Here is a 144,179-nt window from a genome sequence, read left to right on the forward strand (position 1 = left end):
CTTCGGAAGTGTGTCGCTGATGAGGCCGTAGTCATTTCTTTGGATGATATTCAGGTTGATAAGAGCCTGAATTATGTGGAGAATCCCATAGCAATTTTAGATCGGAAAACGAAAGCCCTACGGAAAAAGGAAGTGAGACTAGTTAAGGTGCAATGGCAGCATTGAAGAGGCTCCGAATGGACCTGGGAGCCAGAGGATGAGATGAGAAAGCATTATCTGGAACTTTTTGCATCAGCAGACTTCGAGGACGAAGTCTAGTTCAAGTGGGGGAGATTTGTAACGCTTGGTCCAGGTATCATTTATATCTCAACATTTTATAGTTTTGGACTGGAACTCGAAGAGTTATGGACCTCCAACTCGTCGTGTAGGGATTTATTTGGACACGCAGATTAAGCACCCAACTCGACGAGTTAGGGAGCCTCAACTCGACGAGTTGACACTGGGGATGAAAACCCTAATTTTTATGGCATTGTACCCTATTTAAAGGACTTAACCTCTAGGGCTGGCCTCCTTACCATCCTCCTTGCCCAGAGAAAACCCTAGAATCGCCTTCCTCCTTGTTCATTGTGTTTTGTGTGTGTTTGATTGATTGTTGAAGATCTTTGAAGGAAGTTTTTGAAGAGAGAAGTATCAAGCTTGGAGGAGTGAGCTTGGATCCAGAAAATCTACATCAAAGGCTTGGACATCTCAGAGGTATAAAGTCCTAACCTTGACATGTAGTTTATTAGATCTCATCTTTCGTAGTTTTGGGACTTTGGCTTGGATGTCCAAAGGAAAGAGGTTTCCAGAGGTTGAGCTTGTAGATCTGGCCTCTATAAGACCTCTAGAGGATTAAAGTTGCAAACTTTAATAGCCTCCATGTCCCATTCATTCAATATGCCCATTATGAAGCCAAAAATGAACCTTAGAGGGTGTTTCAAGCATGCATGGACGTAAAGTTGGAAACTTTACGTGATTAAACCGCCTTAGGACCTCAGGTCTGTAATATGGAACGTTGAAGCAAGGGTTAGAGGCTTAATGGGTCAAGACCCTCCTCAAAGGAACTAGGGTTTGGGTCTAAATCTTATTAGATGATCTTTGGGGGTAAAGTTGGAAACTTTACCCTTCTAGACGTCTCTATGGTTAGGGATCTGAAGTTTGGAACCTTTGGATTCGAGAAAAAGGGCTTAATTCATTAAGTGAGTTGACAGACTAAAGAACTCGACGAGTTCACATGGGAACTCGGCGAGTTGGGTTGAGGTTACCCCGATTCTGGTGGAAAACTGAGGAACTCGACGAGTTGTAGGAAAACTCGATGAGTTAGATCGCAACATCACGATTCTGTCTTTGGGATGGACTCGACGAGTTACAGGGATGACACGACGAGTTAGGTCAACTCAGAGCGTTAACTTTGACCTGGATTTGACCTTGACCAGAGTTAACTTTTAAGGGTTTGAAGGGTTGAGTTGTATCTAAGGAGTTGTTTATGATTAGGGAGGTGGCAGAGCTGATACTCGGTGTTTGGACCTACTCAGCTACAATTTGCATTTGAGGTGAGTCTCCTCACCATACTAATGGGTCGAGGGCACCAAGGCCGGCCCATTATGTGATATGTGGATTGTTAGTTGATTACGTGTTATGTTGGTATGACATTTTCATGGAAGACCCCGGGAGGTTCCCGTGGCAGTAGATTAAGACCATGTAGGGGTTCCCAAGGCATTTGGTGTAAGACATTGGAGGGTTTCCATGGCATCCTAGTATGTTTGTATGTTTAGCTTGCATGATATTTCCTTGGTTAGCTAAGACCATGTGGGGGCTCCTATGGCAGTTAGTGAAGACCATGTGGGGGTTCTCATGGCAGTTAGTGAAGACCATGTGGGGGTTCCCATGGCAGGTAGTTAAGACCATGTGGTGGTTCCCATGGCAGTGGGTTAAGACCACGTGGGGGTTCCAGTGGCACCCCGTGTAAGACCTTGGAGGGTTTTCATGGCATCCTTATATGTTTGTATGCATGGCTTATGTGGTTTATGTAGCTATTATGGTTGATATGGTTTATGTGAGTATGTGGATTGTGTGGGGTATGCTCTGGGGAACTCACTAAGCATTAGCTTACAGTTTGTTGGTTGTTTCAGGTACTTCAGGATCTAGGGGCAAGAGCCCGGCGTGATGGCGCGACATGCACTCTCCGACATTTTATTTGGGGACACTCTAATAATTATGAATAAGATGTTTGATGTTATGGATTTTGAAAACAAATGTGATTGGATTTCTATATTTTATGGAAATGATTTCGTTACTTAAAAATGAAAATTTTTATTGGAAATTTGGGTTGTTACATAAAGAATGATCGATAACCCCTATACCATATTTATTTAGGATCACAAAGGAGAGAAAATTTATTTGACGAATAATCATGCCTAATTAAATGGATAAAATTCTATTCGTTAGAGTTTGAATTTCAAATTCCATATTTCAACTTAAATAAATCATACACTTTAAATACTTGAAATTAGGATCCTAATCATCACCATTATTATTTTTTCTAACAAAATTAATGGATATATTTCTTAATTATTCTTCACATGTGCAAAATCAATCAACAAAAGACTCGTCAACTTTGAAGAATCATTTCAAAGCATGTTTAAGACCCGAAATAACAAATCAAGGTAATGTGCAAATACTAGTTCAATAGGATCCCGGGAATATTGAACTTTTAGTTACATAACCTAGACTATGTATACACTTGTAACATTCACACAATAGACACAGTTTTTTGACACCTTAGACATCAAGAGCTATAGAAACACTCATACTTTCAATCTCATTCGTGTAATTTGCTTTTCAATCAATAAAACAAATCAATGCATGTGATCGTTATCACCTCCCAAGGTTTTCTATCGGGGATCCTAACAATGATCAAGGGCTTTCCTTGTAAATCACATGTGTTATTCTTATTCCAATCCCATATACAAATTCGACATAACACCACAACCTCTCATACAATTTGGTTAATATCTTTTTGATCGATTTTTGACCAAAACAAATATGTTTGAGCATTTGCATCTTGACCTATCAAAATATAATCAGGAGAAGTTTTGAATTTATAAACAAAATTAAATCATTAAACACTGATCTTTTACTCAGTGAGAAGTCTCTCTCCCTAATGAGCTCTAAATTCAAAGAAGTATCTCTTACTAATCACAAACTCATCAGTGAAAAAGACGTTGCTTAAAATATTTTTGAAAATTGTTAGAGAATAATTGATAAATGTGATCATTGTCACACCAAGGCCACCAAAATTATAAATGACCAAATTTATTATTATTGTGAAATGATAATTGGTGGAAAAATTCAAGACGTTGTCGAAATTTGTAGACAAATTGAAGTTGAACCCTATTTTCCAACCATAAATGAGCTTGCTCAAGAAAATAAAACAAAATTTCCCAACCATAAACCTAACCCTATTTTCCAACCACAAATTAAAATTGAACCCTATTTTCAAATGTTTCATATGTTAAGGGTCTAAAGCATAACCTTGTCACTATCAGTCAGTTGTGTGACGCTAATTATTACGTGAATTTCAATAAAAAAGAATGTAGACAGATCGATTCCAAAAATGTCAAAGTTCTCACTGCCAATCGTCGTAACGACATATATATTCTAGATATGTTTTCCATTTGTAAGATCACAAATGATTAGTTACTAAGAGGAATACCTAAGAGAAGGGAAAGCAAACCGACTCATCTTTCAAGAAAAAGTAGTGTTCATCTATCACCTATCCATTTAGTCCTCTTCACATGGACTTGTTTGGATCTGTTCCTATTGCATCTCATGCTGGAAAAAGATACTCACTGGTTATTGTTGACGAGTATTCAACCTTTAAATGGGTAGTGTTCCTAAGAAACAAGAATGATGCTGCTGATGAAATAATATCTTTAGTCAAACAGTTTGAGATCCAATATGATCTACAAGTTAAGCAACATATAAGTGACCATGGAAATGAGTTTAGAAATCATACACTGGAAGGCTTCTAGAATGAAAAATGAATTGCTCATTGAACACAGAAATAGGACACTGATTGAAGCTAGTCGAACAATGGTTTTTGATTTTCGCCTCCCTCTATCCTTCTAGGCTGAAGCTGTAAACACTTCATGTTACACTCAAAATCGATCTATAATAGTGAATCATCATGGAAAGACATGATACGAGATACTAAAATGTAGGAAGCCTGAAATTTCATATTTTCATGTGTTTGGTTGTGTGTGTTTCATTCTTAATCAGAGGGATCATTTGTCAGATTTCAAAACTAAAGTTGATGAACAATTCTCCTTGGGCGATTCTGAAATCTCAAAGGATTTTAGGGTGTTCAAGATAAAAAGAAAAATGGTAGAAGAATCTATAGATGTGAAGTTTGATAAAGAAAATTATCCAAAAGACTCAATTGACCATGTGTCTTCAATCCTTGATGAACTTAATTGCTTCGCATATTCAGAAACCGCTGAAGAAGTTACCCCATATGGTCCCTTAATCATTGATCAAAACTCATCAGCAACAAATGTTCATGACCCTGAAAATCATCCTATTCCTTGATCTGATCCTGAAACTCTTCGTGATTTAATTGGTTCATCCACTACTAAAAACTCATCTACGCTTGATTCTTCAAATTTCCAAAATGTCAAAGATCATTTTGTATCTCAAACTATTAGAGATATATCTACTGGAGGCCGCACTCATCGTCAAGCATCAAGCAACTTCTGTATGTTTGTTAACTTTTTCTGGTTGATTGAGCCTAAGAAGATTGATAATGCCCTGAAGGATGTTGACCGGATTAAATCCATGTAGGATGAACTCCATGAGTTTGAAATACGTAGCGTATGGAAATTAGTACCTCGTCCTCAAGGGAAAACTAACATTAGTACTCATTGGGTCTATCGCAACAAGATAGATGAAGATGACTTGGTAATTCAAAATAAAGCAACACTAGTGGCTCAGGGATTCACTCAGCTCAAATGGTTAGACTATGATGAATTGTTTTCCCATTTAGCCCGTCTGGAATCCTTAGGATTATTTCTTGCCTATGTCTCGTATATGAATTTTAAGGTTTTTCAGATGTATGTCAAGACTACATTTCTACATGGGTAACTTCATGAAGAAGTCTTTCTAAAATAACCCCACGGTTTTACATGTGAGTAATTCATTGATCATATATATCATCTGGATAAAGTTGTCAATGGACTGAAGCAAGCTCCTAGAGCTTGGTATGACACTCTGGATTCTTATCTACTAGAGAACAACTATGAGTGATGAGCAGTAGACAATAATTTATTCATCAAGAAATTAGGTCTTATATTATCCTTGATCAAGTATATGTTGATGACATAATTTTCAGGTCAACAAATGGGGCATTGAGCAAAGATTTTGCTAATATCATGTCAAAGATATTTGAACTGATAAATTTGAAATTTGAAATTAGTCATAGTTAGTACATCGTTAATATGAGCTTAAATATAATTATTTACAGCTTGTGTTCTATTGATTACCGTTTGATTCATGTTGATTGTTCTTAATTCTGCACTGTCATTTCCATGGGGTCCTATAGGCCGGAGATGAGTTATGGGCCAAGGGTTCTCTGGAAGTGAGAATGTTGGCAGAAGATGGAGATGGATGGGAGGAAGTAGTATTTTGTACCGCATGTGTATAAGAGAAACCAAAGGGGAAAGTAAGGGTCATCATTAGGGATAAAGGATTCAAAGGCAATGGATGATGCGGAAGAATGAAAATCACTATAAAGAAAGTGAGTTTCATCAAATTTCACATGACATGAGATGATGGCCTTCTGATTTATGAGGTATTGAGTTCTATACATCAGTAGCCACGATGATCAAAGGTAGGGACCAAGATAGACACTGGTAAAGGATCCCAATGTGAGTTTATGCTCATAGTGGCAATCGTGTTAGGGTAGCATAGACATCCAAACACACAAAGGTGAGTGTAAGAGGGATAAAACCAAAAAGAATTTCAAATGGGATTTGAAAATTGAAGGCTTTTAGTAGGAAGAAGATTGAATGTGTGGGTAGCAAAATAGAGAGCCTCTACCTAAAAGTTGGGTGGAAGAAAAGCTTGGACGAGTAAGGTATGAATTGTGTTGTTGATGATCCTGATGGTACGTTCAACTTTACCATTTTGTTGTGGGGTAACCAAAAGCAAATTTTAATGTTGGCGTTTTCTAAAAAGCCGAGAAGGGGGTGGTTGTTGAATTCTCATCCAATGTCACATTGAAAAAGTTGAATATCAGTTTTGAATTTATAAACAACATAGGAGCGAAAGTTTTTAAAGGCAAAGAAAACATCATATTTAACACGTAGAGGAAAAACCCATAAAAAATGAGAGAAATCATCTTAAAAAAAATATAATACTTCTATCCACTAATACTTGTACTTATATCCAGAGGTTCACAAGTTCAAAATATCACACAAGAAAGAGTAAGGTGTAGATGCTACATGTCGAAGGAGACAACAACAAGAGCAGAAGCAAAGTCAGGCCTGGTGTTTGAAGGAAGAACGGGAAAGAGATCGAAATGGTTGTTGTCAAAACGTTACAGCGGAGTACGTGTGTTAAGATCCTTCACATTGAAACCAAAGGGATCAAAGTCCATAGAGATAGAATTGTCAATACATAAATGACAAAAATAAATAAGATTTTTGACCAATTTGGTTGAGACAAGAAGATTTTTAGCAAGAAACGATTGTTAAAAAAAATAAACAAGGTTTGTCCAATGCTATTGGTAGGGAGAACATCACTGTTACCAATCGTTATGAATTTAGAATTACATGAAGTTAGAGAACTCATGTTATCTTGAATGTCATGTGAGAGCTTGCGCCCGGATCCATGTAGTAGTTGTTGTCTTGAGGTGGTTGAACTATAATTGCTTGAACAACGGAGGCGAGATATGTGTAATTATGTTCACCAAATTATGTAGCATGACCTCCAAAGGATGAAAATTTTTATCGTTGTCGAAAATACTAATTTGGAGCCATGATCAAAGCATAAAAAGGTTGACTTGTTTGATGTGGAGAGCCATAAAATGGCACTTGATGGTGTTGTTGCAGCGTCGTGTGTTGTTGCTGAATCACCGGAGAAAAACCGCTAGTCAGCGACTGTTGGACATAACTGACGGCAACATGTGCTACCGGATGTTGTTGTGGATCGAGGGCAGCTAAGGTTGTTGGAGATGATCGTAAGAGGCAAAAGGCGATGGAGGAGGCCTGAGGAGTCCTTTTAGTTGTGACAGAAGTGACCCATTGGAGTTTTGTGCTACACAAAAAGCTTGCAATGGAGCTGGAGCGCCTTGAGGACCTAACATATTATTAGAACTAGCAAAAATATCAGTATTACCCCCCCCCCAAGCAACTTGTCCATTATTATTGTCCATATATTGAACTTATTTTCTGATTTTCCATGTAACAAGGTAGATGTGTATAAAGCCATCGTGGATGTAACCGATGTATCACCGGAATGATCGTTATATTTTTCATGATTCACGAATAAGTAGCATATTATTCGCCTATAGGAAGGACGGAAAGGGATTTGTGTTGGTGATTACATCAACTATGGTGTGGTAGGAAGGAGGAAGATGACGAAGTACTTGGATGACCAATTCCACCTTATCAATATTGGAGTCACAATTGGCTAAGGCATTAAATAAATTCCTGAGTAAGGTGTTGTTTGTTTTTTGGAAAAAAAACTCTTCAGACCTCTTATTGCTGCGCAGCGCAGCACACGCGCAACACTTTTCATCTAGCAGTTGTTTGTTTTTCAGAAGTCTTCGGATTAAAACACATATGCGTGTGTTCTTCTTGGCGCAACACTTGTTTTGCCTCTTCCTATCTCTTCCAACCTCTTCTTCTTCTTCTTTTTCTTACTAAAATATTGATTATATATTGCTGAAATCTTATTTCACATTTTTTTCGTTTTTTTTATTTATTCTTGTTGGAATTCTTTTTTCTTTTTTTTTTATATTGAATAATAATAATTTGTTGATGAAATATCATTATTTTATGCTAAAATATCTTTATTTTTTGTTAAAATATCATTATTTTTTGCTGAAATATCATAAATTATTGCCGAAATGTCATACATTATTAAATTTTCAGTATTAAAAAACTATTTTCGTATTATAAAAACAATTTATTTTAATTTTTTAATATCTGCAGCAGCATGCAGATGTTAAAAATACAAACACGCTTCTTATTACACTCTACAGCCGTTTGGTCCACCTCTTCTACTGCAGAGGGTTGCAGAGGTGATCCGCAGACTTTATGGATTTTTGCTTCAAAAAAACAAACAGCACCTAAATAACATAATTCGGTGAGTAAGGAAGCACCTTTATTCGTGTTGCAGAATTGCTCTTGTAGCCGGAGCATTCGACAAATCTTGTTATTGATGAAGAACTCATCTAGCTTATCCCATAGGCCTTTCATAGTATAATTGTCACTCGATATAATCTGTAAAAAATTAGCATCACATTGTAAGGTCACACCTTATGATCTGATGAGTCAAACACTCTATACGTTGACTGCCAGTGCCAGCACCAACATCAGCAGATCCAATATCTTGGTGATAATGATCGATTCTTAATATAGATTAGATATAATCCCTTGATTAAAGGGGTATACTCGTATAGTTTAGTATCTATTCAACATTAGGGTGAAAAACCCTAATGTTAACGGCTTGGTGACCGTCTTTGTGACAACCTGTTTTCTTCTTAGTGAAAACAACTCCTTTCTTGGTGAAAGACAATTTTTGATCATTTCGTGTTCTTTACTTTTTCTGTTCTTTATTTTCTTAGTAAGGTTGTTCTTGTTCATTATACTTGAAGTGTATCTGATCGATACAAACCTTTAATTGGTATCAGATCGGGTTTTTGATACACTCAAGTAATCATGTCGACTTCCTATATGAAACGCATTATGACCTTGGGTGATGATGATGATATGGTTATTGATGACACTCCACCAAATTCTCCAGGTGATAATCCTCCGCCACCTCCACCTCCATCATCAAATCCACCTCCACCCCTTCCACCATCTCATTTCCCTCCTCGCACTCCACCTGGTTCTCCACCCAAAACTGATGATGCCAAAAAGGGGGAGAATAGTCAAGGAAGCACTGATCAATAAATGGTGGTAATTCCATCAACTCCATCCCAGCCTGGAATGTCTGAATCAGGAAGGGTTGAAGTTTATAGTCAAAAGGCAATCGTTGTTACTGAACAAGAGAGCAACATTCCAAACGTTGATGCAACAAAATATGATCAGGCTATCCCAGACGCTTGTGATCAACCGGAGACTGATGACTATGAAGGGTTTCTTGATTTGGGATGCATGGAACAAGCTGATGTTCCTATTGTTCCTTTGAGTGTAGTTTTCCCTAATTCATACTTTAAGGGGGAGATTCCTCAGGGAACTAACAGTGACATAGATTCTAATGATTATCAACTCAATCCTCGAAAGAGGAAAGCTTCCTTCTTTGGTGGAGCTCATGACGCTGAAGCTGGAAGCTCTTCTACTGTTGGTGATCCTTCAACACCTCATCCTTCCAAGAAATTTAAGCTTACTATTGATCTGAATGTTTTAGTTGAAGAATGGGGTATTTCTATTAAGGAAGTTAGAGAATTTATGATAGAGAATAATGTCACTATTTGAGCTAGAAAATAAGCTAGAAAAGGAGAACGATTGTCCATTAAATTTTCTCAGGCTCTTGCTTCCGCTGATGAAAGTGCTGATGTTCAAATCACCGATGTTCAAAACAAGAATATTCAGCTATTCAACAATAATGTGGACAAACAACAAAGGATTAAGAGTTGAATGACAGGATCAACAGAAAGAAGTTTGGAGATGTTCTGGCTCGTAGATCAAAACTGAATCAGGGTAAGGTGTACTAAACCAACGAACGAGTCACTAAAGCTTCACTTGGTCAGAAAGAAGACTGAGTATGAATACAGTGAAGTTATACTTGCTCGTGAACTTGTCAATTTTGGCTACAACGAGTGTATACAAATTCAGGAAATTATTGACAAACATAAAGGTATGCATGCACAAGAGGTGAAATTAGAAAATCAACAGCTATTCAACAAAGTCAAGAAGCTGAATCTTGTGCCATCAGTTGGTTCATCTAGACCATCCACTTCATGAAGCACAAGCGCCCCCAGAATGTCCAAGAATTCCAAGTTTCTTCTTCCATATGGCACTGGTTACATCAAAAACGAATTGTCAGTGGGTGTTGAACCAGTTCAACACATGTTCATTCAAGAACCATAACATGGTATTTTCTATCTTGACAGACAAAATCACAAGTGTTTTCAACGCACTAATGATCTTCCTGTTGCACCCACTGAGCATTTATTTCATCTTTGCATTAAAGGATTAATCATATAGAATTGGAAAGAGGATATCGTGTGCTGATTTCTCTGGAGCTTAGCAAAAGATTGGAAGAACTTAAAATTGATGAATTCAGGTGGGTAAAGCCTGAAATCTTGAAAGAAGCTGATAAATTCTACAATTGTTCTTTTGATGACTCCACTGAAGAAGATTAGTTTTGACATCATCAGATAGGGGGAAATTATAAGTTCACACCTTATGATCTGATGAGACAAACACTTTATACGCTGACTGTCAGCGCCAACACCAACATCAGTACCAGCGTCGGCACCTCAAGCCTTATTAGTGTAGCGTGTAGATAGTAATCTTATGTGATGTTTATATATATATATATATATATATATATATATATATATATATATATATATATATATATATATATATATATATAATTGATAACAGATCTGATATCTTGGTGATAATGATCGGTTCTTAGTATAGATTAGATACAATCCCTTCATTGAAGGGATATAGTAGTATAGTTTAGTATATATTCAACATTAGGGTGAAACCCTAATGTTGAAGTCTTGGTGACCGTCTTTGTGACAATCTGTTTTCTTGGTGAAAACAATCCCTTTCTTAGTGAAAGACAACTTTTGATTATTTCGTGTTCTTTACTTTTTATGTTCTTTATTTGCTTAGTTAGTTTGTTCTTCTTTATTATGTTTGAAGTGTATCTGATCGATACAAACCTTCACAGATGTAGAATAAAACCAAGATTCAATAATGGAGTTAATGGCCACCCAATCCTCATCATGATCACCTTTAGGTTAGGATTTGTGTATGATGTGTCCATGAACTTTAGCACCTTTGCACATGTTGAGAAAGACATGGCCCATAACGAACAATTTGAAACTAAACTGTGAATAAACATTGTTGAGAGCAAAGGCAAGTTGACTGGGAGTAGGAGAAGTTATAATAGGGGTGCTTGATGACAACTATTGATGGAGCAGCAACAACAAAGTGAGCAGCCAAAGAAAGGAAGCCGACCACCGTAAAGGCTGATTGGAGACGGTCCCAAAAAAAAGGGTTTTTCTGAACCAGACGGCGCAATACTATGTTGGATTATGTGGAATCCCCTTAATTAGGGTTTGTGTGTATGTGGATATAAGGATACAGTTTACAAATGAGTCCCTATATTATACAAAAGTGTATAAACAAAGAACAACTAAATACAATACATAACTGTCAAACAATTTGTAATCTGCTCATTATCTGTTCATAAATAAAAATATTCGACAATTAAACATCAATTATTAAGTGAGATTCAACTTTGTCATTCAAATATAGAATTTACATATAAACTATCATCATTTAACATGTGGTTGGGTTTGTGTGCTATATGAGAATCCATACATCCATGCTTGGTAAATGGTAACTTACATTGTCTCAATATGTCGTTACACGTGGTAACAAGCATCATGAGACATTTTTTTTTCTTTTTATTCCTTGTACACAAATTATCAGCTTCCACATATCTCTTTATAGAATCTGTTACAAAGTTGTGTTATTATTATTTTTTAAGGTTAATGTCACAAATGAATAGCAAACTATTTGATTTTTACAAAATAACATTCTATAAAAAAACATCATAAATAAATACCAAACAATTTGTTTGTATTCACGAAACACCATTACAATACATGTATTTTGTAAACTTTGTTGATTACATTCTAATAGTACTTTTATAAATCAATGGTCTTTTGTCAAGAAAAAATCAAATTAATACCAATTAATAAAATCAACCCAATTTTTTAATATAAAACATATCAATTTTTATAATTAAAAATCCTTTATGTCCTTTATTCCAAATAAACAGATTTAACCGATATTTACTCTAATAAATAATTTTTTTGTCACATGAGACACCCTCATTATTTTGTCACATGTCAGGTTTTTTTTTCTATTTTATTAAATTTCAAATAATATTTAAATATAATAATTGTAATAAATATAATAAGAAATAGATATCAATTTCATTAATACAAAATCTCTTTCTAATTTTAAAATTCCTAAACTGAAGCAAACTATTTCATTTATTTATTTATCTAAGTTACTATTTTGTTTAAATTTAAAAAAAACGTAACACTTTAATTTCAATAATTCAATATTTTTTTCACTTTCCTTATAAATTCAAACTTTTCAAATGTTTAAACCTTCATATTTAACTTTTTTTTAAATAAACTTTTATAGTACGCAACATATAGAAGTACCTTGCATCATAATTTTTCTTATAAATTCAACTTCTCAAATGTTTAAAACCTTTATATTTAACTTTTTTTAAATAAACCTGTGTAGTATACAGGTTTCACAACTACTTATAAACATATAGAAGTATTTTAACTTTTTTTAAATAAGCTCGTGTAGTACATAGGTCTCAAAACTACTTATAAACATATAGAAGTACCTTGCATAACAATTTTCCTTATAAATTCAAACTTCTCAAATGTTTAAACTTTTATATTTAACTTTTTTTTTTAAAATAAACTCATGTAATAACAGTCTCACAACTAGTTATAAACATATAGAAATACCTTGCATAGCAATAATCAGTTTCTTAGTTTAGTGAAAAGGCCACAAAAACGATAATGGATTCCTCCTCCCATCACTTGGGTCATTGTCCTGCGTGTTTCTACTGCTACTGCTGCTGTTACTGATAACATCAGTACCTTGAGCAGGAAGCTCAAGCCTGCAAACAGGGCAAGAATTGTGCTCAAGTAACCAAGGTACAATACAACCAGAATGGTAGATATGATGACATGGCATCATCCTAGCTTCACACCCCAAATCAAACTTATCTTGACAAATTGGGCAATGAGACTCCATTTGAAGGTGCCTATTTGTTATCCTAATAACAGGCAAAGAGTCAATTGCAGATTGGGTTGCTGGAGGTGGGCCCTGTCTACCATTATTAGATATAAGCTGTTCAATCAAATCTTCTAAACCAGTCCCCATTAAGATATTACTAGCATTAGAATCCATTGGAACTCCATTAAAGAACTCAAAGAAGTTAGGGTTTCTCTCGCTCATTCTTTGTCTAATTAACTCAGCAAAGGTATCCATGATTCTGTTTCTAGGGTTTGGGAATGGGTTCAAGAATCCGTAATCAGAAGCTTCGTCTCCATGAAAAGGCCCAGAATCCTCATTCAGTTCTTGCACGAATCCTCCAGAGCAATAAGGGCAAATTGGATTGCGACCTTGGAGACGAACAGGTTCAAGACATTGGTAGCACCAGTGTGTATTCCGGGCACCTGACATTTTTAGGTTTAAAATCTGAAGAGGAAGAACAAGATTATTCTGCAATCACAGAGCAATTTAAGATGTTATTAAGGGTTAGAAATTGAAATATGATGAGGAGAAACTGGAAACATTGTAAAAAGTAAATGATTCACACATCATGATTCATGAAGAAGCCCTTTTTCGTACGAGAATCAAATGAATTCACATAATATCAAACGATTCAAACTATGATTAACGAATCAGATTTGGAAATTGAAATCGACGAGAAGCGAACATGCAATTCCGTCTATACACACATGGACGCGATTTCGAGATAAACAACTTATTAAGTCAATTTGTTCACTAGCGAATCAACAGATAAGTATGATCCTCGAAGAAACTAGTAACTAATAAATGGAGTTAGCGAATCAATAAAAAAGAACAAATACCTGAGGCTCGATGAAAACTAATTATATCAAAATTCTGAAAAAGATAATCACATACCAATTGATGATGTTCATGCTTGTAGATATCAGAAGTAGGAACTCTGTGAAGCGCTGAGAAAGATATAGGGTGGAATGAAGGAAATGGAATGGAGTGATGACATTGACAAGGAATTCTGTCTTGAAACACTGAAAACTTATACACGCGGGTTCCAGAAGGTACTATAAGATTTGTTACGTTTTGGTCCATTAAGTTGAGCTACTTGTCGACATACTGCCTCTCTTTCTCACTGGTTGGGTCCGATGTGACTTGTGGTGCCCGCCAGGAACACTGTGCCGCCTCTGCAAAAGAGAGTCCCGCTATGGCTGCAAACCAATCAAGCCGACCCCGAGTGGTCAGGCTTGGTTTCGGCTCGTTTAAGTTATACAAGATTCGAACACTAGTTCGGTTCGATTTGAGTTTTCTTGTACCGAGCTCTGCTCGAGCTCGTAAAGAATCATACAAATTCGGCTCGGGCTTGAATTTGGCTCGTTTTTTGTATAACTTGCCTAAATAAGCTTAAGTTCAGTTCGAGTTAAATCCCTAATTCCTCCAATACTTTTTATTGTCATCTATAAAAATAATAATAAGTTATATTATATATAGGCTCGTTTAGGCTCGCAAGCCTAATCGAGCTTAGTGACATAGGCTCTAGTTCGAGCTCGTTTAATAAACGGGCTTAATATTAAGCTCGAGTTTAGTTCGGCATCGTTTAAAATCGATTTTGAGTCGAACTTTTAACGAGCTGATCCCGAGTAGCTCACGAGTAGTCTGACTCGTTTGCACCCCTAAGTCCCGTTATGATTGGGCATTGGTTTCTCTTTTCTCTTTCCTTCTGTCTTGTGATCGTTGAACGTTTAAATTTTTTTTCTATTACCTCTCAGGCTTGGAGGAGTGGGGGTGACATAAACATGGCAAAAGATGAGGTGGCACCTAGGTGGTGTGGCATACACCGCCCCCGAACATGGCATGGCAAAATGGAAAGCTCAAATGGATTGGAATGTCGAGTCATGTCTCTCTTTCTCTTTCTTCCATTTTATCTCTTCTCATCTCTTTCTTGTCATAATGCACCACTCCCTCATATATGGCAAGATGACATAGAATATGGTAAAAATGATATTTAGAGTCTTTGCCAAAGCTACCACTCCCCTAAACCTCATAAATACTAATTAAACACCTACTTTTTCATCTTATTTTCTCTTCTAATTTAATCTAAAATGGATTCTCAAAATCCATCAAATTACATAACCCTATTATTAGCCTGTAATAAATCTCGCCCAAGATCAAACACATCTACTTACAACAATCCTTTTCATCTCGAATCTTTGTCACAACCATACATCCTACAATTTAATTTCATGCTTTCTCCAACTAACTTGAAATTTGTTATGTAGCCATAAACTCCATGTTTTTCTCAAAAGTCTTCTTATTATGCGGGTGAAAGCTATATGTCCCAAGCGTCACCTGAATCCGTACCCAAAACCCAACCCGAATATGTGCCCGAAACCCAACCCAAAAATAAAATCCAAAAGAAAGATAAATTGTAACGGTCTTGCTATCCCTCAAACATGGACTTTAGTGGAGGAAATCACGTTGCCACATGCTTGGGTTGACATATTGGACTATAATGTCATCGGTAACAATCGATCCTTAATATGATGACCGATTTGCTCTAAAATCAATGAACGTAAGTTGTTATAAAAAATAACCATCAATAATGACAAATTAGATGAATCTTATTGACCAAAATCAAATAGTGAATACGACCTCTTGCAGTAAAGTTCGCTTTTTAGTCGCAAGCGTTCCTTTGGTGGTGCTGGTGGGAGCAACTCCATCATTTTCTAGGATCATGTGGCCAAAATTGTATCCCGTCCGTTCTGCAGAATATGAAGTTTTCAAAAAAAATTAACATCACATGACAATTGATTATAAAGCAATCAAGTATGGACAGTGGAACATAGTACAAGTAAAACAATTGGTTCAATACGATCACGAAAACATCATACAAGGCTTGAGAAAAAAAAAATTCCATCTATTGCTTGAGAAATCACTAACCAGTTGTGGTATTATTTCATATCCATTATGACTTACTTTTAGCTTTGGAAATTCTATAAGACCCTATTGGAACTTAATGCTTATAGCATCAAAACATTTTATGCCAACAAGATGCAAGGTTCTTAACATATGACCTTCCCAGGAAATGTATGTTAGATTAGGGTGTCTAAGGTCTTAACTAAATTGGTATATTGAGTGAATAACAGTAAAGCCCTTTTTGGGTTGCCCTCATAACCAGCAAAAGGCATGGATTGATATTGAGAGAAAGAGAGAGATAATTTATTTATATATTATAGGATTAAATATATTAATTAGAAATGGAAATAATTATTTAAGAATTAATCAGAGTTAATTTAATTAATTGTTCTAGATTAATTAGAATTAATTAATGGGTCTAAGGGTTAGAATGCAATTGTTCAAAAGTTGAAGGAAGCATTCTAGAACCTCCTTATGAGTGGATGGTTTTGGAGGTCTTCTCTAGGGCTACTTGTAACACCTAGTTTTAGGATGTTTCTAATACGAGGGACAACATGTTGTAAATGGATCGAGTAAAGGTCTTGGTCTTTAAGGGAATCGAGTCTAGACCCTTTCAGATGTTCATAATGTTGGATTAAGTGATTTAAGCCCTCGATTTGTGCTTTGAAGAAAAAGGGTAAAATGGGAAAAGTAATATTCGGGTTTCTTGCACGAATTATGGTTTTAGCTCAACATATATCAAGTCAAAAGTAATTGTATAGAGATATGGGGCTCGTCAATACCTTTCTGTGCATATAAATATCGCCGAAAACGGAGTTGAAACGAAGAAGTTATGACTGTTTGAAGCTGGAGTAGAATCGGGTGAAAACCTGTCCTCACGATATGACAAGTATGTTGCCAAAAACGGAGTTGAAACGAAGAAGTTGTGACTGTTTGCTCTTTAGTTATTTAGATCTTGTCATTTGTGGTTTTTTGGCACTTTTGGTCCATTTTATGGGTGATCTTGGAGTTGAGTGAACTCCAACATCTTTTGATCATTATGGAATGCTTCTTGGACCTCATGGACTAGGAAAGTTATGATCTTTTGCCTCCCTTTTTAGCCATGCAAGTTATCTTGGTCCTTTAGGTTATTTTTGGCACATTAAAGTTTAGATTTTGAAAGTTTGAGGCATTATTATGGATAAAGTTGGAAACTTTATCCATCTAAACATCATTTTGATTCAGATCTAAAGGATGGAGACTTGGACTTAATAGATTAAGTTGAGAAAGATGCATTCTTGGCCCTTTTGAGACTTACAGACTAGATCTTGGTTGTTTTTGTTGGATTAGTGTCTAAGCCAGTAACTATATTTGGTAAGTATTTGACCCGGTTGTGCATGGTCCTTTTGAGTTGCCTTCACCATAGCAACTTGACAGGGTGATTTATGAAGAGAGAGAAGATATTATGATTTATTAATATATTATGAGAATAATATATTAAAGGAATAATCATATTATTTAATTAATATTGGTCATAGATTAATTAAGAATTAATTTGGTGACTAAAAGAGATTAATTAAATAAAGGGGACTGGAACTGTCAATTGTGTGATAGTTGGTTTTGGGCTATGGATCCTTATGAGTATAGGGTGGACGAAAGTAGGGTGTATGGACTCCTTGAATTCGTCCAAGCCTTATTCTAGAGGGATCCTTGGATTGCTTAGGGCCTAAGTTATTCAATTAGGGTTTCAGGATGTAACCCTAGCAGCTCAAGTATTTAAAGACCCCAAGGGCTACAGAAATCGGCCACCAGAAACCCTAAGGAGTTCCTAGAGCCGATTTAGTGCCTACAACCTCTCTCTAAATCATCCTCTTGCTAGTTGGTGTTTGTAAGCCATTAGAGGAGTGACAATCGTGACTCTAAGCTCCAAGAACAAGAAGATTCAAGTAAGCAACAAGAGGTAATCATCTAGATCTGATTTGTCTCATCAAATTTGAATTATACTCACTAGATCTAGGGTTTGCAAGACTTGGATAAATTGCATGTTCAATTAGAGAAACCTAGATCCAAGCACTAGGGTTTGCATGTGCACATAGGAAAGTTCTTATGGCTCAAACCCATCAGTGGTATCAGAGCTTTGATTGATTTCTATTGAATTGATGCATTGTTTATTTGTTCTAGCTTTGGAAAAATCGTTTTTCTGCCTCCTGACTAACAGACTCGGCGAGTCCCATTGTGGACTCGACGAGTAGGATGAACTCGACGAGTCCATAAGGGGACTCGGCGAGTCGGAGCGTCTGTCAGAGTGATTTTCGGGATTTCTTGCTGTTTTGCTTGAGGATACTTACCTAAATCGTTTTGGTTCAATAAAATCCGAATTTTATCATCTTTTTGTCAATATTCTCAACAAAACAAAAGATATTTACCAATTGTTTAAATAATAATTTCCTTATTTGATAATAATTGATTATTTCAATTAATTGTTGAATTATCTTGCAAGTAATATTGACTAGGTCAAATTTAGATAATCATTAAATTAATTGTTTAATTTATATTATTTGCTGTTTGATCCTTTTGAAAAGTTCAAAACTTGTCCTCAAGTTTTGAAATTTAAGTTTTGTGATTAAAAGTTTTAATTTGAACTATTTAAATTTCAAACCTTAGAATTTTACAAGTTTTAAAATTCAACTTTATACTTATAATATTATAAGATTAATATATATATATATATATATATATATATATATATATATATATATATATATATATATATATATATATATATATATATATATATGTATAACTTAAATGCTAGTCTTACCGTTAGTAGGCCTCATTCACGAAGCCAATCTATAAGGGGGTATAAGGTTATGGCCTATAAAATGGCCATTTAATGGGTGTCCATTCTCACCCACCGCTTCCTTGATTGGTGGAGGGTCGTTAGCCGAACGGGTAGGATAGGGCAAACTTTCCTCATTTAAAAGTATAATGAATCTATATAAAGTAACTAAATGTTTTTACAAAATTCCCAATCTTAGTTACTTTAGGCAAAAGTGAATTTGATGCAATTCCATGAAATTACACTTTGTACCCTTGCTAAGACGTTAATGGAGCGTGTGTGGTTAACCGACACATTAATTGGGTTCTAAGCAAAGGTGGCAAAGGGTGACTCATTGTTTGTCATAGTTCGATGGAGCGTGTGTGGCTAACCGGCACATCGAATAGGTGACTGTAACAATGAGTGCACCATGTACATTTGCATGGTTATTCACATCCGCTTTGTGATCCTCGGCATCCCAGTCACAAACTAGAGGGGCATATCGAGATTTAAACATGCCATTGAAAAGTTCAATGAATCTCAAAAGATCTAGGAGTTTTTCAATACATTTAAAACTTAATCTCTTTTTCGTTTTTCATGGTGGAGAATTAGTGAATCGACATTCACTTGCCTTCAAATTATTTACTTATTAGATTACGGCATCCCTTTTCTAATTTGTGAATAATGTTGTTGGTTCCTAGCCCTAATTTTTCATTTGGGTGATTAATTGGGGAAATTAATTTCTAATCAACTTTGTTCTTTTTCCTTTTCAGATGTCGAACGCAAACAACAACGCTTCTGGTTGAAACTCCTCTGGTTCGTTCTCACTCATGAACTTGTGTGGGAAAGTGATCTTTGATGGGACCAATTTCAGTAATTGGATCCGCAACATTCGTATGTTCACTCGCTACGAGGACAAAGAATATGTCCTCGATGAGAAGCTAAAGGAGATTGACATCGACACTGCTACCGCTGAAGAGATCGCGGCCTATGAGGCCCACGAGCGTGATGCCACGAAAGTCCATTGCATCATGCTAGCTACTATGACTGCAGAACTCCAGAAGTCCTATGAGGACAAGTACCCCTATGAGATGCATCAGGATCTGCTGGAACGCTACCACCAGAGCGCTAGGCAAGAAAGGTATGAGATCATCACTTCGATGATCAATACCATAATGGGTAATGGAGAGTCCCTTACCGCTCATCTGCAAAAGATGCAGAGATATGTCGATTGTCTGCTGAAGTTGAATGTGAACTTAGATGAAGAGCTGGCAATTGACATCATCCTTCACTCATTGCCTTCCTGCTATAGCCAGTTCTGCATGACCTACCACATGAATAAGGAAGAGGTCTCCTTGAGCAAGCTTCAGGGCTTGTTGAGGACTGCTGAGAGCAACCTCAAGGATAAATCTGTTGCATCAACACCAACTCCTGATGCTGCCCCTGTCTTGGCAATAGGGCAAGGGAAGGGTAAGAAGAGGAAGGCTACCTCAAGGGGCCACCACAAGGGAAAGTCCCAAGATGGCACCTCTTCTAGTGGAACCAAAGTTGGTTCTGCTAAACCCAACTCTAACCCTAAGGAGGCAGAGTGCCACTACTGCCACAAGACAGGGCATTGGAAGAGAAGATACCCAGAATATCAGCAGGCCATCAAGGATGGGAAGATCAAGCCATCTTTTGCAGGTATTTACACAATCAAATCTAATGGTTTATCACATGCTACTTCTTGGGTTCTTGATACAGGATGTGGTTTTCACATATGTTTTGATTTGCAGGGACTAAGAAGAAATAGGGATGTGGAGCATGGAAGGATGAATCTGATCATGGGAAACAGAAGAACGTCGCCTGTCACCAAGATTGGAGTATACTCCTTAGTGCTTAGTAATGGATTAGATTTGGATTTGAATAATTGTTGCTATTTGTCACACCCCCAATACCAGACTGCGGAAACGTCCGAGGGCTCGCGTGACTCAAATTGAATATCATCACAATGATTATACATGAAACACAACATAAACTTCACCATGCATTAATACATAACGATTGACATTGTTCACATCCAGTACATTGTTTAAATATTACATATCCATAGCATCAATCGTTTGAGAGTTTTCAAAACATAACATCCTAACGTACTTGATATTACTCTCCAGCCTACCTGTTACCTGAGAATACAAGTTATTTTGAAAACGTCAACATATGGAATGTTGGTGAGTTCATAAGCAGGGTTGTGATAAAAATGATTTGTGTAGTTTATAAAACCCAGAAAATCCGATATTTTCTGAAAAGACAATTGTTTATACCGAAGTGTGAAGATCCATAAGTTGGTGCATGAATGATTTCAAAACGTGTATAAATGGGAAGTTTTGCATTATAGTTATTGAAAATACAAGCGAGTGGTGTTGATTTCCTTGAAAAACCCGATGTTTTCCGATAACATAATATAATTGGTTCAAATTGTTATACCGCCACACGAGTGATTTTGATTACTCTTCCTTGATTACTCGGATAGTATTGGATTTATTTAATTATGTGAGTCGTTATAACCATGCATAATAATGACTAGTTCGTCTGTCTTGGCATCCTAATGAACGCCAGAATTGATCTTAAGATTTTGTCACCCTAGACTGGCCGAGTCTAACTGTAGCGAACAACTGAGGTGTGGGGGAGTCACCCACGTATAGATCTATACACAAACTCTCGCTCTCCTTCCAGGAGACTTTGATTATAACTACAGACTACGAACGACCCTTAGAGGTGTCGCCCGTTATTACTCACTTAATCCAAACAACATTGATTACTATTGATTAACGACCTGAATTTTGTTTACTTTGATTGCAAATAAGCCTAACAAACGAGGAGAAGAGGAATACAAAGTCCTGCTAATTACGTGAGTTATTTTAGGCTGTTGGTTATACGAAGGACGCGTTGGCCCATTTCATATTTGATTTAGTTTGGACCTTACTAGCAATGCTAATGGGCCACCAAGGCCCAATAGCACATATATGCCATTGAGGGTCCCTTAAACATGTAATTGGGTCACAGCAGGCCCAATAGACATGTGTTATTATTGTTGGGCCCAAAAGTCATGTCAATGGGTCACGAAGGCCCAATAAGCATGATTAAGATCTTTCAAGACCAACTATTTGAATATTTACTTGTTTTAGGTATAGTATAATGGTCGGAAGTTTGATTGAACAATTGTTAAATTCTCAACGACACGAAACTTGTCAGTTGTTTATAACGATATTTGAAAATATATGTATATTCTTCATTCTATTTTCATAAGTTGTAATTTGGTATTCTTTTGACCCAAATATCTTAAAACCAAAATAATTGACTCAAAATATTGATTTGACCCATTCAGCCCCTTTTTAATAAAAATGACAATTTTAGTCCCTTACATAAAGAAAAAGACATTTTTGGCCCTTAACTCATTTTCTTGACATTTTTGACCTATAGACTTGTTTAAATAAATGTTTTTAGCTCAAAATTTACTCTTTGGCAGTTTCAGCCCTTCCAGCAAAGAGTCTTTCGGTTAAAGTCCAGTTTTTTCGCAACTTTTACAATTTTGGCCCAAATTCCAAAAACTTTACATTTTTTATCCTTTTTGGAAAAGAAAAGCATTTTAACCCTTGAAATAGTTTTATTTACCCCTTTTACTCCCTGTTTCGAGAATTGTACCATTTCAGCCGTTTAAAAATCGTATTTTTGCAATTTTTGGGCATATGGGCCGAAAAGCCCAAAAATTAGCCCATTAAGCTACAAATTACATTTCTAGTCCTTTAAAGAGTATAATATTCATAAAAACATTTATTTTTACTGTTTTGACTCGTTTAGTCCTAAAGAAATCCGTAAATGACAAATTTCAACCCAACTTTTGTTTATTTGACAATTATAGCCCAAAAATGAGTTTTATGTTGCATTATGTTTATTATGACTTTAGATAGAAACTTTTCTTGACTTGTTCAATGAAAAGTATATTAGATCATATTTGTTTCCCCTCTTGTGCCATAGATCTCGAGATTTCTTCCCTTTGTGTTACATATTTACCACATAAACACATAAAATCACACATACATACATGAAATCATACACAACATACACATACACATAGATCTACACATTTTACTTGTATTCTCCCCCATAAAACTTGTGAAAATCGAAAATAGAGGGGTATAAACTCACCTTTGCTTGTTGTTTTCGATTTGGAGAAGAAATGGAAGAAGTTTGATGCTATTCTCGGCTCTAGAAAGCTTCTTGAGAAGACTTTGGCTTAGATAGGTTCTAAGAAGCATGATCATGAACTTTCATGAGTTAGAAGGAGATTTATAACAATTTCAAGAAGCTAAACCATGGATCTAAGCATTAACTTACCTAGAATGATGATTTTTGCGGAAAAACCTCCTTGAAATGCCCTAGATCTCGAAAGTTTTGATGGAGAAACAAGGGTGTTCTTTGAGAGTGTTTGGAGAGAATTTGTGAGGTGTGTGTGTTTTTCCTTTGTGTTCTCGGCCGAAGAAGAAAAAGAGAGAGGAGAAGAGAGAGAGTGAGGTGATAGATGCTTGGAAGTATGAGATGGGTGCATGGATATCCCAAGTATAATTATGAGGTGTCACTCCCCCCTTAATCACCCATTATTCTTATTTTGTTTTATATCTTGGGCCGAATTTATTGGACTTAGGAGGAAGGAAATAGTTTATGTTGGGCCATTGTTTGATCTTGTTCGAAATTTATGAGGCCTAATAATTATTTTTCGGCCTATTGTGCTCCTTTGATTGCTTACGGCCCAATTTGTCAAAGAGAATGGGTTTTATGGCCCATTTAGGTTAATTAGATTTGTTATGGCCCAATGAGACCCATTAAAGATAAACTAGTCCATTTTAGGCTTATAAGGCCCAAAAGGTTAAGTTTCATGAAAGTGGGTCCAATTAGAGCTCATACAAGAGTTCTAAGCCCAAAATAGTTAAATTGGAAGCTTATTTGTCCATTAGGCCCAATAAGAAAATCCTAGTCCAAAATGGACTTGAATCGGGATTTTTAAGGTTTCCAACCATTGTTGACTACTTGAATGTTTGTGTAGAGTATTTAATGGAATTTTGTGATCATTGAACAAGCATTATACATGTTTTCCAAGCTTTAACTACAATGTTATCTTTGTTAAGGGTTTTACAAGGTATCAGAATTCCTGGTTGTGACACTATTCGCCAGATATGGCTAGAAACATCATTTCATTTCATGGTTTATATAGACAAGGTTTTAAATATTCATTTGATAATAAAAAGGGTTCTATTTATGCTTATCTTAATAATGCTTTATATTTTTTGAAGCATTTCCTTGTAATGGAATATATAAAACTGTGATGGTTGTAGATAACTTAGGAAATGATGTGTTGTGTGTGGATTCTTCTAATAGTATGGATAAAGCATGCTTGTGGCATTGTCGTCTTGGACATGTCAACAAGAAACGCATAGCCCAACTCCAAAAGGATGGAGTGTTGGAGTCATTCGACCTTAGGGACGATGACGTGTGCGAGTCTTGTTTACTTGAAAAGATGACCAAGTCACCCTTCACTGGCACTTGTGCGAGGGGTGAGGGTTTATTGGATCTCATACATACAGATGTATGTGGACCCTTTAGATCCACCACAAGGGATGCAAATCGCTTCTATGTGACTTTCAGAGACGATTATAGCAGATATGGGTATATCTACTTAATCAAGCACAAGTCAGAAACCTTTGAAAAGTTCAAAGAGTTTAAACAAGAAGTGAAGAATCAGTTGGGCAGGAAAATCAAGATGCTTCGATCTGATTGAGGTGGAGAGTACCTAAGTCTTAGAATTCCATGACTATATCAAGGAATGCTGAATAGTTTCGCAATTGACGCCACCTAGGACATCACAATTGAATGGTGTGGCTGAGAGGCGTAATTGAACCTTGCTGGACATGGTTCATTCCATGATGAGTCGTGCTTCACTACCAATCTCATTCTGGGGGTATGCCTTAGAGACTGCCGCCCATATCCTTAACTTAGCTCCTACGAAGAAGGTTGCCAAAACACCTCACGAAATGTGGACATGGAAGGCTCCCTCGTTGGCACATATCAAGGTTTGGGGTTGCGAGGTTTTCGTAAGATGAGAGACTCACGACAAACTTGAACCTCGTAGTGAGCGATGTATTTTCATCGGCTACCCGCAGAAATCCTTTGGATATCTCTTCTACAGACCGAGTGACAATGTTGTCTTCGTTGCGAGGAGAGGGGTTCTCCGAGAGCGAGAAATCATAAGCCAAGGAGACAGTGGGAGGCAAATCGATCTTGAAGAGCTTCAAGAGTCGAGCGATGAAGGAACCTCTAACACTGGCGCTCAACCTGAGGAGGAAACTCCGGTTGAACCGATTGACGAGTCCTTACCTCTTAGACGTTCCGAAAGGGTTAGTGTTCCACCCCAGTTTTATGGTTTTCATATTACTACAGAAGGGGATATGTTCATCAGTGATAGTACACTAGTGAATCTGGACGAACCTAACAACTATAAGGAAGCCATGGCAGGCCCGAAGTCTGCAAAATGGAAAGAGGCTATGGACAGCGAGATTCGGTCCATGTATGACAACCAAGTTTGGAATTTGGTTGACAATGTACCAGGTCGTAAGACGATCAGGAGCAAGTGGATCTTCAAGAAGAAGACTGACGTGGATGGGAATGTACACACTTATAAGGCACGATTGGTTGCGAAGGGTTTCACTCAAACTCCTGGAGTTTACTACAACGAAACCTTATCACCAGTTGCAAAGATAAAGTCTATGAGGGTGATGCTGGCCATTGCTGCATTTCATGACTGTGAAATATGGAAAATGGATGTCAAAACCGCTTTCCTTAATGGGAAGTTGGCTGAGGATGTTTACATGGCTCAGCCAGAGGGTTTTGTCAATGCGAAGCATCCCAGTAGAGTGTGTAAGCTTGAGAAGTCCATTTATGGACTTAAGCAAGCATCTCGCATGTGGAATCTTTGTTTTGATGAGAAGGTCAAAGAGTTTGGTTTTCTACGAAGCGAGGATGAATCATGTGTATATGTCAAAGCCAGTAGGAGTATAGTAAGCTTCCTCATATTGTATGTCGACGACATACTGCTCATAGGAAACGATGTCTCGACACTGCAGGATGTTAAGTCCTGGCTCGGGAAGTACTTCGCTATGAAGGACCTCGGAGAGGCTTCCTATATTTTGGGAATAAGGATAGTGAGAAACAGAAGTAAGAGACTAATAGGACTTAGTCAGAATACTTACTTGGACAAAGTACTAAAACGTTTTAGTATGGAGAATTCAAAGAAAGGGGAGTTACCAATCCAAAGTAATGCCAAGTTGAGTAAGACTCAAAGTCCGAGTACTGAAGTCGAGATAGCAGAGATGAGCCGAGTACCTTACGCTTCCGTAGTTGGCTCAATCATGTATGCTATGACTTGTACTCGCCCTGATGTGGCCTTCTCTTTGAGCATGGTCAGCAGATATCAAGGGAACCCTGGCAGAGCGCATTGGATCGCAGTCAAGAATATTCTTAAGTACCTTCAAAGGACCAAGGAATGGTTTCTAGTCTTCGGTGGGAGTGATGTCTTAAAGGTGCGAGGGTACAGTGACACCAGTTTTCAGACCGACAGGGATAACTACCGTTCACAGTCGGGCTGGGTCATTACCCTTAATGGAGGAGTAGTGACTTGGAAAAGTTCCAAACAAGAGACCGTAGCTGATTCAACGTGCGAACCAGAATATATAGCGGCAAGCGAAGCGTCAAAGGAGGCAATATGGTTGAAGAACTTCATTGGAGACCTTGGAGTTGTGCCGGCCATACAAGAGCCTATGGAAACTTTCTGTGATAATGAAGGAGCGGTTGCCTTGACCAAGGAACCAAGGGATCACGGTAGATCTCGACATATCGACAGAAAATATCACTTTAATCGACATCGGGTGGAAGAAGGGATCCTCGTAGTGAAGAGAGTATCGTCAGAAGATAATCCAGCAGATCTGCTTACGAAGGGACTGAGCAGGGTTAAGCACTTGCAGCATGCTAGGAGCATCGGGCTGAAGGACGATATTAGTTTAGATTAGATAGTTTAGAAACGTGTAATAGATAAATTGTAATTAACATTCGATGATTAAATAAAAGAGTATTATTTATTAGTAATGTTACTGTCTTATGTTAATCATTTACCTATTGTTTTATTTTGCATGTTTTGACTTCCAGAATAATTGAATTATTTGATAATGATCGAATTATTTGAACAGTCCACAGTCGTTCATATGTTGGAAGTAGATATGAATGAAGACTGTCATGAATTGGTATGTAGAATGTCTAAAATGTATTAGACATAGCAAAGGTTTGCTACAACGTTCATCAGTGCTTATGAACTTGATTTGAGCATTGGAATAAACCCACGCTTACTGGAATCGCTTCATGGAATTCATCACGAGCGATCGCAATACGGTAATATCATATGGTCTTAAAACCTAGATATATGGTTTGTTGTTTGCTAATTGGTTGTGCATTGATAATGCGTAAACGCATCAGTAACTTGATGTTATAAAACGCATTGTTGTGAATGATTTGATTAGTGGATAATAAATGCATATACGTCGAAGTTTATCTGTTCCTTTTATCCTAAGAGGGTAAAAGCGATATCAGGGCCCCTCGATGATTTGATTTGACTTATGTGTCGGGCCCGGTCAGGACTGAATTGATGTGTACAATTAAGTGTTGGGTTATGAGCATTCTAACACTCCTAAGTGTACATGCAACCCTAAATACCTTGGATCTATGTTTTCTCTATTATACATACAATTATGAACATCCAAGGTATTATCCTAATCTAGCATACAAAATAATAAATATAACAAGATAGAATACATACCTCTTTGATGTAGAATGTCTTCATGAAGCTTGAGTGCCTAGTGCCCCAAGTGTGACACCTCAAATGGTTCACACAACACCAAATACACTTGGAATAACTTGAGAGAAACTTGAACCCTCCTTGAAATCGTCTAGCCCTCACACACACACATTAGTGCCCGATTTCTTGAGCCATGGGATTCTTTTATATGGTGGCTATTAGGGTTACACCATGTAACTCATAACTTTACCCATTCCTTATGCTCCATGGATTTTAACCTCCATGGAGTATCCATGGGTCACCCCATGGACTTAGTCCAACATAAGGAATCTTGGATCACAAGCCCACATATATAAGAATGAATGATTTACACAATCAACCCATATATTTAATTAGTCTCCTTTTGATCACTTAATTAATTCCAAATTAATTCTTGATCAATACTAATTAAATAACCTTATTAATATATTAGAACTTATAATATATTAACCAACCTTAAGTGTTATTTCTCTCATTATAGTCTATCCAAATGCATGATGCCATGCAACCTAAATGGACCATGCCGGGTCGGGTCAAGTCTTACCAATTATAGTTATGGACTTAGACATTAATCCAACAGTCTCCCACTTGGATAAGTCTAAAACTATTATTGCGTATGACTTCAGGAACCGATCAGCAATCGTAGCTCTCAAAAGCTTCTGTCGAACTCTGACCTTGTCGATGAACTCTGACCTTTGTCAATGACTTGTCCATTAGATAAGGGATCATATATTCCTCCATTCTAGATATCATATGGACTGAGACATGGATTATCAATCATTCTCTCTGTCCATTTGTTGTTTCCCGATTTCCGATTCATGATGACTGACTGATTGAACAAATCAAATCAGTCCTGGCTTGGCCAAGCACTCACATGTATCATCTTTAAATCATCGAGGGGCCCACATATATCGCTTATATCCCGAAGGTAAAAGGAATGGATAAACTTCGACTCATTTGGCTTGTTCTACTACTTGTTGAATCATACACAAAGGCACGTTTTATAACATCGAGTTACCAATGCGTTTTCGTGCAATCAATGTATAACCAACTCATAGTAACAACTCATATCTCTAGGTTTGAAGAATATAAGATATTATCGTCTCATGATCACTCGTGATAAAATCCATGAAGTGATTCAAATGAGCGCGGGTTGAATCCAATACTCAGAACTTATGAGCACTCATGAGTGTTGTAGCACCACTTTGTCCACCAACTTGGACCTCTACAAACCAACCCATGACAGTCTTGATTCATATCTACTTCCAACATATGACCGACTGTGGATGGTTTGAATAACTTAATCATTCAGGAAGAGCGACTTAGTTATTCTGGAAGTCAAAACATGCAAAGTGAAACACAAGAATAAATGAATCAAATATGGTATCAAACCCTATGAATATAAATAAACACTTTTATTTATCACCATACTGATTACTCATTATTCATTGTTTCGGTTTTATCAACTTTATACTTGAATTTAAAACAATAGTTGTCCCATGCTCCAAGCATGTACACTATGTTTTCTAAACACTAGTCATGCCATACACCAAGTATGCATACTATGTTTGTCTATGATCTTTACTTTGTAAAATAGATCAATTGAACATCACTCCAATGATCCTCTTTTCACAGTCCCAAATCCTTACTGCAAATGCAAGAATTCCAAATTCATGCCATTTACTGAAATTTGTTAGATTCTAAACTTATATGCATTGATCCTCTTAATGATTATGCACGAAGTCAGAAAGACTTGACAACAATCATTACAGAGCATTCCAAAGGAGATCAGCTCCTTGGAAACATCCTTCTTTCATTAAGTTTCCTAATCTTACACAGATTGAATAATTTATAACTTTGAAACATTTCCATATTCCATTTTGACTATCACTTCTGAACAAGAGTTGCCTCCTTACAGATTATGTCAATATGGTCCTTCCAGAATTGACCTTATACTTCCAACTGTCCTTGAGCAACCAATCTTTGGTAAACCTTAGATTGTCCTCGACAATTGCTTAATCATTTTAGTCATATCCAATTCTAGACCTTTTCCCTTCATAATGCCCCAGGTATTTGGAAAATTTTAGAAAGGATGAATATAGCACATGTAATCGATCCTATATCCGAAGCATATGGGACACGATTCATGATGTCTCACATAAAGACTAAACCAGTCTTTTGCTATAATATTTTCATTTCAATTTGCCAAGTTCTCAAAATTCAGATTATGAAAAGGGATGCCGTAATCATAATCGAATTTTAGAACGCAAATAAAGACTAAACCAGTCTTTTGCTATAATATTTCCATTTCAATTTGCCAAGTTCTCAAAATTCAGATTATGAAAAGGGATGTCGTAATCATAATCGAATTTTAGAACGCAAATAATGGACCCATATATAGAATTTCCTTATGTTGAGCCATTCCAACATGAAATTCATATATATATCCTTGATTAAATACGATTAAAATCTCAATCTAAGCTTTTAGAATTGAAATGAAGTATAATTTCCTCTCCCTTAATTATAGCAAAACAACTTTTTCAACCCCTACAACCTCACGAATTGAAACTTTTGTTTTCTATAATTAACATTGCTAACTTGCAACCTTTGTCATAATTATCATGCTCCCACTAACATGATGATTATTAGCATAACACTTATGCTCCCACTAGCTTTGACATGTACTCAGAAATCAGCTGGCTTTCTTACCAAAGTTCAGATTTCTGATACTAGATTGTTTTGATAAAACTTTATCAAAATCATACACCTCTCTTAGATAGCTCACATGTGTGTCTAAACAATTTTAGAACTATGAAAAGGGATGCCGTAATCATAGTCTCAATTGTTTAGACCTTTGCCACTTCTCACAAGTCCATGTTAGTGTGCCGGTAAACCACACACGCTCCACTAACGACTTTGAGAATGCAAATATCACAATTGCTATCTAGCTAAAATCTACTTAGTGAAAGTGTTTCCTCACCATCATTTTCATGAATCGGAGAGAAACCTTATGACACTTAGATTTAATAGTGTATGTGTTCTTATCCATGTGAATTTGTCAAAACCATAATCACAAGACAAGGTTAGTGACAAATCCAAACTCATATTGATTAAACTTGTGCAATCTTAAATTCTTGCCATTTGGCAGCTCAGGTGCCTGCCATTGCTTCCAAGTAGTTGTGCAACCAATTGAGAACTCTCAGAACTCCTATGCAAAGCCAACTTGAATAGGCACAAAAGTTTCAACACGATAGGTTATAAACCTCAAGTCGTGTGCTAGTGAAGGACTTTAGGTTTTATTCTTGATTAAGTCTTGAAACTTTCAAGAGCTTTAAGACTCCCACTGTCCTCTTGACATATAAGACTCCCTTGTCAAATATTCAAGAGATAGTGCGGATTCTTTATCAAGACTAACACTTTACACAATTGGCCTAAGTTGGTCTCTGTTTTATCCAAAACATCACAACTTACCAATTTCAAATCTTACATTTGACTAGTGTTAACAAACCCTCTTTAAGATATGTCACTCAAGTTACAATCTTGGAGTATGACTCTAAGAATTGTTTTGGAACGAAGTATGACTCATCTTTTTGATTTAACCATTTCAACAATTCATGAATCCTCTTCTTAGTCATAAGAATGCACTAAGATGACTTTAGAGGACCAATTGTGATATGGTATCTTAATCATTAAGATGATCATAAACATGATACTAAAGTACTCTCCCATCTTTTCAGATTTGAGAAACTTTTATCTTTCTGCCATACTTTGATTCTTCTTATTCGTTCTGTCTCACATTGAAACTTCTCCAATACTACAGACTTATACTTAAACTTATAAGTATAACCATATTTACTGAACTTAAGTAAATCATGACGAATAGTCTTCTTGATCTTTTGTGGTGGACTTGACCAGTGCACAAGAATGTGTACTCGATCCCTTAGTCCTTTCCTTATTCACATAAGGAATTAGTCTTAATTTTCCAAGCTGAAAGTTCTCATTCATGATACTATACAACTTGCATGATTCCAAGTTTCGGTCCAATTGAACCTTGGGTGATGAGAATCTTTCCTTATTTGGTAATATTAGACACTACCACAACCGAAATAATCAAATCCATTTTTCCAATATTGCTATCAATGGAATCTTATAAGCAACAACTTTTCACAAATGCCATTGTAAGGATACTTAAAATAAATAAAATCAAAACCTTTTTCTTTTATTTTAAAACTTTGCGGAAAAACTTATCCTTACAATCCATATGAAAACCTTGTTGTTATCTATTCCTAAGCAATATAAATATCATAACTCTTAAGTAATAGCCCAAAATTCTGATCACCGAACCATGCGATTGAAATCCATCTTCGCGATCAGAATCAGCATGTACTTAATAGAGTTAGACAATGGACTTTACCTGAAGTAGAGCCAAACTTATTGACTTTAACATCCTTAGGTAAATTTGGCAGCTTCGTAACCAATGCCCCTTCCTTTGGCAATAGTTACCTATGGACCCTTGATAATGGGACTATCTTAGACTTCGCCTCTCTCTTTACCATTGGGTCAACCGAGTTGACTATGGCCGATCCCTTTCCATTGGGAAGAGAGAGCTTTACTGGATATCCAATGTCATCATTGTCAATGTCCATAGCGTTTTAGGAAGTTGATCTTAGCAAATAGATAAGATCATTAAGGGTCTTGTCTTAGTCTGTTTCATAGGATTCCCAAAAGAACTCACTATGTGACTTAGAAAGTAGTTGAGCCACCAACTTTCTCAAGACTTTGACACCCAACTCTCCCGGCTTGTCAATATGTGACTACATCTCCAAGATGTGATCACACCTAGACCTTGCCTTGCCAATAGGGCTTGAGTGACCTTAAACTTTTTAGGAACTTGTGGGTTAGGGAGAATAATTGGAGGAGGTGAAAGAAGTATGATATCCATGGGACATCATCTTCATTTAGGAAAGCTTGTTTCAAGAGATTTGGGAAGATCATAAATGTCTAGACCAGACATCTTTTTGGGAGATATTCAAGATAGTTGATTTAAAGTCCTTAATATGACACCCAATATGAAATATTAAAGCTAGGACCCAACAAACTATTTTATAACTTAGAAGAGGGATACCGTAATCCAAGCTATAAAATATTTGAAGGTAGGTGAATGACGATTCACCAATTTCCACCATGAAAAAAGAAATAATTTATTAGGTTTTAATTGGATTTGAAAGTCCTAGATCTTTGAGATTCATTGAACTGTTCAAAGGCATGTTTCAATCTCGAGTGTGCCCTTCAGTTTTTGTGACTGGGATGCCGAGGATCACAAAACAAGGTGTGAATAACCATGCAAATATACTTGGTACCCTTAATATTTACCCCTTAATCAGTGTGCCGGTTAACCACACACGCTCCACCGATACTATGATAAATATTAAGTTACCCTTTGCCTACCTTGTTAAGTCCAGGTTAGTGTGCCGGTTAACCACACACGCTCCACTATCGACTTAAGTAAAGTGCAAAGTGTAATTTCATGGGTTAGCACCAAATTCACATTTTCCTAAGTAACTAAGATTGGGTATTAATAAGAGTTTAGTTACTTAGTATTTATCATTAATACTTTTAATGAAAGGAGAATTATAGTCCTTGTCCTACCCGTTCGGCTAACGATCCTCCACCAGTCAAGGAAGCGGTGGGTGAGAGTGGACACCCATTAAACTGCCATTTTATAGGCAGTAACCTTATACCCCCCTTATAGACCGGCTTCGTGAATGAGGCCTACTAACGGTAAGACTGACTTTACTCTTATACATATATATAAATATTATTAACTTATAATATTATAAAGTATAAGGGTTGAATTTTAACTTTTAAAATTCTAAGGGCTAACTTGGAATTAAAGTATTCATAAGTGAAAACTTTTTCAAATTCCAAAACTTGAGGGCAAGTTTTGAAACTATTCAAAACTAATTAATTCCATAACTTATGAGTTTAAAGTAGTTTTAATTAAAAAAAAAAAAACTCTTCAAGTTCCATAACTTGAGGACAAGTTATGGAAGACTTTAAACTAATTAATAAAAAAATAACTTTATTGTAACTTATGGAACTAATTAAGGTTACACTTTTTTTTTAATTTAATGAAAAGACTCTTGAACCTCCATAACTTGAGGACAAGTTATGGAGTCATAAAACCATTTAATTAGAACTAGACTCTTCATTTTGTAACCTTTGCCAACTTTTATGAGTTTTATGATTCTTAAATGTGACTTTTCATATAACTTGAGGACAAGTTACAAAAACACACTTTGGAATCAACTCTTAGATTAAAATGGATTGAAAACAACTATTTCACACAACTTTTCTATTAATCTAAGAACCTCATAAGAACAAGATAATTCAAATCATCAATCTTCAAGAAATTAGCATGAACATACAAACTAATACAAATCTTGAAATTATGACAATTATCTTAGAAATTGGATTAGCATGAACATTACCACATCAAAAACAAGTTTACAAGTCCAAAAACATCTTAGGGTAATGTTCCTAGTCCAATTCCAGCCAAAACAATCGAATATATGCATCCAACTCGATTTTTCAGCTACTTTTGCAAATATAACAAGAAAACAAGCCTAGGCTCTGATACCACTGTTGGGTTATGAGCATTCTAACACTCCTAAGTGTACATGCAACCCTAAATACCTTGGATCTATGTTTTCTCTGTTATACATACAATTATGAACATCCAAGGTATTATCCTAATCTAGCATACAAAACAATAAATATAACAAGATAGAATACATACCTCTTTGATGTAGAATGTCTTCATGAAGCTTGAGTGCCTAGTGCCCCAAGTGTGACACCACAAATGGTTCACACAACACCAAATACACTTGGAATAACTTGAGAGAAACTTGAACACTCCTTGAAATCGTCTAGCCCTCACACACACACATTAGTGCCCGATTTCTTGAGCCATGGGATTCTTTTATATGGTGGCTATTAGGGTTACACCATGTAACTCATAACTTTACCCATTCCTTATGCTCCATGGATTTTAACCTCCATGGAGTATCCATGGGTCACCCCATGGACTTAGTCCAACATAAGGAATCTTGGATCACAAGCCCACATATATAAGAATGAATGATTTACACAATCAACCCATATATTTAATTAGTCTCCTTTTGATCACTTAATTAATTCCAAATTAATTCTTGATCAATACTAATTAAATAACCTTATTAATATATTAGAACTTATAATATATTAACCAACCTTAAGTGTTATTTCTCTCATTATAGTCTATCCAAATGCATGATGTCATGCAACCCAAATGGACCATGCCGGGTCGGGTCAAGTCTTACCAATTATAGTTATGGACTTAGACATTAATCCAACATTAAGTTCTATGTCAAATGAATCTGAGATCGAGAAACTAACTGATGGACAATAAGCATGACTATGTTCCATGTAATTGTCCACATGATATCTAGAACAGAGGATTATACGATCCCTTATCTAAAGGACAGGTTACTGATAAGATCAGAGTTCGACAGCATCTTTGAGAGCTACGATTGCTAATCGGATTGTGCTTGCATTTGTAGTTACTAGACTTATCCAAGTGGGAGACTGTTGGATTAGTGTCTAAGCAAGTAACTATATTTGGTAAGTATTTGACCCGGTTGTGCATGGTCCTTTTGGGTTGCCTTCACCATAGCAACTTGACAGGGTCATTTATGAAGAAAGAGAAGATATTATGATTTATTAATATATTATGAGAATAATATATTAAAGGAATAATCATATTATTTAATTAATATTGGTCATAGATTAATTAAGAATTAATTTGGTGACTAAAAGAGATTAATTAAATAAAGGGGACTGGAACTGTCAATTGTGTGATAGTTGGTTTTGGGCTATGGATCCTTGTGAGTATAGGGTGGACGAAATTAGGGTGTATGGACTCCTTGAATTCGTTCAAGCCTTATTCTAGAGGGATCCTTGGATTGCTTAGGGCCTAAGTTAGTCAATTAGGGTTTCAGGATGTAACCCTAGCAGCTCAAGTATTTAAAGACCCCAAGGGCTACAGAAATCGGCCACCAGAAACCCTAAGGAGTTCCTAGAGCCGATTTAGTGCCTACAACCTCTCTCCAAATCATCCTCTTGCTAGTTGGTGTTTCTAAGCCATTAGAGGAGTGACAATTGTGACTCTAAGCTCCAAGAACAAGAAGACTCAAGCAAGCAACAAGAGGTAATCATCTAGACCTGATTTGTCTCATCAAATTTGAATTATACTCATTAGATCTAGGGTTTGCAAGACTTGGATAAATTGCATGTTCAATTAGAGAAACCTAGATCCAAGCATTAGGGTTTGCATGTGCACATAGGAAAGTTCTTATGGCTCAAACCCATCAGTTTGGACCATTCTAACAAATAAAGTTGGAAACTTTATTCATTAAGAAGCTATTTAGGAACTAGATCTGAGGTTATGGGTCTTGGTCTGAAGGGATTAAGAACTTAATGAAGATTTGGCTTTCTGACCAGTAGGCACGACGTGACAAAGGATGTGTCACGACGTGGCAGTGCCCAGAATCGCGATTATTTTGTCTTTGCATCCCCACGACGTGACCGTTGACTTTGACTAAGTTGACCATTTACCTTATGGACCTTTGACCGTTGACTTTTGACCAGTTTGACATGGGGTCAAACTTGGAGGAAAGTGGGTGTTAATCATGGATTTATCTGTTCTGGGTGTTAGTCGGTTCGAGGGATTGAGCAGTGCAAGGAGCTAGAGCACTGCTATACTTCTCCGGTTCTGCGAGCTGAGTTTTCCTCATTATACTCGTGGGTCGAAGGCACCAATTCCAGCCCACTAGGTTGTTTTATGAATCCTGGTATATAGGATGATGATATGTTGTAGTGCTCTGTTAGATTGGTTGATATGTATGATTACCTATATTGTTGGTTATATATTTATCTGTTGCATATGTCTCATAGTGCGGTTGGGTTGAGGCGATACTGTTTTGTGTGGAAACCAAAAAACTCGGAAGCAATCCAGACATAAGCTGAGGGTCGGGAGGGCAATCCAGACCTATGTTATGGGCTCGGGAGCAATCCAGACATATGCTGAGGGTCGAGAGGGAAATCCAAACTTATGATGTGGGCTTAGGGGTAATCCAGTCCGATGACTGTGGACCCCAGGGTAATCCAGTCTGATGTTTGTGGACCCAATATACATGCTTTTATATGTTTCGTTGTGTGGGGTATTTTGGGGGAACTCACTAAGCTTTGGCTTACATTTATTGATTTCAATGTTTTCAGGTACATCATATGATTGGGGTAAGGCGAAGGCGTGATCATACACATCCTCCTGTTGATTTATGTTTTGAGAGATTAATTGAGAGTCTGATTTGTTGGATTTGATTTTGAAACAATGGTTGATCATCTTATGGTTTTGTGAAAATGTTTTATAAAAACGAAAATTTTTATCATGGTTTTTAGGACGTTACATTAGTTGATAAGGAAAGTGAATTTTAATTGCAATATAATATTATTATCTTGAATTCAAATTAGGGTTTCCTACAAATATAAATAGGGACCTCTAGAAGGCTTAATGTAACGCCAAGATCAAGGTATATATAATTTTTTTATTGATGTGAATTTCAAGTTCAAAGAAGGATAGATTTTAGATGGCCGCGACGTGGAGATATAGCCTCCGCGACGTTGCGATGCTTGAGGGAAACACACATCTTAAGTGGGCGCCACGACATGGCAATATATTGGCCACGACGTATGTGACAACCCGTTATTTTCGATATTGTAAAAGTCAACCAAAGTCAAACTTGGGCCAACTAAAGTCAAACATGTCAAATAAAGTCAAACTTATTGTTTTGATTTACTTATTAAGGTCAGATTGATAACCACAAACCCTCGGTTTGCAGCCGAGAACCCGCTTCGGACCGCAAACCTCGGTTCGCAGCCGGGAACTCCCTTCTGACCGCAAACTTCGGTCTTATCCACTCGGTGCAAAAATCAATGCATGTGTCCCATCAACGATTTAGGCCCTATACATATGGGGAGACCGAAAACACTTCCTCACTTCTACTCTTCTATCCGAAAACACACATTTTTCTCTCAAGAACTCCAACTGAAAACCCTTATTCTCTCTCAACTATCATCCAAAAAGGGCTTGTATCTCCTTCGGATCTTGCTTAGAACATCGAGTGTTCTTCATTTCATCAAGATCCTCAACCGAAAACCCTTAAATCTCCTTGGTTTCACCAAGAACACCAAGATCTTCATTGGGCCGAAAACCCAAGAGGCTGGCTGAAAACTCATAGCAACCTTCCAAATTAGCTTCTAACACTTTTATTTGTAAGTGGAACTTACAAATTGGTCCATTTCCTTATCATACTTGTAATTATATTCACTAATAGTATACATATATATTACGTGAAATGCTTTTAGGACTCGTTTTTGCCTCGGGATTTAACTTGTGGAAAAACTTCCTATATCGAACCTTCAATTGAATCACTCACATAAGGTGAGTTCATACCCCTACAATTTAGCTTTTTCAATGTTTTTAGGGGGGAATACAAGTAGAACACAATAGAATTGTGTTAACTCTTACATGTGAAAACAAACAAACAAAGAAATTCTCATGCTTATAAATATTGTTAAAAATCATTTTCAAACTCTTTTTAAACTATTTTAGATTTCTGTTTATTATTAAAATCATATTCGTTTGTATATTTATGTATAATCATGCTTTAACGGACTTAGGACTATTGCTAATACCTTAACTTCTGTTCCGTGTTTGGTTGTGGGCTTAGGGTAGGATCACCGGTCCGACTGTCGGTTAAATCATAATTATACATACTAAATATATACATGAATAATAAATCTCATTTTCAAAGAACATACTTAACTCAATTGCATATCCTGGGCAAATGAGTCTTTTCTCCAAATCATTTACATTTCACACATACATACTAGTAAACTATAATAGGTATAGTTTAGAGAATCAAGTCATACTACTTTCTAGATCAGAGAAACAATACATGAATCAATACATACATACTATTACTTTTCATTACAAAGTACATTATTCATTTACAAGAACAAGAAACATATACATACTATACGAAAACAAGTTAACTAGAATGTGATATATTTCTTTATGGTACTTAGCAACATTATTTCTAAGTCATGTTTTATAACCAGAGTCTGCTAGAGGGAGAGCGTGAGTTTGTGTATAGATATATACGGGACTGACAATCCCACACCTTGTTGTTAGCTACAGTTGGGACCAACAGGTCTACGGGTGACAAATGATATACCTTTTTCGACGCCTGAAGAACGTCGTGTTTTATACTAGTCAATTAAGTATGGTTATAACCTCTTTCACATTAAGCATTAACTAAACCAATTAGGTTTTACAACATAAACATTTCTTCAATGGTTTTATTTTAAACAAAACTACTAAAAGATATTATCTTCCATTCCATACATACAGTGATGTTCACACATAAAGAAGGTATACTATTTTTCTAGTAAAGATAGTTTACAAATATGGAAAACATACAGTTATACTATTTCAAGTACAAACATACATTTATACTATTTCAAGAGAACAAAACATACAAACAGTTGGGTCTTGGGTAAAAGACTACTTTTCATTTTTAGCAGAAAATATAGGATTTTATGGTAAGTATACTAACATTTTCATGAAACAAATACAAACATTTGAGACTAAATACTTATGAACTCACCAACTTAAATGTTGATACTCTCTTTCAAAATAACTTGTATTCTCAGGGAACCAGTAGACAGGTACACTAGCACAGATTTTGAGAAGACGGAGCATGTTCAAGACTCGTCTTTTATTTTTGCTATACAATTTGGTGTCATACAACTATACAAAGAACACACATGTATTAACTATATTATTAATGCAATGGATGTTGTTGCTTGTTTTACTATTGTGCATTGTTATGATATTGTACATGACGTCCTTCGCCCCTGAATGTTTCCGCCATCTCGGTTTGGGGGTGTGACAGCGTGGCAACCATTTTATGCTAAACCCTAAATTTTAGGGTTTGTGCCCCTATTTAAGGGAAGTGAGGGCTGCGGTTTGCTCACCCTCAGCCTTCATCACCTCCTTTTCATTCTCAAGAAACCCTAGCTGTAACGTTCCGTTTAAATTAAATAAATAAATAAATAATTAATTAACCCTAAACCCCGAGATGTATAATATATTTTATTGTAGCTCTAAATCCATAATATCTTAGCGGGGTGTTGGTCTTCGGGAGTTAAAAATCATAATCGAAAGTTTGGGGGTTAAAATGTAATTTCCGGATTAATTTGTAAATAATTTTGAAGGTTAAGGGCTGATTAGTAAATTATGGATTTAATTTGAAAAGGATTTCAGAAGTCAGGGTGTGTTTCGTAAATTATGGACTTATTATGAAATGATTTTGGAATGTGTAGGGCCGAATTGTAAATTATGTACCTAGGTTGAAAAGAATTTTTCATGGAGGGGCTATATGGTAACTTATGGAGCTGAATCGAAAAGAATTGAGAGGGAGGGGTAGGAAGTGTAACTGTGAGTCAAGTTTTAAAATTTGCGGGCTTAAACCCGTCCCCCTCATATGAAGCCTTCATATATAAGCTGTAGGGTTTCAAAGTACTCCATGGATTATGGCAATGGGCCCCCTTGATGATGTGTAGGTTAAAAGCCCAAGACTTGTCTTTTCCCTATAAATAGTCATGTATTATTCACAATTAGGGTTAAGAGTGAGGCAAAATGTAGCCGCCACGTTGTGAGGTTTCTTGTAGAGTTAGATTCTTATTCTTAAAGTGTAATCTGTTCCTCATAATTGAATAAATCGAGTGATCATTCGACATATATTCATATTTGTGTTTATTCTTATTTTCCGTTTATCAAATCACAATTAGGGTTTTTATCCCAACAATTGGTATCAGAGCGGGTCTTTGAAGATCTATTGATTTTTGAAGTATTGGTTCTTGATTTGATGATTTTCTGCACGAGTTATTGAAGATTATTGGTGTTTTGGCGGTATGGAATCCAAGTTCTTGTTCGTTCTATTGTTCATGAAGTTTTATGGTATTTCTCTGTTCATCTTGGATATTTATTTTTCTTGGTGTGTCTATTCATTCTCTTAGCTGCATCTGATCATTGCTTGTCTAAAATAAATTGTTTGCTTCGTGAATTAAATTCATTAGTTTTTGGGCGTTAGATCTGATTCTTTTCTGTTCATTCTTTTCTCTCTATTAGCCCAATCTTTCGTCCACTGTTCATCATCTAGAAATTATATCAGTGTCTATATCGCAAGTTTGGATTCAAAAATCAAACTCTTTATTCAAATGATGTGTTCATCTACATGTCGATTAAATGTTCCTGTATTTTAATCGATTCAGAATTAAGTTTGCGTTTTCCATGGGTTCGATTACAAACTCTTGCAATCGATTTAATTATCGAGTTCGTGTTATAGAGTGTTTCTCGTTTTCGATTCATTTTGTCATCAATACTTGATAAATCGAGTTAATTGTTGTACAATCTTGTGGTTGAATGTCCTACTTGTTACAATCGATTGATTTGAAAACCTAATTTCGTGGGTCATTGATCATGAGTGCTTTGACGAACATCAAGAACAGACATCGATGATTGTATCAAGTTTGTCTAACTAACTGAATCTACAAATTGATTTTGAAAGAGCGATTGGATGGATGTTATATTGCTATTTCGTCCACTAGTGATGAAAAGATGAAGATTGGATGAACAAAACTGAGGTTTGATTTTAATGGTCAAAGCTGATTGTCAAAATTGAAACGATTGTTTCTCCTGCGAATGCAATCAGAAACAAGCATGTATCTGGAATGATTGGGGTTAATCGGAATATTATGATCATAAGTTTGCAATTGCCAGTCAAGAAAAAGGTCAAAATCAAATTTGTGTATCTCATGGTACGAACGATCTCACTGCGAACCAAGGAAATCAGTTTGAATGCGAACGAATCGAATTTCTATTGGGTTGAACATTGGTCAAACTGTCAATTCAAAGTCGTTGTGAAAGTCCTAACCTACGAATGAATGAAATCGCATTTGGAATTTAACTGGAATTGTTTGAGGGTGTTCGCCTTTTGCAGGTCAAACCTCAAAGTCAAAATTAGTTTGAAGAACCTTACCTGCGAACGATCGAACGGACATCTGTGAAATTGATTCGAAACGAATGGGTTGACAAACGAAAAGTCAAAATTGGTTCACCTACGAACGTTCGCTTTGGGTGTGATACTTGGCGTTTAGAACACTGGGCTCGGTATGAAGCCTTGTGCTCGAAACGAACCTGGATTTGTGTTTGTATCCGTGTGCTCAGAATGAACTTGGGTTCGTGTGATTGTGCTTGGAACGAAAGAGAGGAGGACAAAAAGAGAACCTGTGATTGGATTCAGTTTGGCTAAGGTTTCGCTTTTTTTATGTGATCTATTGATTTGAAGCGAAAGGTCATGAAATCGGATTCGCATCGTGATGCTCGGAACGAACCTGGTTTCGTTTTTGTATCAGTGAGCTTGGAACGAAAGTAGATGCAATTGATTGGAATCGTATCTGTGGTTTCGTTTGTGAACACTCTTATGAGTCACCGATACAGTCACATTCGTTTATTGGGGTACTTGGGGAAGAACACTACAAAGTTTCATTTTTGATCCCTGCCACTTCAACAGCTTGACACTTTTGGTCCCTGGTGTTTTCATAGTTCGGCATTTTTGGACCATTTCCAGATTTTGTTAAAAATAAAGGAAAATAATGATGTAGAATTACAATTTTAGTCCTAGAATTTCTGCAAAGTGACAATTTCAGCCCATTTTTCAAATAGTTTACAAATTTGAGGGCTGGTGAACAGTTTTGAAATCTTTAATGCACATATTTTTCCGTGAACAGAAAAATAAAGATTCCATCAAGTCTTGGCGGTTCGGAAAGTCGTTTTTCGTGATAACGTCAATTTTTCAGGACTTTTTCGGATTTTATACTTCATTGTGTATATCATTTTGTCGCGGGGGAGCATAGTAATTTTTTATCCATTCAAGATCATTCTCATGACCATTTGAAGGCTTTATAATCACGTTTTTTATTATAAATCGGGGGAGAATTTGGTATGGCCATTCGAAATTGGATTTGTGACTTTTCAAATTTGAAGATTTTTTATAAAGCTTGTGGTAGAATTATGAAGGTAGCTTTTACAGTAGCAGTTCTTCATCGAGTTCTTCTAAAGCTTTTACAGAGAAGTATCCTTTACAGTAGCAGTTCTTCATCGAGCTCTTCTAAGGACTTGTTATATCTCCGACTTCTAGTATTTTCTCGATTAAGTGGCGTTACAAATCTTAAAATTTGGGTTGTTACATGATAATTTTTGGTAGCTTATATCATTAGCTTATTTGAAGATCATTGTGACTTGGAGGGGGAGTTCTTCAAAGACAAGAAGTGATTTGGTTTCTTAATTCTAAAATGGGTTTTTATGGTGGGTTTGGCTTGATTGAAGATCTATGGGATTACATTAGAAAATGAAGTTTAAAGACATTACTTCAGTGCTTGGTTTATATATCCTAGAACCCATTTTTGAAGACTATTGAAGAATCAAGATTCGTGGATTGCTTCAAATATTCCTCGTCGCGAGATCATTTCTTATTTGTTAGATGCTTGTTTTGGAAGTTGAAGCATTGTCATCCATTCCATACTTTGAGGGGGGAGATTGTAGGGTTTCAAAGTACTCCATGGATTATGGCAATGGGCCTCCTTGATGATGTGTAGGTTAAAAGCCCAAGACTTGTCTTTTCCATATAAATAGTCATGTATTATTCACAATTAGGGTTAAGAGTGAGGCAAAATGTAGCCGCCACGTTATGAGGTTTCTTGTAGAGTTAGATTCTTATTCTTAAAGTGTAATCTGTTCCTCATAATTGAATAAATTGAGTGATCATTCGACATATCTTCATATTTATGTTTATTCTTATTTTCCGTTTATCAAATCACAATTAGGGTTTTTATCCCAACATAAGCATTGTGAAAACCTAACCCTAGCGGCCTTCTTCAGCCGCCACCATCTTTCCGGAGTCCTCTCAGCCGCCACCTCCTCACCGTTGCTTACACCACCCTCACTACTGTCGTCGGCGAAGTCAAGGACAAACTACAACCACCGCTGCATTCATTTCGTTGTAGACGAAGGTTGCCCTTGGTTTTCGGGGCAGTGGGTGATTAGAAGAACGTGATTTGTCACTGCTACCATTCGCCTGTCGGGGTCGCGACCTCCTTTTCTTCCCCGTTCTTTTGTTGTTACGTTGTCACCGGACCACCACCGCCGCTTCTCGCTGTTTCACATTTGTGGGTTCGCCGACCGCCACCTTCCTCCGATGGTTAGGCTGCTGCTCCGTTGGGGTGTGACTTCCAACATATGGGTGTTAGTTTCAATCCATGTCGCGGGTGTGAGTGTGTCTAGGTGGCCAGAAAACGTGTATAACCACCATGGCAGCCAACCATGGTGGCTGCCGCCCATGCTACTCCCTCTCCCGCCACCAGCCACCATGAGGGGGGGTGGTGTGTGTGTGTGTGAGTGTATTGTATGTTTTTTGTGAGTATGATGTTGTATGTACGATTTTTGGCCGGAAAACCCATCACCACCACTGTGAGGTGTGGCTTCCGCCTCACTCCACCACTCTACCGCCACCAGCCGCCATGTTGAGCGGCGGTGTACATTCGTGTGTGATTGAATTGTTTTTTAGATGATTGGACAGTTTTTGGGTTTAGAATCATAACCACCACCACCACGAGGTGGTGGCTGCCGCCGTGAGCCATCGCCGACCACCACCGCCCGAGGTGGAAATGGGTGGTGTCCGACCTAATGAATCCCTAATCAACTTAAAAACCTAATTTGGAACTTTGTTGGCACGTAATTGGGTTGGAAGCCTAATTAGGGTTTAGAAAACCCTAATTGTGAATATGTTAGTTTGGAATTATCGGGACCCGCGTTTTGGGCCATTGGAATTAAGTAATGACTTACGCCTGACCACACCGTATGAGTTACCTAGTAGAATGATGGACTTAATGGATTAAGTCCTTAATGTGTTAAGTGTTTCTAATTAACCCTAATCGTCATTTAATGTGAAAACCGTAATTTTGTTGGGCCTTGAGTTGGGCCTTTTGTTGGGCTTTGGTGATTGGGGTATTGATGGGCCATCCAAAAACAAGTACATGGACTAGAATATTTGAATGGGCTTTAAGGTAAGGCCCATGTGAGGGGTTTGGGCCCCATTTGGAAAATTGGGCCATAGATGGGCCATATGTTGGGCCTTCATTTATTATTTGGCTTTTGGGCCTCCAGAGTTTGAGTTTGGGCTTTGGCTTTGGACCAAGCTAGGTTAGGGGTAAAATGGTATTTTTACCGTAAGTATGGACTTATGGTTATGCATTGAAACCCAAATGGTTAACTGGGTTTTGTTTAATGTTGACAGTTCGGGGGTCTGTCAGTCAGCAACCAGAGATTTATTCGCGGGACTTCAGCAGTGCGAGGTGAGTCTCCTCACTGTTTATATGGGTCTAAGGCACCAATGCCGACCCATTTAGTTTATGTATGGTAGGAAGACCCGGGGGTTAGCCGTAGGCACTATGTATGAAAGACCAGGAGGCGGCTCCTGGCACATTATATGCTATTATGTATGTATGGAAGACCCGGGGGTTATACCTAGGCATTATGTATGAAAGACCAGCAGGTGGCTCCTGGCACACTATATGCTGATCTGCTAAGTAGAGTAGTATGTATGCTAGTTGTCTTTGTGATGCTTTCATGGAAGACCAGGAGGTGTCTCTTGGCATTTGTCTGTAAGACCGAAGGTGGTGGCCCCCAGCTTGGCAAGAAAGACCACGTGGCGGCCCGTGGCATAATGGCAAGACTATGATTTTGCACATAGCATTTTATTTGATTATGATATATGAATGATATGTATGGATCACATTTATGTATCGTAGTATCCGGTTGAATGAGACTGAAGGGGTAAGCCAGCACCCATATATGCTAGGCAGTATGTTGATATGTATGGTATGTGGTTGTAACATCCCAAAAATCAAGACCAAAAATTTCATTTTAATTCATTAATAAAACCATAAGTTATCAAAACATTTCATCAAGACATTGTTATCAGAGTTCCATATAAAAAATCAGAGTAAGACATCCCAGGCTAAACATCCTGGTGTGTGCGATGCAGTCATCCCGAGCTCTTCCCTCCGCTACCAGAAGTACCTGAAACCAAAACTGAAAACCGTAAGCACGAAGCTTACTGATTTCCCCAACCTACCACATACCATACACATAACCACATACTGGGCCCCCGCCCGTTGCATCGGGACTTGCCCGACATCGGACTCGCTCTGGCATCGGGCCCCGCCCGGCATCAGGCCCCGCTTAGCATCGAGTCTCGCTCGGTATACATATATGTTTCTCGTAGGCCCCGTCTATCTCTGGGCCCCACGCGCTATACACATATAATCACATAAACATACTAGCATATAAAGCAAACATACTCTACTGAATTCCTGTTCTAAGGGCTCGCCTATCTTGGGCCCCACCCCTGCCTTGCTACTGATGAGTCATGGAACCCCGTCCACGCTCCTGCTAATGGTGAGATACGGGCCGCCGACCATACTCACCTCCCTCCTATCCCGGGCCCCGCCCCTGCTCTGCTAATAATGAGATAGGAAACCTCGTCCATACTCAGCTAGTGGTGAGATACGGGACCTCGCCCACACTCACCTCCCTACCAGGCACATAAAAGTATCACACAGACAACAACTATAATCTAACATGGAATCATTCTTCGGGCTTTCCCCGGCATCGGACCATGGTCCGGAATAACATAACATACATATAAACCTTCCTCGGGCACCGCCCGACATCGGACTCTAGTCCGGAAACATACTACCAACACATGCAAGAATCACAAGGACCTCTAGCATACTAACATACCTCGGGCCTCGCCCGACATCGGATCGTTGTCCAGAGCATATATCATAAAAATGCCTAGGGCTAACCCCCAGGTCTCCCTACTATACACAAACATAATGGGTCAGCATTGTGGTCGTAGACCCATGCACACAGTGAGGAGACTCACCTCGCACTGCTGAAATCCCGCAGATAAACCTCTGGCTGCCAACTTGCAATTCCCCGAACTGCTGCTCCTTCGGCTCCTCGAGCTATCAGTACCAAAATAACACTTAGCCCAAGAACCAATAATCCTCCTTAGGGTAAAATGACCATTTACCCCTAGTCTAACTTGGTCCATATCTAAGGCCCAAAACCATAATATAAAAGGCCCAACACTAGGTAGGCTTCCCAAGCCCACTAGTGGCCAACTAATGGCCCAATTTGTTAAATTGGGCCCAATCCCTCTAATCGGCCTTACCCTAAGCCCAAACACATCTTGGCCCAAATTATCTGACTTCTGATGGCCCACTACGACCCAAAGGCCTAAAGTCCAAAGCATGGCCCAACTCGAGGCCCAAAACACGCCAAGCCCATAACTGATGAGTATGCGGGGCGTGCTCCTCTGTACGCTAAGCGTACTGGCTGAATGGGGTGTAGGATGTGCGTACCTGCATGTACGCCCAACGTACTCCTCTGTTAAGCCACTTTTACCATTAAGTGCTTAATACTCTAATCTAGAAGCTACAATTACAGATTCAACTCCTCTTCAACGTCTTAATCCATAAAGTTGATTACTTGGTGGCTTGAAACCCACCAAATGAGCCCAAACTTGAAATGTGACAACAAACTTCCATGGAAATGACTAGATCTCAGGCATGGTCACAAATGGACCTTCAAGATTGAAACTTTATTGCTTATAGGACTCATATGACACTAAGGGTGGCAACCCTAGACCTAGAAAACGAGTTGAGTCGTAAAGGTCCATTCTTGGGACCTAAAAGGTCCAAAAACCCCATTAACATAGATCTAAGCATACTTGAGGAAAGTTTCAGGCTTTATACCTTAAGGTGATCTGAAATGGAACCACAATCTTGGATCTACTTCTTCTCCTTTGATCCCCCAACTTTCTATGCTCTTCACTTGCCTGAACCTGTGGCTACCTGAATCTCATGTGGCTTCCTCTTCCTCAGGTGCTCTAGGTCGATCTCCCTCTCCCTGGCTCGAGCAATCATATCCTCCAACATCTTGCAGCTAGACCTGCTCACAAACTGCCTGATGTCACTCCTCAACATATCGTGATATCGGGCCTTCTTCATCTCCTCGTCCGCGACATACTACGGAACAAGAAGAGCCCTTTCCCTGAACTCGGCGGTAATCTCCGCCACAGTCTCAGTCGTCTGCCGTAAATCCGGAAACTCCCGCGCTAACTGCTGTATCTCAATCACCGGCGCAAACTCGACCTTGAACCTGGCCGAGAAATCACTCCATGCCATCGCGTCCAATGTGGCATCATACCCAATGGCATGTCAAACCTCCTCCCACCAATCCCGTGCTATATCCTTCAGAAGACAGGAGGCAAGTCAGACCTTGTCCCCCTCAGTACATCGGCTTGTACGGAAAGCGTTGGCAAGATCGGCCAACCACCTGCTGCTAGCGATGGGGTTCCGAGCCCCATGGTAATCTGGATCTCAACAAGCTCTGAACTATCGGAATGTCAGGGTACGCGCTCCCATCATGGCTATCATCTCAGTACGGAAAGCTCCCAGCTTCTCATCCAAAATCTCTAGTATGCCCTCCTTGACCGTACCGAAGATCAAAGGAGTCTGGTCTAAAATACTGCGCATAATCTCTGCTAAAATAAACTCTCTCATCTGCTCCTCAAGCTGCCCAACTCCTGAACACGAGCCTGATCCCTCACTAGCGCCTGAACAGCCAACTGGTCTACCCCGTAGCGTCACCATTCTGCCATGCAACATAATAAACATCAGAATACTCATTACTACTGAGGGATCACATACACACACTAGAAGTTTCCTGGTTTTATCTCAGCCCTCCTTGACCGAGTACAGATCCTCTGCTTTCAGTAGTATGGGCCCCTACTACCTTCCACATCTATCTGTACTTTCCTCAAAGATTGCCTTGACTCCACCAAGTCCCTTGCACTACTACTATTGCTCCTAACACTAATCTCATCCTAGGCTTACCCTAGGGAAATCTATAACCCAACCCAGTCCTCAGCTGCTGAAGGACTCTTCATAATGCCAATTAACCACTACGTGAGTACCATCACATATAACGAGGCTCGGATAATCCTTCGAGTAAAGAACTCATCCCTACAACGGTTGGACTCAGACAAGAGCTGCTTAGTAGGGTCAAATCCAGCACTCTGAGATTATTCAACCTGATCACATGTGACTTAACGTATTCACCCAGTAACTAACTCCCATCACTCAAAGTCCCATAAAGCACAAAGCAAGCAGCATTCAGACAAACGGAAAAAATCTAACCAGAAACATAATCAAGCAATTTTGTCCATGTATCAGGAATCTATACTAGCATGCGATTCTAAGCTCATACACATATAACAGGCATATAAGGCATCCTCCTAGATCCTTAGCCCTAATCTACCATGCAGTTCTCATAAGCATATCATATCTAAACAAACATGTATGGGTAATTTGGGAGAACGTACTTGAGCTCGGCTGATTGCATGCACCACACCCTTTTCTATTTTCAATATTCTTTTCTCTTTCGAAAATTCTATTCTCTTTTCAAAATTCTTTTCTCTTTTCAAAATTCTTTTCCCTTTTCAAAATTCTTTTTGCTTTTCAAAGTTCTTTTATAGAAATAATTTTCTTTAGAAAACTTTTATACCATTTCCTTAGTTTGAGTTCAGACACACCCGAGAGTGTTCCCGAATCCCTCAAACCAAGGCTCTGATACCAGCTTGTAACATCCCAAAAATCAAGACCCAAAATTTCATCTTATTTCATTAATAAAACCGTATGCACGAAGCTTAGTGAGTTCCCCAACCTACCACAGACCATACACATAACCACATACTGGGCCCCCGCCCGCTACATCGGGACTTGCCCGACATCGGACTCGCTCCGGCATCGGGCCCCTCCCGGCATCAGGCCCCGCCTGACATTGAGTCTCGCTCGGTATACAGATCTGTTTCCCTTAGGCCCCGCCTATCTCTGGGCCCCGCCCACTATACACATATAATCACATAAACATACTAGCACATAAAGCAAACATACTCTACTGAATTCCTGTTCTAAGGCCTCGCCTATCTTGGTCCCCGCCCCTGTCCTACTATTGATGAGTCATGGAACCCCGTCCACGCTCCTGCTAATGGTGAGATACGGGCCCCCGCCCACATTCACCTCTCTTCTATCCCGGGCCCCGCCCCGTCCCTGCTCTGCTAATAATGAGATACGGAACCCCGTCCCTACTCAGCTAGTGGTGAGATACGGGACCTCGCCCACAGTCACCTCCCTACCAGGCACATACAAGTATCACACAGACCACTAGTATAATCTAACATGCAATCATTCCTTGGGCTTTCCCCGGCGTCGGACCTTGGTCCGGAATAACATAACATACATATAAACCTTCCTCGGGCACCGCCCGACATCGTACCCTAGTCCGAAAACATACTACCGACACATGCAAGAATCACAAGGACCTCTAGTATACTAACATACCTCGACCGACATCGGATTGTAATCTGGAACATCTATCATAAAAATGCCTAGGGCTAACCCCCGGTCTTCCTACTATACACAAACATAATGGGCCAGCATTGTGGCCATAGACCCATGCACACAATGAAGAGACTCACCTCGCACTGCCGAAATCCCGCAGATAAACCTCTGGATGCTAACTGGCAATTCCCCGAACTGCTGCTCCTTCGGCTCCTCGAGCTATCAGTACCAAAATAACACTTAGACCAAGAACCAATAATCCTCCTTAGGGTAAAATGACCATTTTACCCCTAGTCCAACTTGGTCCATATCTAAGGCCCAAAACCATAATATAAAAGGCCCAACATTAGGTAGGCTTCCCATGCCACTAGTGGCCCACTAATGGCCCAATTTGCTAAATTGGGCCCAATCCCTATAATGGGCCTTACCCTAAGCCCAAACACATTCTTGGCCCAAATTATCTGACTTCTGATGGCTCACTACGGCCCAAAGGCCCAAAGTCCAAAGCATAGCCCAACCCGAGGCCTAAAACACACCAAGCCCATAACTGATGAGTACACGGGGCGTACTCCTCTGTACGCTAAGCGTACTGGCTGAATGGGGTGTACGTTGCGCGTACCTACATGTGCACCCAACGTACTCCTCTGTTAAGCCACTTTTCCCATTAAGTGCTTAATACTCTACTCTAGAAGCTACAATTACAGATCCAAGTCCTCTTCAACGTCTTAATCCATAAAGTTGATTACTTGGTGGCTTGCAACACACCAAATGAGCCCAAACTTGAAATATGACAACAAACTTCCATGGAAATGACTAGATCTCATGCATGGTCACAAATGGACCTTCAAGATTGAAACTTTACTGCTTATAGGACTCATATGACACTAAGGGTGGCAACCCTATACCTAGAAAACGAGTTGAGTTGTAAAGGTCCATTCTTGGGACCTAGAAGGTCCAAAAACTCCACTAAAATAGATCTAAGCATACTTGAGGAAAGTTTCAGTCTTTATACCTTAAGGTGATCTGAAATGGAACCATAATCTTAGATCTACTGCTTCTCCTTTGATCCCCCAACTTGCTATTCTCTTCACTTGCTTGGAAGATGGCTTCACAACTCCAAAATGCTCTCTAATGGCCTCCAAAGCTCCAAGGACACTCAAAGGAGGTTTAGGGTTTAGTGGTGGCTGTCTAAAGATGAGAGGGAGGCTGATATCGAAGGCATAATGTTCTTTATATAGTGACATGCCCTAAAAATAGGGTTTAGTGACTCTGAGCGTACGCTGGGCGTACACCTCTTCGCACCCGCGACCAAACGGCCTTATCCGCTGGGCGTAACCCAGCTTACGTTGGGCGTACCCAGCCGGACACGTGCATGCATCCCTTTCATGCATGGGACTTGCTTGCCAAACATTTCCATTAGGGACCATTTATGACAATAACTTCAAAGTGCTACAACTTCTTCGTTCTAAGTCCGTTTCTGACGTACTTTATATCCACGAAAAGGTGGTGGGAAACCCTATGCTCTTAGTTATGCCCCAAGCCTAAAATCTTACGAATAAACCCGAGACCCATAAAATACCGAATCGCCCCTACCCTTTGGCCTCCGAGACCACAACCGAGTACTTTGAAAACTTGGTGTTAAAGTGGTATTTGGGGAACTCACTAATCTTCGTGCTTATGGTTTTTAGTTTTGGTTTCACTTCCTTCCAGTTTTCAAATAAAGGAGCTCGATACGATCGCAGCGCACACACCTATGTTTTCTGCACTATGTGATTTCTAGGAATGAGCTCTGATAAATGTATTATTTGAACTGCTTTTCAGTGTGTGAACCAAGTTACAAATGTGTTTTAATTATATTAAAAATGAAATTTTTTGGTCATGAATTTTGAGATGTTACAAGTTGGTATCAGAGCCTTGGTTTGAGGGATGCGGGCATGCTTTTGGTTATGCCTGAACTCAAACTGAGGACTTGGTATGAAAATTTTTCAAAAGAAATCATCTTTATAAAAAAGATTTTTAAAAGAGAAATGTATTTTTAGAAAGATTCTGCTAAAAAGAGAAAGGGGTGTGATACGTGCAATCGACCGAGCTCAAGTAAGTGGTTCCCAAAATACCAATACATGTTGTTACGTGATATGATATGATTATGTGATTCACATGCTCAATTAGGGCTAAGGATCTAGGAAGGATGCCTTATATGCCTACTGTATGTGCTTATAAAAGTGTATGCTAGTACTGATTAGTCAGTGATATGATGGCCTGTTTAGGTTATGCCTGATTATATGATCCTTTGAATTGCATGCTAGTAAAGATTCATGATTACAGGATAGAATGGTTAATTTGAGTATGTTGGTTAGATTTTCCATTGTCTGAATGCTGCTTGCTTTGTGCTTTGTGGGACTCTTAGCAATGTGAGTTAGCTACTAAGTGAATATGCTAAGTCATATGTGGCACATGCTGGATAATCTCAGAGTGATGGATTTGACCCTATTGTGTAGCTCTCGTCTGAGTCCAACCGTTCTAGGAATGAGTCATTTACTCTAAGGATTATCTGATCTCTGTTGCATGTAGCTATATTCATGATGTAGCTAGTTGACATTAATTGGAATCCTTCAGCAGCTGAGAATTGGGTGGGTTCGGGAACCTAGGAAAGCCTAGGATATGTTGCAGTGGGTTAGTAGAATGGTTCAGTGAGTATTGGCTTAATGGTTTGAAGAAGTGACTTAGAGGATTCAGGATGATTGCTGAGGAAAGTATGGATAGGTGTGGAAGGTAGTATTGGGCCCGTACTACTGAAAGCACATGATCCATACTCAAATCGGTGAGAGTCTTGGAGAATCTAAGAAGCTTATGAGAGGTGGATTCTTGAGTATGTTCTGATTATTGGTTTGTTGCTTTTCAGTTGGGAGATGAGCTCGCAGAGAAATGGTTCATGTTTAGGTTCTAGCTCAGGTGTGGGTGCTGAGCAGATTAGTGAGCAGTTACGGGATTTCATTTCATAGGAGATTTCTCGTTGTGTTACGGAGATAGTAGATGAGCGCTTGGGCGTGTTCCATGCAGAGGTTATGGCTATCATTAGAGCTCGCACACTGACTTTCCGGGAGTTCCGTGCTTGTTGAGTTCCTGCGTTCCATGGGGAGAGGGACCCCATTGTCAGTAGAAGATGGTTAGTAGATATGGATAACGCGTTCAAGACGAGTTTCTGCCCCGAGGAAGCGAAGGTCGGATATGCTTTCTGCCTGTTGAAGGATCGGGCACGTGATTAGTGGGAGGAGATCGGTAGTGAGTTGGGTAATGATGCGGTCGATGCTATATCATGGGATGATTTCTCGACCAGGTTCCGAGCTGAGTTTGCACCGACGATTGAGGTACAACAGTTGGCGCGAGAGTTCCTAGATCTCCGCCAGACTACTGAGACGGTGGCAGAGATCACTGCCAAGTTCCGGGAGAGGGCTTTATTGGAACCACAGTATGTAGCAGACGAGGAGATGAAGAAAGTAAGTTACCATGATATGCTACGGGATACCATTAGGAAATTCGTGAGTATTTCAGGGTGCGAGACCCTGAATGATATGATCTCTAGAGCCCGAGAGCGGGAGATTGATTTGGAGCACATTGAGAAGAGGAGGTCAGATCAGGTGCATACTTTAGAGGGTCCCGAGAAGAGACCCAAGACTTCTAACCAACATTCAAGAGGCCAGCAAGACCGGATTCAGTGCAGCACGTATGGGAAACTGCACGATGGAGTTTGTCGGTCCAGGGGTTTGGGCTACTACAAGTGTAGCAGGGGTGGTCATGTCAGCAGGGATTGCCCTCAGGGGGCAAGCCCATTATGTTTTCACTTTGATCGGGTAGGACACAAGAAGGCCGACTGTCCGACTTTGAGGGGAGGAGCAGTGAGCACGCCTGCTCCAGCTTCTTTGAGGATCATTGATGGATGAGATGGTAGGGAAGGAGCCCCAGCAGAGAGGAGTTGAGTTCTGCAGGTATGTATCATTTTCCTTCTTTCAGGTTATTTATATCTGTGTTTATGGTTGTTAGGGTATTGCATCATTTTGGGTAAGCATATAATCAGTTTATTCTCTGCTTGTGTTTGGATTATATTTTCAAGGAATGTCATATGCCAATTGCATACCGTGAATTATTAGTGGTTACTGTAAGGTCGTTTCCATCTTGCTGGTTCGGGGTGTTCAGCATTATCTCGGCTCGTAATCGAGATCGGTTTAGGGACATTATGTGGAAGGTCTGCGGTCAGAGTTCAGTAGGGTGGTTATCCACCCATGTCAGGTTTCAGAGGGTTCAGTCATTGTGCTTAGAGTGACTCATGGGATCGCCAAGGGAAGTGGTCTATTGCCGAGGTTTTGGTTGGAGCGTTGGTTATTTGGAGCTCAAGACCTGAGTACGGTATCATTTCAAGGCATCTGGAGTTATCAGTATTGCTGGAGTTCATAAAGTGTTCATCTAGTCTTTACGGGTTGTATGGTATTTTAGGTTAGCCTGGTAATGGGTCGCTAGCTTTGGTAAGCGTCGGTTGTCAGCAGATCAGTCATTGGAAGGTAGGAAGGATCGGGAATCCTTCCTTTTCTCGTATGCCATGGAGACTTAGTCAGATCGAAGTGGGGGAGAACCGTTCAGGTATCCAAGTCAAAAGCAAGTGTGAAATTGGGATGAGCTTGTATCCCCATCAGGAAAGGAAAGTTGGCCCAAGTGGTTACCTGGACAGGGGATAGTGTGAAATGGAAGTTTAGGAAACTTCCCGACTTTGGGACCACATCTGATTGATGTGTAGCAGACTATGGGGAACCAGGTTGAGGAGCCCAGTCAGAACATGAGCTTAGTGTGAGATGTTAGACCGTGTGTGTGCTCAATTTTGGATGTGTTCGGATTGGTAATCAGCAGTAAGACCACGGTCAGCAGTTGAGTTAGCGTGAGAAGTGATGTAAGACTACGGGATAGCCGTAGCATTCACCAGCAGCGAGATAGCATGGAAGGTGTCGTAAGACTGAGGGATAGCCGTAGCATTCACCAGCGTTTAGATAGTGTATAAGTGTTGTAAGACTGCGAGGTGCCCCACAGCATTCACTAGTTAGCAGGTATTGTAGAAGTGTTGTAAGACTGCGGGGTGGCTCGTAGCATTCACCAGTTGGCAGATAGAGTAGAAACGTTGTAAGACTGCGAGGGTGGCCCGTAGAATTCGTTAGTTAGCCGTTAGTATAGTGGTATAGTAAGACTGCGGGGGTGGACCATAGTATTCACTACTGGTCAGTTAGTATGGGAGTGTTGTAAGACTGCGGGGTGGCTCATAGCATTCACCAGTCCCTATTCGACAGTGAGGATGTGGTGGATTTGTGACTCACTCACGAATTCCATCAGATGATTTAGGTCAGGGCGAGTCAGCCATACGGATGTGAGTAGGCCACTGTACGATCGGATTTGGGAACGGTGGGTCGTTGGAGACCAGGTGTGATGTAAGACTATAGTGATTCTAGTAGCATTCACTTTTCGTATTAGATTCGATGGCAACAGGTAGTCGGACTGTCATGATCAGTAAGATCAGAAGTAATAATAAAGTCATGAGTGACAATATGGTTAGGGCAGATTTCGATAGCATAAATTCCCTTTCGGAAGTCGCGTGGGGCGACAGTGAGGTTGTTCTTTGGCTCAGCAACCGGACAAGAATCCAGTATTCTGGATAAGTTGGGGACCAGGGAGGTCTCGGTTGCCTTTGGAAAGCAGATAGGAGGCAGCGTGATGCTTCAGACAGTAGTAGTGATTTGGGGATTTGTGTCTGTGGAGTAGCTTGATGATCGAAAGTGCTAAGTCACTTGCAGCGGGATTAAATAATCTTAGAGTAATTGATTTGACCATGTTGCGCAGCTCTCATCTGAGTCTAACCATTGCAGGGATGAATCCTCTACTTGAAGGATTATCTGAGCCTTCTGTCAAGTATAAGTGTTCTGCAGGGAAGTTTGGTCTGTGACTCTGCTCTACTAGAGGGATTCTCAAGTGACCAGAAGTTGAGAATCCAGTTAGGAGATAAGTGCAATGAATTCAGCAATGATTCAGGGTGGGCGGTCTATCGGGGAGACAGACCATCTCGAAACTTCAGATTTCAGATGGAGTAGATGTGATCATGATGCAAGGAATTCGTTCATCTTCGGGTTTTAGAACCCTGCAAAGGTTGGTTCCGGTTTCCTTGGGAATGTTAGGGTATGCTCGGGATTGTGGCCATGTTGCTCAAGTTGTTGGCATGACAGGAATGGTAAGGAATGATTTCGAGGACGAAATCTAATTTAAGTGGAGGAGAATTATAATGTTCCGTTTAAATTAAATAAATAATTAAATAAATAATTAACCCTAAACCACGAGATGTATAATATATTTTATTGTAGCTCTAAATCCATAATATCTTAGCGGGGTGTTGGTCTTCGGGAGTTAAAAGTCGTAATTGAGAGTTTGGGGTTAAAATGTAATTTATGGATTAATTTGTAAAGAATTTTGAAGGTTGAGGGCTGATTAGTAAATTATGGATTTAATTTAAAAAAGACTTCAGAAGTCAGTATGTGTTTGGTAAATTATGAACTTATTATGAAAAGATTTTGAAATGTGGAGGGCCGAATGGTAAATTATGTACCTAGGTTGAAAATAGTTTGTCATGGAGGGGCTATATGGTAACTTATGGAGCTGAATCGAAAAGAATTGAGAGGGAGGGGTAGGAAGTATAACTATGAGTCAAGTTTTAAAATTTACGGGCTTAAACCCGTCACCCTCATATGAAGCCTTCATATATAAGCATTGTGAAACCCTAACCCTAGCGGCCTTCTTCAGCTGCCACCATCTTTCCGGAGTCCTCTCAGCCGCCACCTCCTCACCGTTGCTTGCACCACCCTCACTACTATCGTTGGCGAAGTCAAGAATGAATTACAACCACCGCTGCATTCATTATGTTGAAGACGAAGGCTGCCCTTGCTCGTCGGGGCAATGGGCGATTAGAAGAACGTGATTTGTCGCTGCTGTCGTTCGCCATTCTGGGTCGCGACCTACATTCCTTCTCTGTCCTTTTGTTGTTGCTTTGTCACCGGACCGCCACCGCCGTTTCTCGTTGTTTCACATTCGTAGGTTCTCCGACCGCCACCTTCCTCCGACGGTGAGGCTGCTACTCCGTTGGTGTGTGACTTCCGACGTATGGGAGTTAGCTTCAATCCAAGTCGTGGGTGTGAGTGTGTCTAGGTGGCCGGAAAACGTGTATAACCACCATGGTAGCCAACCATGGTGGCTGCCGCCCATGCTACTCCCTCTGCCACTACCAGCCACCGTGAGGGGTGGTGTGTGTGTGTTTTTGGTGTGTGTGAGAGTGTATTGTATGGGTTTCGTAAGTATGATGTTGTATGTATGATTTTTGGCCATAAAACCTGTCACCACCACCGTGAGGTGGTGGCTGCCATCTCACGCTGCTACTCTGCCGCCACCAGTCGCCATGTTGGGCGGCGGTGTACCTTCGTGTGTGATTGAATTGTTTTTAAGATGATTGGACAAGTTTTGGGTTTAGAATCATAACCACCACCACCACGAGGTGGTGGCTGCTGCTGTGAAACCCTAATCATCCTAAAAACCTAATTTGGAACTTTGTTGGCACATAATTGGACTGGAAGCCTAATTAGGGTTTAGAAAACCCTAATTGTGAATATGTTACTTTGGAATTATCAGGACCCGCGTTTTGGGCCAGTGGAATTGAATAATGACTTATGCCTGACCACATCGTATGAGTTACCTAGTAGAATGATGGACTTAATGGATTATGTACTTAATGGGTTAAGTGTTTCTAATTAACCCTAATCGCCATTTTATATGAAAACCCTAATTTTGTTGGGCCTTGAGTTGGGCCTTTATGTTGGGCTTTGGTGATTGGGCTATTGATGGGCCATCCAAGAACAAGTACATGGACTAGAATATTTGGATCTGCTTTAGGGTAAGGCCCATGTGAGGGGTTTGGGCCCAATTTCAAAAATTGGGCCATAGTTGGGCCATATGTTGGGCCTTGATTTATTATTTGGCTTTTGGGCCTTCCGAGTTTGAGTTTGGGCCTTTGCTTTGGACCAACCTAGGTTAGGGGTAAAATGGTCTTTTTACCCCAATTATGGACTTATGATTATGCATTGAAACCCAAATGGTTAACTGGGTTTTGTTTTGATGTTGACAGTTTAGGGGTATGTCATTCAGCAACCAGAGATTTATTCGCAGGACTTCAGCAGTGCGAGGTGAGTCTCTTCACTATTTGTATGGGTCTAAGTCACCAATGCTGGCCCATTTTGTTTATGTATGGTAAGAAGAACTGGGGGTTAGCCCTAGGCACTATGTATGAAAGACCAAGAGGCGGCTCCTGGCACACTATATGCTATTATGTATGGTAGGGAGACCCAGGGGTAGCCCTAGGCATTATGTATGAAAGACCAGGAGGTGGCTCCTGGCACACTGTATGCTGATATGCTACTTGTCTTTGTGATGCTTGCATGGAAGACCAGGAGGTGGATTTTGGCACCTGTTTGTAAGACCGAAGGCGGTGGATTCCGGCTTGGCAAGAAAGACCACGTGGCGGCCTGTGGCATAATGGAAAGACTATGTTTTGGGACATAGCATTTTATTTGATTATGATATATGAATGATATGTATGGCTCACAGTTATGTATGGCAGTATCCGGTTGAATGAGACCGAAGGGGTAGGCCAGCACCCAGATATGCTAGTGTTGGGTATTTTATGTTGCGTCTTTATGGGCTTTTGTAATAGTCTTTTGTGTATCTGGGTTGGGCCTGTCCACCCGTGATTAATGATTAGGGTTTTACTATTTAAGGTGCATGCATGCATCGTGTATTGGTTAATCGTGTCATTGTAAACCCTACACACCTCTACAGTAGCAGTTCTTTATCGAGCTCTTCTGAGGTTGTGACTTATAATCATTCGACACATTCTTGATTCATATTCTGTGTTTGATTGTGATTATCTGTTTGAATCTAAACGATCTTTAGAGTTTTATTTTATCAATTGGTATCAGAGCAGGAGACTGTGTAATCTATACACATCTCTTCTGTTGAAAGAGTTTTTAGGGTTTCCGCTTTTATTGGATAGGTTCAACCATCATCATTGTTATCGACGCTGATCTTTGATCTTTATATTACCCAAAAACCATTTTAGTTTACACATCTGATTCATACATGTTATAATCAATCTTGAAACATGTTAGACGATTCTCAAGTTAACTCCATAAATCTTTCAAGCATCATTGGATCCACAACCAGAATCCCTATTCTTTTCCACAACGATAATGAAGTGTGGGCGTTGCATTTTGAAGACTACGTCCTTGGGCTTGAAGACCATGGCTATTTGATATGGGAAGCCATTACTGTCCAAACGTTTACTCATATATGAACAAGAAGAGAAATTAAAACTCAACAAGACTACAACAAACTTCTTCTTGATGTAAAAGACATATCACAAGATGAGAAGGACAGGCCGATAAGAAATGTTAAAGCAATGATGATCATCAGATTTTCTTTGCCACCAGACATTTTTCGTTTGGTTAGTGCATGCTGTTGAGTTTTGAGCACTATAACACTCCTATGGTGCACATGCAACCCAAAATGCTTTGGATCTATGTTTTCTCTAACTATATATGCATTTTCAATTTTCCAAAGCATTCTCCTTACTAGCATAAAAATTGTCAGATGAACAACACAACTAGTTAGATGACTTACCTCTTAGAAGGACTTGTAGTTCTTGACCTTTGAAAGCTTGAGCACCTCAGGTGTGATGCCTCTAATGGTTCACAAACACCAATATGCAAGAGGAGGCTTGAGAGAATAAGCTACTGTCACACCCCCAAACCAAGGATGGCGGAAATGTCCGGGGGTGGAGGACTTCATGTATAGTATCATAACAACAATTGTAATAGTAATTCAAGAAAACCCAACCAACATATATATAATTGAAAAAGTTACATCATTGTATGAATTACATGTTTACGAATCAATTACAATATGTTGACAAAATATGAAATAGTAGACGCCTTAGCGTCCCATCCTCAAATGCACTTGGTTACCTGTTTAATGATTTCCTGAGAATACAAGTTGTTTGAAAAAGTGTCAACACAAAGGTTGGTGAGTTCATAAGCTTTTGTTTAGTATTATTAAAAGCCTTTCGTTTATAAAAGTATTATTTGTTTTAGAAAATCCAATATTTTCCTTAAAATGTATATGTAGTCTTAAATCCAAAGACCGAAATGTATAAGTAACTTTTCTTACTTATAATAAATAATGTAAGTTTAAATCGACATAAACTCGTTTAATTTTAATGAAGTTCCCGTAAATTCCAATATTCATTAATACTTTATGTGAGTTTATTAAAGCCTTTTCTTGTAAAAGTAGTGTTCGTTCCAGAAAATCCAATATTTTCCTTAATGTGTAAATGTAGTCTTAAAACCCAAAGACCGAAATGTACAAGTAGTGTTCGTTCCTTATAGTAAAACAATGCAAGTTTAAATCGACATAAACTCGTTTGATTTTAGTGAAATCCCCGTAAATTCTATGTTTGTTTATATTTAATGTGAGTTTATGAAAGCCTTTTCTTGTAAAAGTAGTGTTCGTTCCAAAAAATCCAATATTTTCCTTAATGTGTAAATGTAGTCTTAAAACCCAAAGACCGAAATGTACAAGTAGTGTTCGTTCCTTATAGTAAAACAATGCAAGTTTAAATCGACATAAACTCGTTTGATTTTAGTGAAATCCCCGTAAATTCTATGTTTGTTTATATTTAATGTGAGTTTATGAAAGCCTTTTCTTGTAAAAGTAGTGTTCGTTCCAGAAAATCCAATATTTTCCTTAATGTGTAAATGTAGTCTTAAAACCCAAAGACCGAAATGTACAAGTAGTGTTCGTTCCTTATAGTAAAACAATGCAAGTTTAAATCGACATAAACTCGTTTGATTTTAGTGAAATCCCCGTAAATTCTATGTTTGTTAATACCACATGTGAGTTATTATAACCATGCTATGACCTAGTTGGCCTGAAATGACGTTCTTCAGGCGTCGGAAATGTTATGACATTTGTCACCCCAGACCTGTCGGTCTAGCTGTTGCATGCAGCTAAGGTGTGGGTTTGTCAGACCCAATATAGATCTATACACAAGTATCACGCTCTCCCTCGAGGAGACTCTGGTTATAATACAGGACTTATTTGTAAATTGAATCGAATGTCTCACAGAAGTCATTAACGAATTTACGTGTAGTGTAATGAAAACTTGGTACCGTATGGCCGTACCTTGCTTAATGAAAATATCCTTTGTATAAATGTACCCTTTTTAAATGTATGTGTTATGTAATGTTTCAATAAAGTCATTAACGAAATTACGTGTTATGAAAACTTGGTACCGTATGGCCGTACCTTGCTTAATGAAAATATCCTTTGTATAAATGTACCCTTTTTAAATGTATGTGTTATGTAATGTTTCATAAACTATACCTATTATAGTTTATCAACCAAGGGTAGTACGTAGTAATGTATGCAAACTATATTCAAAATAGTTTATTAAATGTTTGAATGTATCGGTTGTACTTTGATTATAATCACTTGTTATTCCTTATATTTTATATGTCCAAATCCATTTGTAAACTGATGTGTGTCTAAATATTAAGATAAAATGTCATATATTGCAATAACATATAATCACATAAAGATATACACCTTGCTCAACATGTTACAAGGTGAAATGAAATTGACAGCAACTTTTTGTTGTATACAGTTTCTGTTACTGTTCTTAGAAAATTTATAGAAAAATCATCAAAGCTCTAAATCCAAATCCGCAAATTCTGAGAGTTTGGAATATGAGTCTAGTTTGTTCGTAAATTTTATCATGATTTTTAGTGATCCCTAACAGAGGTGAAAATGTTCATAATCACAGACTGGTCCGGGTTTGCCTCTGAAATGATAGGCAGTTTTGTAAAAATCACCATAAATTGTATAAAAATCATATGGAGATGTGCAAGTAGCCATTTTAAAGCTAAGAGTTTGAGCTACTTGCACCTAGAACAGTTGTGAAAACTAAAATATTTAAGTTGACCAAAACAGTCCGTGATCGAAGTTCATCTTTTCTGATGTAATCTGATAGAAAAAGTTTAATTGTGTTCTTGATGATTTTACTTGTATTCCCCCCTTAAAACTTAAGAAAAACATGTAAATGTAGGGGTATGAACTCACCTTATGTGGTTTCAGTAGATGAAAGTGAGAGAGAGGAAGTGTTCAACCCAAGAACACTAAGAAGATGTCTTGATGATTCGAGAATCTAACACCGAATAAGATGGAATTTGTGTAAGATATCAATGATTTGAGTAGAATGGAGTTTAATAATTATGTGAATGATGAAGATACTTACTAATTGAAGAAAGAAATCCCTGGAGAAAGCCTTGAAGTTCTTGAAGTTGAGAGAAAAGATGAGAGAATTTTGGAGAGTGTTCTTGGTTGCTAAGTGTAGAATGAAAGGGCTTTTAAGGAGAATGAGGAGAGAGGACCAATCCTCTAGCTCTTAGAACGTGGGAAGAGATGGAGATAGGGTGTAAAGGTCCCCCAAGGAGACAAGGGGTGGTTGGAAAGAATGGCTGATCATAGAGTGAGGTGGTGGTGACTTGCTTTTGTCATAAAATAAGGAAAAGCAAATATTCCCTCAATAATTAGTCCAACCACCAAATCTTTTAATACATTTTTATAAAAACCCTGGAGATTTATATATTTTGGGGCCTTAGTTTATAAAATAAAGTTTTGGGTGAAAATCCCACGTTAAAATAATGAAAAACGGAGTTAAAACGAAGTCGTAGTCGAAAAACCGGTAAAAAGGGGCCGTCTGCGAGACCTCTCGCATGGGCTGTCTGAGAGGCTTCTCATGCGAGGCTTCTGTCCTGAGAGGCTTCTAATGAGAGGCTTCGGTCCTGAGAGGCTTCGGTCCTGAGAGGCTTCTCATGAGAGTTTTCGCTTCTAATAGGAGGGTTTTGGTTCCTTAAGGTTATTTTACCCGTTTTTACCCCGTTTCAAGTGGTTTTTGACCCGGTTAAGGGTCGGGATGGCCCGAATGATTACAAAAAGTTAAAGTAACTTTTGAGAGAGATTTGGGAGAGATTTGGGAGAGATTTCAAATAGAAAGAGATAGAGTGAAAACGATTTAGAGAGGTTTCGTTTGTGATTAATTTGAGTGTCCGGCTTCACAACGCAAGGTTCGTAAACCCCGTTAAACCGTGTTTTAGTGTCGTACACACTCCCGATGAGTGTGCAATAATTTTTTTATCGTTTTGGTTCAATGTTTACTGCATTTGAGACTTAGGAAATTCAACGCACGAACTTTCCAAATAATGTTTCTCTCATTAAAATATTGCATTGTACAGTAATTACATAGTGTAAACCCTAATATACAAGGGTTAATTGAGTCGATTGGTTTTGACTTGTTGACTTTGTTTGACTTTGACTTGACTCAATTTTGACGGTTGTCACATCATCCCCCCGTTAGAAGGAATTTCGTCCCGAAATTTGCATTTGACTGGGACATCAAGAGTTTGGGAAAAGATGTGGGTGTTTTTGTTTCATTTGATCTTCGCGTTCCCAGGTGAACTCAGGCCCTCGTTTAGCGTTCCAACGGACCTTCACGATGGGAATACGACTTTGTTTCGTTCGTTTGATTTCCCGATCCATGATTTTGACTGGTTCCTCCACGAAGTGGAGATTTTTGTTAACTTCGATTTCGTCGAGTGGTATTACGAGTGTCTCACCAGACAAACACTTCTTTAGGTTCGACACGTGAAATGTGGGATGTACTTTGTCGAGTTCCTGAGGTAATCGAAGTTTGTATGCTACTGGCCCAATCCTAGCAAGGATTTCGAATGGCCCGATGTACCTTGGATTTAGTTTCCCGCGTTTGCCGAATCGTATCATTCCTTTCCAAGGGGAAACGTTTAGTAGTACACGATCACCCACCTGGAATTCCAAGGGTTTGCGTTGTTTGTCTGCGTAACTCTTTTGCCGATCTCGAGACTCTTTTCCCTTATGATTTCAGGGCCAGTGAGGGTGCTATTAGAGACTTGTCCGATAGCTAGCTGTGTATCCCCCACCTCAGCCCAACACAGGGGTGATCTGCATTTGCGACCGTAAAGAGCTTCGAATGGAGCGACTTTGATGCTAGTATGATAGCTGTTATTGTAGGAGAATTCGATAAGCGGTAGATGGGTATCCCATGCTTTACCGAAGTCTATCACACAAGCTCTTAACATGTCTTCCAACGTTTGAATGGTTCGTTCGCTCTGTCCGTCGGTTTGTGGGTGGGAGGCCGTACTCATGTCAAGCCTAGTTCCCAAGGATTTTTGTAGAGACTGCCAAAACCGTGAGGTAAATCTACTATCTCTATCGGAGATAATGGATATCGGCACACCATGGAGTCGTACAATCTCTTTGATGTACGTTCTAGTCAGTTTCTCCATCTTGTCGGTTTCTTTTATCGGTAGGAAGTGTGCTGATTTGGTCAATCTGTCTACGATTACACATATGGTGTCAAGCCCGCCCGATGTCTTAGGCAGCTTGGTTATGAAGTCCATGGTTATTCGTTCCCACTTCCACTCAGGTATATCCGGCTGTTGTAATAGCCCGGATGGTTTCTGGTATTCGATTTTGACCTTGGCGCAAGTCAGGCACTTGCTCACATAGGTAGCAATCTCAGCTTTCATGTTCGGCCACCAGTATAATTTCTTGAGGTCCAGATACATCTTATCCGACCCGGGATGGATGGAGTATCGAGTCTTGTGTGCTTCATTCATGACGACGTCTCGGAGTCCACCGAACTTCGGTGTCCAAATCCGGTTCATGAGATAACGTGCTCCATCATCCTTGACTTCTAAGTTTTTATCCATTCCCCTTAATGTCTCTCCTGCCACCTTTTCTGGTTTCAAAGCTTCCAGTTGAGCTTCCTTGATTTGTATGGTCAGGTGGGAATGGATTGTCATTGTTAAGGATTTTACTCGGCGGCCCAAGTACTCCTTCCTGCTTAGAGCATCGGCCACTACACTGGCCTTGCCCGGATGATAACGAATTTCGCACTCGTAGTCATTCAGCAACTCTACCCATCTCCTCTGTCGCATGTTGAGCTCTTTCTGATTGAGGATATGCTGAAGACTTTTGTGATCAGTGAAGATAGTGCATTTCGTGCCATAGAGGTAGTGTCTCCAGATCTTCAAAGCGAATACTACTGCTCCTAATTCCAGGTAGTGCGTAGTATAATTAACCTCGTGCGTCTTAAGCTGTCTTGATGCATACGCGATAACCTTCCCTCTCTGCATGAGCACACATCTGAGGCCTTGATTCGAAGCATCACAGTACACTACGAAGTCTTCGGTTCCCTCTGGGAGAGACAAGATCGGTGCTCTGCATAGGGCTTGTTTTAACATTTGGGAAGCAGCTTCTTGTTTCCAAGTATATGACCGTTTGTAAAAGTTTCACACATACTAATTTAGTCGGGACATAATTAATATATTTATGTTTTAAAAAGATCTTTATCGGTTACTTCATTAGTTGCAAAGTGCATACCAGTCATATGTGATTAAGATATAATAGTCCTTCGAATAGATGACCCTAACTCCAAGACCACAACCAAACAAGGACAGGAAGTGAAACAAAGATACATAAATTCTAAGTCTATAGCATCTTAGTTACATATGACCTTAGCGCATCCACTTAGCAGCTATTGATCTATAAATAAAGACCTATTTAATTCTCAGATAATTTATTATAGTAACACAAAATACTCCTATAGTATTTGTAAATGTTTAGTTTTGAGTTCTTAAAGTATCCTTTGTAGTGTGTTATTAGGTTTGTTAGATTTGTTGCCCATCCTGACCATCCCCCGGTATATGCAAGTCAATTCCCGGACATATATAGTTGATCAGGCTATATCCTTCCCAGACTTAATCCACATATACTAAGGCATACTCAAAATGTTCAACTCTTCTTCTTTTGCTTTATGTTTTCGCTAGTTATGATACCATGCGAGCATGTAATGTATGTATGTATACTTTAATCAAGAAAATCATTTATTTTCTAAAAGTATATTTATTTGAAAAATGCACAAATCAGAGACTATTAGTCCCAATTGTGTTTATAGTTTGTATATCTTATGTGGTTTGATATACTTAATTCACTATAAACTGTGCTCTGATACCAATCTGTCACACCCCCAAACCAAGGATGGCGGAAATGTCCGGGGGTGGAGGACTTCATGTATAGTATCATAACAACAATTGTAATAGTAATTCAAGCAAACCCAACCAACATATATATAATTGAAAAAGTTACATCATTGTATGAATTACATGTTTACGAATCAATTACAATATGTTGATAAAATATGAAATAGTAGACGCCTTAGCGTCCCATCCTCAAATGCACTTGGTTACCTGTTTAATGATTTCCTGAGAATACAAGTTGTTTGAAAAAGTGTCAACACAAAGGTTGGTGAGTTCATAAGCTTTTGTTTAGTATTATTAAAAGCCTTTCGTTTATAAAAGTATTATTTGTTTTAGAAAATCCAATATTTTCCTTAAAATGTATATGTAGTCTTAAATCCAAAGACCGAAATGTATAAGTAACTTTTCTTACTTATAATAAATAATGTAAGTTTAAATCGACATAAACTCGTTTAATTTTAATGAAGTTCCCGTAAATTCCAATATTCATTAATATTTTATGTGAGTTTATTAAAGCCTTTTCTTGTAAAAGTAGTGTTCGTTCCAGAAAATCCAATATTTTCCTTAATGTGTAAATGTAGTCTTAAAACCCAAAGACCGAAATGTACAAGTAGTGTTCGTTCCTTATAGTAAAACAATGCAAGTTTAAATCGACATAAACTCGTTTGATTTTAGTGATATCCCCGTAAATTCTATGTTTGTTTATATTTAATGTGAGTTTATGAAAGCCTTTTCTTGTAAAAGTAGTGTTCGTTCCAGAAAATCCAATATTTTCCTTAATGTGTAAATGTAGTCTTAAAACCCAAAGACCGAAATGTACAAGTAGTGTTCGTTCCTTATAGTAAAACAATGCAAGTTTAAATCGACATAAACTCGTTTGATTTTAGTGAAATCCCCGTAAATTCTATGTTTGTTTATATTTAATGTGAGTTTATGAAAGCCTTTTCTTGTAAAAGTAGTGTTCGTTCCAGAAAATCCAATATTTTCCTTAATGTGTAAATGTAGTCTTAAAACCCAAAGACCGAAATGTACAAGTAGTGTTCGTTCCTTATAGTAAAACAATGCAAGTTTAAATCGACATAAACTCATTTGATTTTAGTGAAATCCCCGTAAATTCTATGTTTGTTTATATTTAATGTGAGTTTATGAAAGCCTTTTCTTGTAAAAGTAGTGTTCGTTCCAGAAAATCAATATTTTCCTTAATGTGTAAATGTAGTCTTAAAACCCAAAGACCGAAATGTACAAGTAGTGTTCGTTCCTTATAGTAAAACAATGCAAGTTTAAATCGACATAAACTCGTTTGATTTTAGTGAAATCCCCGTAAATTCTATGTTTGTTAATACCACATGTGAGTTATTATAACCATGCTATGACCTAGTTGGCCTGAAACGACGTTCTTCAGGCGTCGGAAATGTTATGACATTTGTCACCCCAGACCTGTCGGTCTAGCTGTTGCATGCAGCTAAGGTGTGGGTTTGTCAGACCCAATATAGATCTATACACAAGTATCACGCTCTCCCTCGAGGAGACTCTGGTTATAATACAGGACTTATTTGTAAATTGAATCGAATGTCTCACAGAAGTCATTAACGAATTTACGTGTAGTGTAATGAAAACTTGGTACCGTATGGCCGTACCTTGCTTAATGAAAATATCCTTTGTATAAATGTACCCTTTTTAAATGTATGTGTTATGTAATGTTTCAATAAAGTCATTAACGGAATTACGTGTTATGAAAACTTGGTACCGTATGGCCGTACCTTGCTTAATGAAAATATCCTTTGTATAAATGTACCCTTTTTAAATGTATGTGTTATGTAATGTTTCATAAACTATACCTATTATAGTTTATCAAACAAGGGTAGTACGTAGTAATGTATGCAAACTATATTCAAAATAGTTTATTAAATGTTTGAATGTATCGGTTGTACTTTGATTATAATCACTTGTTATTCTTTATATTTTATATGTCCAAATCCATTTGTAAACTGATGTGTGTCTAAATATTAAGATAAAATGTCATATATTGCAATAACATATAATCACATAAAGATATACACCTTGCTCAACATGTTACAAGGTGAAATGAAATTGACAGCAACTTTTTGTTGTATACAGTTTCTGTTACTGTTCTTAGAAAATTTATAGAAAAATCATCAAAGCTCTAAATCCAAATCCGCAAATTCTGAGAGTTTGGAATATGAGTCTAGTTTGTTCGTAAATTTTATCATGATTTTTAGTGATCTCTAACAGAGGTGAAAATGTTCATAATCACAGACTGGTCTGGGTTTGCCTCTGAAATGATAGGCAGTTTTGTAAAAATCACCATAAATTGTATAAAAATCATATGGAGATGTGCAAGTAGCCATTTTAAAGCTAAGAGTTTGAACTACTTGCACCTGGAACAGTTTTGAAAACTAAAATATTTAAGTTGACCAAAACAGTCCGTGATCGAAGTTCATCTTTTCTGATGTAATCTGATAGAAAAAGTTTAATTGTGTTCTTGATGATTTTACTTGTATTCCCCCCTTAAAACTTAAGAAAAACATGTAAATGTAGGGGTATGAACTCACCTTATGTGGTTTCAGTAGATGAAAGTGAGAGAGAGGAAGTGTTCAACCCAAGAACACTAAGAAGATGTCTTGATGATTCGAGAATCTAACACCGAATAAGATGGAATTTGTGTAAGATATCAATGATTTGAGTAGAATGGAGTTTAATAATTATGTGAATGATGAAGATACTTACTAATTGAAGAAAGAAATCCCTGGAGAAAGCCGTGAAGTTCTTGAAGTTGAGAGAAAAGATGAGAGAATTTTGGAGAGTGTTCTTGGTTGCTAAGTGTAGAATGAAAGGGCTTTTAAGGAGAATGAGGAGAGATGACCAATCCTCCAGCTCTTAGAACGTGGGAAGAGATGGAGATAGGGTGTAAAGGTCCCCCAAGGAGACAAGGGGTGGTTGGAAAGAATGGCTGATCATAGAGTGAGGTGGTGGTGGCTTGCTTTTGTCATAAAATAAGGAAAAGCAAATATTCCCTCAATAATTAGTCCAACCACCAATTCTTTTAATACATTTTTATAAAAACCCTGGAGATTTATATATTTTGGGGCCTTAGTTTATAAAATAAAGTTTTGGGTGAAAATCCCACGTTAAAATAATGAAAAATGGAGTTAAAACGAAGTCGTAGTCGAAAAACCGGTAAAGAGCGGCCGTCTGCGAGACCTCTCGCATGGGCTGTCTGAGAGGCTTCTCATGCGAGGCTTCTGTCCTGAGAGGCTTCTAATGAGAGGCTTCGGTCCTGAGAGGCTTCTCATGAGAGGCTTCGGTCCTGAGAGGCTTCTCATGAGAGTTTTCGCTTCTAATAGGAGGGTTTTGGTTCCTTAAGGTTATTTTACCCGTTTTTACCCCGTTTCAAGTGGTTTTTGACCCGGTTAAGGGTCGGGATGGCCCGAATGATTACAAAAAGTTAAAGTAACTTTTGAGAGAGATTTGGGAGAGATTTCAAATAGAAAGAGATAGAGTGAAAACGATTTAGAGAGGTTTCGTTTGTGATTAATTTGAGTGTCCGGCTTCACAACGCAAGGTTCGTAAACCCCGTTAAACCGTGTTTTAGTGTCGTACACACTCCCGATGAGTGTGCAATAATTTTTTTATCGTTTTGGTTCAATGTTTACTGCATTTGAGACTTAGGAAATTCAACGCACGAACTTTCCAAATAATGTTTCTCTCATTAAAATATTGCATTGTACAGTAATTACATAGTGTAAACCCTAATATACAAGGGTTAATTGAGTCGATTGGTTTTGACTTGTTGACTTTGTTTGACTTTGACTTGACTCAATTTTGACGGTTGTTACAGGTACTTCCACAAAATCAATATCACTCTCCAAGAATGTTGTGGCAACCGATTTTGTCTCTAGGGGGTTTATTTATAGTGTGGCAAATGCTAGGGTTACACTTTGTAAACTCTAATGACCTTTCATATTACTTAGGATCCATGGGTTAACTTCCATGGACTATCCATGGATTATCTCATTGGTTTAGCCCATCCTAAATAACCATGGATCATTAGCCCACACTATTAGAATCATTGATTTACACAATCAATCCCCATATATTTAATTAGTCTCTTTTGATCACAAAATTAATTCCAAATTAATTCTTGGTCAATACTAATTAAATAATATGATTTCATATTAATATATTATACTTGTAATATATTAATAAATCATAAATAACCTTATTCTCAAAAGTCCATCCTATCAAATTGCACTGGTGAAGGCATCCCAAAAGGACCATGCTACAATCGGGTCAAGTACATCCCAGTTATAGTTATGGGCTTAGACACCAAATCCAACAATCTCCCACTTGGATAAGTCTAATAACTATAACTGCCAATGCGACTTTAGGATACGACTTAGAAATCATAAGCTTTCAAAAGCCGTTGTCGAACTCTGACCTAGTCAGTGACGTGTCCTTCAGATAAGGGATCATATACTCCTCTGTTCTCATGATATCTATGCATAGAAATACATGGAACATAGTCATACTTATTGTCCTGCAATTTGTTTCCCGATTTCCGATTCGTCTGACATAGAAGATAACAGAACACATCAATTTAGTTCTTACCGGGCCCGACACATAGTCAAAACAGAATCATCGAGGGGCCCAAGATATCGCTTTTAATCCTCTTAGGATAAAAGGAACATATAAACTTCGACATTATATGCTTGTACTAACTACTCATTAAGTCATGCACAACGATATGTTTTATAACATCAAGTTAGTCAAATCATCTCATAATTACTTGTGATAAATTCCATGAAGTAATTCAGGTGAGCGCGGGTTGAATCCAATACTCAAATCTTATTTCAGGAGCACTCATGAATGGTGTAGCACACTTTTGCTATGTCTAATGCCTTAGACAATCTACAAGCCAACTCATGACAGTCTTCTTTCATACTTACTTCCAATGTATTATCGACTGTGGATAGTTTGAACAATTTTATTATTCTGGAAGTCAAAACATGCAAAGTGAAACACAAGAATAATACTAATCCTATATGGACCCAAAACTTTTGAGTGTAAATAAAACACCATTTATTTAATCACCAAATTGATTACACATGATTCATTGTATATTGTTTCGATTTATCAACTAGTACTTGAATTAAAACAATAGCTATCCCATGCTCCAATCATGCACACTATGTTTACCTACGGTCCTTACTTTGTGAAATAGAGCAATTGTAAACATTTCCAACAATACTCATTTCAGAATTCCAAATCCTTATCGTAAGTGTAAGAATACCAAGCTCTTGCCACTTACTGTAATTTGTTAGATTCTAAACTTATATGCAGTGATCCTTTTGTAATGACTATATACACAAGTCACAGAGACTTTGTCAATTACAAAACTTTCCATTAGAGATTGTTACAAGACAATTCCATAGATCCGAAGTCTCATATTTAAAGCACATTCCTTTAAACATCCTTCTTGCATAAAAGTTTCTAACTTTCTCATAGATTCTTCATATCCAACTCCCATTATGGAAACATTTACATATTTTTCATTTGACAACTCATTGTTAATAGAATCCTGTCTATTCATAATAATGTCAATATGGTCCATCCATTACTATACTTCCAACTATCCATAAGCAACCAACCTTTGGCGAACCTTGTATTGTTCTTAGCAGTTGTTTAGTCGTATCCAATTCTAGTCCTTTTTCCCTCTTAAGGCCCTAGGCATTTGGAAAGTTAGACATGAATATTATAGCATATGTAATCGATCCTATACCCGAACAATATGGGATACGATTCATAATGTCTTACATAAAGACATGATACTTGACCAGTCTTTTGCTATAATATTTCTTTATATAGAATTTCCAATGTTGATGCATTTAAAAATGGTATGCATATAAATCCTTGACTAAATTTGATTAAAATCTCAATCTAAACTTTTAGAATTGAAATGAAGTATAAGTTCCTCTCCCTTAATTATAGCAAAACAACTTTTCAACCCTGCAACTTTGCGAATTGAAAACTTTGTTTTTTTTATAATTAACATTGCTAACTTGCAACACTTACCATAATAATTATGCTCCCACTTGCATAACAATTATTTTGTTACTTGAATAACATTTATGCTCCCATTAGCTGTGACATAAATCCAGAAATCAGCTGGACTTCTAGAAATCAATACTTTATTGACTTTCTTACCAAAGTTCAGATTTCTGACACGAGATGCTTCGATAAGCCATTATCTAAGCTCACAAACCTTTTATTAGAAAGCTCATATGTGTGTCTAAACAGTTTTAGAAATTACAACAATAAGTCTCAAACGTTTAGACCTTTTGCTATTTCTCATAATTCGAACTATGAAGAGAGATGTTGTAGTCATAATCGAATTTGAGAATGCAAATATCACAATTGCCAACTCTTTAAAATTTACTTAGTGAAAGCATTTCCTCACAATCATTTTCATGAATTGGAGAGAAACCATATGACACTTAGATTTTTAATGGTGTATGTGTTCCTATCCATGTGAATTTGTCATAACCATTATCTTGAGAGAAGGTTAGTGACAAATCCAAACTCATATGGACTGAACTTGTTCAATCTTAATCTCTTACCACCTGGCAGCACAAGGGCCTGTCATTGCTTCCAGGTTGTTATGCAAACAATTGAGAACTCATAGAACTCGCATGCATAGTCAACTTTAACTGGAATGGCCACAGAAACAAGAATATGTCAACACGGTAGGTTTCAAACCTCAAGTGTGCTAGTGATTAACAATAAGTTTACTCTTGATTAGTTATTGAACCTTTTCAAGACCTTTAAGACTCCCACTAACCTCTTGACATATAAGATTCTCTCTGTCAAGAAACATTACTTGACAAAAAAATATTCAAGAGTTAGTGCGATTTCTTACCAAGACAAACACTTCACACAATTGGTCTTAGTTGGTCTTTGTTTTATCCAAAAATCACAACTTACCAATTTCAAATGTACAATAGTAGAAAACATTTTACTCTACATTTGCTGATATGTCACTCAATATACAATCTTGGAGTATGACTCTAAGATTTGATTTTGGAACGAATTATGATTCGTCTTAATTGATTTAACTATTTCAACGATTCCCGATTCCTCTTCTTAGCCAAACAAATGCACTAAGGCGTCCTTAGAGGATCAAATTATGATATGGTTTTTCATAATCATTAAGATGATCATAAAACACTATATTCTAGCACTCTCCCATCTTTTAAGATTGGAGAAACTTTTATCTTTCTGCCGACTTTGATTCTTCTTATTCGTTCTGCTATACATTGAGACTTTTCAATGACTCAAAATTATACTTAATCTTATAAGCATAACCATATTTACTAACTTTAGTAAACTATAACGAATAGTCTTATCGTTCTTTGTGGTGGACCTGAGCAGCGCACAACCAAGTGTACCCGATCCCCTAGTCCTTCACTTAACTCACCTCTGTATCTGAACTAGGAATTAGTCCTAATTTCCCAAATATGAAGGTTCTCATTCATCATACAATACAAGTTGCATGATCCCAAGTTTCTGTTCAATTGAAACTTGGGTGATGAGAATCTTTCCTTATTTGGCAAATTTAGACACTACCACAAACCAAAGAATCTAATCCATATTGCTAAAATAGAAGCATACAAACATCAATTTTCACAAATGCCATTGCAAGGAAATATAAATAAGATAAAAATTCAAAATTTTATTTATTTATAGAAGGTGCGGAAAGACTTTTCCTTACAATGCAATTACAAATGAAAACTATGTTACTACATATTTCTAAGCAATCTATCATCACTCCTAAGCAGCAACTCAAAAATCTGGTCATCGAACCATGCAATTAAAATCCATCTCTTCGTGATCAGACTCAGCATGCTTTTTCTTTAAGCTTCCTTTCTTTTCTTTGATCCTACAAAACATCAAAATGTAATCTTATCACATCATGTCTTAAGAATCTACAAATAGGCACTTAATAGAGTTAGATAGTGGATTTACCTAAAGTAGAGTCAAGCCTTTTTGACTTTACCTTCTCTTAGATCTTTCAGGTATTCAGGGCAGCTTCGCTTCCAATGTCCCTTCAAATGGCAGTAGAAACAAGTGGACTCTTTGGCATTTGCACATGGAACTATCTTAGAACTGGCTTTTCTCTTATGGTCAAATCTTTTGACCATAGCCAATTCCCTTCCCATAGGAGATGGGATCTTTTCTGGACTATCTATGTCATTGCCTATGTCCATGGCAGCTTGGGAAGTAGATCTTCCAATCAAATTTGCTTGACCATTGCGCCAAATCATTGCTTACTCAACATCAATAAGCAAATAGGTAAGATCAATATAGGTCACGTCGCGGTCTGTCATATAGCAGTCTTTAACAAACTGATTATACGAATCGGGAAGTGACTGAAGAACCAAGTCAACATCAAACTTTCTTGGGAAAACGAAACCCAACATTCCCAGCTTGTCAATGTGTGACTTCATATCCAAGACATGTGCACACACAAACCTTCCATATTGGTGTTTACTAGCCAATAGGGCTTGAGTGACCTTGAACTTTTCAAGTCTTCAAACTTGTGGGTCAGGGAGAATCATTGGAGGAGGTGGAGGAAGTGAAGTATGATACTGTGAAATATCATCTTCATTTGGAAAGCTTTTTCCAAAAGATTCGGAAGACCATAGTTGTCTGAACTAGACATCTACAAGGGAGAAATTCAAGTTAGTTGATTTAAGTCCTTAATATAACACCCAAAACGAAATATTAAGGCTAGGACCCAACACAATATTTTACAATTGCAAAGATGGATGCCGTAATCCAATTGTAAAATATTTGATGGTAGGTAAATGACGATTTACCAATTTCCACCATGAAAAACGAAACAAATTATTAAGTTTTAAATGGATTGAAATTCCTAGATTCTTTGAGATTCATTGAAATTTTCAATGGCATATTTAAATCTCGATTGTGCCCTTCAAGTTTGTGACTAGGATGCCAAGGATCACAAACAAGGTGTGAATAACCATGTACATTAGCTTGGTACACCCAATGTTACAAATCACCTAATCAATGTGCCGGTTAACCACACACGCTCCATTGATCTAACATCAAGTTACCCTTTGCCACACATTGTCAGTCCCAGATTAGTGTGTCGGTTAACCATACATGCTCCACTAATGACTTAACAAGGTGCAAAGTGTAATTTCATGGATTAGCCCCATTTGCACATTTTCGTAAAGTAGCTAAGAATGGGAATTTAATAAAAGTTTAGTTACTTTATATTTATCATTATACTTTTAATGAGGGAGAATTAATGTCCTATCCTACCCGTTCGGCTAACGACCCTCCACCAGTCAAGGAAGCAGTGGTTGAGAGTGGACACCCATTAAACTGTCATTTTATAGGCAGTAACCTTATACCCCCTTATAGATCGGCTTCGTGAATGAGGCATACTAACGGTAAGACTGACTTGTCTTATACATATATATATATATATGTATATATATATATATATATATATAAACTTATAATATTATAATAGTATAAGGGTTGAATTTTAACTTTTAAAATTCTAGGGTTTGGAATTAAAGTTTCATTAGTGAGACTTTACAAATTCCAAAACTTGAGGGAAAGTTTTGAAACTTGTCAAAACTCTTCATATCTATAACTTAATAATGTTGGTTTTATGAAAAGACTCTTGATTTTCCATTACTTGAGGACAAGTTATGGAGTTCATAAAAAACATTTATGAAAAGACTTTTCATGTTCCATAACTTGAGGACAAGTTATGGAACTCATTAAAGAACATTTAGATCAATTCTAACAAGGAAATTATCATATAATTTTTTTAATCATGATCTAAACTAACTCATATGGCAAAATAGTTTCAAATCAAATGATACAAGTAATTAGATTAACTTATAAACTAACAACTATCATAAGAATTTTGACAACTATCTTTTGATGACTCTTAGAATTCATAACTTATGAGTTTAATGTAATTTTAATGGATGATACTTTTCATTTTCCATAACTTGAGGACAAGTTATGGAGGTCATTAAAATTCATTTAGATCAATTTATCAACAACTAAAAATTATCATATAATTCAAGATTGATCTAGCTAGACTCATAAACAAGATAATATCAAGTCAACAATTTGAAAGAAACTTTGTTTATCATATAAAACAACAATTATCTCAAACTATGAAAATTATCTTGTGATTGGATGTGCATAATCACTACCATATCATAAAAAATTTAATGGTGTAAAACAGTTTGTAGTAGTGATTCCAATCCAATCTAGGCCAAGAAAACTTGAAATTCTGCCACCAGAACCATGGACTCGACGTGTGTATGAACTGACTCGTCGAGTTGCCCTTGCTACTGAGTGGACTCGTCGAGTCAGCCAGTGGACTCGGCGAGTTCATTAGTCAGAGGCCAGAAATTCAACTTTTTTCAACTTTGAAAAATAACAAGCATCAAGTATAACAGAAAACAATCCTAGGCTTTGATACCACTGTTGGGTTTTGAGCACTATAACACTCCTATGGTGCACATGCAACCCTAAATGCTTTGGATCTATATTTTCTCTAATTATACATGCATTTTCAATTTTCAAAAGCATTCTCCTAACCAGCATACAAATTGTCAAATGAACAACACAACTAGTTAGATGACTTACCTCTTAGAAGGACTTGTAGTTCTTGACCTTTGAAAGCTTCAGCACCTCAAGTGTGATGCCTATAATGGTTCACAAACACCAATATGTAAGAGGAGGCTTGAGAGAATAAGTTACTTGCATAAAATCAATATCACTCTCCAAGAATGTTGTGGCAACCGATTTTGTCTCTAGGGGGGTTTATTTATAGTGTGGCAAATGCGAGGGTTACACTTTGTAAACCCTAATGACCTTTCATATTACTTAGGATCCATGGGTTAACCTCCAAGGACTATCCACGGATTAACTCATTGGTTTAGCCCATCCTAAATAACCATGGATCATTAGCCCACACTATTAGAATCATTGATTTACAAAATCAATCCCCATATATTTAATTAGTCTCTTTTGATCACAAAATTAATTCTTGATAAATACTAATTAAATAATATGATCTCATATTAATATATTATACTTTTAATATATTAAAAAATCATAAAGAACCTTATTCTCAAAAGTATATCCTATCAAATTGCACTGGTGAAGGCAACCCAAAAAGACCATGCTATAATTGGGTCAAGTACATTCCAGTTATAGTTATGGGCTTTGACACCAAATCCAACACATGCGACACAGCGAAAGCCATGTGGGATAGGCTTAAGGAACTATATTTAACTGATGCCAATCTTAAGCATTCCACTCAAACTCTACTGCTTTCAGAGTTTGGAGCTTTTGTACAGAAGCCTGAAGAGAGTCTTGATCAAACCTACAATCGCTATGATCATCTTCTTAGTAGGATTATGAAGCATAAGATAGGACATAAACTGATTGAGCAAAAAGTCACGTTCATGAATGGGCTAAGATCTGAGTGGAAGGCTGTTGTTTTTACTGTAAAAGTGCATGAACAGTTCAAGAACCACACGTTTGCAAAGCTGGTTGGAATACTGAGGTCACATGAAGATGAAGTGACGAATGAAGGGAAGATTATTTATGGTATGGGATCACTGGCCCTTGTTGCGAAGGGTAAAACGCTATAGAAGATGATGGTTTGGAGTCTGATCTCTCCGATTGTGAACTTTCCAAGCAAGAATATGCATTCATAGTGTCTAATCCAAGGAAGTTTGCAAAGAACAACTTTAGTCGCAACAAGAACCAAAACTGGTAGGGCAGTTATAGCTCTAAAAAGGTAAAGGATGAGAGTGCGAATAACTCTCAGAAAGAAGAAGCGAAGAAGGATAAAAAGCTTATGGGGGACTCCGGCTATGATTGTAATTACTGTCATGGTAAAAACCATATGGCCAAGGAATGCATGCTGAGAAGATTGAACGAGAAGAAGGAAGGAGAGGATGATGAAGCATATTATCACCAAAAGCTAGAGGATATCAAAAAGAAGAACTCTGATAACACTATGGTTGCTTTAATTGTGCAGGAAAATGAAGCTGAAGATGAATTTGGCAGAGTCGAGGTCTGGTCGACTGACTCTAAAGATGAAGAGGTTCGTAAACCTACTCATGGAAGAAGCTTTGCAGCGAAGGATGAAGTTTCACAGTTCAATGGAAGATGTTTGATGGTTACGAGTGAAGTATCAGAGATGAGAGGCTATGCAACTGATGGTGGACGTGGCGCCGATAGCTATTTCGCTGCGAAACCAGTTCTTGAGCAGATAAGCGAGTGCAAGCAGGTGATCAACGATGTAAACTTCATTCTTGAATCTTTGAATATACCTGTGTATAGATATGAAACTGAATTGAACAACTTAAAATACACATTTTCAAGTTTCAGTGATAGTTTAAAACAAACTCGCTTAACAAATTCTAACTTAACTGATCAAATCGGCAGGGTTTCGTCAAAAAGTGAAGAGAGACGCATGTGGATTGAAAAGTTGGAGTCTGATTTGTCTAAGTCTAGGGATGAGTCAATTTATTTGCAGAGAGATAATTTAGGTCTTTTAAAACAGCGTAACATTTTCTATTTGATTGCCAAAAGACTTTATTTTAATATTACTCGGTTGCATCTAAATTGGGAGATTGGAAAGAAAATTCACAAGATGATTTTGCCCTTTCTTGAGTTGAAAGAGGACGAAATCGACGCAGAGTGTTACAGGTGCGAATCCATCGTCTCATCAGACGAAACATCAGATGCATACAGAGTAGGACTTGACAAAATTGAATCTTTCATAAAGTCCAAAGATCACAAAAACATGCTCAAACAGATTTTAGATGAAAAAGACAAATAGAAAATTAAATCTGAAACTGTACAGAAGTTTGACTCATTAAGAACCAAGTTAAATTCAGAAAATAAACTCGATGTTGAAAATGTTTCTGAATTGGACGATGAAAGTGATATGAGTGAAATCTCTGTGGAGGATGAGGTTCACTGCTCTGGGTTTGTCAAAAACGAACCTATACCTGTGATATTCCTAATTTCTGAAAATTCAGTTGAGTTCGCACGTGTTTCTGAGAACAAATCTAAAGTTTTAAAAGCTAAAGCAACTGTTTTCCAAAAGTTCAAACTGTTCCTAACCAAGTTTTCACAACTAAAGGACTGAACAAAAACCAAACAGTTGAATTAACATCCATGGTCGAGGATGATAACAAAGATGGTTGTGATGAGTTCTTCTGGTCTGCTCCAATCGATAATGCAGACGAAACCAAGGGTTTATCTGAAATGACCGCTTGGAAAACAAAGATCCGATACGTAGCAGAACCCCTAAAAAAAGTTAAATCAAGCTACGAAAATGGAAGTCCTAGTGGAACTAAGAACGTTCCAAGTGAGACATCGTTAGTTCGGACCGAAACTCCTACCAGAAAGCCAAAACCTAGGGTGAGTATTCATAAATCCTCTGAGCAGTTTGCAGCTCAAAAATGCCAAAGGAATGCAAGATACAACAAAAATCTCAAGGAAAGAACACAGTTCTGGAAGTCTAAGAATCCCAACTTAGTTCATAGAGAAAAATCCAATCCAAATGCGAAAGTTTCTTCACCTGCGAAACCTAATAATTCTCAACGAAATAAATCATGCACATGTTTCAAATCAAAAAGATTTTCAAAAACCATCCTTTCCAAATCATACGAAACCTGTGCAGAAAACCAAACCTCACCTTTCTCCTAATGTGAGTGTTCCGCATTCAGCCAAGACTTCGCATGATGTCAAAGGAAAAGGAAAGATTGTCTCGGAGCCTAAAAGTTCCTCTCAAAAGATTTGAAACTAACCTCAAGAAAGAGGAGAAGAAATTTGTCAAGTAGCAAATCCTAAATAAACAAAGGAAAAATATCTCCTAAGGATACGAACTTAAAAGACAATAGGATCACTGTTTTTCAAATCACAAAGAAGGATAAAACAACCTTAATAAAACGAACTTATTTCGTTGATCCTGCTATTTCTTTTCCTGTGAAAAAGATGTTGGATAAGGTGTCTAAGTCCATAACTATAATTGGTATGTACTTGACCCGAGGGTAGCATGGTCCATTTGGGTTGCATGGCACCAGAACAATCTGAAGGATGGACATTTGAGAAGAGGTTATTTATGATTTATTAATATATTTTAAGTTCTAATATATTAATATGAAATCATATTATTTAATTGTATTGATCAAGAATTTAAATTGGAATTAATTTAGTGATCAAAAGAGACTAATTAAATATATGGGGATTGATTGTGTAAATCATTGATTCTTATAATGTGGGCCAATTATCCATAGTTCTTTAAGTTGGGCTAAACCAATGTCATAACCCATGGATGGTCCATGGAGGTTTAAACCCATGGAGCATAAGGAATATGGAAGGTCATGCACATTAGGGTTTACATGGTGTAACCCTAGTTTTGCCACACTATATAAGAATCCCCTTGGTTAGTGAAATCGGCCACTAGTGATCTTTGGAAGAGTCATAGCCGATTTTGTGTGCAAGCCATTCTCTCTCAAGTCCTCCATTGTTGGTGGTGTTGTGTGAAGCATTTGAGGCATCACATTTGGGGTGCTAGGCTCTTAAAGGTCCAAGGAATCAAGCTATAAGAAAAGGTAGGTCATCTAACTAGTTTTTGTTATACAAGTACCCATGTTTTGTACGCTAGTTAGGATAATGCTTTGGAAAATCAAATTGCATGTATAATTAGAGAAAACATAGATCCAAAGCATTTAGGGTTGTATGTGCACCTTAAGGTTGTTAGGATGCTCAAAACTCATCAGTGGTATCAGAGCCTAGGATTGTTTTCTATTATACTTGATGTTTTATTGGTTTTCAAAGTTGAAAAATCGAATTCTTCATACTGTTCAGTGAACTCGCCGAGTCCACTGGGTGACTCGCCGAGCCCACTCATAAAATGACCAATTCGATGAGTCCAGTTCATGTACTCACCGAGTTGGTGCTCCAGTGGGCATATTTTTGTCTTTTGGCAAGAAATTGGATTAGGATCATTACCCAAACTGTTTTTTAAACCATGAAATCTGTTTTTTTTTCATTAGGGTATTGATCATGCTTGTCGAATGAAAAGATAATTGTCATAATTTCAAGATTTGTATTAGTTTATATGATTAGGCAAATTTCTTGAAGATTGATGATATGAATTATCTTATGCTTATGAGTTTAATTAGATCATGTATGAATTTTTGATTATTGTGTTAATTAAATTAATGATCTTAATGGTTTTAATGGACTCCATAACTTGTCCCCAAGTTACGGAAAACCAAAAGTCTTTTCCTTAAAAGTCATTAAACTCATAAGTTGAGAAAATGAAAAGTTTTAAATAGTGTCAAAACTTGTCCTCAAGTTTTGGAATTTTTAAAGTCACACTTATGTATACTTTAATTCCAAACCCTAGAATTTTAAAAGTTAAAAATTCAACCCTTATACTATTATAATATTATAGGTTTAATAATTATATATATGTATAAGACAAGTCAATCTTATCGTTAGTAGGCCTCATTCATGAAGCCGGTCTATAAGGGGGGTATAAGGTTACTGCCTATAAAATGGCAGTTTAATGGGTGTCCACTCTCACCCACCGTTTCCTTGACTGGTGGAGGGTCGTTAACCGAACGGGTAGGATAGGACATTAATTCTCGTTAAAAGTATGATGAAAATTATAAAGTAACTAAATGTTTTATTAAATTCCCAATCTTAGTTACTTTAGGAAAATGTGAATTTGATGCTAATCCATGAAATTGCACTTTGCACCTTGCCAAGTCGTTAATGGAGCGTGTGTGGTTAACCGACACATTAACATGGACTAGTAAGGGTGGCAAAGGGTAGCTTGGTGTTTATCACAGATCGGTGGAGCGTGTGTGGTTAACCGGCACATCGATTAGGTGATAAATGGCATCAAGTGTACCAAGTTAATTTGCATGGTTATTCACACCTTGTTTCTGATCCTCGGTATCCCAGTCACAAAATTGAAGGGCATAATCAAGATTTTAAACATGCCATTGAAAAGTTCAATGAATCTCAAAGGAATCTAGGAATTTCAATCCAATTAAAACTTAATAATCAATTTCGTTTTTCATGGTGGAAATTGGTAAATCGCCATTTACCTACCTTCAAATATTTTGCAAGTTGGATTACGGCATCCCTCTTCCAAATTGTAAAATATTGTGTTGGGTCCTAGCCTTAATATTTTATTTGGGGGTTATGCTAAGGACTCTTATCTAATCTAAACTTTGTCTTTCTTTCTTTTCAGATGTCTTCCAACACTACTTCTGGCTCAACCCTACTAGCTCATTCTCTCTCATGAACTTGTGTGGGAGAGTCATCATTGATGGTACCAACTTCAATGACTGGATTAGGAACATCTGGATGGTCACTAGCTATGAGGACAAGGAATATATCCTTGACAAGGAGCTTAAGGAAATCGGTGAGTCTTCTGCTACTCCTCAGGAGATTGCTGAGTTTAGGACTCATGAGAAGGAAGCCACCAAGGTGTCTTGTATCATGTTGGCCACCATGACAGCTGAACTCCAAAAGTCCTATGAGGACTTTTACCCTTTTGAGATGCACCAGGACCAGATGGAAAGATACCATCAGAGTGCTCGTCAAGAGAGGTATGAAATCATCTCTTCCATGATAACAACTAAGATGAAGGATGGTGAATCCATCACGGCCCACCTGCAGAAAATGCAAAGGTTTGTGGACCGTTTGTTGAAACTGAATGTGAACTTTGATGAGGAGCTGGCTATAGAAATCATTCTACACTCCTTACCTCCATGTTATGATCAGTTTCGCAAGACCTATCATATGAACAAGTGTAACGCCCGTAGATCCGGGCTAGTCAATCTGGAGATAATAGGGGTCGAAAACGACTTTTCGACAAAATATTATTTAGAATAAATAATCTTAACCAAGTTATAGTATATGTTACAAGGATTCCGTACATATAAAGAACGCCGAAATCCGAGTTATAACGAAGAAGTTATGACCCGTCGAAGTTTCACGACGGAACCGGCACGGCACCAGGAAGCGTAAATAGTGAATTTATGATAAAGCGATTTTTAGCCTTAGCGATCTAAACTAAAGTCGTAGTGTTCGTTAAACCGAGAGCGTCCATAAAAAGAACGCCCAAATCTGACTTCGTATGAGGAAGTTATGATTTTTCGAAGTTTCGGCTTAGCAGTGTACAGCCCGAAGTTCGAATATTAGATCGAGCGGTTTTTAGCCCTCACAACCTAAACGAGAGTTGAAGATCTCGTTAATAGTAGAGTAATGATAAAAAGACAAACGAAAACGGACGTCGGATGAAGGAGTTATGAATTTTTAACGGATCAATCCTGTCCCGGCCTGTTAAAAATATAACTTTTAAAATAAATTCAAAATTAGCCGACGGAGTCTAAATGAAAGTTGTAGAGTACGTTCCTGGCTACGCGTGGATATAAAGAACGTCGAAAACAGAGCTCGTATGTGAAAGTTACGAATTTTTAAAGTCGAGTGTGCAATTTGCGAAATCTGATGCAAGATATGATGACGTGGCACGATCCCGGCCTTCCCTTGCTCCCCACGGTCTCGCTTCGGACGAAGGACATGTCGCCTCGCATTACGCCCCGCGTCCGAGGATGAGTACGCCCCGCATACTCCGGCCTTATCCCTTCAAAGTCCGAGTGCGAGCCAGCTGTACGCGAGCTGGAGCCCTTATCCGATCTACGCCCCGCGTAGCCAAGGATTACGCCCAACATAGTCCGAGGCCTCGCAGGCTATAAAAGGGAGGCGAGAGTTCCGGATTTTTCACACCTTTCTCACTTCTCTCTCTAACTTCTTTCTCTCTCTAACCCATTCCAACCCTCCTAAACCCTAGGGAACTCCCCTAGCACCCGAAGGAATCCCCGAGGCTCCCGGAGTCCCGAGAAAAAGGGTCTTTCGGTTCGGAAACGCTGCTTCGAGCAAAGCCCGATTTTCTTTAAAATCCGTTGTAAGTGAGCTACGCCTATGAAATTTTTAATATAGCTTTTAAATAATTATAGTAATGTTATTAGGTCCTTAAAATAATTATTTGGGTTATTATTATGAGTTATATAGAGTGTTGTTTAACGCTTATATAATAATAATAATAGCTAGACTATTAATTAGTCGCGGTTGACGTTAGACTAAACCCTAGTGGTATTGATACTAGGTTTTGTCAAGGGAAACTTGTTTTGAGATAACGAAGTGCTGTCCGAGTTCCGAGTCACCACCTTAACAAGTGAGTGCATAGTTACTTTCATCTTACACATAGATATGAAGTATTTTATATAAATTACGTGCTATGTGTGCATATTATCTGTATACTTGCTCTCTATGCTGGATGAACGATTTTATACGAGTTTTATATGATTTAAACTGTATATGTATTTTATATCTACAAAATGTGTTGGGTAAAACATGGGTAGATGAAATAGTTGTTGTGTGACAAAAACAAAATGATGAGAAGTGATATAGACCATGAGATAAGGGTGAGAGGTAAACCATGAGAGAAGCCTTTTACCCATGTGTTGGCCCCGTCATTCAGCAGAATATGGATGACAACCACGGACTATTCTAGACAGTCCAGTGGAACACTAGCAGGCTGGCAACCTGTAGGTGTATTTGAACTGTGTATTCACTAGTTGTACTCTAAAAACCCATTGACACGTATTGCGAGTGGATTATCGGAAACGATAATGTCGATAAACGAGATAACCATGGTGACTATGAGACTTAGTGCCTAAACCCTGGCGACTATGCGACGTAGTGCCTGTTGTATAAACCCTGGCGACTATGAGACTTAGTGCCTAAACCCTGGCGACTATGCGACTTAGTGCCTATCGAGTAAACCCTGGTAACGATGGATTTTGTGCTGATTCCTTAGGATGATCCTTAGGAATGAATGAACAAAGAATAGCTAATTCTTAGGGTAGATCCTTAAGAGTAAAGAGGATAATGGGGATGGGTAATTGGGTTGATTGTTTGATGTTTAAACATTATAATTATATTATTGTGGGTTGAAAACCCTATGTACTCACCAGGTTTCCCAACCTGACCCACTCAGTTTATTTGTATCACAGGTGTCAATGTGAAGCTACTTTACACAGAGAGATTTACAAGAGATGTAGATCACTAGTGTAAATAAATGTAAGTTCTGTTTATGCTTATGTTTCTGTATTGACGATGACATCCCAAGGTTTTGAAAATGAATAAAAATACAATTCTTCGGAAATGCTTGGATAACGTATTTATCATGTTTTTCTGGGAACAAATTCCACAACACTTTTATTAAAGGAGATACTCTGATTTTTATAAAGCATAAACAAAATTGGTCTTTTCTGGCCGTGAAAAATGGGGATGTCACAGTTGGTATCAGAGCATTAGTTTAAGCGAACTAGGAATATGGATTTATTTCTAGACTTAAACTTAGAATGCTAAGCAATGATTGTGAGGAGTGTGTCTTAGGTAATACACCTGAATAGACACAAGCACTAGCTTATTTAGGGAAAATGCCTAACATGCTTTTATGTGCTAAATGATTTATGATGCTTTATGATGCTAAATGTCTGAACGGATCTATGGTCTGTTGCCGACCGGATCTGGAAATTTTATGTGTTCAGATTTCTAAACGTTTAGATACGGTATTAGAACTGGCATGTAACTTTTCGGAACGATAGGGAGATTTACACGTCGATCGTAAATAAAATCTTCTCTATCTAAATTCTCGTCATTACACACCAAACATCTGAATTGGTGTATAGATCGAAATGGCAAGAACCCGCAGTGGAGCCGGGAACGCGAATGGAAACAGGAATCAATCACTAGTGATTGAGCAAATACCCGTTGTAGTAGCCACTCCTGAGCCAATCACGATGGCCAGGGTACAAGCGATGATCCAGATGATGTTGGATCGTCAAATGGAGGAAACAAGGCGGTTACTGCTACAAGAGAGGGATGAACCTACGATGCCTGTTGAAGAGCCTGAATTAAATGATGGGCAGTCTGAAGAAGGAAACTACAGCAGGACCGTTGGTCAAGATGATCCGCCGATAATTAGAAGGAACAACCAAGATGATGTAGTCGAGAGGAATGGATGCAAGTACAAAGATTTTCTAACTTGCAAGCCATCGACTTTCACTGGGAAGGAAGATCCGATCGGAGTTATGGATTGGATCTCGGAGATGGAATTAGCCTTCATGACATGTGGTTGCAAGGGCAAGCTACAAACCACGTTTGCAGTGCGTCAGTTCCGAGGAGGCGCGGTTCGTTGGTGGAACACGCTGGGGAAGACTCTGAGCCCCAATTAGCCCCTGCAACTGACATGGGCAAAGTTTTTGGTGCAATTCAAACAAAGTACTGCTCAGCCCAAAACCTGCTCGAGCTAGAGAACCAGTTCCTGACCTTGAAGAAGGGAAGCATGTCGATTGATGAGTACACCAATAACTTCACAGAAAAGATGGAGTTTGCCTTGCGTCATGTGCCAGATGAATTAACAAAAATCGACAAGTATGCCAAGGGACTCCCACGGGAGTATGCGGTGTCGGTACGTCAGGCGCATACTCTAGAGGCAGCTATCTGGGCTGCCAAGTATGTGGAGGATATGATTACGGGAAGAGCTGCCAGGAAGGTTGAGGTTGGCGAGAAGAGGAAGTTCGAGGGGTCTTTAAAGCCCAACAATAAGAAGAGCAAGTTCGGTTCGAAGAATTTCGGAGGAGGAGGAAATGAATCGAAATGGTGCGAGAAGTGCAAAAAGGAACACTCTGGAAAATACGGTGAGGAGGTGACTTGTTTCAAGTGTGGGAAGCATGGGCATTATGCCAACGAGTGTACATTCAACAAAAGGGTGTGCTACGGATGTAACGAGGAAGGGCACTTCAAGCAAGACTGCCCAAAGAGAGAAGGGGCTACAAAGCCAAATGTGCCGCCAAAGCCAAAGGCGAGAGCATTTCAAATGATCCTTGACGAAGCAGATAACAATGCAAGGATTCAGGAGTGAAAGTTTGATATCCAAAGATCGAGTTATGAAGTAACCAAGAGGATAGAATCATATGATGTAGCCTATTAAAGGCATAGTCTGGGGTGAACTTGAACACCTATGTAATAGTTTCAAGAAATAATAAAGCCTTCGTTTTGTTATCTGGTGTGTTAAACTGTTATGTGATTTTCTTGTATGGTGACTTGGGGACTGCGAGACAATACTTGGGACGAGTATGAGTAGGTGTGAAAGGTAGTAGATGCATATACTACCGGAAGCACAGGACTCACACTTGGATCAGGGAAAGTCATAAGGTTACCAAGAAGCTAGTAATTGATTCCATTTTATTCAAGCATGTCGTTACCATCGATTCGGTAATGACTAAGAAGATTGTTGTTATTCCGACCCTAGTGGTCATATCGAATTGAGTCCGACTACAGTGAGTATTATACGTGGTTCAGAGAACCAAGTCCGATGTAGCATCTGACTTAAGCTAGAAGCTTGAAGTGAAAGACAATCAAAGCGATCAGTAGAGGTATCACGATAGTTTCTTGTAGCTAGGAATGCTACCTTTGAAGATGTGATTATATCCCATTAGAACATGAAGGAAGGTATAGTCTGTTCTGGAGTTTGACTCTAAGAGACCTAAGTCTAAGCGTTGCAACATATGATGATAGGTTATTAGAATATGACACATCGTTCCATTGTAGCAATAAAAGAACTTATCTTAAGTTCGTATCCAGTGAGGATCGAGATTGTGACTTGAAGGTCATAATTTGGAGACTAACGTGAGATAGGGAGCAAGTGCAAGATTGAGCACCGCCTGCAGTCAACGAGTCCAAGAGTTAGATACATGTTCGAAGAATAATCGAAGTTGCGGTTATTACTTAGGATTAAGAGATAACGTATGGAGTCATCATGTGAGCCCTGTTTCGTTGATGATTCCGGGATGTAATCATCCTAAGGGGAGATAATTGTAATGCCCGTAGATCCGGGCTAGTCAATCTGGAGATAATAGGGGTCGAAAACGACTTTTCGACAAAAGATTATTTAGAATAAATAATCTTAACCAAGTTATAGTATATGTTACAAGGATTCCGTACATATAAAGAACGCCGAAATCCGAGTTATAACGAAGAAGTTATGACCCGTCGAAGTTTCACGACGGAACCGGCACGGCACCGGGAAGCGTAAATAGTGAATTTATGATAAAGCGATTTTTAGCCTTAGCGATCTAAACTAAAGTCGTAGTGTTCGTTAAACCGAGAGCGTCTATAAAAAGAACGCCCAAATCAGACTTCGTATGAGGAAGTTATGATTTTTCGAAGTTTCGGCTTAGCAGTGTACAACCCGAAGTTCGAATATTAGATCGAGCGGTTTTTAGCCCACACAACCTAAATGAGAATGGAAGATCTTCTTAATAGTAGCGTAACGATAAAAAGACAGACGAAAATGGACGTCGGATGAAGGAGTTATGAATTTTTAACGGACCAATCCTGTCCCAGCCTGTTAAAAATATAACTTTTAAAATAATATCAAAATTAGCCGACGGAGTCTAAACGAAAGTTGTAGAGTACGTTCCCGCCTACGCGTTGATATAAAGAACGTCGAAAACGGAGCTCGTATGTGAAAGTTACGAATTTTTAAAGTCGAGTGTGCAATTTGCGAAATCTGATGCAAGATACAATGACGTGGCACGATCCCGACCTTCCCTTGCTCCCCACGGTTTCGCTTTGGATGAAGGACACGTCGCCTCTCATTACGCCAAGCGTCCGAGGATGAGTACTCCCCGCATACTCCGGCCTTATCCCTTCCGAGTCCGAGTGCGAGCCAGGTGTACGCGAGCTGGAGCCCTTATCCGATCTACGCGCCACGTAGCCAAGGATTACGCCCAGCGTAGTCCGAGGCCTCGCAGGCTATAAAAGGGAGGCGAGAGTTCCGGATTTTTCACACCTTTCTCACTTCTCTCTCTAACTTCTTTCTCTCCCTAACCCATTCCAACCCTCCTAAACCCTAGGGAACTCCCCTAGCACCCGAAGGAAGCCCCGAGGCTCCCGGAGTCCCGAGAAAAAGGGTCTTTCGGTTCGGAAACGCTGCTCCGAGCAAAGCCCGGTTTTCTTTAAAATCCGCTGTAAGTGAGCTACGCCTATGAAATTTTTAATATACCTTTAAATAATTATAGTAATGTTATTAGGTCCTTAAAATAATTATTTGGGTTATTATTATGAGTTATATAGAGTGTTGTTTAACGCTTATATAATAATAATAATAATAATAGCTAGACTATTAATTAGTCGCGGTTAACGTTAGACTAAAGCCTAGTGGTATTGATACTAGGTTTTGTCAAGGGAAAATTGTTTTGAGATAATGAAGTGTTGTCCGAGTTCCGAGTCACCACCTTAACAAGTGAGCGCATAGTTACTTTCATCTTACACATAGATATGAAGTATTTTATATAAATTACGTGCTATGTGCGCATATTATCTGTATACTTGCTATCTATGCTGGATGAACGATTGTATACGAGTTTTATATGATTTAAACTGTATATGTATTTTATATCTACAAAATGTGTTGGGTAAAGCATGGGTAGATGAAATAGTTGCTGTATGACAAAAACAAAATGATGAGAAGTGATATAGACCATGAGATAAGGGTGATAGTTAAACCATGAGAGAAGCCTTTTACCTATGTGTTGGCCCCGTCATTCAGCAGATTATGGATGACAACCACGGACTATTCTAGACAATCCAGTGGAACACTAGCAGGATCGCAACCTGTAGGTGTATTTGAACTGTGTATTCACTAGCTGTACTCTAAAAACCCATTGACACGTATTGCGAGTGGATTATCGGAAACGATACTGTCGATAAACGAGATAACCATGGCGACTATGAGACTTAGTGCCTAAACCCTGGCGACTATGCGACGTAGTGCCTGTTGTATAAACCCTGGCGACTATGAGACTTAGTGCCTAAACCCTGGCGACTACGCGACTTAGTGCCTATCGAGTAAACCCTGGCAATGATGGATTTCGTGCCGATTCCTTAGGATGATCCTTAGGAATGAATGAACGAGGAATAGCTATTTCTTAGGGTAGATCCTTAAGAGTAAAAAGGATAATGGGGATGGGTAATTGGGTTGATTGCTTGATGTTTAAACATAATAACTATATTATTGTGGGTTGAAAACCCTATGTACTCACCGGGTTTCCCAACCTGACCCACTCAGTTTATTTGTATCACAGGTGTCGATGTGAAGGTACTTTACACTGAGAGATTTAAAAGAGATGTAGATCACTAGTGTAAATAAATGTAAGTTCTGTTTATGCTTATGTTTCTGTATTGACGATGACATCCCAAGGTTTTGAAAATGAATAAAAATACAATTCTTCGGAAATGCTTGGATAACGTATTTATCATGTTTTTCTGGGAACAAATTCCGCAACACTTTTATTAAAGGAGATACTCTGATTTTTATAAAGCATAAACAAAATCGGTCTTTTCTGGCCGTGAAAAATAGGGATGTCACAACAAGGAGGAGGTCACACTCAGCAAACTTCAAGGGATTTTGAGGACTGCTGAAAGTAGTCTCAAAGGTAAATCGGTTGTTACTACTCCTACCACCGCCCCTGTTCTGGAAATTGGACAAGGAAAGGGGAAGAAGAGGAAGACTCCCTCTAAGAGCCGTAAGGGAAAGTCTCTTGATGGATCCTCTTCAAGTGGAACCAAGGCTGGTTTCGCTGCTCCCTCTTCCATTCCTAAGGAAGCAGAGTGTTTCTACTATCACGATAAAGGGCACTGGAAGCGAAGCTGCCCCAAATACTTGCATGATGTCAAAGATGGGAAGTTTAAGGCCACCCATGCAGGTATTTATACTATTCTGTCTAATAACTCATCACATTCTTGTTCTTGGGTCCTTGATACAGGTTGTGGAATTCACATTTGTTCTGATTTGCAGGGACTAAAAAGAAGTAAGGATGTGGAGCACGGGAAGATGAACTTGATCATGGGTAATAGGAAGGTTTCACCTGTCACCAAGATTGGAATTATTCTTTATTGCTGAGTAGTGGGTTAGAATTAGATTTGAATAATTTTTGCTACTCGTTTGAAATGGCGAGAAATGTTATTTCCTTTCATGGGTTGTACAAACAAGGTTTTAGTTTTTCATTTGATAATGAAATGGGTGCTATTAATGCTTATTATAATGGTGTCTTATATTTTAAAGCATTACCTTGTAATGGTGTATATGAAACTGTGATGGTTGTAGACAACTTAGGAAATAATGTATTGCACATTGATTCTTCCAATGAATTGGATAAGGCATGCTTGTGGCATTGTCGTCTTGGACATGTCAGCAAGAAGCGCATAGGCCAAATCCAAAAGTCTGGAGTTTTGGAGTCATTCGACTTAAGGACGGATGACACTTGCGAATCTTGCTTACTTGGAAAGATGACCAAGTCACCCTTCACTGGTACTTGTGAAAGGGGTGAAGGTTTGTTGGATCTCATACACACCGATGTGTGTGGGCCCTTTAGAACTGCCACAAGGGATGCTAACCGCTTCTATACTGATGATTACAGTAGATATGGCTATGTCTACTTAATCAAGCATAAGTCAAAAACCTTTGAAAGATTCAAAGAGTTTAAGAAAGAAGTGGAGAATCAGCTGGGTAGGAAGATAAATATGCTCCGATCCGATCGGGGTGGTGAGTATCTTAGTATCGAGTTCCTAGACTATCTTAAGGAATGTGGGATTGTTTCACAATTGACGCCACCTAGGAAACCACAGCTTAATGGTGTGGCTAAGAGGCGTAATCGAACCTTGTTGGACATGGTTCGTTCCATGATGAGTCGAGCTTCGTTACCTATCTCATTCTGGGGGTATGCCTTAGAGACTGCCGCCCATATCCTTAATCGAGTCCCAACTATGAAGGTTGCCGAAACACCTCATGAGATGTGGACAGGGAGGTTCCCTCGTTAGCACACATCAAGGTTTGGGGTTGTGAGGCGTTCGTGAGGCGTGAGACTCACGATAAGCTCAAACCTCGAAGTGAGCGATGTATTTTTATCGGCTACCCACATAAATCCTTTGGTTATCTCTTCTACAGATCGATTGACAATGTTGTCTTCGTGGCGAGGAGAGGAGTCTTTCGCGAGAGAGAGCTCATAGGCCAAGGAGACAGTGGGAGGCAAATTGACCCTGAAGAGCTTCAAGAGTCAAGCGGTGAAGGAGCCTCAAACACTAGCAATCAACCTGAGGAGGAAACTCATGTTGATCCAATTGACGAGTCCATACCTCTGAGGCGTTCCAGTAGAGTTAGAAATACACCTGAGTTTTATGGTTTCAATATTACTACAGAAGGTGATACATTTATCAGTGATAGCACACTTGTAAATTTTGATGATGTCACAACTAGCATTCTAGCTAGGAAATTCTGTACTCTTGTAAACATTATCTACTGTAAACTCGTAAACCCTAATTCATGTTGTGCTTGAAATTCAACCCACTTTCATGAAACTTAACTTTTTGGGCGATAATGGGCCTAAAATGGATTGGTTTACCTTAATGGGCCTTGTTGGGCCATAACAAATCCAATAAGCCCTAATGGGCCGTAAAACTCATTCTTTTATGCAATTTGGGCCGTAAACTACCCAATGGGTCCAATGGGCCAAAAAATCATTAATTTGGGCTCCATATTATCGACTCTAGAACAAAAGGCCCAAGCCTTTCCTTCCCATCTCTCTCTCTCTCGGCCCAAGTAGAAAAAAATGGAATTAAGGGGATTAAGGAGGGTTAGCCACCTCCTTATTACATGTTGGACTTCCATGCAAGTTCACATGTCTCCATGCAACCATCCTTTCATCTATCTCTCTCTTCTCCCTCTCTTCTCTTCTTGTTTCGGCCGAGAGCACCCAACACCCACACCAAATTCATTTTTCAAACACTCACTATTCTCTCAAGAACACCTTTCATTCCTCCATCAAAAATTCGAGATCTAGGGCATTTCAAGGAGGTTCTTCCATAAGAAATCATTATCTTTGGTATGTCTTTACACATCTAAGCTTCATAACTTCACTCTCTTGTTAGATCATTCCTTTACAGAAAGTTTTTGGTGTGTATACTCTTAGAAATCTTCTTGAGTTCGAGATCTACTCAAGGAAGTTGCTAGGACCAAACTCTTCCATTTTCTTTCTTCAAAAGCGAAGCAACAAACCTAAGGTGAGTATATACCCCTCTATTTTCGGTTTTCATATGTTTTATGGGGGAGAATGCAAGTAAAATGTGAAGATCTATGTGTATTTGTATGATATGTGTGATTTCTTGTGTTTTTGTGATATATATGTGCTAAAAAGGAAAGATATTTCGAGATCTATAGTTCAAGAAGGAACAATATGTGACCTAGTTCATATTTCACTTAACATGTCAAGATAAACTAATATACAAGCTTTAAAATAACACACTACAACATAAAACTCATTATTGAACTATTTTTGTCAAATAAACAAAAGTTTGGGAAAAAGTTATCATTTATGGTTTTTACAAGGTTCAAAATGTCAAAACAGTTAAAATGGAAATTTCTATGAACATTATGTTTTTCAAAGAACTAAAAATGAAATTTGTGGCTTATTGGGCTAAATTTTGGGCTTTTCGGCCCATTGGCCCAAAGTTGCGAAAAATATGGATTTAAGGGGCTGAAATGGTAAATTTATCAAAACAGTGGGTAGAAAGGTAAATAAATATATTTCTGGAGTTTAAAATGATCATATTTGTTAAAAAGGATTGAAAATGCAAAGATTTTGGATTTTGGGTAAAAAGTGTAAAAATTGCAAAAGAGGTGGACTAAAATGCAAATCTTTTAACTAAAGGGTTGAAACTTTCTAAAATTTACTTTTGGGCTTAAAACATTATTTAAATAAGTGCTTGGGTCAAAGATGTCACGAAAAATGGTTCAAGGACCTAAAATGTCATTTTTATTAAAAAGGGCAAAAATTGTCAACTTTACAAAATAAGGGGCTGAATAGGTCAAACTAATGTTTTTGGTCAATTATGTTGATAATAATAATATATGGGTCAAAATATACAAAACTTTATAACCTATGGGTTGTAAATAGAAAAACAACTATTTTATAAATCTATAAATCGTTATAAAACAAATTCGTGATTTATACGACATATCGATTAAACAACTCACAACATTAATTCTATGCAAAACAAGTAAACGTTCAAATGGTTGGGTTTGAGAGATTCTAATCATGCTTAATGGGCCTTCGTGACTCATTAACATGGCTTTTGGGCCCAACAAAAATAATACATGTTATTGGGCCTCTTGTGACCCAATTACATGCTTAAGGGACCCTCAATGGTTTTTACATGCTATTGGGCCTCAGTGGCCCATTAGCATTAGTAGTATGGTCCAAATAAATCATATGTGAAATGGGTCAACGCGCTTTTCGTATACTCGACAGCCTTAAATAACATACGAAATTAGTAGGGCCTAGTAGTCCTCTTCTCCTCGTCTGTTAGGCTTACCTTCTCTTCAAGTAAAATAAAATTAGATCATTAATCAAGGTTAATCAAATTCATGTGGATTGAGTGAGTAATAACGGGTGACACCAATAAGTGTCGGTCGTAGTCTGTAGTTGTAATCAAAGTCTCCTGGAGGGAGAGCGAGAGTTTGTGTATAGATCTATACGGGGGTGACTCCCCCACACCTAAGCTGTTCGCTACAGTTAGACTCGGCCAGTCTAGGGTGACAAAGTCTTAAGATCAAATTTCGGTGTTCATTAGAATACCAAGACAGACGAACTAGTCATTATCATGCATGGTTATAACGACTCACGTAGAAATCCGACATCATTAATCAAGGGAAATCATATTCATTCGATGTAACGATTCAATATAGCAAAAACAATCATAACTTTTTATCGGAAGACATCGGCTTTTCCGGGGAAACCAATCTTACTCATTTGTACTTTCAAAAACTATAATGCAAAACTTCTCATTTATGCACGTTTTGAAATCATTCACGCATATACTTAAAGGATCATCACCACATTTTCAAGAAAAGTTTTAATACATAAAATATCGGATCTTCTGGGTTTTACAAACGACATAAATTGCTTTACATCAAACACACTTATGAAGTCACCAACATTATATATGTTGACCGTTTTCAAAATAACTTGTATTCTCAGGTAATCGTTAGACAAGGAAGCATCCGGTGTGTTGAAAGTTCTTTCGTAATTGCTAATCACCAAACTCTTTATATTTTGGAATCATGTAATGTAAACCTTGTACTTGATGTAAACAATGCCAGTTGTACTATGTAATGGTTGGTGATGCATGTGTTATGTTTCATATATATTCATTGAAACGATATTTCAATTTAAGTCACGCGAGCCCTCGGACGTTTCCGCCGTCTGGTTCGGGGGTGTGACAGATGAACCTAACAACTACAAGGAAGCCATGGCAGGCCCCGAGTCTGCTAAATGGAAAGAGGCTATGGACAGCGAGATTCAGTCCATGTATTACAATCAAGTTTGGAACTTGGTTGACAATGTACCGGGTCGTAAGATAGTCGGGTGCAAATGGATCTTCAAGAAGAAGACCTACATGGATGGGAAAGTACACACTTATAATGTGCGACTAGTTGCGAAGGGCTTTACTCAAACTCCGGGAGTTGACTATGATGAGACTTTCTCACCAGTAGTGAAAATTAAGTCTATTAGGGTTATGCTAGCCATAGCTGCATTTCATGACTATGAAATATGGCAAATGGATGTCAAAACCGCTTTACTTAATGGAAAGTTGGCTGAGGATGTTTACATGAGTCAGCCAGAGGGTTTTGTCAATTCAAAGTACCCTAATAGAGTGTGTAAGCTTGAGAAATCCATTTATGGATTGAAACAAGCATCTCGCAGATGGAATCTTTGTTTCAATGAGAAAGTCAAAGAGTTTGGCTTTTCGAGAAGTGAGGATGAGTCCTGTGTATATTGATGAATCGTGGAATCAAGTATTAATCAAATAAGAGTTAAACAAACACAAATTGAACACAAGATGTAAATAAGATCTGGTTTCTGCTCATTTACGCTTTCAGCTTTTACAGAGAAAAATAGACAAGTTCTGTAAAGAGTCTTATCTAACTCTAGTAAAGTTCTATATTTATAGGAACAGTGAAAGCATGCAAAAACTACTAAGGCATTGACAATTAAGCTTCATACGAAATACACCTTAGTATATAAACATTAGAAAATATATGAAGGGTAAAACATACTTCGACATACTACAATATAATTCGACCCTAACAATCTCCCCTTTGTAATAATGTCGACTTTCGTCAGTTCAAGAGTATTTGTATAGCATACAGCATAACTCTTCGAATCTTAGTGTACCAAGAGATTATCTTCTTTAACTCCTTCTTGTCTCCTTCGTTATTCTTCTTGCAGCTATTCATACGAACAATGAAATTCGTATATTGGGATGTTGTATATCGTTCCACTTCGGAAGCTTGAAACAAGAACCTTTTAGCTTTCCCATTTTTGTCTTTCCCAGCAAACACCATACCAAATGGCTTCAAACATATTTCTCCATCAGCATACTTCTTCAACTCAGGTTGAGTTAAAGGAAGTTCTATTGGCACTTTTACAGTCAATCACTTTGCTATAGCTAACTCAACATCAGTAAGTGCTAAGCACTCATAATAGTTGTCAATGAAAATCTTGATGTGAGCCAACCCAAGTCGAAAAACTTCAGGATCAGTTTCTCGAATATATGAAGCGTCTTTATCCTTTAGTAACAATGCAACTTGTAACAGATCATACAAGTTCATTAAGGGAAAATCAGCTACCGAAAAATCACATACTTGCCCATTTGCCCTCGAAACAATAAAGCGAAGATTCTGCATCATATTTTCGAACAATACATCTCGCTTTATGCTTATCACCTTCTTTATCTTCACCAGAGACCAAATTTCCTCTGGAAGTTTTCCAAGTACAGCATGAAATCTGATCTTCATGTATGTGTACTCATCATCATTATCAAATTTCTCAGCAATTTTGTACTGAGCCATAATGAACATCATTTCATTGATGGGAAAATCTAATTGACTCATATCAGTGTTGAGAACAACATAGCTTCTCTTTGGCTTCTTTTCGAAATCATACATATGATTATATGCAACTTTCGACTCTATTGTCTCATAATTGTAATGCTTTGAAGGATCACCCTTGTTCATCCCAGGTGGATCATTTGCACGAAGTCGCATAATGCTTTGTACAATTCGGAGCTTTTCAACCTCAGCCTCCGCTTCAGCTTTCTTTTCTTCCTTTGACTTTTCGACCATAACAGTTTTGCCTTTGTCTTTTACAGAAGAAATATCAACACTTTCCTTAGGCTTCGAACTGCTGCCTCCTTCTCCAATCATAATCCCTTTGGAAATTGGTCTTGAAATTGGCTTCGTTGTTACTGGCATTGTTGTTACCACAGTTGAACTAACTGGCTCAGCAGTTGACACAAATGGTTTTGTTGTTGAAATCTTCGAAGAAAACAATTTCCCAACAACCTTTGCATCTGCATGCAAACCTTCCCCACTAGCCTTCGTACTACCAACATCCTTTTCTCCCCTTGCACCCATGTGAAAACAGGTGGGGCATTCTTCGGAAGAAGGCTAGAAATATGAGAAAGTGGAGCAAGTTGTTTTTGCAAGATGGCTTCAAAATGAACGAACTTTTGAGATAAAAATTTCGGAGTGATCAAGGGAGATGAAACTGATTTAACAGTTAAATCTTTGAGCTCCTTTAGTGAATTGAGCACTTCTACAAAGCTTTTATTTTCGGTGGTCGACAATTGAGTAAGTTGAGGACTCAAATCTTCGTACAGCTTGACATATTTGGTAACAACATCACAAATAATGTCAATTTTCTGATTGATCGAAGCATAATCACGTTGTACGATGGAGATTTCTTTTTGCATATCCTAACCAAGTTCTTGGATTTGCAGATTTACATCTTCCCTCACCTTCTTGACATCCTGAACGAATAATACATGTCGTTCTTTCATCAGATGCTTGAATTCTTTCACTTCCCCTCGAAGCATCGAATTAAGAGAATTGATCCCCGTAATTCATCATTTTGATCATTGTGATCAATCTTTTCCAACAGACGAATCTCTGAATCTCGGACCATTCCAGAGACTTTACTTACCACTTTTCCTTCGAATGTTTTCAGCATATTATTAACATCCAGATGAGATACATACGAATTACTCCCCAAATCGGCTTGAGATTGAAGAATAGAATTCAATTTCTTGTTGAGAATCTTGAATTGTTTCATTGTCATCAACATATGATCAGGAAAGTGATCTTCTTCATCATCAAACTGTAAATCTTCAAATGTGCCTCCAAAACCTTCATTGTCAGTATCCGTTTCAACAACAAGTGAAGTTTTAACAGGCGAATCAATCTTGGGTGAATCAGTAGATTGAGATGGAAAAAGAGTAGTAAAGGGTTGATGAAGAATGGTTTCAAAAGTTGGGGAATTGGTAGTATTCGGAAGAATAAAAGGTGGTAAAGACACGAAACTGTCTGGTTTGGAAGATACAGGAATACCTTGATTAATAAGTGCAACCTCCTTGTTTGAGTCTCCCTCACCCATGTTGACATTGACATCCGTATCAGATATATGTGTATAAATGCCTGAAGTTCGAACCTCCTCAGTATTTGATTCAGTTAACGAGACTTCCGGTGGTATGACTATTGTCTTCTCAGGAGTAGATATAGATTGTGAAACAACTGGTTATGGTGTTTCAGGAACAATTTCTTCTTTAGAAGATGCCTCTTGAATAACCAACTTTCTTTGTCTTTTCTTCTTCTTGGAAATATGTTTGGCAACATCTTCAGCTCTTCGTTTCTTGGATAGAGGCGAGACTGGAGCTGGAACCTCTCGAAAAATAACTCCTTGATGAGAGAGTTGTGGTTTACGAAGATTAGAAGGAGAAAATTTTGATCCACCATCAGAAGATTTTCTTGAACCCCTAGACCTTTGCTTCAAACGACGAAAAACACCAGTTTTCGAAGGAATTTTCTCTGCTACTATAGTATCATCAACAGGTTCCACTGGTTTGATGACAACAGTCGAGACATTCACTTCAGCCGTCTCAGGCTTCTTTGGAGACTTCGTAGATTCATGCACAAACTTATCAGGAGATTTCTTTGATTCGTGCACTGGCTTCTCTAGTGTAGCTTTTGCATCCTTTTTAGAACTTTTAGACTTCGTGGAAGGACCAGCTTCTTCTTTCGACAATAATTTTCCAGTCTCAACATCTGGATTAATGGTTTTCAAGTACTCAACCAACGCTAAATTTGTTGGCTCAACCCTTTTTAACATTGCATCAGGAATCCGAGCAATGTGTGTGAATACCTCCATATCATCCGAAACTTCCTTTGGGAAGTGATACTTCAGAAACTTAGCCTTTTCTTCATCAACAGGGACAACAATTCCTTCTTTATCATAAAAATAAGCAAGGATTAAGCTCCAATACCTAGCACACGAAATGCCTTGAACCACATTCGTGTTTTCGACACTCTTTTGAAATTCCTTCCATAGTTGAGTAGAGTAGTCGACAGAGATATCATAGTATAATCCAGCCACCATCGCATAAACGTCCATGCGACCTTTGTCTAAGCCAACACTTCGACCTGTCAAGCATCGAAGAAAGATTCCAAACAAGAAATTCCAGACCGTTAGCAAAGCTGACTTTTTGAAATCACTAATCTTCGTGAGTGGAGGTTGATGACCCATCTCATTGTACATATGAATGGATTGAGCATACATGAGATCAGTAACAATTGGAGAATTAGGAATATCCAGTATCCGACAAAAGATTTTCTTGGACAGTCTAATCTTCTTGTCATTCACTAGTTGAAAGGTGATTATATCCATTGCCTTGCCATAAGTAGCAGTGGATCCTGCCAAAGAAAGCCATGAGAGATTAACTGAGAAAGAATTGAACATCCCCTTTGAAAGAACAGAACTCTTTAATGCGACAATTAGTGTGACAACCGTCAAAAATTGAGTCAAGTCCAAGTCAAACAAAGTCAACAAGTCAAAACCAATCGACTCAAGTAACCCTTGTATATTAGGGTTTACACTATGTAATTACTGTACAATGCAATATTTTAATGAGAGAAACATCATTTGGAAAGTTCGTGTGTTGAATTTCCTAAGTCTCAAATGCAATAAACATTGAACCAAAACGATAAAACATTATTGCACACTCATCGGGAGTGTGTACGACACTAAAACACGGTTTAACGGGGTTTACGAACCTTGCGTTATGAAGCCGGACACTCAAATTAATCACAAACGAAACCTCTCTAAATCGTTTTCACTCTATCTCTTTCTATTTGAAATCTCTAATAAATCTCTCCCAAATCTCTCTTAAAGGTTCCCATAACTTTTTGGAATCATTCGGGTCATCCCGACCCTTAACCGGGTCAAAAACCACTTGAAACGGGGTAAAAACAGGTAAAATAGCCTTAAGGACCCAAAACGGAAACTTCATGACTGAAGCCTCTCATCCGAAGGGATCAGGATCTGAAGCTTGCAGGATCCGAAGCTCTCAGGCAGAAGCCCCAGGACCGAAGTCCTTGTCCGAATCCTAAGTCTCGGCCCCCATCCGAGAGGTCTCGCAGACAGCCTATTTTTACCGGTTTTTCGACTACGATTTCGTTTTAACTCCGTTTTTCATTATTTTAACGTGGGATTTTCACCCAAAACTTTATTTTATAAACTAAGGCCCCAAAATATATAAATCCCCAGGGTTTTTATAAAAATATATTAAAAGAATTACTGGTTGAACTAATTATTGAGGGAATATTTGCTTTTCCTTAATTTATGGCAAAAGCAAACCACCACCACCTCACTCTATGATCAGCCACTCTTTCCCACTACTCCTTATCACCTTAGTGGACCTTTACACCCAATCTCCAGCTCTTCCCACGTTCTAAGAGCTGGAGGATTGATCCTCTCTCCTCATTCTCCATAAAGTTCTTTCATTCTACACTTAGCAACCAAAGGACACTCTCCAAAATTCTCTCATCTTTTCTCTCAACTTCAAGAACTTCAAGGCTTTCTTCAGGGATTTCTTTCTTCAATTAGTAAGTATCTTCATCATTCATATAATTATTACACTCCATTCTACTCAAATCATTGATATCTTACACAAATTCCATCTTATTCGATGTTAGATTCTCGAATCATCAAGACATCTTCTTAGTGTTCTTGGGTTGAACATTTCCTCTCTCTCACTTTCATCTACTGAAACCACATAGGGTGAGTTCATACCCCTACATTTACATGTTTTCTTAATTTTTAAGGGGGGAATACAAGTAAAATCATCAAGAACACAATTAAACTTTTTCTAACAGATTACATCAGAAAAGATGGACTTTAATCACAGACTGTTTTGGTCACCTTAAATATTTTAGGTTTCAAAACTGTTCCAGGTGCAAGTAGTTCAAACTCCTAGCTTCAAAATGGCTACTTGCACATCTCCATATGATGTTCCTAAAATTTATGGTGATTTTTACAAAACTGCCTATCATTTCAGAGGCAAACCCGGACCAGCCTGTGATTATGGACATTTTGACCTCTGTTAGAGATCACTAAAAATCATGATAAAATTTATGAACAAACTAGACTCATATTCCAAACTCTAATAATTTGTGGATTTGGATTTGGAGCTTTGATGATTTTTCTATAAATTTTCTAAGAACAGTAACAGAAACTGTATTCAATGAAAAGTTGCTGTCAATTTCATTTCACCTTGTAACATGTTGAGCAAGGTGTATATCTTTATGTGATTATATGTTATTGCAATATATGACATTTTATCTTAATATTTAGACACACATCAGTTTACAAATGGATTTGGACATATAAAATATAAAGAATAACAAGTGATTATAATCAAAGTACAACCGATACATTCAAACATTTAATAAACTATTTTGAATATAGTTTGCATACATTACTACGTACTACCCTTGGTTGATAAACTATAATAGGTATAGTTTATGATACATTACATAACACATACATTTAAAAAGGGTACATTTATACAAAGGATATTTTCATTAAGCAAGGTACGGCCATACGATACCAAGTTTTCATAACACGTAATTCCGTTAATGATTTTGTGAGACATTTACTTCAAATTACCATTAAGTCCTGTATTGTAACCAGAGTCTCCTTGAGGGAGAGCGTGATAGTTGTGTATAGATCTATATTGGGTTTGACAAACCCACACCTAAACTGCATGCAACAGTTAGACCGATAGGTCCGGGGTGACAAATGTCATAACATTTCCGACGCCTGAAGAACGTCGTTTTAGGCAACCTTGGTCATAGCATGGTTATAATAAACTCACATAAAGTATTAATAAACATTGGAATTTGCGGGAACTTCATTAAAATTTAACGAGTTTATGTCGATTTAAACTTACATTATTTATTATAAGTAAGAAAAGTTACTTATACATTCCGGTCTTTGAATTTAAGACTACATATACATTTTAAGGAAAATATTGGATTTTCTAACACAAATACTACTTTTACAAACGAAAGGCTTTTAATAATACCAACCAAAAGCTTATGAACTCACCAACCTTTGTGTTGACACTTTTTCAAAACAACTTGTATTCTCAGGAAATCATTAAACAGGTAACCAAGTGCTTTTGAGGATGGGGCGCTAAGGCGTCTACTATTTCATATTTTGTCAACATATTGTAATTGATTCGTAAACATGTAATTCATACAATGATGTAACTTTTTCAATTATATATATGTTGGTTGTGTTTGCTTCAATTACTATTACAATTGTTGTTATGATACTATACATGAAGTCCTCCACCCCTGGACGTTTCCGCCATCCTGGTTTGGGGGTGTGACAGATTGGTATCAGAGCACAGTTTATAGTGAATTAAGTATATCAAACCACATAAGATATACAAACTATAAACACAATTGGGACTAATAGTCTCTGATTTGTGCATTTTTCAAATAAATATACTTTTAGAAAATAAACGATTTTCTTGATTAAAGTATACATACATACATTACATGCTCGCATGGTATCATGACTAGAGAAAACATAAAGCAAAAGAAGAAGAGTTGAACATTTTGAGTATGCCTTAGTATATGTGGATTAATGCTGGGAAGGATATAGCCTGATCAACTATATCTGTCCGAGAATTGACTTGCATATACCTGGGGATGGTCAGGATGGGCAACAAATCTAACAACCTAATATCACACTACAAAGGATACTTTAAGAACTCAAAACTAAATATTTACAAATACTATAGGAGTATTTTGTGTTACTATAATAAATATATTAATTATGTCCCGACTAAATTAGTATATGGGAAACTCTTACAAATGGTCATATACTTGGAAACAAGGAAACTCAAATAAAATATTTTAGACTTTCATTTTACCTCATAGCCCAATGTATTGGGTCAATTAAAAGTATAAAATCGTATGTATCGTAAACATACCGGAAAACAACGTAATAATATACTTTATGTATAAAAGATTTCTCTTCCTATAAATATACTTGTACTAAAAGTACATTGGTTTACAACTTATGACAGAACCATGCCGCCAAGGAAGGAGACTAGACCATCTAGCAGCACAGCACCACCTCCACCACCACTACTAACACCTCCACCACCATCACCGACACTTCCACCACCACTACCGACACCTCCACCACCATCACCATCACCGACACCTCCACCACCATCACCAACACCTCTGCCGCCACTTCCACAATTTGATCCAGCAATACTCCAAGCTGCAATAGCAGTAACAGTAGCGGCAGCTGTGTCCCAAATTGTCTCTAATGGAAATGGTGGATCTGGACCAGGTGTTACACCCTCTAACCAGGGCGACAGATGGGTGCGCACAAGAGAGTGCACCTACAAAGACTTCACCAATGGCAAACCCGACAACTTCAATGGGAGCGGGGGAGTCATCACTTTAATGCAATGGTTTGAAAAGACCGAAGTAGTCTTTCAGGTGTGCTCTTGCCCCGAAGCGAGCAAAGTTAAGTTCGCAGCCTTCACTTTCACCGGCCGGGCCCTTACTTGGTGGAACTGCCGGATTAATTCACTTACTCTCGAAGTGGCTAGTTCCATAACCTAGGCAGAACTAAAAACCTTGATGATGAAGGAGTACTGCCCGAGAGGTGAAATTCAAAATCTGGAACAAGAACTTTGGGACCTCAGGATGACGGGCTCCGACCTTGAAACCTACACCACCCGATTCAATGAATTGGCCCTCCTCTGCCCAACAATGGTCACTCCAGAAGATAAGAAGGTGGAACGATACCTCTGGGGACTAACATCCCGGATTCACGATAGCGTGCTAGCCTCGAAACCCACTACTTTTGCAAGTGCCAAAGAATTGGCACAACAACTTATCGACCATAGAGCCAGCCACGACACTATAGCGATCACCACTGATCAATCAAAAGGGGGAAACAACAAAAGGAAGTTTTGGAACCAAAAGAAGAGCCAACCAGCACACGACCCCGCTAAGAAGCAACAAACTGTTGCTGTCTATGCTGCCACTACTGCTACCACTCCAGCACCACCGAAGCCATATGCTGGAACCCTACCTAAGTGCAACAAGTGCAACTTTCACCACAATGGTACTTGTAGGGAGATGCACTGTAACAACTGCGACAGGAAGGGGCACACTGCTCGTTTCTGTAAAGCGCCGGCTCGACCAATCAACCAAGTCGCCAGTACAGGGGCAACCCGAACCTGCTACAACTGTGGAGAAGCAGGTCACTTCAAAAGAAACTGCCCCAAAGCACAAGCCCCTAATGCTGGTGGAGTAGGAAGAGTCCTGGCAATAGGACATGGGGAAGCAGTCGAGGATCCCACGGTGGTTACCGGTACGTTTCTCCTCAATAACTCTTATGCATGCGTACTATTCGATAGTGGAGCGGAGAGGAGTTTCGTGAGCCACCAATATAAACAATTACTTGAACAAAATCCCTAATCACTAAAGGATACTTATGTAGTAGAAATGGCAAATGGGAAAGTGGAACGCACTAGCGATATATACTCAGAGTGTACTCTCACTCTAGACAACCATACATTTAAAATTGACCTGATGTCGGTCACCATAAAAAGCTTCGACGTAATCATCGGGATGGATTGGTTAGTTCCTCAACGTGCCGACATTCTATGTTACGAAAGGGCCGTTCGCCTCAATCTACCAAATGACGAAACCCTTCTCATCTATGGTGACAAACCTAGTGCGAATTTACAAATCATCTCATGCATCAAAGCCCAAAAGTATCTCTGGAAGGAGTACCACGCCTTCTTGGCCCACGTAGTAGACAAGAAACAAGACGTGAAAGACATCAAAGACATCCCCGAAGTGTGTAACTTCCCGGATGTGTTCCCAGAAGATCTTCCTGGTGTACCACTCGCACGACAAGTCGATTTCAGAATTGACTTAATACCCGGAGCTACCCCCGTAGCCAGAGCTCCATACCGCCTCGCACCAACAGAAATGCAAGAGTTGTCCAGTCAGTTGAACGAGCTTTTGAGCAAAGGGTTCATCAGACCAAGCTTCTCACCTTGGGGAGCACCAGTCCTTTTTGTAAAGAAGAAGGACGGATCCTTTCGCATGTGCATCGACTATCGGGAACTAAACAAACTCACCATCAAGAACCGATATCCTCTACCCCGAATCGACGACCTTTTCGACCAACTCCAAGGAGCAAATTTCTTCTCAAAGATTGACCTAAGGTCAGGTTACCATCAGCTACGAATTCAAGAAGAAGATATTCCCAAAACTGCATTCAGAACTCGCTATGGGCACTACGAGTTTGTGGTGATGTCCTTCGGTTTAACAAACGCACCTACGGTATTCATGAACCTAATGAATAGAGTGTGTCGACCCTACCTAGACAAGTTTGTAATCGTATTCATCGACGATATCTTGATCTACCCGCGAAGCGAAGAAGAGCATCGCCTACATCTACGCCAAGTGCTAGAGTCACTAAGAGCGGAGAAGCTTTATGCTAAGTTCTCTAAGTGTGAATTCTGGATTAGAGAAGTGGATTTCCTTGGCCATGTGGTAAGTGATAAAGGCATACATGTGGATCCCTCCAAGATCAAGGCAATCGAGAATTGGTCAGCACCCAAGACACCAACCGAAATTCGACAATTCCTTGGGCTTGCTGGCTACTACCGAAGATTTATACAAAACTTCTCCAAGATTGTGAAACCACTCACCACCTTGACGCAGAAAGGTGTGATATTCAAGTGGGAAAATAAACAAGAAACTGCTTTCCAAACGTTAAAACAAGCCCTATGCAGCGCACCGATCTTGTCTCTCCCAGAGGGAACCGAAGACTTCGTAGTGTACTGTGATGCTTCGAATCAAGGCCTCAGATGTGTGCTTATGCAGAGAGGGAAGGTTATCGCGTATGCATCAAGACAGCTTAAGACGCACGAGGTTAATTATACTACGCACGACCTGGAATTAGGAGCAGTGGTATTCGCTTTGAAGATCTAGAGACACTACCTCTACGGCACGAAATGCACTATCTTCACTGATCACAAAAGTCTTCAGCATATCCTCAATCAGAAAGAGCTCAACATGCGACAGAGGAGATGGGTAGAGTTGCTGAATGACTACGAGTGCGAAATTCGTTATCATCCGGGCAAGGCCAATGTAGTGGCTGATGCTCTAAGCAGGAAGGAGTACTCGGGCCGCCGAGTAAAATCCTTAACAATGACGATCCATTCCCACACGACCATACAAATCAAGGAAGCTCAACTAGAAGCTTTGAAACCAGAAAAGGTGGCAGGAGAGACATTAAGGGGAATGGATAAAAACTTAGAATTCAAGGATGATGGAGTACGTTATCTCATGAATCGAATCTGGACACCGAAGTTCGGTGGACTCCGAGACGTCGTCATGAATGAAGCACACAAGACTCGATACTCCATCCATCCCGGGTCAGATAAGATGTATCTGGACCTCAAGAAATTATACTGGTGGCCGAACATGAAAGCTGAGATTGCTACCTATGTGAGTAAGTGTCTGACTTGCGCCAAGGTCAAAATCGAATACCAGAAACCATCCGGGCTATTACAACAGCCGGATATACCTGAGTAGAAGTGGGAACGAATAACCATGGACTTCATAACCAAGCTGCCTAAGACATCGGGCGGGCTTGACACCATATGGGTAATCGTAGACAGATTGACCAAATCAGCACACTTCCTACCGATAAAAGAAACCGACAAGATGGAGAAGCTGACTAGAACATACATCAAAGAGATTGTACGACTCCATGGTGTGCCGATATCCATTATCTCCGATAGAGATAGTAGATATACCTCACGGTTTTGGCAGTCTCTACAAAAATCATTGGGAACTAGGCTTGACATGAGTACGGCCTACCACCCACAAACCGACGGACAGAGCGAACGAACCATTCAAACGTTGGAAGACATGTTAAGAGCTTGTGTGATAGACTTCGGTAAAGCATGGGATACCCATCTACCGCTTATCGAATTCTCCTACAATAACAGCTATCATACTAGCATCAAAGTCGCTCCATTCGAAGCTCTTTACGGTCGCAAATGCAGATCACCCCTGTGTTGGGCTGAGGTGGGGGATACACAGCTAGCTAGAGGGCAAGTCTCTAATAGCACCCTCACTGGCCCTGAAATCGTAAGGGAAACCACATAAAAGATCGTTCAAATTCGAGAAAGACTGAAAGCATCTCGCGATCGGCAAAAGAGTTACGCAGACAAACGACGCAAACCCTTGGAATCCCAGGTGGGTGATCGTGTACTACTAATAGTTTCCCCTTGGAAAGGAATGATACGATTCGGCAAACGCGGGAAACTAAATCCAAGGTACATCGGGCCATTCGAAATCCTTGCTAGGATTGGGCCAGTAGCATACAAACTTCGATTACCTCAGGAACTCGACAAAGTACATCCCACATTTCACGTGTCGAACCTAAAGAAGTGTTTGTCTGATGAGACACTCGTAATACCACTCGACGAAATCGAAGTTAACGAAAATCTCCACTTCGTGGAGGAACCAGTCGAAATCATGGATCGGGAAATCAAACGAACGAAACAAAGTCGTATTCCCATCGTGAAGGTCCGTTGGAATGCTAAACGAGGGCCTGAGTTCACCTTGGAACGCGAAGATCAAATGAAACAAAAATACCCACATCTTTTCCCAAACTCTTGATGTCCCAGTCAAATGCAAATTTTGGGACGAAGTTCCTTCTAACGGGGGGATGATGTGACAACCGTCAAAAATTGAGTCAAGTCCAAGTCAAACAAAGTCAACAAGTCAAAACCAATCGACTCAAGTAACCCTTGTATATTAGGGTTTACACTATGTAATTACTGTACAATGCAATATTTTAATGAGAGAAACATCATTTGGAAAGTTCGTGTGTTGAATTTCCTAAGTCTCAAATGCAATAAACATTGAAACAAAACGATAAAACATTATTGCACACTCATCGGGAGTGTGTACGACACTAAAACACGGTTTAACGGGGTTTACGAACCTTGCGTTATGAAGCCGGACACTCAAATTAATCACAAACGAAACCTCTCTAAATCGTTTTCACTCTATCTCTTTCTATTTGAAATCTCTCCCAAATCTCTCCCAAATCTCTCTTAAAAGTTCCCATAACTTTTTGGAATCATTCGGGTCATCCCGACCCTTAACCGGGTCAAAAACCACTTGAAACGGGGTAAAAACGGGTAAAATAGCCTTAAGGACCCAAAACAGAAACTTCATGACCGAAGCCTCTCATCCGAAGGGATCAAGATCTGAAGCTCGCAGGATCCGAAGCTCTCAGGCCGAATCCCCAGGACCGAAGTCCTTGTCCGAATCCGAAGTCTCGACCCCCATCCGAGAGGTCTCGCAGACAGCCTATTTTTACCGGTTTTTCGACTACGATTTCGTTTTAACTCCGTTTTTCATTATTTTAACGTGGGATTTTCACCCAAAACTTTATTTTATAAACTAAGGCCCCAAAATATATAAATCCCCAGGGTTTTTATAAAAATATATTAAAAGAATTAGTGGTTGAACTAATTATTGAGGGAATATTTGTTTTTCCTTAATTTATGGCAAAAGCAAACCACCACCACCTCACTCTATGATCAGCCACTCTTTCCCACTACTCCTTGTCACCTTAGTGGACCTTTACACCCAATCTCCAGCTCTTCCCACGTTCTAAGAGCTGGAGGATTGATCCTCTCTCCTCATTCTCCATAAAGTTCTTTCATTCTACACTTAGCAACCAAAGGACACTCTCCAAAATTCTCTCATCTTTTCTCTCAACTTCAAGAACTTCAAGGCTTTCTTCAGGGATTTCTTTCTTCAATTAGTAAGTATCTTCATCATTCATATAATTATTACACTCCATTCTACTCAAATCATTGATATCTTACACAAATTCCATCTTATTCGATGTTAGATTCTCGAATCATCAAGACATCTTCTTAGTGTTCTTGGGTTGAACACTTCCTCTCTCTCACTTTCATCTACTGAAACCACATAGGGTGAGTTCATACCCCTACATTTACATGTTTTCTTAAGTTTTAAGGGGGGAATACAAGTAAAATCATCAAGAACACAATTAAACTTTTTCTAACAGATTACATCAGAAAAGATGGACTTTAATCACGGACTGTTTTGGTCAACTTAAATATTTTAGTTTTCAAAACTGTTCCAGGTGCAAGTAGTTCAAACTCCTAGCTTGAAAATGGCTACTTGCACATCTCCATATGATGTTTCTACAATTTATGGTGATTTTTACAAAACTGCCTATCATTTCAGAGGCAAACCCGGACCAGCCTGTGATTATGGACATTTTGACCTCTGTTAGAGATCACTAAAAATCATGATAAAATTTATGAACAAACTAGACTCATATCACAAACTCTAATAATTTGTGGATTTGGATTTGGAGCTTTGATGATTTTTCTATAAATTTTCTAAGAACAGTAACAGAAACTGTATTCAACGAAAAGTTGCTGTCAATTTCATTTCACCTTGTAACATGTTGAGCAAGGTGTATATCTTTATGTGATTATATGTTATTGCAATATATGACATTTTATCTTAATATTTAGACACACATCAGTTTACAAATGGATTTGGACATATAAAATATAAAGAATAACAAGTGATTATAATCAAAGTACAACCGATACATTCAAACATTTAATAAACTATTTTGAATATAGTTTGCATACATTACTACGTACTACCCTTGGTTGATAAACTATAATAGGTATAGTTTATGATACATTACATAACACATACATTTAAAAAGGGTACATTTATACAAAGGGTATTTTCATTAAGCAAGGTACGGCCATACGATACCAAGTTTTCATAACACGTAATTCCGTTAATGACTTTGTGAGACATTTACTTCAAATTACCATTAAGTCCTGTATTGTAACCAGAGTCTCCTTGAGGGAGAGCGTGATAGTTGTGTATAGATCTATATTGGGTTTGACAAACCCACACCTAAACTGCATGCAACAGTTAGACCGATAGGTCTGGGGTGACAAATGTCATAACATTTCCGACGCCTGAAGAACGTCGTTTTAGGCAACCTTGGTCATAGCATGGTTATAATAAACTCACATAAAGTATTAATAAACATTGGAATTTACGGGAACTTCATTAAAATTTAACGAGTTTATGTCGATTTAAACTTACATTATTTATTATAAGTAAGAAAAGTTACTTATACATTCCGGTCTTTGAATTTAAGACTACATATACATTTTAAGGAAAATATTGGATTTTCTAACACAAATACTACTTTTACAAACGAAAGGCTTTTAATAATACCAACCAAAAGCTTATGAACTCACCAACCTTTGTGTTGACACTTTTTCAAAACAACTTGTATTCTCAGGAAATCATTAAACAGGTAACCAAGTGCTTTTGAGGATGGGGCGCTAAGGCGTCTACTATTTCATATTTTGTCAACATATTGTAATTGATTCGTAAACATGTAATTCATACAATGATGTAACTTTTTCAATTATATATATGTTGGTTGTGTTTGCTTCAATTACTATTACAATTGTTGTTATGATACTATACATGAAGTCCTCCACCCCTAGACGTTTCCGCCATCCTTGGTTTGGGGGTGTGACAATTAGCATCTTCAATTCTTCTGGATACAAAGATACATCTGCTTCCACTTGATAATTGGTGCTTTGAATCTTCATGATCGGTTGAGAAGTGATGTCTTCAGTTGTTCGAGAAGTAGAATCAACACCAGCCATGATTAGGGTTTAGAAGCTTTGAAGAACAGAGAGAATTTGTGTATTTGAGTTCTTTTGTGTGCGTAAAGAGATAAAGAACCCGTAAATGCCCTTTTTATATGTAACCCTTAATTTGAATTGAAGGCGGGATAGGCATTGATTGAGATCTGACGTGGCACCTTAAAAGTCGCACCAGTCTGCTAATAAAGTTGCCATGCGTCAAAAAGTAACTGTCACATCGCCTTGAAACCAGGAAACGTCTCCTCACACAGTCTGTTCGTGTCGCGTCAAGGAATAGTAACCGTCAGCAACCTTCAGATGTAGGTTAAGCTCTTTCGTCTTTGGGTTTAGAGACGAAGTCATTTGCTAGACTGTCGAAATCATCAGCCTGAGTTGGTATTACTCAGAACCTCAAGGATTTCGTGTGTGCTGTGTGCCAAAGAAAAGATAAGAAACAAATTAACAAAAAATTTGGATCTGTGATGTCAAAAATTTCAACACAAAAGCAGAGAAACCCCGGGCAAAGGTTACTTCATTAATTATCAGGAGAGATAATCAACTGCTTGTATATGTTCCCGTGAATTACAATCGAATACTTGTAGAAAAGTATCGAAGGGCTTCTTTTGTTAGGCTCATTGGGTGGTTTAAAATTTCGTTACATATCATCCTAAACATAATGTGAGGAATTGTAACAGAAATTACTTGTTTGACCAGTGTAGTCAGTGACAAGTATGCTTTTGAAATATGTTGATAGTAACTTTGAAAGCAAATGAAACTCATACAGAAATCATATTCATAAAAAATATTTGTTCTGGATCCTGTTAGGTAACAAACATCGTGGGTTTCGATAGTTTGATCAAGATCACGCATAAGAATAGAATATGATTTTGAGTTTCGAAAAATGGTACTGAAACAAATGTTTCGTCAAATCTGGAACTTGGTTCCCCGTCAATTCCTTACGAAAGTAGAGTTTTGGGTTTCACTTTCATCACGGTCTCATGACGTCAGATTATAAACACATACTTTTGATATGCCTAAGTCATGATTGGTTTGATCAATGACCTCTCGGACATATGTCATTGTGTGCTAAATGTGTAAGAACTTTGTGATGAAAAAGATTGGTTTTGAGAAACGAATTGTACCTCTGTTATATTCGGACAAAACATATAACTCTTAACTCATGTGAGAAGAGTAAGGTAGCTCAATCGACTAATGTGAATATAAGCCTGACTTGGGAAGAAATTTTCGTATGAAAAATTTCATTAAGGCTTTCGTAAACACACATAAAGTCTACAGAGACTTGGGTCAACATGCTTCAGCATGCTTCTAGGGACAACCTAACTAGTACATAGTTGACGAAAATTTACCTTCCCATAGAAACATTAGCATGATCCTTGAAAAAATGTTCTTGTTATCTGCACAATGAAAAAGAAACAAAGAGAATAACAAAAATCTTTTTCATATTTTTGAGTTTTTGTGAATTTTTCGAATAATGAAACATTTAACAAAAGAAAATCTTTGTGGAGTTTTTGATTTTTCGAAAAGATAACAACAAAACGAAAATAAAATTTTTTTTTTGGAGTTTTTGATTTTTCGAAAATAAAACTAAAATACAAACTTACGAAAAACATTTTTACAAACAAATTACAACTTACCATTCTTACGAAAATTTGACAAACTAATGAAAATTGGACAATCTAACGAAAATTTGACAAACTAACGAAAATTTGACAAACGAACGAAAATTTTGTACCACACAGCAAAAATGCTAATTGTCGAATTCGAAGCGTGTCGAAGCGTTGACTATGAACAGTAATCGCTGAATGGCGTCTTATTGCCTCTGAATCGACACATTTATATAACACGCCTTTGCTATACATTCGAAATCCGTCCTAGAACTGAATTCGCTTCAATCATTCCCAAACCTGTCAAAATTCGAACAAACGATTTTTCATCCAAAGCTTTTGTAAAAATATCAGCAAGCTGATCAGTTGTTTTTACAAAATGAACTTCAATGTTTCCGTCTTCCACATGATCTTTGATAAAGTGATAACGAAGAGCTATATGTTTAGTTTTCGAATGTTGTACTGGATTATGACAAATTCGTATAGCACTTTGAGAATCACAATACAATGGAATCTTTTTCATATTCACTGCATAATGCCTCAACTGACTTTGAATCCAAATAATTTGTGATGTACAAGCACCAGCTGCTACATATTTGGCTTCAGCAGTAGAAATCGAAACACATGTTTGCTTCTTCGACTGCCAACTAACCAACTTTCCATCCGAAAATTGACAACCACCACTTGTACTTTTTCGATCCAATGTACACCCTCCTAGATCTGCATCTGAAAATGCTTGAATGAAAAATCCTGTTTTCGAAGGATACCACAATCCTAACGAAATTGTTCCCTTGAGATAACGAAAGATATTCTTCACAGCTGTTAAATGTGGTTCTCGAGGATTTGCTTGATACCTAGCACAATTACATACAGAAAACATGATATCAGGTCTACTTGCAGTAAGATAAAGTAATGAACCTATCATGCTTCTGTATAAAGTAAGATCAACCGCAGGCGTTTCTAACGAAGGTGTTAGCCTCGTGCCAACAGCCATTGGTACTCTTAACTTCGTGCTATTTGTCATTCCAAACTTTTCGAGCAAATTCCTTGTATATTTATCTTGATTGATGAAAATGCCTTCTCTGTTTTGACATATGTTTAAGCCAAGAAAATTATTGATTTTACCCATCATGCTCATTTCGAATTGGCTTTTCATCAAATTTTCGAATTCTTTAGACAAAGCAGGGTCAGTAGAGCCAAAAATAATATCGTCAACATAAATTTGAACAACCATCAGATGACATCCAACTTTCTTTCGAAATAATGTGGGGTCAACTGATCCTTGCTTAAATTTCGACTGTTTTAAGAAACTGGTAAGAGTTGCATACCATGCTCTTGGTGCTTGTTTTAACCCATATACAACTTTATCTAATATATATACATGATCAAGATGTATTTCATTCACGAAACCTGGAGGTTGTTCTACGTAAACAGTTTCTTCAAGTTCTCCATTGAGAAAGGCACATTTTACATCCATTTGATAGACATCAAAATCCTTATGAGCTGCATATGCTAAGAATATTCGAACAGCCTCGAGTCTCGCAACATGGGCAAAGGTTTCTTCATAATCAATTCCTTCTTGTTGCGAATATCCTTTTACAACTAAACGTGCTTTATTTCGTATAATGTTTCCATCTTTGTCGGTTTTGTTTTTGAAAATCCATTTTAACCCGACAATTGAAACATTTTCAGGTTTAGGAATTAATCTCCAAACCTTGTTTCTTTCAAATTCATCCAGTTTTGATTGCATTGCAACAACCCAATCTGAGTGTTCCATTGCCATCTTAACTGTCTTTGGTTCAATTTTATATATGAAAACATTGAACATGCAAAATTCTTGATGAGTATTTAATACCTCATTCTTTGCACGAATCTGAGCTCTTGTTAATACTCCATCTTGCGGATTTCCAATGACTTGATCTATTGGATGATTCTTTGTCCATTTCTCTAACGGTGGATAAGCCGGATCAAATTACAAAGGTGCATCTTCGTACATCTCTTCATTTTCAGATCCTACAATAGAAACATTATCATTTAGATCATGAAAATCATCATTTGGATTAAAATTTATTGTATCATTTTCCTCCTCAACACTATTATCATTTTGATGCTCCCCCTCAACTAGATGCTCCCCCTCAACAACATCATCCATTCTCCCATTCTCCCCCTCGAAAGAATGCTCCCCCTCAACCAGAGTATTCGAATCTAAGTGCTCCCCTTCGACTGGATTATCAATCATACTTTCGCCAAGTCCAAGAGAATTCGTCGTTGAATTAACATCTACGATGTTTTGAGGAATTTCCAAGTCATCATATTGTTTCGAAGATTCAGAGTGATGATTATCATTCGCATGAACTTCAGCATCCACAGCCCTGTCAGAAATACCAAAAATTAAATCATAATCAAAATCAGATGAATTTGATTCTTCAGTTTCTTCAGATGATTCATTAATAATTGGTTTTTGTTCAAATTCCTTTGCAACTTGTTTGACATAATAATCATCGAAAGTAAGATTGAAATTTTCTTCAACTTTTCGTGTTCGCTTATTTAACACTATGTATGCAACCGAATTGTGTGAATATCCCAAAAATATGCCTTCGTCAGCTTTAGCTTGAAATTTTGAAAGGTTATCTTTGAGATTCATGATAAAACACCTGCAGCCAAAAACATGAAGGAATTTGACATTAGGTTTTCGATTATTGATAATTTCATACGGAGTGATATTGAATCGACGATGAATGAAAGATCGATTTTGAGTGAAACAAGCTGTCGAAACTGCTTCAGCCCATAGATATTGAGGAAGATTCGCATAGGTCAACATAGTTCTTGCTGCTTCACAAAGTGACCTATTTCGTCTTTCAACCACACCATTTTGCTGCGGTGTATAAGGCGAAGAGAAATTATGCACAATTCCTTTTTCTGTTAAGTACGAATCCAGCACATTGTTCTTAAACTCAGATCCATTATCACTTTTGATCTTTCGAACATTTTTCTTCAGACTCATCTCAATCTTCTTAATAAACTCGATCATTGTTTGAGCAACTTCAGATTTTAACTTGAGAAAATATACCCAAGTGAATCATGAAAAATCATCAACAATAACCAAAATGTACCGTTTCTTGTTAAGAGTTTCAACAGTCGATGGTCCACAAAGGTCAATGTGTAGAAGTTCCAACGGTTCGACAATTTTCGAATCTATCACAATTGGATGGCCTTTCCTGTGTTGTTTCCCTTGTTCACAAGCTGCACATAATGTTTCATTGTCAAATTTTAGTACAGGTAAACCACGAACAAGATCATCAACAACCAATTTATTTAAGTTTCGAAAGTTTAAATGCGATAAACGTCGATGCCATAACCAGCTGATGTCAGAGGAAGCTTTCGAAAGTAAGCACACTGAGGGTTTACCAATGATTGGTTTGATATCAAGAGTAAACATATCACCATGTCGTTTGGATTTGAGCAAGACTTCATTAGTTTCAACATTTGAAATGATGCTACCTTCTTCGTTAAACACCACTTGATTGCCAGTGCCCACAACAAGTTGGAAACACTTATCAAGTTATGTTGAAGACCTTCGACATAAGCAACCCGATTAATAGTGAATTTTCCATTCGTGACTTTACCATAGCCTTTCACTTGACATTTATGATTATTGCCAAACTTCACAACTCCTGCATTCTCCAAGCTACTAAAATCTCTCAGGTTTTCCTTTCGTCCAGTCATGTGACGTGAGCAACCACTATCAATATACCATTTTTCATCATATTGCTCGTCACATAATACCTACGATCAATGAAAGAATTTAGGTACCCAAGGCTGTTTGGGTCCTTGGAAATTAGTTTTAAACACAGAATGAAATGAAGAACTTTTAACCCAATTACAAACTTTAGTTTTGAGACTATCAATTAAGTCCACATCATTATTTAAAGAAACAGAAACATAAGTTTTAGTTAGTTTGGGATTGCCACTGACACAAGCCTTCGTCTTTTTAGATTGAGGATGATCAAGCTTGTCTTTCGAAACCGGTCGCTAAGTTTTAACCGAAACATTCGAATATTTTGATGACGAGCTTTCAGTTGACGAAGAATTCACATAATTCTCATAAGCTTCGTGAATTTGTTGTTGAGAAGATTTCCTTGATTGATATTTTCGACCTTTTCCTTCAAGCCAATGATCGATGTTTTTGTCACAAGACAATCCTTTTGTGTACGAAACTTTTAAATTTTGTTTTCCAGTAGGATTTGGAAAATTCGGTTTTTGTGGAAAGAAATCAACATTTGATTTAGGTCGAAATGCCATAGCGTATCGACTTCCATCATTGTTTCCAACACTTCGATTTAGATAAAATCGATTTGAAGATTTTTGTTTTTGAGAAAACCTTGTTTGTTGATTAGAAGAAAATCGTTCATGTGATGATTGATTTTGAACATCCTTTGATGTATTTTTGTTATCTCTTGAAAATGATGAATTTGAAACTTTCAAAAAATTTGTTTTTGGTTGAAATTCAGATCTAGATTTATTTGTGTGAGCGGGATTTTGCTTAAGATCTGAATAAATTTATGAATGAGAAAACTTGTTTTCAACAGATCTATTCTTTTTGTTTTCAGTTGTTTTCAAATTTAATCCATTTTGTTGTTTTCGAAGTTCCATTGTTTGCCAAAAAATCGTTTTTCGAGCTTGTCTTTTTGAAATTGTATTTTCTTTTGACAACTTGTCAATTTGTTCTTTAAATTCTTTGGAATTTAATTTGACAATCGTATCTTTTTCCAGAACAATTTCTGTTGGAACTTCTTTCACAATTTTTGATTTTTCAACTCATTTGCGTTGTGGTTTTGTCTTTGAAAAACATACGAATTCTTTATTAAGGTATTTTCGACTGTTCTTTGATTCGAAAAGAATCCTTCATTCGTTGTCTTCTTGTTGTCATCTTCGACCATTTTGGTGAATTCTGGTTTAATGTTTTCAACATTTCCAGTTGTAACAAACACTTGATTTGGAAAGACAACGTCATCAATACACTTGAAATTAGGATACACCACTTGATTTTGGTGACTGCTACTTTGTGGGATACGCCGCACGAACTGCTTACAGAGTATACAACAAGAAAACCAAGCAGATTGTGGAATCTTTCGATGTGCGCAGGCTGGAAGAGAATGAGATAGATGCCCGAGTCGATCCTGAATGGTTATTTGATTACGCTTCTTTATTTAAATCATTTAATGTGTTTTCAGATGATGTGTCATGTTCTTGCTCAGGTTCGAAGGTTGTTATTGAAGATGAAGAGGAAGATGTTGTGTACAAACCACCTTTGGTGCCTTCTACGACTCCTTCGGTGGGTGACCCTGTTCCAAGTACTTCTTCAGATTCCCCAAGTCAAAGAATCAATCTTGATGCTGAAACCACTCCTCTTACTCCTGCCGAAAGAGAGTTCATGACCAAAGATACTTCCACTACTACTCAATATTTCATGGAGCTTCTCTTTCCCGAGAAAATCGCAAATGAGTACGTGGCTAGCACCTCTCACGGTTCCAGAGCGTCTGAGGCGGATGATTCAGTAGATGACGGATTCATCAACATCAACAACCTTCCTGTCACACTCAATGATATCATCCAGGAAGTTCCCATCAGACTTCAACGCGATCATCCGATCGAAAACGTCATTGGTCAACTAGGCGACGGAGTTAAAACGCGAAGTCAGAGTGGAGATGTCAATACATGTCTCTACTCTTGCTTCATTTCTCAGATACAGCCAAAGAACGTGGAAATGGCCATGAATGAGCCTAGTTGGATTGATGCGATGCACGAGGAACTTAATTAATTTGAGAAATTGGGGGTTTGGAAACTGGTTGAGCTGTCAAAGGGTAAAAAGTCTTTGGACATGCGATGGGTGTTTCGTAATAAGCAAGACGATTGTGGGGTGATTGTGCGAAACAAATCACGTCTGGTTGTTCGTGGGTTTCGGCAAATTGAAGGTTTAAACTACACTGAGGTGTATGCTCCTGTAGCGCGCCTTGAAGCTATCCGTATCTTCCTCGCTTATACCTCCTACATGGGGTTCACTGTTTATCAGAAGGATGTCAAGACCGCCTTTTTATATGGAGCTGTGAAAGAAGAAATCTATGTTGATCAACCTCCTAGTTTTGTCAACTCAAATTTTCCAAATCACGTCTACAAATTAGACAAGGCTCTGTATGGGTTGCATCAGGCTCCTCGAGCTAGGTATGCTACTCTAACAGATCATTTGCTCGAGCATGGTTATACCAGAGGCACGATTGATCAGACGCTCTTCATCAAGCATGTGGATGCCAACCTAATTCTTGTACAAATATATGTTGATGACATCATCTTCGGGTCGACGAGTTCAAAGTTGTGCAAAGAGTTTGAGGCTGTCATGAAGAAGAGATTGTTGGATATAGTGTCTAAGTCCATAACTTTATTTGGTATGAACTTGACCCGACCCGGCATGGTCCATTTGGGTTGCATGGCATTGCAATACTTGGATAGACTAAATGAGAGAATAAGGCACTTATGATTATTAATATATTATAAGTTCTAATATATTAATAATAGTATTATTTAATTAGTATTGATCAAGTATTAATCTAGTATTAATTTGGTGATCAAAGTGAGACTAATTAAATATATATAGGGTTGATTATGACAATCATCAATTCTTTTATGGTGGATTAATGATCCATGGTTTATGGGTTTGGTTATAACCATATGGAGCTCCATGGATAGTCCATGGGAGTTACAAACCCATGGGTCATGAGAAATCAAGAGTCATGACAATTAAGGGCATTCATGTGTAAACCCTAATTATGACACACTATAAAAGGAACCCTATAGCATGCAAAATGTGCACTAAGGTTTTCTAGAGAGGGCATAACCGATTTTGAGGCTAAGTGACATTCTCTCAAGTTATTCCAAGTCTTGTGGTGTTGTGTGAAGCATTTGAGGCACAACATTTGGGGTGCTAGGCTCACAAAGTCTTGAAGGAATCCAAGCAACAACAAGGTATGTATTTCTACTAGTTTTATGTTCTATGTAATCCCCATGCCATGCTAGTTAGGAAATAACCTTGAAAAGAAATTTGCATGTATATAGAGAAAACATAGATTCAAGGTTATTAGGGTTGCATGTACACTTAGGAAGTGTTAGAATGCTCAAAAACCCATCAGTGGTATCAGAGCCTAGGATTGTTTTCTGTATACTTGATGCAAAACTGCTTAAAAATCAAAAATTATGCATTCTGACGACTGGACTCGCCGAGTCCATGGGGAGGACTCGCCGAGTCCATGAACAAATTCATCCTACTCGACGAGTAGAATAGTGCACTCGGTGAGTAGGAGCGTGCTGGGCAGGTTTTTCGAGTTTTGTTGCTGGAAATGGATTAAGATCATTATCCCAATCTGTTTTGGACTTGTAAAATCTGTTTTTCAAAATGATAATGATTATGTTAACCCATTTTACATGACTTTTATCAATTTTCAAGTATTGTATATGTTTATATGATTTCTTGAAATTGCTTGACATGAATTTGTGTTCTTATGAGTTTTAGAAGATCATAGGGATTATATGTAACCTCCATGTATGTTTAATTCATGATCTTAATGGCTATGATGGTGTCCATAACTTGTCCTCAAGTTATGGATAACCAAGAGTCACTTCTTTTAATTATGATTAAAGAACTAAAGAGGTTTCATAAAATGAAGAGTCTTCATTTTATGAACCATTAAAACTTATAAGTTACAGATTGAAGAGACTTGGAATAGTTTCAAATCTTGCCCTCATGTTTTGGAATTTGAAAAGTCTTACACTTTAATACTTTAATTCCAAATTAAACCTTAGATTTTTAAAAAGTTTAAAAATCAACACTTATACTATTATTATAATTTTATTATATAGATATGTATAAGAATATGTCATTCTTATCGTTAGTAGGCCTCATTCACGAAGCCGGTCTATAAGGGGGGTATAAGGTTGTTGCCTATAAAATGGTGACTTAATGGGTGTCCACTCTCACCCACCGCTTCCTTGATCGGTGGAGGGTCGTTAGCCGAACGGGTAGGATACGACTTTAAATACTCGTTAAAAGTATAATGAATTATAAAGTAACTATACATTATAAATTCCCAATCTTAGTTACTTTAGGAAAATGTGAAATTGGTGCTAGCCCATAAAATTACACTTTGTACCTTACCAAGTCGTTAGTGGAGCGTGTGTGGTTAACCGGCACACTAACATGGACTAGTAAGAGTGGCAAAGGGTAACTTGACCTTATTATAGATCGGTGGAGCGTGTGTGGTTAACCGGCACATCGATTAGGTAATATTGTTGAGGGTACCAAGTCAATTTGTATGGTTATTCACACCTTGTTTGTGATCCTCGGCATCCCAGTCACAAACTTGAGAGGGCACAATCGAGATTCAAACATGCCATTGAAAAGTTCAATGTATCTCAAAAGATCTAGGAGTTTCAAAACCAATAAAACCTAATAATAAAATATTTCGTTCTTATGGTGGAAATTGGTAAATCGTCATTTACCTACCTTCAAATATTTTATAGTATGGATTACGGCATCCCTCTTCCAACTATAAATAGTTTGTTGGATCCTAGCCTTAATATTTCATTTGGGTGAATTATTAAGGATTCCTAATCTAATGAAACTTGTCTTTCTTTCCTTTCAGATGTCTTCCAACAATGCTTCTGGCTCAAACCCAACAGGCTCCTTTTCCCTTATGAACTTGTGTGGTAAGGTCATCTTTTATGGATCCAATTTCAATGAGTGGATCAGAAACATCAGAATGATTACCCGCTATGAGGACAAAGAATATGTCCTCGATAGGGAGCTTAAGGTTGTGAGTGAAGCCACTGCTACTCCTGAAGAGTTTGCGGAGTTTGTTGCACATGAAAAGGATGCTACTAAAGTAGCATGCATCATGATGGCCACCATGACTCCTGAACTTCAAAAATCCTATGAAGATTTCTACCCCTATGAGATGCACCTGGATCTGATGGAAAGGTACCATCAGAGCGCGCGTCAGGAGAGGTATGAAATCATCTCCTCCATGATAACCGCAAGGATGAAGGATGGTGAACCCATCACCGGTCACTTGCAGAAGATGCAAAGGTTCGTTGACCGGTTGCTGAAGCTGAATGTTGACTTTCCTGAGGAAATGGCGATTGACATCATTCTCCATTCCTTAACTCCAAGTTATGATCAGTTTCGTATGACTTATCATATGAACAAGGAGGAAGTCACACTTAGCAAACTTCAAGGACTCTTAAGGACAGCTGAAAATGGCCTTAAGGGTAAAGCGGTTGCTACTTCTACTCCTTCAACAGCCCCTGTTCTGGCTATTGGGCAGGGAAAGGGTAAGAAGAGGAAAAGCCCTTCGAAGGGTACCAAGGGTAAGACTCTTGATGGTTCCTCTTCAAGTGGGACAAAGAAAGGTCCCATTACTCCTTCTTCAAACCCAAAGGAAGCACAGTGCTTCTATTGCCAGGATAAGGGACACTTCAAGCGAAGCTGCCCTAAATATCTGCAAGATGTAAAGGATGGGAAAGTTAAACCCACCCATGCAGGTATTTACACAATATTGTCTAATAACTCATCTAATGCTAATTCTTGGGTGCTTGATACAGGTTGTGGTATTCACATTTGTACTGATTTGCAGGCACTAAGAAGAAGTGAGCAAGTGGAGCACGGGAAGATAAACTTAGTCATGGGCAACAAGAAAGCATCACCTGTTACCAAGATAGGAGTTTATTCTTTATTGCTTAATAATGGGTTAATGTTAGATTTGAATAAGTATTGTTACTCGCCCGAAATGGCGAGAAATATTATTTCTTTTCATGGCTTGTACAAACAAGGTTTTTCATTTTCATTTGATAATAAAAATGGTGCTATTAATGTTGATTACAATGATGTATTTTACTTTAAAGCATTACCTTGTGATGGTGTATATGAAGCTGTGAATGTTGTAGACAATCTAGGAAATAATGTGTTGTATATTGATTCTTCAGATAGCTTGGATAAAGCATCCTTGTGGCATTGTCGTCTTGGACATGTTAACAAGAAGCGCATAGGCCAACTCCAAAAGGCTGGAGTCTTGGAATCATTTGACATCAAGTCAGATGATAGTTGCGAGTCTTGTTTACTTGGAAAAATGACAAAATCACCCTTCACAGGTACTTGTGATAGGGGTGAAGGTTTGTTGGACCTTGTACACACGGATGTGTGTGGGCCCTTCAGAGTTGCTACAAGGGATGCTAATCGCTATTATGTGACTTTTACTGATGATTACAGTAGATATGGATATATTTATTTAATCAAGCATAAGTCAGAAACCTTTGAAAAGTTCAAAGAGTTTAAGCAGGAAGTGGAGAATCAATTGGGCAGGAACATCAAGATGCTCCGATCCGATCGGGGAGGAGAGTATCTTAGCATTGAGTTCCTTGACTATCTTAAGGAATGTGGGATTGTTTCATAATTGACACCTCCCAGAACACCACAGTTGAATGGTGTAGCTGAGAGGCACAATCGAACCTTGTTGGATATGGTTCGTTCCATGATGAGTCGAGCTTCGTTACCAATCTCTTTCTGGGGGTATTCCTTAGAGACTGCCGCCCATATCCTTAATCTAGTCCCTACTAAAAAGGTTGCCAAAACACCTCACGAGATGTGGACTGGGAAAGTTCCCAATTTGGACCACATCAAGATTTGGGGTTGTGAAGCTTTCGTGAGGCGTGAGACTCATGATAAGCTTGAACCTCAAAGTGAGAGGTGTATTTTCATCGGCTACCCACATAGATCCTTTGGTTACCTCTTCTACAGACCCAGTGATAATGTGGTCTTTGTAGCAAGAAGAGGAGTCTTTCGTGAGAGAGAATTCATAAGCCAAGGGGACAGTGGGAGGCAAATTGACCTTGAAGAGCTTCAAGAGTCAAGTGGTGAAGGAACCTCAAATGCTATCGACCAACCTGAGGAGGAAACTCCTATTGATCCGATAGATGAGTCTGTACCTCCAAGACGTTCCACTAGGGTGAGGAACACACCTGATTTTTATTATGGTTATCACATCACCACTAAAGGTGATACATTTATTAGTGATATTACACTAATAGATTTGGATGAACCTAATAATTACAGGGAAGCCATGGCAGGCCCTGAGTCTGCTAAATGGAAGGAGGCTATGGACAGCGAGATTCAGTCCATGTATGACAATCAAGTTTGGAACTTGGTTGACAATGTACCAGGTCGTAAGACAGTTGGGTGCAAATGGATCTTCTAGAAGAAGACCGACATGGATGGGAAGGTACATACTTACAAAGCGCGACTGGTTGCGAAGGGCTTTACTCAAACTCCGGGAGTTGACTATGATGAGACCTTCTCACCGGTAGCTAAGATTAAGTCTATTAGAGTATTGTTAGCCATAGCTGCATTTCATGATTATGAAATATGGCAAATGGATGTCAAAACCGCTTTCCTTAATGGAAAGTTGGCTGAGGATGTTTACATGGCTCAACCAAAGGGTTTTGTCGATACAAGATACCCTAATAGAGTGTGTAAGCTTGATAAATCCATTTATGGATTGAAACAAGCATCTCGCATATGGAATCTTTGCTTTGATGAGAAAGTCAAAGAGTTTGGCTTTTCTAGGAGTGAGGATGAGTCTTGTGTGTATGTCAGGGCTAGTGGGAGCATAGTTAGCTTCTTGGTGTTGTATGTGGATGACATACTTCTCATAGGAAACGACGTCCCAACCTTGCAGGAGGTTAAGTCCTGGCTTGGGAAGTGTTTCGCTATGAAGGACCTTGGGGAAGCTGCCTATATCCTAGGGATAAGGATATTGAGAGGTAGAAGTAAGATACTAATTGGACTTAGTCAAAGTGCTTACTTGGATAAGGTGCTGAAGAGGTTCAGTATGCAAGATTCCAAGAAAGGAGAATTACCAATCCAGAGTAATGCCAAGCTGAGTAAAACTCAGAGTCCGAGTACAGAGGCTGAGATAGCTGAAATGAGTCATATACCATATGCTTCCGTTGTGGGCTCGATCATGTATGCTATGACTTGTACTCGCCCTGATGTGGCCTTTGCTTTGAGCATGGTCAGTAGATATCAAGGGAACCCTGGCAAGGCACACTGGACAGCGGTAAAGAACATTCTCAAGTATCTGTGGAGGAGTAAGGATTGGGTCCTTACCCTCGGAGGCAGTGATGACTTGAGAGTGGAAGGATATAGCGATGCTAGCTTCCAGACTGATAGGGATAATTTCTGCTCTCAGTCAGGCTGGGTCTTTATCCTAAATGGAGGGGCAATTACTTGGAAAAGTTCCAAGCAGGAGACGGTAGCTGATTCTACTTGTGAATCAGAGTACATAGCAGCAAGTGAAGCAGCTAAGGAGGCGATATGGCTAAAGAACTTCATCGGAGACCTTGGAGTTGGACCAGCTATAAAGGAGCCAATGGAAATTTTCTGTGACAGCGAATGTGCGGTTGCTTTGGCTAAGGAACCGAGAGATCACGGGAGATCTAGGCACATTGACAGAAAATACCATTTCATCAGACATCGAATAGAAGAAGGACTCCTCGTGGCTAAGAGGGTATCATCAGATGAGAACCCGGCAGATCCCCTCACGAAGGGACTGAGCAGGGTTAAGCATTTACAGCATGCGAGGCGCATTGGGCTGAAGGATGATATTAGTTTCAATAATTAGATTCCTGAAACTTGTAAAATGTAATTGACATTTGATGATAAATAAAAGTTGTTATTTATTTATGAGTAAGGTGTTACTATCTTGTGTTGATTGTTTACTATGTTTCAATTTTGCATGTTTTTACTTCCAGAATAATTATGTTATTATTCAAACCATCCACAGTCAGTCAAACTTTGGAAGTAAGTATTGATTTAAGACTGTCATGAATTTGGCTTGTATGATTTGTCTAAAAGTGCTTTGGACAATGCAATGGTTGCTACAACATTCATGAGTACTCATAAGGGCTGAGTATTGGATCCAACCCATGCTCACTTGCATCACTTCATGGAATTTATCTCGAGTGATCGTGAGACGGTAATATCATATAAATCTTCAAACCTAGAGATATGAGTTGTTGACTATGAGTTGGTTATTCATTGATTGTACGAAAACGCATTGGTAACTCGATGTTATAAAACATGCCTTTGTGAATAATTCAACAAGTTGTTAGTACAAGCATATCAGTCGAAGTTTATCTGTTCCTTCTAGAAATAGAAGCGATATCTGGGCCCCTCGATGATTTGGTTTTGACCTATGTGCCGGGCCCGGTCAGAACCTAATTGATGTGTTCAATTTAGTTCTATGTCGAAACAAATCAGAGATCGAGAAACAAATGCTGGACAATAAGTAAGACCATGTTCCATGTGTTTGTCCGGCTGATATCATGAGAACAGAGGATTATATGATCCCTTATCTTAAATGGCGTATCATCATCATCTCAGTTCCGAGAGACTTTGAAAGAGCTACGATTGCTAGTCGGATTTTGAAGTCATATTTGCAAATATAGTTATTAGACTTATCCAAGTGGGAGACTGTTGGATATAGTGTCTAAGTCCATAACTTTATTTGGTATGAACTTGACCCGACCCGGCATGATCCATTTGGGTTGCATGGCATTGCAATACCTGGATAGACTAAATGAGAGAATAAGGCACTTATGATTATTAATATATTATAAGTTCTAATATATTAATAATAGTATTATTTAATTAGTATTGATCAAGTATTAATCTAGTATTAATTTGGTGATCAAAGTGAGACTAATTAAATATATAGGGTTGATTATGACAATCATCAATTCTTTTATGGTGGATTAATGATCCATGGTTTATGGGTTTGGTTATAACCATATGGAGCTCCATGGATAGTGCATGGGAGTTACAAACCCATGGGTCATGAGAAATCAAGAGTCATGACAATTAAGGGCATTCATGTGTAAACCCTAATTATGACACACTATAAAAGGAACCCTATAGCATGCAAAATGTGCACTAAGGTTTTCTAGAGAGGGCATAACCGATTTTGAGGCTAAGTGACATTCTCTCAAGTTATTCCAAGTCTTGTGGTGTTGTGTGAAGCATTTGAGGCACAACATTTGGGGTGCTAGGCTCACAAAGTCTTGAAGGAATCCAAGCAATAACAACGTATGTATTTCTACTAGTTTTATGTTCTATGTAATCCCCATGCCATGCTAGTTAGGAAATAACCTTGAAAAGAAATTTGCATGTATATAGAGAAAACATAGATTCAAGGTTATTAGGGTTGCATGTACACTTAGGAAGTGTTAGAATGCTCAAAAACCCATCAGAGATTTGAGATGAGCTCTTTGGGAGAAATGACCATGTTCTTGGGATTGCAAGTTCGACAAGATTCAACTGGAATCCTTTTACATCAAGGAAAATATGTTGAAGACATGCTTGAGAAGTTTGGGTTTAAGGACTGCAAAGTTGCCTTGACGCCGATGGCTGAACGACCCTTGTTGACTCCAGATCCTGAAGGAGAATCCGTAGATCAGACAGAATACAGATCAATGATCGGATCCCTGATGTATCTGACTGCGAGCAGGCCTGACATCATGTTCGCAGTCTGTCAGTGTGCACGTTATGAGGCTAATCCTAAACTCTCTCACTTAATTGTTGATAAAAGAATCTTTAGGTATCTCAAAGTTAACCCAAAACTGGGTCTTTGGTATCCTAAAAATTCTGATTTTGATTTATATGCATTTGTTGACAGCTATTATGGAGGTTGTGAACTTGACAGGAAATCAACTTCCGGGGGATGTCAATTCTTAGGCGACCGTCTGGTGTCTTGGCAGTGCAAGAAGCAACAAATTGTCTCAACCTCAACGGCTCAGGCGGAATACGTTGCTGCTTCTGCCTGTTTCTCTCAAGTCATTTGGATTCAACATCAACTATTGGACTACGGGTTTGAATTTTCTAGAAACCCATATTTTATGTGATAACGATGTTGCAATCCAAATCGCTAAAAATCCTGTCCAACACTCCAAAACCAAGCACATCGACATCAAAGTTCATTTTATCAGAGATTGTTATGAGCGTTCGCTCATCCGGTTGGAGCAGATTCACACTGATAATAATGTAGCGGATCTGTTCACCAAGCTGTTTAACAAAGCTCGATTCGATGTGCTTGTGGCTTTCTCAAAATGATTCGTTTTGAAGACTGGTTTTTGTTTTAGGTAGTTTAAATTTGCGCATTTACTTTCTTTTCTCTCCTATGCACAAATTTATGGGGGGAGAAATCAAACCAAAACAAAAATTAGAAAATCAAAAATCCAAAAATAGTGTCTCATGATAGTCTGTCTGCAGGTGATGTGTTCGGAAGTGATATCAACCAATTGATAACAGGCAATTTTAATTTGTGTAAGGTACCAACGCTGAACTGTCTAGGCTCTATGTTCAATGCGCTGGTAGGCACGAAAGATTTCAATGGGCCAGACTAGATATAGACAGACATTTAAAAGGACTTGACAAATATTGACTTAGATAGTTCTGTTTGGTCTGACAATACGATGCTCGGGTAGATTGAGTAGTGAGATATACATGGGAATTTGTGGGCTACACTTTTCCTCGATGTATGGACGTATGTCCTTAATTCCGGAACTGATAGGGCGACTGGGGAATTCCGATAAAGTAGGTCTGTAGAAGGTTATTTTCTGGCTTTCTTTCTGTCAGTCATATGTTGCATCCTCTGCGTGATTGGAAGAGATCCGACCTGGACTACAACACATGCAACTCTATTTCTCTGCATCTTCTTATCTATGCAATTCTTTCTGTCTGTCAATCATATGATGTCTCCTTTGCGTGATAAGTTCTTATCTGACCTGGAACACAACATATGTACCATTCTATTTCTCAATCCCTCTATCCAGATAGTTATATGTTAATCCCTCTGCGAGATTGGAAGATCCGACCTGGGAGTACTACATATGCATTCTAAATCTGACTTCCCTCCTAATAATTATCTGCTCATCTAAAGTAAGGAGTACTTTGGAAGTTCTTGATTACCGGGGTATATCAGGAAGCGGGAAACATGTTCTAGTACATCAAAAATTGAACACTTAATAGGTTGTTTGTAGATCTCGCTGCTAAATTTACATGGACAACAATATCCTTGGTCGTCGTCAGCCAAATGGTCCCTCTATGAGTATCATTTAGGTATATAGGGTCAAAGGTCTTGTCACTTGTAGCATGTCCAAATTCGTCAAAATCTTTCGTGTTTAAATGGACCACAATACCGACGATTGACCAGATCTATTCATGAAGGTGGAGGTACTGAAAAACAGATTAAGGTTGTCTTAAAACTTTGATCCCAAAAGCACGAAAATAATATTAGCAATGGTGAAAAGAAATGAGTGTGATTTTAATTTTAATTTTAATTTTATTTTCTTTTCTAAAAATTAAAAATTTTAAATTTTAAAAATTTATTAGTTTGAATTAAATTTTAGATTTTATTTTTTATTTTATTTTAATTTTATTTTTAAGTCTTCAAAATGTTTTATTTTTGATTAATTTGGATGTATTGGGGTTTAGATTTGAAGCTATTGGGTTTACAGCCCATGGGTCTTGGGCCGGATATGGTCCTTGGTATAAAGGGTAGGGTTCGCAGCTGAAAACCCTTTTCCCCTCATTTTCGCGTGTACGGCCGCAAACCCCATCCACTCTCTCTCTCAACTGTTCTTTGATTTAATTTCGATTCATCATCTTTGGCTCTTATTATTTGAAATTGAACCGTGAATCGTGTACGTACTGCAAAGGCGAACCCCACACAGTTGTTTTTCATGCGAATCGATCATGTTTTGAGGGTTTATTGAAGCGAAATCGATTGTCGGCACTGAACATCGTTTACGACCGCAAACCCTTTACGGCCGCAAACCCTTTACGGCCGTGAACTTGTTTTTGGTCATAATTTTTTTTTCATTTAAATCATTTTTTCATTAAGGCCAAATAAATTGATAATTGAGGAAAACTTATTTTTAAGTGTTTAAATCATTAGTTTTCTCACTTGGCTCGGTTGGTGCAGATCAAATGGCGGTCCTGAAATTTTCTGACAACCACAACATAGCTGCTTTTCTATTTGATCCACCAGCTGCACACCAGGAATTCAAGTCCATGATTCATAGACTCAAAAGATTCTGTCTTGCACATGCTTTCAGGACTAATCCTATCATTTGTCAAGACTTGATAAAACAATTATGGAACAATGCTTCTGTTCAGAAAAGAGAAGATAGTGAAGACACAGTAGAATCACTTATTAATGGAAAGAAGATCATGGTGTCTGAACAAACCATTCGGGAGGTGTTGCAGATCAATGTACAGCCCGAGTTTCATACTGAGATTTCCATGGAGCAAACAGAAGAAATTGTTGAAAGAATGGGATATGAGGGAGTGTTTCCTCCTACCATAAAGAAGTTGTTGCCTCCTTATTGGAGATTTCTTGCACACTCCTTCACTATCTGCATCTCAGGTAGGAGAACTAGTGCTGATGAGATCTCACTACAAAATACTGGTGGTATTGCTGCTCCTGCGGCGGGGCTTGAGTTTAACTTCTCAAGATACATTCTAAATGAGATGATAAGAAACTTGGAAGGAAAGAAGAAGGAGAAGTTTCTGATGTTCCCAAGGTTTCTACAAATGATTTTTGATAGTAGCTATCCAACGTTGGAAAGAAGAGGAGAAACTTTGGACTTGAAGTCCTTGGGTGCAAATACTTTTGGGCTGATGAAACCGAACCGCAAGGGTACAAAATTTGAATTCAAAGGAAAATATCCACTGGAAAAATTCGGCCAGTTTACAGAGATTAATGAAGCATCAGAATCAGAAACCTCATATGACGATGAAGATGTTGAAGACAATGTTATTACAGCTTCTGAAGATGAAGAAGAACCTGTTCCTCCTGTTGCAATCATCGTCGAGGAACATGTACAAATGACTGATGTGGAGGTGAATGTTGATGATGATGATGATGATGATGAAGATGATGATATGGATCTTGGTGGTGATCTATCTGGATATGATAATGATGACTTATTCTTCAACTCTGAGCAGGATAATGATTTAAGGCTAAGTAATGAGGATCTCGATGCTTTCTTTGACAATGTCCATGATGTTGTACAACATGCAATGGAGATAGAGGGAGTTAGTAGTGTTCTCAAAGTGCCGCCTCCTACTTTGGATCAGATGGCCGACATCTCAGCGAATATGGATACAACTTCATGGATTCCTCCCCTTCCAGTTGCTACTCCAGCCTCTTTTCCATCTGAACGGGATCTTATTATGACACAAGCCTCCCAGCCTCCAATCAAAAGGAGAAGAGTCGATCCAAGGTCGGGAGTGCTAATCAGGGAACAAGCTCCGCTTGTCCAACAATCCACTGCTACTGCTGCACCAACCCAACCGACCCATGAAGAAAGTCAAGTTGTGAAAGAAGGTCCAAGTGTTGCTCGATCTTCTCATGAAGCCAGGAGCTCTTCAGCTCTTGGGGGTTCCTCTCCACCACTACATGTCACACCCCGAAACCAATGGCGGAAACGTTCCGGGGTGGAGGACGTCATGTATAGCATCACAACCAATGAATAACAGCAATCATAGCAACACAACCATTACAGTGAATACTTAAGTAAAAATATTTACATCAATTCTGAAACTTGTTTGAATTACATCATATAACTTGTATGAATATAACATTAAACTCTTATTGCTTCAACTCTTCAAAAACCCAGCAGGCACCTGTCTACTGATTTCCTGAGAATACAAGCAGTTTAAAAGAGTATCAGCATAAAGCTGGTGAGTTCATAAGCGGTGGTTTGTAGTGAAAATCGTTGATGAGTTCGGAAAATATTTGAATAGTTTCAAGAAAATCCGATATTTTCCTTAGTGAAAACGTAGTGTTATCAGTTCTGTAATAAACCATGAATATCTGTGTGTTTCCAAGAAAATCCGATATTTTCTTTAGTGAAAACGGGTAGCGTTATCGATTTCGTATAAAACCATGAATGTTCGTTACTGAAAACTATAGTGATATGAGAGAATACTACCTCACGTGACTAGCTAAAACTGATCATGAAGTAAAAATATTTTATATATGAAACCATTGCATAATCGGTTCTGTTTGAAAAACCCTGGCCTTAGCCAGATTACGTAGTGTGTATCAGTGCTATTTAGTAAAAATAGAACTGTTGAAGAGTGTTAAATTGTAAACTAAAGGTGATTTATACATATTGTGAGTCGTATAACCATGCTTGATATGACTAGAGACCTTTCCAACGTTCTTCAGGCGTCGAGTTAAATGACATTTGTACATCTCAGGCGTGCCCGCCTAACTGTAGCTAACAGTCCAGATGTGGGATTGTCAGTCCCGAATAGATCTATTCACAAATCTCACGCTCTCCCTCCAGGAGACTCTGGTTATACAGTGGTAGGATTTATCCCTGTACACCTATGGGTAGAGTAGTGAAGTAGCGCCTCACAGTATCGTACAATCTTGTTTACATGTAGTGTAGTAGCGTTCTACCGTAGTGAAAATCCGAATGTATACCGTATATAATGATAATTACAGTTATGAAAAACCATGATAAAGTGGTGATGTAACTGTAAACTATTTCTGTCTTCGTGCATATGTTTAATAGTGAAAGTGTCTGTACTCGTGATGTTTAGAAAAATCCCAAACTATATCGATTATAGTTTGCATGTATAGTGAATAGCGTGTCCGGAAAACTATGCAATTTTTTGTGAAAACGTCCCTTATGCTCAACACAGTATAAAAGGGTTAAAGTATCAGATTTGCATAAGTTTTGAAAACGTTTATGATTAGCTTGTATTCCCCCCTGAAAACATTAAAAATACGGAAAATGTAGGGGTATGAACTCACAGTTGTTGCGTGAAATCGTTGACTGGAAATGAAGATCCTCGAGTTGTTGCACGGCACTTAACGAAATCCTATTATCAAATAAATACGTATATGTATCTAAATTAGCGATTTCGTTAGATAACGTGTTAGAGGTACACTTGAATTCGGTTGGGGAATGTTACCGGGACTTGATCGAATCGAAGAAGATGAGTTTTCAGCCAAAAACACCACTTAAAAGTTGTTTACGGTCGAAGAGGATTTTACGGTTCTTGAAGGCTTGGACCGTAAACTCAAGAACAGAGTTTACGGTTTCTGAAGTTTGGACCGTAAACTCAAGAACAGGGTTTACGGTTCTTGAAGGTGGACCGTAAACTCAAGAAAAATGGTTCTGCTTGCTGATTTCGAAGAGATAATCGTTTCCAGGCGTTCCCAAGTGACTCCAAACGTGGTTTCTCAATGTTTTCCGAAGCTTGAAGGCGTTTTGAGTGTTTACGGTTAAGATCCTTAGAGAGAGAAGGAGAGAGTTTTTGGCCAGAAATGTTCTAATGAAGGTGGAGGCGTCGTATAGTGTAGTGGGGGGTCCACTTTTCACTGACCGTAAATAGGTTTACGGTCGTAAACGAGTTTACGGCCGTAAACACGTTTACGGTCGTAAACACGTTTACGGTCGTAATCTCATTTAGACCGCAAATGCTTGATTTTTCGAGATTTTTGGGTTTCCGCGCGATTTTTGTTTCCGACTCGTAAATAATTTAATTAAATATAACTAGATTATTTTCTAAACCAAAAAGTTTGACGGAAAAGTTAACAAATTCGAAATTTTATTAACGAAAATCGCGTAATCGGAAACGGACAAAGTTTCGGGTTGTCAAATCATCCCCCCGTTAGAGGGAATTTTGTCCCGAAATTCGAACATTGGATATAAATCATGGATTAGGAAAGAGATGCGGATATTTCTGTTTCATCTGATCTTCGCGCTCCCAAGTGAATTCAGGTCCCCGCTTGGCATTCCAGCGAACCTTCACTATCGGGATGCGACTTTGTTTCGTTCGTTTGACTTCCCGATCCATGATTTCGACAGGTTCTTCCACGAAGTTGAGGTTCTCGTTGATTTCAATCTCGTCGAGAGGCATCACAAGTGTCTCATCGGACAGACACTTCTTTAGATTCGACACGTGGAAGACAGGATGGATGTTGCTGAGCTCTCGGGGTAACTGAAGTTTGTATGCAAGGGGCCTGATCCTAGCATGGATTTCGAACGGTCCAATGTACCTTGGGTTTAGCTTTCCATGTTTCCCAAAACGTATCATGCCTTTCCAGGGTGAGACCTTTAGAAGGACTTGGTCACCAACCTAGAACTCCAAGGGTTTTCGTCTCTTATCGGCGTAGCTCTTTTGTCTATCTCGTGAGGCTTTCAGTCGTTCTCGGATTTGTATAATTTTCTCAGTTGTTTCTCGGATGATCTCAGGACCAGTGAGAGTACTGTCGGGGGCTTGACCCCTGGCTAGCTGCGTGTCACCCACCTCAGCCCAGCACAGAGGGGATCTGCACTTACGGCCATAGAGGGCTTCAAACGGCGCAGCCTTGATGCTGGTATGGTAGCTGTTGTTGTAGGAAAATTCAACCAAAGGAAGATGAGTGTCCCATGATGCGCCGAAATCGATGACGCAGGCTCTCAACATGTCTTCCAATGTCTGAATGGTCATCTCACTCTGTCCATCAGTCTGCGGATGATAAGCCGTGCTCATGTCCAATTTAGTTCCAAGAGCTTTCTGTAGTGACTGCCAGAACCTCGATGTAAACCTGCTATCTCGATCGGAGATAATGGATGCAGGTACACCATGAAGGCGAACTATCTCTTGAATGTAGATCCGTGTGAGTTTCTCCATCTTGAAGTTTTCTTTGATTGGCAGGAAGTGGGCGGACTTCGTTAATCGATCGACAATTACCCAGATGGCATCGTGCCCACTCGGAGATCTGGGTAACTTGGTGATAAAATCCATGGTTATCCTTTCCCACTTCCACTCAGGTGTTTCCGGCTGCTGAAGTAGACCTGAGGGCTTCTGATATTCGACCTTCACCTTGGCGCAAGTCAGGCACTTGCCCACGAAGGTAGCAATTTCCGCTTTCATGTTTGGCCACCAATAAAGTTGTTTGAGATCCAGGTACATCTTGTCCGAACCTGGATGAACGGAGTATTTCGTCTTGTGAGCCTCATTCATAACAACCTCTCTGTACCCGCCGAACTTTGGGGTCCAGATCCGGTTCATGAAATAGTTCACTCCATCTCCTTTGACCTCCAAGTTCTTGTCCATTCCTCGCAGTGACTCATTTGCCACGTTCTCGGGTTTTAAGGCTTCCAGCTGAGCCTCTCTGATTTGCGCGGTTAAATGGGAATGGATGGTCATTGTTAGTGCCTTCACCTTACGTCCTGAATACTCCTTTCGACTGAGGGCATCTGCTACCACATTGGCCTTTCCGGGATGATAGCGAATTTCGCATTCGTAGTCACTGAGTAACTCTACCCATCGCCGTTGTCTCATGTTTAACTCCTTTTGATCGAAAATATGTTGCAAGCTCTTATGGTCGGTGAAGATAGTGCACTTGGTTCCATAGAGATAGTGTCTCCAGATCTTTAACGCAAAGACCACTGCTCCCAACTCTAAGTCGTGAGTTGTGTAATTGACTTCGTGTGTTTTCAACTGCCTCGAGGCATAAGCGATGACCTTTCCCCTCTGCATGAGCACACACCCTAGGCCCTGATTGGATGCATCACAGTAGACAACGAAGTCTTCTGTCCCTTCGGGCAGGGACAAGACAGGTGCGCTGCATAGGGTCTGCTTCAATGTTTAAAACGCAGTGTCTTGCTTAACTCCCCAACTACATGTTACCCCTTTTTGCGTCAGGGTAGTTAAGGGCTTAGCGATTCTGGAGAAGGTCTGGATGAACCTGCGATAATAGCCCGCGAGACCCAAGAATTGCCGGATTTCTGTGGGTGTCTTCGGTGCAGACCAGTTCTCAATCGCCTTGATCTTGGAAGGGTCCACGTGTATTCCTTCCTTGCTAATCACGTGTCCAAGGAAATTCACCTTTCTGATCCAGAATTCACACTTCGAGAATTTTGCGTATAGCTTTTCTGCCCTTAATGTTTCCAACACCTACCTTAAGTGCTGTTTATGATCATTCTCACTCCGCGAATAGACAAGTATATCATCGATGAACACAATCACGAACTTGTCTAAGAAAGGGCGGCACACCCGATTCATCAGGTCCATGAATATTGCCGGTGCGTTGGTTAGACCAAAGGGCATTACTACAAACTCGTAGTGTCCATAGCGAGTTCTGAATGCTGTTTTGGGCACATTATTCTCATGAACTCGCAACTGATGGTACCCTGATCTTAGATCTATCTTTGAGAAATAACTGGCTCCCTGAAGTTGGTCGAAGAGATCGTCGATTCTGGTTAAGGGATATCGGTTCTTGATGGTCAGCTTATTCAGCTCTCGGTAGTCAATGTACATCCGAAAGGATCCATCTTTCTTTTTCACGAATAAGATCGGAGCTCCCCAGGGTGAGGAACTCGGCCTTATGAATCCCTTACTGATCAGCTCATTGAGCTGACTGGATAATTCTTGCATTTCCACTGGTGCTAAACGGTAAGGGGATTTAGCTACAGGAGTAGCTCCGGGGATCAAGTCGATACGAAACTCGACTTGGCGCTCGGGAGGGATTCCTGGGAGATCTTCAGGAAAAACATCAGGAAAGTTACAGACTTCGGGGATGCTCTCGAGGTCTCTAACTCCTTGCATCACGTCTAAAACGTGAGCTAGAAATGCATGTCACTCCTTTCGCAGATATTTCCGAGCTTTGATGCATGAAATGATACGGAGGTTCGAGCTAGGCTTATCTCCGTAAATCATGAGAGCTTCACCAGAGGGAAGATTGAGACGGATAGCCTTCTCGAAGCAAAGAATATCAGCACGATTGGAGCTTAGCCAATCCATGCCGATAATGACGTCGAAACTCTTGATGGACACAGGCATAAGATTGATAGGAAAAGAATAATTGCCTAGGGTAAGAGTACAGCCTATGAATATGTCGTTAGTGCTCTCCTTCTTTCCGTTAGCCATTTCGACGGTAAATGTTTCGGTTAGAGGTTGGGATTTACATTTGATTAGATGTTTGAATGTATGACTAACAAAACTCCTCTCCGCACCAGAATCGAAGAGAATGCATGCATAAGAGTTGTCAAGGAGGAACGTACCCGTAACAACGGTAGGATCAGCAACTGCTTCCTCCTGGCCCATCACTAAAACTCTCCCTGCATTGCCACCAGTTGTTGCCTTGGGGCAGTTTCTCCTGAAGTGACCAGCCTCTCCACATCCATAACACGTTTGACCAGCGCCCGCTCCCGGATCCTGGTTGGTTGGTTGAGCTAGTGTCTTGCAGTATCGAGCTGTGTGTCCTTTCTTTCCACAGCTGTTGCAACTCAACTCACGGCAAAGTCCGTGATGGTGGAAGTTACACTTGTTTCACAGAGGTAGTTTTCCAGCATAACCACCGGTAGGGGATTGGGTGGTTGGAACAGCAGTGGGAGCAGCAGCAGGAGCAGTAACATCATAAACTGCCACTATTTGTTGTTTCTTGGAGGGCTCCTGCGAAGACTGACCCTTTCGTTTGTTACCAAACTTCTTCTTCTTCCCACCGCTTTCCTTCTGTGGTTCAGAGACAGCTGCCACTTCATCCAGATCGATTCCATGATCGATCAGAGTCTGTGCCAGATCCTTGGCGCTGTCAAATGTGGTCGGCCTCGCAGCCAAGACATTTCCTTTTGTTGGTTGTGTCAGCCCCCAGATGTACCTCTCGATTTTCTTGCTTTCCGGGGTGACCATTCCCGGACAGAGAAGTGCCAGATCATAGAATCTAGAAGTGTAGGCAGCAATGTCATAACCCTTCATCTTCAGGTTCCAAAGTTCGTGCTCCAACTTTTGCACTTCGCCCCTCGGGCAGTACTCAGCGAGCATGAGCTCCTTTAATCTTTCCCAACCCATGGCATTAGCCACTGGCAGGGTTAGGGTTTTGACTCGACCATTCCACCAGGTCAAAGCTCTGTCGGTGAAGGTGCAGGCGGCGAACTTCACCTTGTTTGCTTCAGAACAAACGCAAATTTCGAAGATGGATTCGATCTTCTCGAACCATCGAGTCAGGGCGATGACACCTCCATTTCCGTCGAAGGACTTGGGTTTCACAGTCATGAAGTCCTTGTAGGAACACTCTTTTTGATGTCCCTGACTTCCATCTTGTCTCTGGGGATCGGTTCCACCTCCAGTTCCACCAGCGTTCACTTGTGCCATTGCTGTGGTCACGACGGCGGTAACTGCAGCCTGAAACATGACAGGGTCGAACTGAGGAGGTGGTGGTGGTGGCGGAGTGTCGTCGTTCCTTCTGATGGGTCTTGGTCGAGGAGGCATCTTGTTCTAGAAACAATCAGGAAGAAGAGGATGATAAGTCCTCGAGATATAAAAGCAAAATATATCTCATCCTGATAAACAAGTGTTCTACCAAGCGATAAGCATGAAAGGTTACTAATACAAGTAAGTTATCGCTTAAGGGAGAAAAGGTAGCAACACTTAGAGTGAATCTGTATACTGAGTTTGGTTCTAGCGAAAATACTCCTATAGTATTTTATGTGAGATGATGTTTGGTAAGTTTTAGGCTTGCTGTAACACAACAGTCACTCCCAAGCACATGTTGGTCATGTCTCGACTAAATATAGTTGATCAGGCTATATTCACCCTAGACATGATTACATAACTGCCCAGGTTTAACCGCAACGTTCTAGCATCCAAATACTTTTGTTCTTTTCTACTAGCGACACGAATTTTGTTATGTATGCATGCTCGTATACTTTTTATAAAAATACTTTATATTTTGAAAGTATACTTTTAGCGTAGAGCACTTATGCCCCTTAGTGTTTATAGTTGTATACCACGTAAGGTTCGGTATACTAGTTCGCTATAAACAAGGGCTCTGATACCAATATGTCACACCCCGAAACCGATGGAGGAAACGTACCGAGGTGGAAGACGTCATGTATAGCATCACAACCAATGAATAACAGCAATCATAGCAACACAACCATTACAGTGAATACTTAAGTAAAAATGTTTACATCAATTCTGAAACTTGTTTGAATTGCATCATATAACTTGTATGAATATAACATTAAACTCTTATTGCTTCAACTCTTCAAAAACCCAGCAGGCACCTGTCTACTGATTTCCTGAGAGTACAAGCAGTTTAAAAGAGTATCAGCATAAAGCTGGTGAGTTCATAAGCGGTGGTTTGTAGTGAAAATCGTTGATGAGTTCGGAAAATATTTGAATAGTTTCAAGAAAATCCGATATTTTCCTTAGTGAAAACGTAGTGTTATTAGTTCTGTAATAAACCATGAATATCTGTATGTTTCTAAGAAAATCCGATATTTTCTTTAGTGAAAACGGGTAGCGTTATCGATTTCGTATAAAACCATGAATGTTCGTTACTGAAAACTGTAGTGATATGAGAGAATACTACCTCACGTGACTAGCTAAAACTAATCATGAAGTAAAAATATTTTATATATGAAACCATTGCATAATCGGTTCTGTTTGAAAAACCCTGGCCTTAGCCAGATTACGTAGTGTGTATCAGTGCTATTTAGTAAAAATAGAACTGTTGAAGAGTGTTAAATTGTAAACTAAAGGTGATTTATACATATTGTGAGTCGTATAACCATGCTTGATATGACTAGAGACCTTTCCAACGTTCTTCAGGCGTCGAGTTAAATGACATTTGTACATCTCAGGCGTGCCCGCCTAACTGTAGCTAACAGTCCAGATGTGGGATTGTCAGTCCCGAATAGATCTATTCACAAATCTCACGCTCTCCCTCCAGGAGACTCTGGTTATACAGTGGTAGGATTTATCCCTGTACACCTATGGGTAGAGTAGTGAAGTAGCGCCTCACAGTATCGTACAATCTTGTTTACATGTAGTGTAGTAGCGTTCTACCATAGTGAAAATCCGAATGTATACCGTATATAATGATAATTACAGTTATGAAAAACCATGATAAAGTGGTGATGTAACTGTAAACTATTTCTGTCTTCGTGCATATGTTTAATAGTGAAAGTGTCTGTACTCGTGATGTTTAGAAAAATCCCAAACTATATCGATTATAGTTTGCATGTATAGTGAATAGCGTGTCCGGAAAACTATGCAATTTTTTGTGAAAACGTCCCTTATGCTCAACACAGTATAAAAGGGTTAAAGTATCAGATTTGCATAAGTTTTGAAAACGTTTATGATTAGCTTGTATTCCCCCCTGAAAACATTAAAAATACGGAAAATGTAGGGGTATGAACTCACAGTTGTTGCGTGAAATCGTTGACTGGAAATGAAGATCCTCGAGTTGTTGCACGGCACTTAACGAAATCCTATTATCAAATAAATACGTATATGTATCTAAATTAGCGATTTCGTTAGATAACGTGTTAGAGGTACACTTGAATTCGGTTGGGGAATGTTACCGGGACTTGATCGAATCGAAGAAGATGAGTTTTCAGCCAAAAACACCACTTAAAAGTTGTTTACGGTCGAAGAGGAGTTTACGGTTCTTGAAGGCTTGGACCGTAAACTCAAGAACAGAGTTTACGGTTTCTGAAGTTTGGACCGTAAACTCAAGAACAGGGTTTACGGTTCTTGAAGGTGGACCGTAAACTCAAGAAAAATGGTTCTGCTTGCTGATTTCGAAGAGATAATCGTTTCCAGGCGTTCCCAAGTGACTCCAAACGTGGTTTCTCAATGTTTTCCGAAGCTTGAAGGCGTTTTGAGTGTTTACGGTTAAGATCCTTAGAGAGAGAAGGAGAGAGTTTTTGGCCAGAAATGTTCTAATGAAGGTGGAGGCGTCGTATTTATAGGAGTGTAGTGGGGGGTCCACTTTTCACTGACCGTAAACAGGTTTACGGTCGTAAACGAGTTTACGGTCGTAAACGAGTTTACGGCCGTAAACACGTTTACGGTCGTAATCTCATTTAGACCGCAAATGCTTGATTTTTCGAGATTTTTGGGTTTCCGCGTGATTTTTGGTTCCGACTCGTAAATAATTTAATTAAATATAACTAGATTATTTTCTAAACCAAAAAGTTTGACGGAAAAGTTAACAAATTCGAAATTTTATTAACGAAACTCGCGTAATCGGAAACGGACAAAGTTTCGGGTTGTCACACTACATGCGCATGATGCTGCCTCTGAGAGGCTTGCCAGGTTTTTGGCACAGCAAGATTCAGACCCTTCACCCCGAGGAAAAGGGATATTTATTGGTGAAGGAAATTCAGAGGAAGTGGACCCATCGATTTCAGAACTTAGAACAGAGATTGGAATATTAAATCAGAAGATTATCGAGAAGGACGTTTTGATTGGAAATCTCGACATTCGAGTTTCCGAGCTTAAGGAAGAAAATTCGCAAAAATCCAAACAAATCTCTGATCTACAGCTCAACCTTGCAGCCGTGACCGCTGGTTACTTCGACCTGAAGAGCAAATTGATAGCAGAATTTGGCGACAAATTCAAAACAACTGTCGAAGAACCAAGTGCAGTCGAGACCTCTCAAAGTGCCCCTGCTAATACATCTCAACCAAATCCACCAACCAGAACCACAAGAATTGTTGATCCCTTTAAGTCCTAACCAGCCCAAGCTCATCCAAGGATAACTCTGATGCATGGTCCAAGACAAGTTATTGCTCAACGAAAGGGAGGTTTGCTCTTCATGAAAAACTCCGACAAAAATGTTCATGGAGATCAACCTCCACTGACTGTAACTGATATTGGAAAGAAGCGATTCAAAGACAAATATGGCGACCGGTCAGGAATTCTTATGTGGGGTTTTCAAGAAAGATTAAATTGCTGGCTGGTGAAGCGAAAGAGCGGAAATGTGAAATATTACAAGCACAATAATGATTTTTCTTCTTGGACAAAGGTAGACCTCTCTGAGCTTTCTGAACCTCCATTCTCCAACCCAACCAATGATCCTCGCGGAACTGATTTCAAACTTTTCTTGGAGAATCAAGTTAAGAGGAAATTTGATGGGATGAGAACTGCCGAATCCTTCATGAAGAGTGTCAAAGGTCTTCTTGATCCTAAAACCAACAAGACCCTCAAGTATGTGATGTGGCCTGCAACAAAACAGATAACTCAGATTCCTATTTTTAAGAATTTTTGTGATGGATAACTTAACAATATGGAATATTGGGATTATGATGAAGCCACAGCCTCCGCTGTCATCAAATTTCCAGATGGTGTCTTTCATATCATCGATAAGAAGGATTTGTTCCAATTTGGTGAATGGGATATTCACACCTTGTCTCGCCATCAAATTGTATGCAAGCATGAGATCTTTGAGGTTGCTGCGAAAGAATTTACAGGCATGATTGCGGAGATTATCGAGAAGTAGATGTGGTTGGGTGCGATGGGAAGGTCTGATGTGCTGGTCGTAGAAAAAGAATGAAATTATGCTAGCCTCAAACCAAGGGGGAGACTGTTAGGTCATGTTTTGTTGGTTTGAGCTAGGCATCCATATGTATAGGTCTTGTTAGTGTTTGTTTGTGTATTTAGGGTGTTTACGGTTGGGTGAATCGAAAAGATGTTGTTTTCGGTTCAAGTGGTGTTTGCGGCTGCAAGGTTGTTTGCGGCCGTGAACTGTTTACGGTCGTGTTCTGTATGCGGTTCACTGTTCCCTATATATAGGTGTCAGATGTGCCAGAATGAACGACGACTGTTGTGTGTTCCATTGTACCTGACGTTTACGGCTAATAGAACGTGTGCAATTTGGAATCATTTCTGCTTCTACTCCTTCTTATTCTTATTGATTATAACTTGATCTTGTGTTTGATCACTAGTTGGTTCCAGATTTGGGGACTTACACACACTATATAAGAAGCCCCTTGGTTAGTGAAATCTGCCACTAGTGATCTTTGGAAGAGTCATAGCTGATTTTGTGTGCAAGCCATTCTCTCTCAAGTCCTCCAGTGTTGGTGGTGCTGTGTGAAGCATTTGAGGCATCACATTTGGGGTGCTAGGCTCTTAAAGGTCCAAGGAATCAAGCTATAAGAAAAGGTATGTCATCTAACTAGTTTTTGTTATACAAGTACCCATGTTTTGTATGCTAGTTAGGATAATCCTTTGGAAAATCAAATTACATGTATAATTAGAGAAAACATAGATACAAAGCATTTAGGGTTGTATGTGCACATTAAGGTTGTTAGGATGCTCAAAACCCATCAAAATTCACGTCGACCCAAACAACTTTGGGTTCCTAAATCTGC

The 144,179-nt window shown here is 38.6% G+C and overlaps 1 pseudogene across 2 annotated transcripts; it reads right to left on the reverse strand.

The window, feature by feature from the left end:
• Positions 1-11,709: 11,709 nt before the first annotated feature.
• On the reverse strand, positions 11,710-14,278 carry LOC145123640 (E3 ubiquitin-protein ligase RZF1 pseudogene; annotated as a pseudogene). Of its 2 annotated transcripts, XR_013715224.1 has the most exons (3): positions 14,142-14,278; positions 12,953-13,715; positions 11,710-11,909 (listed from the first exon to the last, which is right to left on the reverse strand). The product of XR_013715224.1 is annotated as an E3 ubiquitin-protein ligase RZF1 pseudogene, transcript variant X2 (transcript). The 2 variants fall into 2 exon arrangements; XR_013715223.1 differs by lacking the exon at positions 11,710-11,909 and having other exon boundaries at positions 12,858-13,715.
• Between the last annotated feature and the right edge of the window lie 129,901 nt (positions 14,279-144,179).

Source organism: Lactuca virosa, chromosome 7 (assembly GCF_052849685.1).
Source record: "Lactuca virosa cultivar CGN04683 chromosome 7, Lactuca_virosa_CGN04683_v6, whole genome shotgun sequence".
Classification (NCBI taxonomy): domain Eukaryota; kingdom Viridiplantae; phylum Streptophyta; class Magnoliopsida; order Asterales; family Asteraceae; genus Lactuca; species Lactuca virosa.